The sequence below is a fragment of the Girardinichthys multiradiatus genome, chromosome 22 (genome assembly GCF_021462225.1).
Source record: "Girardinichthys multiradiatus isolate DD_20200921_A chromosome 22, DD_fGirMul_XY1, whole genome shotgun sequence".
NCBI classification, from domain to species: Eukaryota; Metazoa; Chordata; class Actinopteri; order Cyprinodontiformes; family Goodeidae; genus Girardinichthys; species Girardinichthys multiradiatus.
Genome location: NC_061814.1, coordinates 4,943,935 through 5,067,050, shown reverse-complemented (window position 1 = coordinate 5,067,050; position 123,116 = coordinate 4,943,935). Strand labels below are relative to the sequence as shown.

Below are 123,116 nucleotides of genomic sequence, written 5' to 3'. Positions count from 1 at the left end.
GTAAAGGCCGTATTGGAATGGCCTGTTCCAACTGATCACAAGCAGCTTCAAAGATTTCTGGGCTTTGCAAACATTTTAAAGGAGGTTTATTAGAAATTACAGCTTGGTTGCTACTCCCCTGAACAATCTTACCTCTTCCAAGGTGAAATTTGTGTGGAATTAGGATGCAGAGAAGGCCTTCAATAGGTTGAAGGAACTCTTCACGTCAACTCCAGTACTACAGTCTCCTGACCCAGAGAGACAGTTTATCGTGGAGGTGGATGCCTCAAGCACTGGGGTCGGAGCCGTATTAAGCCAAAGAGGTGAGGATGATCGTGTTCACCCATGTGCTTTCTTCTCAAGGACTGTCTCAGGCTGAGCGGAATTACGACGTGGGAAACAGTTACTGGCCGTCAAGTTGGCATTGACACAGTGGAGACATTGGCTGGAGGGGACTAAGGAGCCGTTTATGGTGTGGACTGACCATAAAAACTTGGAGTACCTGAAATCAGCAAAACGGCTGAACCCCAGGCAGGCAAGGTGGGCTCTGTTTTTTGGTGGTTTTAATTTTTCCCTATCTTACAGGCCAGGGAGTAAAAATGGCAAACCTGACGCCCTATCCCAGATTCAAGAGCCCGCAAAATCTCAGTCTGCGGGTGAAGAGGAGTTTATCCTTCCTGAACCCGTCAGGTTGTCTGTGTCTCGAGTTGAGGTGGAAAGGGAGGTCCAGGAGGCCATTAGGGATCTGCCTATCCCACCATCATGCCCACCGGACCGCTGTTTTGTTCCTGAATGCCTTGTGCCAAAGGTACTGGAGTCTTGTCATTGCTCTCGTCTCGTTTGTCATCCTGAAATTAGCAGAACGATTCAGACAGTTCAAACTCAGTTTTGGTGGCCATCGCTTGTTAAGGATGTCAAAGACTTTGTTTCTGCATGCACTCAATGTTGCCAGGCCAAGTCTTCTCGTCGCCCCCCTGCGGGGTTGTTGCACCCATTGCCCATTTCCCCTCGCCCATGGTCACACATTGCTATGGACTTTGTAACAGGTTTACCGGTGTCAAATGGTCACTCTGTTCTACTGACCATAATTGACAGATTTTGTAAGATGGTTCATCTGGTGCCCCTGGAGAAGCTCCCGTCTGCAAAGGAGATGGGTGAGATACTAACCAAAGACGTTTTCAGGCTACATGGAATTCCTATTGACATTGTTTCTGATAGAGGACCCCAGTTTGTGTCATGTTTTTGGAAGGAGTTCTGTTCTTTGTTGGGAATTTCTATCAGTCTCTCTTCAGGTTTTCATCCTCAGTCTGATGGCCAAACTGAGAGGGCAAACCAAGAAGTGGAAACCAAACTTCGCATCTTATGTGAGTCAGACCCGACCAAGTGGTCACAAAATTTGCCCTGGGTTGAATACACCATGAACTCTGTGCAATCAAGTGCCACTGGTTTGTCCCCTTTCCATGTTGTGTTTGGTTTCCAGCCACCCATGTTATCGGTTCAGGAGAGAGAGGCTAATGTTCCGTCCGCCCAAGTGGCAGCCCTAAGGTGCCAAAGAATATGGAGAAAGGCCTGGAGGTCGATGATCAGAATGTCACTGGTTCAGTCAAGAACGGCCAACCGGAGACGGACCCCTGCCCCTAAGTACCAGGTGGGGCAGAAAGTTTGGCTCTCCGCCAAGGACCTACCATTAAGGGTAGAGTCCCGGAAGTTGGCACCCCGATTTGTTGGACCTTTCCCAATTTCCAAGATCATCAACCCTGTCGTTGTACGGCTGAGATTACCCAATTCCATGAGGATTCACCCCAAGTTCCACGTTTGTCAGGTCAAGCCCTTCGTGGAGCCCCAAGTCGGGCCCACCTCCGGGCCCCATCCACCCACCCGGGTCATTGATGGTGGCCCAGTGTTCTCGGTCCGGCGCATTCTCAGGTCCAGGCGAAGAGGACGTGGATTGCAATACCTGGTTGACTGAGTGGCAGATGGCCTGTCTGAAAGCTCAGACACAATCTATTAACACTAAACTTAAGTTGATCCAATATAAATGGCTAATGAGAACATATTTTACCCCAATATTATTAAACAAATTTTATATTTGGGCATATATATTCCAGATATACAGGTCCTTCTCAAAATATTAGCATATTGTGATAAAGTTCCTTATTTTCCATAATGTAATGATGAAAATTTAACATTCATATATTTTAGATTCATTGCACACTAACTGAAATATTTCAGGTCTTTTAGTGTGTTAATACGGATGATTTTGGCATACAGCTCATGAAAACCCAAAATTCCTATCTCACAAAATTAGCATATTTCATCCGACCAATAAAAGAAAAGTGTTTTTAATACAAAAAACGTCAACCTTCAAATAATCATGTACAGTTATGCACTCAATACTTGGTTGGGAATCCTTTGGCAGAAATGACTGCTTCAATGCGGCGTGGCATGGAGGCAATCAGCCTGTGGCACTGCTGAGGTCTTATGGAGGCCCAGGATGCTTTGATAGCGGCCTTTAGCTCATCCAGAGTGTTGGGTCTTGAGTCTCTCAACGTTCTCTTCACAATATCCCACAGATTCTCTATGGGGTTCAGGTCAGGAGAGTTGGCAGGCCAATTGAGCACAGTGATACCATGGTCAGTAAACCATTTATTTACCAGTGGTTTTGGCACTGTGAGCAGGTACCAGGTCGTGCTGAAAAATGAAATCTTCATCTCCATAAAGCTTTTCAGCAGATGGAAGCATGAAGTGCTCCAAAATCTCCTGATAGCTAGCTGCATTGACCCTGCCCTTGATAAAACACAGTGGACCAACACCAGCAGCTGACACGGCACCCCAGACCATCACTGACTGTGGGTACTTGACACTGGACTTCTGGCATTTTGGCATTTCCTTCTCCCCAGTCTTCCTCCAGACTCTGGCACCTTGATTTCCGAATGACATGCAGAATTTGCTTTAATCCGAAAAAAGTACTTTGGACCACTGAGCAACAGTCCAGTGCTGCTTCTCTGTAGCCCAGGTCAGGCGCTTCTGCCGCTGTTTCTGGTTCAAAAGTGGCTTGACCTGGGGAATGCGGCACCTGTAGCCCATTTCCTGCACGGTGGCTCTGGATGTTTCTACTCCAGACTCAGTTCACTGCTTCCGCAAGTCCCCCAAGGTCTGGAATCGGCCCTTCTCCACAATCTTCCTCAGGGTCCGGTCACCTCTTCTCGTTGCGCAGCGTTTTCTGACACACTTTTTCCTTCCCACAGACTTCCCGCTGAGGTGCCTTGATACAGCACTCTGGGAACAGCCTATTCGTTCAGAAATTTCTTTCTGTGTCTTACCCTCTTGCTTGAGGGTGTCAATAGTGGCCTTCTGGACAGCAGTCAGGTCAGCAGTCTTACCCATGATTGGGGTTTTGAGTGATGAACCAGGCTGGGAGTTTTAAAGGCCTCAGGAATCTTTTGCAGGTGTTTAGAGTTAACTCGTTGATTCAGATGATTAGGTTCATAGCTCGTTTAGAGACCCTTTTAATGATATGCTAATTTTGTGAGATAGGAATTTTGGGTTTTCATGAGCTGTATGCCAAAATCATCCGTATTAAGACAATAAAAGACCTGAAATATTTCAGTTAGTGTGCAATGAATCTAAAATATATGAATGTTAAATTTTCATCATGACATTATGGAAAATAATAAACTTTATCACAATATGCTAATATTTTGAGAAGGACCTGTATGCCCTAAATGTGGGGCCAAAGGCACTCTGATCCATTGCTTATGGGAATGCCCTGAGATCCAAACATTTTGGAAGGAAGTTTTGGATAAAGTTTCACATATCACAGGTGTTAAACTGGATTGTTGTACTAAACTATGTATCTTAGGGAATTTTTCCACTGAAAATCAATTATGCAATGTTGACAAAAAAAAACAAAAAAAACATAATCCACTGTTTGCTAAAGACAAAATATAGTATAGCCAGGTCCTGGAAATCAATTGCTTGGCCTTAGCTGAAAACCTGGCTATCTACGCTATCTAGTTCTCTTGCCCTAGAGGAACTTACCTTTACGATTAAGGGTAAATACTCTATGTTTAAAAAGATGTGGAACAATTTCTTGCTATTTTTGGAATGTGGAAGTGTTTGTAATGATGAATGAGTGAGCGAACATAAACGGGCTAATTTTGTTCTTTTTGTTAAATGGGCAAAGTTTCCATTATGCTAAATAAAAAGAATTCAAGTGTATTTAGCTGTATGAAAAATTTTAGAAATTGAATCACTGATAATGGCTGATATGACACAAGGGGGAGAACTTTTAATGTGAACAAGTTGTTTGATGCCTCTAATGTACGATGCTCGGAACTTTTAGATTAAATTCCAGTACGCAGCCCTGATACAAACTTAAAATATACTCTCTCAATGCACTTTACATATGTTTGTCACCTTGAATGTGACTCTTTTGCCTCTTGAAACCTTAGTGCCTTTCTTCTTTTTGTCGTCTTTTGTTGCTGTTATTACTTACTGTTAGGTGCGCATGTGTGATACATGTCTTGTACCGTGTTTAAAACAAAAAAGCAATAAACAGATTTGAAAAAAAAGAAAAAAAGAAAAAAGCTTTACATCACATGTTTAAAGATATAGGAAAACACCATAAAGCAAAAAAATTTATAAATGATGCGAGCTTCACTTCAGTTAACAAAAAACAGCAACACAGAAGCAACCTCTGCCTTGTTTTAGCTCTCGTTGATCTTGTAAAGTTTTGGTGTGACAGTGTATTTGCGTGTTTTGCAGCAGGATGATTAGTTGTCTGATGGTCTGCAAGTGGACCTTCCCACATTCATAAGCAGGCACAGCCAGCCAAGGGGACAGCCAAGGGGACAGCCAAGGGGACGGCCAAGGGACGGCCAAGGGACAGCCAAAGGACGCTTTCGTGCACCCAAGCGAGTGCTCAACACGTTTTTTTTTTGTTGTTTGTTTTTTTACTTTTCCAGGATCCAGGGTTAGTGGTTGCTCAGTCCTGTCAGTCTCCCGGAGCAAACGTCTGCACACGCGGCATGGAGGCCTGCAGGATCTGCACATGTACTCTGACAGAGCCAGCCGGGCAAGCTGGTCTTGTGGTCCTTGCCGCGGGGCCACAAGCGACACCTCTTTCTCTTTTTCTCTACAGCGACCTCCTCCTCTTCAACCTTATCTTCGGCCTCCTCCACCGCGGACTCCCTCTCCACGACCACTACCGTGCTGCGAGCGGACCATCCCCTGGAGACCAGGGAACTGTGTTCGCACGCGTCCCTGACCAGCTGCGCTGAGAAGTGTCCTGCAGATCCTGTGCTCCACTAGCAGACCGACCAGCACCCTGCCGAGCTGCTCGAGGAACAGCCTCATCCTGTGCCTCATCTGAGACATCCACCCCGGGGTTCCCACCAGAGCACATAGGCATTGTAGGCGGACACGTCAAGAATGTTGTGAAACATGGTCCAGCAGCGCCTCATCCTATGACAGCTGTAGGCGGCGAGGAGCTTGTCGAGGTTGTCCACTCCTCCCTTGTTGTAGTGGAGCAGGACTAGAGGCTTCTTGTCCTGGCATTCATGCACTACATTGTCACCGCCATGGTGAACGTGCTGAGCAACAGCATGTTCCTGCCCTTCTTGGGCACATAGGAGACAAGCACCGCATGGGGCGTGAAGGTGCAGGCCGTGGAGAGCGCGTCCCGGTCCCTGGCAGAGAAACAGGAGAGCGCGGCTGGCAGCTCAGGTTTGTTTTTGCGCACGGTGCCCACCTCCTCCTCCGGCGAGCAGACGCTCAACAAGCCGGTACGAGGTGAAAAAGTTGTCACACATCACGTTGCATGCTCCTAGTCCTTGAGTCATGTCGAACACTACGAGCCTCCCAAGATACTTCTCGGGACCTCGGGCGCCCAGCGGCCTGCCCGGGTACACGCTCATTTGACGTTGCAGGCCACCTACAGCTTGATCTCATACTTGCCCGGGTTGCTGGGTATGTACTGGCGGAAGGGACATCAACTTGGGAGAGGGCAGACATGAGGAAGAGGAGACAGGAGGGGAGAGAAGAGACAGGGAGATTGGTAGATGAGAGAGGAGACTGAAAGATGGTAGAGGAGAGGAGAGGAGAGGAGAGGAGGAGATTGGAAGATGAGAGTGGAGATTGGAAGATGAGATAGGAGAGGAGACAAATGAAAATGTTAAAATTTAAAATAGAGAAAATGCACCAAAGCAACTCATAGTTAAACACTAACACACATAAAATCGGAAACATGACCACCATGAACCATGATACACACACATACAAAAAAAAACAAAAACAAAGAACGCTCGTCTCAGTACATACATGGCGGGGAAAGGCGCAGGCCATGTGTCCCACAGTTCACTGATGGCGGCAACCTTGTCTTGGGCTCGCCTCTGCGCTTGCGTGCTCCGGTTGTCGAACCTTACCAGCGGCGAGAGAGCGTAGAATCGCTTGAGCGGCATGGAGGCCATGAAGATCACCCGACCGCTCTCCGCGTTCCACAGGCTGGCCGCGGACTCTCACCGAGAGCGAAACATGGCGGCCAGGAGCAGCAAGCCCACCTCGGGCAAAAAAAACACGCGGAAGGCAGAGAGCACGTCTCGATCCGCCCCAAGGGCCAGCACGCGCTAGCTATGCCCCCTCTGGTGCGGATCCGGCATGAAGAGATTGGCAGCCTGGTCGGCTTGAGCCAGTCGAGGTCGGAGTCTGCTGCTGCTGCCGTCATCTTTGTGATCATCGCAGTCACCACCACTGCCGCCGCCACCACAATCATCATGGTCATCATCTCTATACCGTCCTTGTTATCCTCTGCATCCTCCTGCCCGTCTGCATGTTCCCTTCATTCTTCCTCTTGTCCTCTGCTGTAGCCTTCGCCTTCGTAGTCCCTCACCCTTTCGCTTTGTCCTTGACCTGTTCTTCCTTCTCCGTTATCGTTGAGCTCCATCTCTTGTTCCGTTCGAGTAAGCCTCGCGGTTTGGGTACACATGTGCCGCGGGAGGTGCGTAGGGAAGGTGAACGGGAGAATACGGATTAACATAATGAGGGACGGGAAAAGGAGAAGATGATGGATGAAGAGAAGACAGAGGAGGAGGAGGATCACAATAATCAGGGCGAGGATGCCAAGGACGACCCGGATGATGAGGGTTACGAGGAAGTGTGGGTGAAAGAGAAGGTGAAGGGAAAGGAAAAGGATGACGACGTATCACCAAGACGAGCAGCGGGACGGTGAGGATGGCTGGGACTACGACAACGATGAGGACGAGGGGTACCAGGAGAAGGTGGAAGTGGAGAAGAAGGATGAACGCAATGAAGGCGAGGACAATCGGGACCACAATGAACGGGAGTGTGACGAGCAAGAGTAGGTGAAGCATGGGGATACAGACGAGGATGAGCGGTACCACAAGGTGTAGTAGTAGAAAACAGCAGCAGGAGGAGGAGGAGAATGGGAGGAAAGATGAGCAGGAGGATGAAGAGGATGACTGGAATGACGAAGAGAAGTACAAGGGACTGTAGGAGGAGGAGAAGAAGAAGAAGGAGAAGGATGAGCGCGAGGACGGCCGGGACCACAACGAACAGGAGTGCGAGGAGACAGAGTAGGAGAAGAATGGGGATACAGACGAGGACGACTGGTATGACAAGGTGTAGCAGCAGGAGGAAGAGAAGAAGGGAAAAGATGAGCAGGAGCACAATGAGGACGACCGGGAGGACGGCCAGGACCACAACAAACAGGAGGGCGAGGAGTAGAAGAAGAATGGGGATACGGACGAGGATGACCGGTACAGCAGGAGGAGAAGGAGGAGGAAGAGGAGAAGAAGAAAGATAAGCAGGAGCACGACGAGGATGACCGGAATGACAAAGAGAAGTACAAGGGGCTGTAGGAGAAGGAGAGGGAGGATGACGAGGGCAAGGACGACCGGGGGGGGACGGTGATGAACAGGAGTCCAAGAAGTCTTAGGATAAGGACGAGAGGGAGAAGGATGAGGATGACCGGGGGGATACCAACGAGGAGTACCAGGAGAGGGAGAAGGAGGAGAAGAAGGAGAGGGAGGAGGAGATGGTGGTGGTGGTGGAGAAGGAGAAGAAGACCTCAGCCTATTTATCTTGTGCTTGAGTGTTCCTTGGTTCTCTTTTGCTCCTTAGTTCTCTTTTGCCACCGCCATGCACCCCCTTAGTTCTCTTTAACCCTTATATATCTTTCGCCACGTCGTCCTGCTTCCTCTTTCACCAAAGGACGTGGGATACGAGCGTACGCGCTCTGAGAGGTTTGAGGTCTTACAGGCTGTAGGATGCACAGAGGCATGCAAGCAAGGCGGTCAGGCAATACAACAATAAAAAAAACAGATAGCCCCAAGATTTTCTTTTAAAGGGTAATTATTAAAACACAGGTGTTCTTAATCAGCTTGACAGCGGCACTTAAAGCAATGTACCTGTTTCTGCAACAGCTCAAACAGTTGACAGACCCAGCAAGGCCATCATAAGCATAATGTCATGATCCGTTGGTCTTTGTGTTTTGATAATCACCTACGTTTTGTATCTTCATTATTTGGGGTTCTTATAGTTGTTTGATTGTGTTACTCAGTGTTCTGAACATGACTCACCATGTTATTTTAAGATTTTTGGTTCTTACTGGTGTTCTGTTCTTTGTGATTTGGTTAGAAATGCTTTTTTATTGTCTTTAGCTTATGATATCTTTGATCCATGGTGATGGACTTTTGTTTCACATTTAGATTTCTATGCATTAATGTCTGTGTTCACTAGTTGTTTAGCCTCAGCTCCTCAGTTCATGTCTCCTCACAGTTGCAGTGCATCCTGTTTATTAGGCTAACCTGGTTTTGTTAGGGTTAATTAATGATTATATATGTTTTAACTTTAATAGAAGTGAAGCTTGCTGTTCAGAGTGATTATATCTTATATGTACAAGAGCTGCAAGATAGAGACAGGATGTTCTAGAACATTCTGTCAGTGCAGCTGTTTCTAATCATTATGAGTGTGCATCTCTCCCTTATTTGTGCTTGGAACATTCTGTAACCAGGGCCTCTTCTCTTATGAATAAAAGGCAGAGAGAGCAGGGGCTGTTTCAGAGTGTGGTGGAGGATTGTAACTGAGCAGCCTCTGAAACACTCTCACCTGCAGGTTAAAATGAACTAACTTCTCTGTGTCTTTCTTTGTGCAGAATTGTGAAAGTGTTTGGTGTTTAAACCTAACATAAATGGTCCTTCGAGCCGGATGCCAAGATGCTTGACGATCCCAGTGGGTGAGTGAGATTCCAGACAAATCTGTGGCCACAGTACTAATACCCTTTCCGGGACTGGTCCCTCCCTGACAGGCTGGGGTCTGACGGCTGACGGTACTCCCGAGGACACAGAGAACCAGTGAGTAGGTCTTTCATTTAAAAGGAATGAGTGATGAAATGCAAATGACCTAAAATAGTACAGTATAGAGAAACCCTGACAATTCTAGACACTATCAGGTGAACTAAAATAGACAGTTAAATTCCGCAGGAGGGTAGACTCCCTTAGTTGAAATAGACTAATTAAACTCTACACAGGACGGCGGAGTCCTCTGTTGAACTAAAATAGACAGTTAAATTCCGCAGGAGGGTAGACTCCCTTAGTTGAAATAGACTAATTAAACTCTACACAGGACGGCGGAGTCCTCTGTTATGTTTTTGTGAAAGTAATTACAGTAAGAGTAAAACGCGTAAAAAAGTGTGACTGAAAAACGTGTGGAAGAGTGAATGGAATCGTAATGACCATTAGGTCCTTACTTTTCATATAAACTGAAAACAGATAGTAAATGGTGAGCCTTTGTGGATGCTTGTAGGCAAGAAAATCCCACCTGAACAGGGTTGAAGTGGATTTTACCACAACTGACTTCTTGATCACCATCCTGTTTTCAAATACATAAATCCAGTATTTAGAATACACCAGGTATTAAAAAACATACTGGATCTAAATTTAGTTCAAAATGGGAAAGGGGCAAAGTAAAGAGAAACAAAAGTTACTTGATAACCTTACATGCAAAGATTGGAAAGCGGTAGAAAAAGAAAATCAAGATGCAGTAGAACCCCTATGTTATTGGATAAAAACCTATAATTATAATGGAAAGCTGTCTACAAGTGCCCTAACAGAATTACAGAATAAAATAAAAATTAAATGCAAAAATAATGAAAAACAAATGAGAAAGGAAGGTTATGCACAGACTCAAGTCTGGGTTAAAATAGCAAAACAACGTGAGGAAGGAGAAAGACTGGCAAAACAGGAAAGAGAGGAAAGGAAGCGACAAAATAAAGAGAAAAAAAAAGCAAGTGAAGAAGAGCAAAAGAGAGAAAAAGAGGAAGCAAAATGGAAAGAAGCAGGACATGAGAACATAATGTTTCACAGAAGGGAAGATAATGAATATTCTGGTCCCTACTTAGCGTTGCAACAGCAGTTACTGCAGCAACAGGGAGGGGCAGTGGGGAGAAATGATATAGATGCACCCACTGCTCCACCACCACCATCACCACCTGGATATACACCACGAACACCAATTGCTACTCGAAGCACTGGTGCAGTGGGTAAATGGTCTGCAACATTGGGACATTTATTATCTCCATTACCTAGGGTTAGTCCCATGACCCTAGATGAAGGAGGGGATGTGCAAACTTTTCCCCTCATTGAACTCCCTAACCCACGAGCAGGCGCAGAAGGCCAATCAGACATAATTAGAGTTTATCGAACTTGGACCCAAGATGATGTTAAAAAGGCTGTAGAAGGAATCCCACACCCTAGAGAGGATGTGGATGAGAGTGTGAGGCAGATGGAGGATCTTAGAAAAGCCTACCATCTGAATGGAATGGAAGTCCAACAAGCATGGATGTGCAAACTAGGCCCTGACTGGTATCACGTGAAGGGAGGTTATAATCCATCAACTGCATTAGGAGCACCTCTTGCAGCTGGTAGCGGAGAGCTAACAACCCAGTTAGATCCTCTCCTGGATAGAGTAAAAGGAAAATATAAAAAGAGAGCAAATTACACTGAAATAGGAAGATGTAAACAAAAACCAGATGAACCTTTTGATGAATACAGAGTAAGAATGGCGAAAGTTTTTAAAGTTCACAGTGGACTGGAACCAAGCGAGGATGAAAATGGTGCTTATCAGCAGCAACTAAAAAATGCACTCCACTCAGGCTCAACACCCGACATACATGGCTGGGTGAACCGGCACTACATAGGAATGAGTGGGGGCTCGCTTGCAGACTACATAAATCATGCGCTGCATGCTGAAAAAGTTATAAAAAGTAAAAAGGGTAAAAAGGACACAGTCAGAGACGCAGTGTTTTACCAAGAGGAGGACAACACTGTGTACTATCAACAGTCACAGGGCAGGGGAAGAGGCAGAGGCCGAGGTAGAGGAAGAGGTAGAGGACACTTTGGAGCACAAAATCTTAGAGCATGTTGGTCCTGCGGTAAAGAAGGACATCTAGCCAGGGATTGTAGGGGAGGTCCTCCCCCACAAACTAAAAATGCATGACTAGATCGTGAGACAAACGGGACAGAATTGGATCAAAATTTAATACAAGAGAAAACCACCTCAGAAGATGAGGAAATACTAAATTTAGATGACCTATTCTATGTTGAAAAAATAAGACCTGAAATAACCCTGCTGGTACAAGGCACACCTATCACGTTTCTTTGTGATAGTGGAGCTTGCAGGACAACAATTAGAGAACAATTACCATATGTGAGACCCAGTGGGAAATGTACCACAGTTCAGGCCGCACAAGGTAAAATCAAACAAGTAAATGAAACAGAACCCTTATGGATCAGAGATCCAGAAGGAAAAACATGTCAGTTATCAGTTTTGATGTTACCAGAATGTCCAGTGAACCTATTAGGAAGAGATGGCTTAATAGCCCTCTGCCTAAGCCTAACACCAACCCCAGAGGGTTTGAGAGTGGTCAGAGGCAAACCTGAGGAAGTCTATGTAGTACAAGGGACGGGAACACCAAATTATTACTACACTTTAGACATCCCTAACAAACCGCCAACTGCAACAGGGGCATCGTTAGTGGATGAAGGCAAACAATCAATGCGGAGCCCACAAGATGTTATGTCACCAGATGAATTACATGTGACAATGTGGTATACTGCAAAGCCAGACACCAAGTACATGAGTGAACTGAACAGGATGACCCCAACAAAGATAACAGTCTCATATGTGTACTCAGATGTAGAAGCAAATGCAGCAGCTGCAGTAATATTGCCAGAAACTGTCAAACCACTGTTCAGACAACTTTCTGGGCCACACATATCCTTATGCAAAGACAAAAAGGAAGAATGGAAAAACTTAGCAAAACTAGTGGACAGAGGTGAAAGAGCAAGGGATTGGGTGGTAACCGGCATGAACACATGGTATAGCCAGTCCACTGAAATGACCAAAAAGGCATTGTTCTGGACAGTAACTGTCCAGGCTGGAGTGCACCTAGACCCAAAACAAAAATGACACATCTTTTTCACAAAAGAAGAAGAGGAACTACTTAAACAAGTTCCTGAGAGACTATGGTCACAAGGACCTACTGATGTTGGCCTGGTAAAAGGAGCACTTCCTGTTGTGATAAGACCAAAAACAGAGTACAGACCCAGAGTTAAACAATATCCTCTAAAACCAGATGCAATGGTGGGAATAGAACCTGTTATTGAAGATTTAAAGAAGGCTGGAGTATTAATTGAGTGTGCTGAATCACCCTGTAACACACCAATATTCCCTGTAAAAAAGGCACCCCCATCTGTGGGATGGAGGATGGTTCAAGATTTACAAGCGGTAAATAATGCAGTAATACAAAGATCTCCGTGTGTAGCAGATCCACACACGTTATTAAACTCTTTGAACCCAAAAGCAAAATACTTCACTGTGGTGGACATAAGCAATGCATTCTTTTCTGTACCACTACACAAAGACAGTCAATACTGGTTTGCTTTCACCTTTAAAGGGAAAAGATACACTTATACCAGATTACCACAAGGATATTGTGAAAGCCCCACCATCTACTCCCAAGTTCTTACATCCAGCTTGGCCACTTTTGACCCACCACAACAGAGCCAATTGCTCACGTATGTGGATGACATACTAGTTGCATCTGAAACCGAAGAAAAATGCAAAAAAGACTCCATAGCACTCCTGAAACATTTGGCTAAAGAAGGCCACAAAGTCAGCAAAAACAAATTACAGTTTTGTAAGGAAAGTGTGAAATATCTGGGCCATCAGCTCAGTTCAGGGGGAAAAACAATAATGGAAGAAAGGAAAACTGCAATTCTGCAAGCACCAAAACCATTGACAAAGAAACAAATGATGTCTTTTTTAGGACTCACTAATTACTGTAGAAGTTGGGTGCCAAATTATGCAGAGCTAACAGCACCCTTGCAAAGCCTGATGTACAAAGAGGAACTTAAAATGTCTGACTACCTAAAATGGAGTTCTGAAGCAGAAGATGCACTCTGTAAATTGAAACAAACTATGGTGGGAAGTTGTGTGTTAGCATTACCAGATTACAACAAAGACTTTGTACAAATGGTAGACTGCAAAGGAAATTTCATGACCTCCGTGTTGACACAGCTACATGGAAGTAAATATAAACCAGTAGCCTACTATTCAACCAAAATGGATGCAGTGGCGTGTGCCCTTCCACATTGCGTTAGAGCAGTGGTGGCTGCTTCCCTAGCAGTCACGTCTAGCGCAGATGTTGTACTATTCCATCCACTCACTTTGAAAGTACCTCATGCAGTTTCAGCACTGCTTTTGCAAACTAAAATGAGTTTTCTGTCACCTGCAAGACATCTTTCCTGTATGTCTATCCTGCTGTCACAACCACATCTCAAAATAGAACGGTGTACAGCACTAAACCCAGCAACATTAATCCCCACAGAGGAGGATGGAGAAACTCATGATTGTGAAACATTATCTGAGGAAATAGCAAAAAGCAGAAAAGACTTAAAAGATACTCCTTTGACAGAAGGAGAAATATTATTTGTAGACGGGTCTTCCAAAAAGGATGAGAAAGGTAAAACAAAAACCGGATATGCTGTAGTGACTCTTAATAAAGTACTAAAAGCAGAAGCACTCCCTTCACACTACTCAGCGCAAGCTGCTGAGTTAGTAGCCTTAACTGAAGCATGCAAATTAATGACAGGAAAAAGTGCAACAATATACACTGATAGCCAGTATGCATATGCAACAACGCATACTTTTGCACAACATTGGAAAAATAGGGGTATGATTACCTCCACTGGAAAACCTGTAACACATGCAGCACTATTAACAGAGCTATTGCAAGCAGTCCAACTGCCAAAAAAGCTTGCAATATGCAAATGTGCAGCACACACCACAGGAACAGACACTGTGACTAAAGGCAACGCCTTTGCTGATAAAACTGCTAAAGCAGCTGCAGAACAACAACCAAGTAGTCTTCTCCTAGTAACAATGGAACTAAAAGATGAAACATTACTGGAAATGCAACAACAATCACCCCAAAATGAAATACAAACCTGGCTACAAAAGGGAGCTCAACTTAAAGAAGGAATATACACCTGACCAGAAAATAAACCTATCCTACCAAAAAACCTATACAAATGGGCAGCAATATCGAGTCATGGAGTTTCTCATGTCTCGAGAGGAGGAATGGTAGGATTAGTGAACAAAATATACACAACATATGGATTTAACTCTTATTCAAAAAATTTTTTGTAGAACATGTTTGATCTGTGCTAAACACAATGCACAAGGGAACTTCAGACCAAAAAGGGGACTAAAATAAGTTTCTTAATAGCAGTGTTTATTCTAACCATCATAATTTGTGTTGTGGTTATAGCATTGTGGTATCTGTTGTAGCATTGTAGCTCTTCATCTGACCTTCAGAGAAAGTCCGGCTACAAAGGGAGCTGCAATCATAGTTTGCAGCTGTCTCAAACCGGTGAAGATTGTCCACAGCTCTGTTACAGGTTTTTAGGAAGGGCGCCAATCTACAGAAAGATGTTCACGCCAACACACAAAAAGATATTGATAATAGGGGGGCGTCATCTCGATCATAATTGTAGGTGCCCTGCTAATATGGGAAAGAAATCATAGAACACTGCATAAAAGATCCCGGTCATCTGACCTTGACTACAGCCGAAAAACAAAAACCGATGTTTTCAAATAAGGTTGCTCCAGGAAATTTTTCCTGTATAAACCGAACAGGTGTGGGATCAAACATAAGCAGACTCAATAAAGATCAATGTCACTCCATCATAGCAGTAGGTGTCAGCTTTAAACCTAAAGCACGCAGCGACATCTGGTGGTGGTGTGGAGACGATAAACTGTATGACAGGTTGCCATACAACACAACTGGATTGTGTGCATCAGTGTCATTAATATTTCCCGTGTCTGTCATTCCACTCTCAGTGGCAGAGTTGTTGGGAACAGTAGCCAGTATATTTCCACATACCTGGAAAAGTAGAGTAAAAAGATCAGGATGGAGTAAAGACGACCCTACTTATATAGATAGCATAGGAATACCAAGAGGAGTTCCTGATGAATATAAGTTAGCAGATCAAGTAGCAGCAGGTTTTGAATCCACCATATGCTGGTGGTGCACAATAAATAAAAATGTTGACAGAATAAATTACATCCATTACAATGTGCAACGACTAGGAAATAAAACTGAAGAAGGATTCTCAGCCATCCATGAACAATTGTCAGCTACCTCTTTAATGGCTTTCCAAAATAGAATTGCTGTCGATATGCTCTTAGCTGAAAAAGGTGGAGTATGTTCAATATTTGGGCATCAATGTTGTACATTTATTCCAAATAACACCGCAGCTGATGGGAGCCTCACCAAGGCCCTGGAGGGCCTTAGGTCACTTAACAGCAAAATGAAAGATCATTCTGGAGTTGACACCACAATGTGGGATGGGTTTGGAGAAATGTTTGGTAAATATAAACAATTAGTGTTGTCTATCCTTATGTCAATAGCAGTCTTTGCAGCTATTCTCACATTGTGTGGATGTTGCTGTATTCCGTGTATAAGAGCTTTGTGCACTCGCATAATAACCTCTGCTATTCAGCCAGTCAAAACAGAAATGTCAGAGATGTATGCCCTCCTGAGACCTGAGGAGACAGAAGGAGCCAGTGATGATGATGATGATGACCAGGAAGAAGAAGAGACTTCTCTGCATTTCCCTGATCTTTATCCTGACCCTAACGACAATTAGTTGTATACAGTAAACTTAAAGACCTCCTGCTACTTTTTTAATGACATGTACAGATAAAACACACCATGATGTCTTAACTGAAAATCTGAGAAGAAAAGGTTAATGATTGGTGTATCAAGTGTTTAAAACATTTATAAAGAGGAGGAAAATGTTAGGGTTAATTAATGATTATATATGTTTTAACTTTAATAGAAGTGAAGCTTGCTGTTCAGAGTGATTATATCTTATATGTACAAGAGCTGCAAGATAGAGACAGGATGTTCTAGAACATTCTGTCAGTGCAGCTGTTTCTAATCATTATGAGTGTGCATCTCTCCCTTATTTGTGCTTGGAACATTCTGTAACCAGGGCCTCTTCTCTTATGAATAAAAGGCAGAGAGAGCAGGGGCTGTTTCAGAGTGTGGTGGAGGATTGTAACTGAGCAGCCTCTGAAACACTCTCACCTGCAGGTTAAAATGAACTAACTTCTCTGTGTCTTTCTTTGTGCAGAATTGTGAAAGTGTTTGGTGTTTAAACCTAACAGGTTTCCACATCACTGATCATTGTTCCAGCAGTTATAAGCCAGTTTGTTTCTTTTGTTCTCATTAGATCCTTCTGTTACCTGCCATTTCTGTTTCCCTATCCTCCTGGTGCTTTGTCACCTAACCAGTCAGTCTGTTTGTTGTCCTTGCAGAGTTCTCCAGTTTCTCCTCTGTCTCTTCAACATTTGTAAGTTCTTTAATGAAATCATCACTTTTAATATGGGACTTTCGTTTTCCTGTCTGCACCTGTGTTTGACTCCAGAAATTGTGAGCCAAAAATGAAACACTTGTATCCTTACAGCCCTTCAATAGCTGCAGCCACTAGTCGAGTTTGTTGCCGGTAGAAGAGCACCAGCCATAAAATCTTAATTTCAAAGCAGGTTGAGGGTTTGTCATTATTGGTAGATATAAACGGTATAAAGTGAAGACCAAATTGATTTGAAAATGCCCAGATATTACTGAATCATTTTCATAATTAACAATTTATTTATTTTGATTTGATCAAAAAACATTCAAACGAAAGCTGACTTGGGCAAGAGATCTCAGGATTTTTTATTTGCTGTCAAAAGCAATTCCAGGAAAGCAATGTGTCCAGAGGTATTGATGTTGTTTTTTATGCTTACACCACAGCATCCACAGGATCAAATGAGGTCAGCCATAACTATAAAAAAACTATTAATTTCATTAATTATTTTTCTGTCAGTCCTGCTAAAAATTGCTTTTTCGCAGTCTACTAAAGAACAGTACATTGTTGTGATGCAGTAAATGGTGATAAAGGGCACTGACTCACTTGCATAATTGGCGTGTTGGTGCGCATTGTTTTGTTTTGTTTTTTGCTTTAAAACGGTCTTCTGTGATGGTACCCGGTGCTCTCTCACCAGAGAAGAACTCATGAACATCAGGGCTACTACACCAGAGGAGTTATTTCCAACTTTTCTGCCTACTGCTCTGGAATTTTTGGACATTCTGGTCAAAGGTGCGCTCACCTTTGTTCACGCGGTAAAACGCCGGAAGAAAGGGAAACGGGCTGGGGTGCTGGTACGACTTCGCCAGCGTGGACTACGAACACCGTTACCTGGAATATTTCTCTCTAACGTGCGCTCACTTCCCAACAAAATTGAGGAACTACAACTGCTGTTGGGGAAAAACAGGGACTTTTATTCATCGGCAGTTTTGTGCTTCACGGAGACGTGGCTGTGTGGATTAATACCGGACTCTACGCTGCAGCTGGCAGGATTCCAGCTCTACAGAGTGGACAGAGACACGGAACTCTCCGGCAAAGCGAAAGGTGGAGGAATCTGTTTTTACCTCAACAGTGGTTGGTGCAACGACGTGACACTGATTCAGCAGCACTGTTCTCCAGATCTGGAAGCCTTCATCATAAACTGTAAGCTTTTCTATTCCCCCTGTCAAGCTTCTGAAGTTTGCGGACGAAACCACCCTGATCGGACTCATCTCTGATGGTGACGAGTCCGCGTACAGATGGGAGGTGGACCATCTGTTGGACTGGTGCAGCCAGAACAACCTTGAGCTCAACGCTCTAAAGACAGTGGAGATGGTTGTGGACTTCAGGCAGAACCCAGCCCCACCTGCCCCCATCACCCTCTGTGACTCCACAATTGACACTGTGGAATCTTTCCGCTTCCTGGGAACCATCATCTCCCAGGATCTCAAGTGGGAGCCAAACATCAGCTCCCTCATCAAGAAAGCCCAGCAGAGGATGTTCTTCCTGCGGCAGCTGAAGAAATTCAACCTGCCGAAGACTATGATGGTGCACTTCTACACAGCCATCATTGAGTCCATCCTCACCTCCTCCATCACCATCTGGTACGCCGCTGCTACAGCCAAGGATAAGGGCAGGCTGCAGCGTGTCATTCGGTCTGCTGAGAAGGTGATTGGCTGCAGTCTACTGTCGCTCCAGGAACTGTACACCTCCAGGACTCTGAAGCGGGCAGGGAAGATTCTGACTGATCCCTCCCACCCCGGTCACAGACTCTTTGAAACTCTCCCCTCTGGCAGGAGGCTGCGGTCCATCCGGACCAAAACCTCACGCCACAAGAACAGTTTTTTCCCATCTGCCACCAGCCTTGTTAACAAAGCCCGGAAACCACACTGACACTCCCCCTTTCCCCCCTTTTTTTTTGCTGACAGGACACTTGTAAATTGTAACTCTATGCGTTACATTAACGCTCAGCTTGGACTCCTGCTTTACTTGCACTGCCATACTTGCACACTGATCATCTGCACTGTTGTATTGCTCTTGCATCTTATACTGCTCTATATTTACTCTCACTCACTTAAAACTGTGCACATATATTTATATTATATTGTAGATATGTTTATACTGTTTAATTTGTATTGTATTGCACTGACTACGCCAAAACAAATTCCTTGTATGTCCAAAAACGTACTTGGCAATAAAGCTTTTCTGATTCTGATTCTGAAATGTAAATATGCATGTCTGTCTGTCTACCTGCCTTTTGCAAGCAAACTGTAATAGTTCCAGTGGAATGCCCAAGAGCCCTGGATGTGTTCTGTTTGCATGAGCCAGGGGCTATATGTGTTATAACAGTGGTGACAGTGGACAGCTTTTCTCTCCTAGGTGAAGCCACTAAAGGAGCTATAACCATTAATGTTTCACTTTTCTTTCCTGTAGAAAGCACTACTGGATCAGTGCTTTTGTGTTCTTTTTGTGTCTCTGCTCTGTTCTCTCAAACCCCAAGTCGGTCGTGGCAGACAACCGCTCACACTGAGCCTGGTTCTGGTGGAGGTTTCTTCCTGTTAAAGGTTAAACAGTTTTCCTCTCCACTGTCGCTACATGCATGCTCAGTATGAGGAATTGCTGCAAATGAATGCAAGCAACAGTCCACTGTCACTACATGCTCATCCAGGAGGAGTGAATGCTGCAAATCACTGACTCCATGCAAATTGCTGGGTTTCCCTAGATAGAAAAACTTTTAACCAATTTGAGTAATAAACTGAATCCGACTGCACAGTTTGATAATTAGGATTAATTGGAATGTATGTACCTGGCTTGAAATCTTTATGATTCGACTGAGTTGACTTTGTAAAGTGCCTTGAGACGACATGTCTTGTTAATTTGAGTAATAGAAATAAAACTGAACTGAACTGAATCTTAAGTAGATTGTACTCGTAGTCTTCCGCTTGATCCGGGACCGGGTCGCGGGGGCAGCAGACTCAGTAGAGACACCCAGACTTCCCTCTCCCCAGACACCTCCTCCAGCTCCTCCAGGGGGAGCCCAAGGCATTCCCAGGCCAGCCGAGAGACATAGTCCCGAGGAAGGCGTCCAGGAGGCATCCGGTATTGATGCCCGAGCCACCTTAACTGGCTCCTCTCCATGTGGAGGAGCAGCGGCTCTACTCTGAGCCCCTCCCGGATGGCTGAGCTCCTCACCCTATCTCTAAGGGAGTGCCCGGCCACCCAACGGAGGAAGCTTATTTCAGCCACTTGTATCCGGGATCTCGTTCTTTCGGTCATGACCCAAAGTTCATGGCCATAGGTGAGGGTAGGAACGTTTCAGCTCAGCTCTCTCTTCACCACAAGGGAATGACATAGCGTCCCCATTACTGCGGCAGCCGCACAGATCCGTCTGTCGATCTCCAGCTCCATTCTCCATTCATTTGTGAACGAAACCCCAAGATACTTAAACTCCTCCAATTGAGGCTGGAACTCCCCTCCAACCTGAAGAGGACAAGCCACTTAAATTGAATTTAATTGAATTGTTTCTAGATTATTTTCCCAGAAACTAAACATTGGACTTTTGTACAAAATCTGAATCTGTCCCCAAAAGGCAGTATTGGAATCTAAATTGGTGTAACATATGTAATAAATATCACCATTATATTCTGTCCAATGCGTGCCGGATGGTTACTGATACTACTGCTGTATCCTTTTAAGTGTGTAACGTATTACACACTTCAGTCTGCTACAAAGAGTAAGCACTTCAAAACATGCTACCTCTGAACCTGGTTAGAGAGATTTTAGTTACACTCATTTTCTCAAACTGTTAGCTGGACGGAAATTGTATCTCAGTTCTAAATGAAGCTTAAAGCTTTAATTAATAGCCCAACACAATAGATGACGGACATCTGCCATCGTTCATGGCTCTCATGTTTCACTCCCTCTCTGAAGAAAGTATGGGAAATCTGGGCAGGTGTCGAGGGAAACAAAACAAAACAAGAGAAGCCTAACACCGTGGTTTAATCAGCAGTATGTCATTGTTATTTTCAAAGGGTGCAGGCTGATCCTCAGCTCCAAACCTGACTAACAGTTGCTACTAACTGGAGCTTTAAGGGGAAATCCAGCCAAAGACAATTTGACACTGTAACAAAACGGCTCAGTAATTAGTGGTGGTATACTACACACTACACACACACACACACACACACACACACATATCTATCTATCTATCTATCTATCTATCTATCTATCTATCTATCTATCTATCTATCTATCTATCTATCTATCTATCTATCTATCTATCTATCTATCTATCTATCTATCTATCTATCTATCTATCTATCTATCTATCTATCATCGATACAATCACCGGCCACTTTATTAGGTACACCTTGCTAGTAGAGGATTGGACCTCCTTTTGCCTTCAGAACTGCCTAAATCCTTCGTGGCATAGAATCAACAAGGTACTGGAAACATTCCTGAGCGAGTTGGGTCCATATTGACATTATAGCATCACACAGATGCTGCAGATTTGTCGGCTGCATATCCATGATACAAATCTCCCGTTCCACCACATCCCAAAGGTGCTCTATTGGATTGAGATCTGGTGACTATGGAGACCATTTGAGTTCAGTGAACTCATTGTCATGTTCAAGAAACCAGTCTGAGATGATTCGTGCTTTATGACATGGCGCATTATCCTGCTGAAAGTAACCATCACAAGATGAGTACACTGTGGTCATAAAGGGATGGACAAGGTCAGCAACAATACTCAGGTAGGCTGTGGCATTGACACGATGCCCAGTTGGTACCAAGGGGCCCAAAGTGTGCCAAGAAAATATCCCCCACACCATTACACCACCACCACCAGCCTGAACCGTTGATACAAGGCAGGATGGATCCATGCTTTCATGTTGTTTACATCAAATTCTGACCCTACCATCCGAATGTCACAGCAGAAATCGAGACTCATCAGATCAGGCAACGTTTTTCCAATCTTCTATTGTCCAACTTTGGTGAGCCTGTGCAAATTGAAGCCTCAGTTTAGTGTTCTTAGCTGACAAGAGTGCCACCCGGTGTGGTCTTCTGCTGCTGTAGCCCATCCGCCTCAAGGTTTGACGTGTTGTGCAATCAGAGATGCTCCTCTGCATGCCAGTGTTGTAGCGAGTGGTTATTTGAGTTACTGTTGCCTTTCTATCAGCTCGAACCAGTCTGGCCATTATTCCTCTGACCTCTGGCTTCAACAAGGCATTTGTACCCACAGAGCTGCCGCTCACTGGATATTTTCTCTTTTTCGGACCATTCTCTATGAACCCTAGAGATGGTAGTGCATGACAATTGCAGTAGATCAGCAGTTTCTGAAATACTCACACCAGCCCATCTGGCATCAACAACCATGCCACGTTCAGTCAGTTAAATCACCGTTCTTTCCCGTTCTGATGCTCGGTTTGAACTGCAGCAGATCATGTTGACCATGTCTACATGCCTAAATGCATTGAGTTGCTGCCATGTGATTGGCTGATTAGAAATATGCGTTAACGAGCAGTTGGACAGGTGTAAGTGTCTGACTATATATATATATATATATATATATATATATAAAGAGATACGATGGCGCCGACGATGGTAGCCTCGGAGCTTCGCTCTCTCTTTGTTTTTGTATTTTGTGTGTTTTTATGTTTTTCGAGCCACAGTTCTGTGGTGTTGGGCCACAATCCTGTGGTCTCATTCAGTAGAGAGGAACTTCTCAACATCAGAAAGTCCTGTCTTGGGTTTTTTTCACCATCTTTCATCGATCCGAGGTTCACTGACCTCCTGGCAAGCGGAGCTGCGGCTCTATATGGGATCCTGTGCCGAAAACGGCGGAGGGGAAAGCGTGCTGGCGCGCTGGTAAAGCTCCGCAAAAGAGGACTTCGCACACCACTGCCTTCAATCCACCTGGCAAATGTCTGCTCTCTAAGCAACAAGATGGACGAGCTGCTTCTTCTCACCGGTAAAAACACGGACCTCTGCGGATCAGCGGTTCTCTGCTTCACCGAGACATGGCTGAGTGAAAACATCCCGGACCGTGCACTGCTGTTGCCGGACTTCCAGCTGATCAGAGCGGATCGCAGCGTGGAGCTATTGGGGAAGAGACGAGGAGGCGGAATCTGCTTTTATATAAATGAAGGTTGGTGCAGAGACGTAAAAGTGCTGGGAAAAACATGTAGCCCGGATCTGGAGTCATTTTCCATAATCTGTAAACCGTTTTATTCACCGAGAGAGTTTTCCTCATTTATAATAATTGGCTCATATTTTCCACCGCATGGCTGCACTTCTGCCGCGGAAAAACATTTTGCTAAGCTGATTACAGACCTGGAGAAAAAATACACGGACTCTTTCATCATAATACTGGGAGATTTTAACAGCGCAAACCTCTCAAATGAACTCCCCAAATACAGACAGCATATTAAGTGTCCCACCAGAGACAAAAACACACTGGACCATTGTTACACAGCTTTAAAGGACTCATATCATGCTGTTACCAGGGCTGCTCTGGGTTTTTCGGATCATTATCTAATCCACCTCATCCCAACCTACAGACAGAAACTAAGAGCTTCCAAATCCAAGGTTCACACTGTTAAGAAGTGGACTGAGAAATTAAAGCAGATGCTACAGGCCTGCTTTGAATGCACAGACTGGACTGTTTTTGAAACCTCAGCCACTGACTTAAACCAACTAACTGATGTGGTGACATCATACATCAGTTTCTGTGAGGACATGTGCATGCAGACCAAGACCTTCTGCACCTTTGGGAACAATAAGCCATGGTTTACTCCACACCTCAGGAATCTGCGCAGGGAAAAGGAAGAAGCTCACAGCAGTGGAGATTGGGCGCGGTACAAGCAGGCCAGGAACAAACTAACAAAAGAGATCAAAGCGGCTAAGAGAAGCTACAGTGAAAAGCTTAAGAACAGCCTTTCTCCTGGTGACACTTCGGCTGTATGGACTGGTCTGAGAAACCTGACTGCCTACAAGAGCCCCTCCACCCATCCTGAACAGAGTCGTCTCCTGGCCAACCGTCTGAATGGCTTCTACTGCAGACATGACAAGAAGCCATTCACACCTCAAATCATCCCCTCTACATCCCATTCAGGAACAAATTCCTCCCATAAAGCAACCAACCCCCCACCATCAGATCCTCTGCCTGCACTAAAGATCTCTGAGGAAGATGTAAACAGGCTCTTTCAGCGCATGAAAACAAAGAAAGCTGGAGGACCTGATAATGTCTCCTCATCATGCCTGAAAGCCTGCGCACATCAACTCGCTCCGATCTTCACAAGGATCTTCAACAAGTCACTGGAGAAATGTGAGGTCCCCTCCTGCCTCAAACGATCCAGCATCATCCCGGTTCCCAAGAAACCCACCATCGTAGGATTAAATGACTACAGGCCTGTAGCCCTGACGTCTGTGATCATGAAGTCCTTTGAGCGGCTGGTGTTGAAGCACCTGAAAGACATCACAGGCCCCCTGCTGGACCCCCTGCAATTTGCTTACCGAGCAAACAGGTCAGCAGATGATGCTGTTAACTTAGGTCTACACTTCATCCTGCAACACCTCGACCACCCAGGGACGTACGCCAGGATCCTGTTTGTAGACTTCAGCTCGGCCTTCAACACTATCATACCAGACATCCTCCACCAGAAGCTCACACAGCTCAACGTCCCAGCCTCCACCTGTCAGTGGATCAAAAGTTTCCTGACAGACCGACAGCAGCAGGTGAGACTGGGGAGCATATTCTCCCGATCCAGATCAATAAGTACTGGTGCCCCCCAGGGGTGTGTTCTATCCCCACTCCTCTTCTCTCTGTACACAAATGACTGCACCTCATCGGACTCATCCGTGAAACTCCTTAAGTTTGCAGACGACACCACTGTCATTGGACTGATCCAGGACGGTGATGAGTCTGCATACAGACAGCAGGTGGATCGGCTGGTACACTGGTGCGGTCAGAACTACCTTGAACTGAACCCACTCAAGACTGTGGAAATGGTGGTGGACCTTCGGAGAACACCACCCCCATACACCCCCCTCACCATCCTCAACAACACTGTACCACTTCAGGTTCCTAGGAACCACCATCTCTGAGGACCTGAGATGGTCTTCACACATAGACACTGTTCGAAAGAAGGTGTGATGGTGTGGGGGTACTTTGCTGGTGACACTGTTAGGGATTTATTCAAAATTGAAGGCATACTGAACCAGCATGGCTACCACAGCATCTTGCAGTGGCATGCCATTCCATGCGGTTTGCCTTTAGTTGGACCATCATTTATTTTTCACCAGGACAATGACCCCAAACACACCTCCAGGCTGTGTAAGGGCTATTTGACCAAGAAGGAGAGTGATGGGGTGCTGCGCCAGATGACCTGGCCTCCACAGTAACCGGACCTGAACCCAATTGAGATGGTTTGGGTTGAGCTGGACTGCAGAGTGAAGGCAAAAGGGCCAACAAGTGCTAAGCACCTCTGGGAACTCCTTCAAGACTGTTGGAAAACCATTTCAGGTGACTACCTCTTGAAGCTCATCAACAGAATGCCAAGAGTGTGCGGAGCAGTAATCAAAGCAAAAGGTGGCTACTTTGAAGAAGTAGCCACCTAGAATATAAGACATATTTTCAGTTGTTTCACACATTTTTGTTCAGTATATAATTCCACGTGTTAATTCATAGTTTTGATGTCTTCAGCGTGAAGCTACAATATTCATAGTCATGAAAATAAAGTAAAATCCCTGAGTGAGAAGGCGTGTCCAAACTTTTGGTCTGTACTCTATATATATATATATATATATACATATATATAAGGCATCAAAACCATGAATTAACACATGTGGAATTAAATACTGAACAAAAAAGTGTGAAACAACTGAAAATATGTCTTATATTCTAGGTTCTTCAATGTCGCCACCTTTTGCTTTGATTATTTGTTCTCATGTCTTTGAATCTCTCCTTGAAAAAGATTTGTTTGGCAAATTGTGGAATAGTGTGTTCTTGGCTAAGTTTGCTAGCCTCAGACATTCACATATACCAGACTCTGAACTGACTGTTCTTACTGCTAAACAAGTTGTCATAGAAACAAATATAAAATGTTCTATGATTACAGCCAAGTTTACCTTCACAATAATTATAACAATATATTATCACCTAAACCTTTGTTTTAAACCATATTAAAAACTTAATTAAATGTTCTAAAACTGCATACATGCAGTTTACCAGCACCTCTGGGTTGATAGTACTGCTAACTTGTTTGATAAATCTATAGTCAGGGTAACAAGAAAAACACTCTCTTTCCATCTAGGGTTCTACAGTTATGTTCAATAAATAATTAGAATATATTTGAAAAGTTATTTTGTTTTAGAAACCCTGTTCACTAAGTGAAACATTATATAGGTTAATTATACACAAACAGATGTTTTTAAGCCTTTATTTCAATTAATAATGATAATTGTCTGCTTACAATTCATTTAAACCCAACATTTATTATTAGAATAACATATCAGACCAATAAATATTATTTTAGCACAGAAATGTGGGCTTATTGAAAAGTAATTTTAATACTTTCTTTAAAGTTCTCTCAAAAGGTACACATATCGTACATATACAGGGGTTGGACAATGAAACTGAAACACCTGACATTTTTATGTAGGAGGTACTCGTACTCGTCTCGTCATCTTCCGCTTTATCCGGGACCGGGTCGCGGTGGCAGCAGACTCAGCAGAGACGCCCAAACATCCCTCTCCCCAGACACCTCCTCCAGCTCCTCAGGGGGGAGCCCAAGGCGTTCCCAGGCCAACCGAGAAACATAGTCCCTCCAGCGTGTCCTGGGCTGTCCCCTGGGCCTCCTCCCGGTGGGACGTGCCTGGAACACCTCCCGAGGAAGGCGTCCAGGAGTCATCCGGTATAGATAACCGAGCCACCTCAACTGGCTCCTCTCGAGAGGAGTGAGGGAGGTTTCATGGCTAAATTGGACCAGCCTGGTAGCCAGTCTTCATTGATTGCACATTGCACCAGTAAGAGCAGAGTGTGAAGGTTCAATTAGCAGGGAAAGAGCACAGTTTTGCTCAAAATATTGAAATGCACACAACATTATGGGTGACATACCAGAGTTCAAAAGAGGACAAATTGTTGGTGAACGTCTTGCTGGCGCATCTGTGACCAAGACAGCAGGTCTTTGTGATGCATCAAGAGCCACGGTATCCAGGGTAATGTCAGCATACCACCAAGAAGGACGAACCACACCAACAGGATTAACTGTGGGCGCAAGAGGAAACTGTCTGAAAGGGATGTTCGGGTGCTAACCCGGATTGTATCCTAAAAACATAAAACCACGGCTGCCCAAGTCACGGCAGAATTAAATGTGCACCTCAACTATCCTGTTTCCACCAAAACTGTCCGTCGGGAGCTCCTATAGCCAAACCTTTGGTCACTCTTGCCAATGCCAAACGTCGATTTCGATGGTGCAAGGAGCGCAAATCTAGGGCTCTGGACAATGTGAAACATGTATTATTCTGATGAGTCCACCTTTACTGTTTTCCCCACATCCGGGGGAGTTACGGTGTGGAGAAGCCCCAAAGAAGCGTAACACCCAGACTGTTGCATGCCCAAAATGAAGAATGGGGGTGGATCGGTGATGGTTTGGGCTGCCATTTCATGGCATTCCCTTGGCCCAATACTTGTGCTAGATGGGTGCGTCACTACCAAGGACTACCGAACCGTTCTTGAGGACCATGTGCATCCAATGGTTCAAACATTGTATCCTGAAGGCGGTGCCGTGTATCAGGATAACAGTGCACCAATACACACAGCAAGACTGGTGAAAGATTGGTTTGATGAACATGAAAGTGAAGTTGAACATCTCCCATGGCCTGCACAGTCAACAGATGTAAATATTATTGAGTCACTTTGGGGGTGTTTTGGAGGAGCGAGTCAGGAAACGTTTTCCTCCACCAGTATCACGTAGTGACCTGGCCACTATCCTGCAAGAAGAATGGCTTAAAATCCCTCTGACCACTGTTCAGGACTTGTATATGTCATTCCCAAGACGAATTGACGCCGTATTGGCCGCAAAAGGAGGCCATACACCATACTAATAAATTATTGTGGTCTAAAACCAGGTGTTTCAGTTTCATTGTCCAACCCCTGTATGTATATGTTATATTTTGGTTTTATTTAAAGAAATTCCACAAAGAAAATCTGAGCTGCAGGAGACAGTAAAAACTGCAGGGAAATCTTTTACTTTACCAATTGTAATAGGAGGGATATTATTTTTATGTCAACAACAGCAGACCTTGGAACAACCATTCAGTGGTCTGCTACCTAACTAGTATTTCTGTTGAAGAGATAGCTGAAAGCTCATGTGATTTGGCCAGTGAAGACCTACTCGATGATGCATGGCTTTTGACAAACTTAAAACTCAACAGGCAGAAAACACTGACAAGTGTATACACTACAGAAGATGTATTACCAAACATGATGGCGAAAAAAGTAGAAATGAAAATCATTCTGACCTGTAACAGCCCACTGAAAGGCTACAAGGCCAACCCTGGTCTAAATTGAAACAATTTAGACATACTTTGCATTCAAAACAACTCAAGGCTGCAAATTCTCAACCTTTTTTAACACAGAGCAAACAAGCCTGGGCTTATCAAAAAATATTTTAACAAGCCTTGAAAAGGTGGTGTGGGGTTCATAACTTTCATTGGACTGGACTAAGGGTCTCAAAGTAAATCAGTGATATATGCTAACCATCATTCATTTTCATTTAAAAGTAAACAACTCCTATATTTCCTCTTTTATGTGTGGAGATCTTTTCATAATTAAATTGTGTCAAAGCATATTAGAGCATAATCACATGGTTCATTTAAAATGGATATCTACTCTGTAACTTTGAAGATAATCCTCTGTCCTCTGTATCCAGCCACATCAAGTCACAAGGTTTAACCAGTCAAAATGCAACAGAGAAAAAAGGGGACAAAACCTGCAGAAAAACTGGATCCAAACTCATAAAAATAATCAGTTTATTTATTTTTTTATTTGATCTAAGGAGATAAGATATTCAGTTTTTTTTAAAGTGATCAACATTCTGTAGTACATGACTCACCTACTGATACTGTGAGAAAGTTATCATGACACTTCTGGATTAACCAAAAACTAATAATGGTTGAAGCATCCCATAATGTCAAAGATGAGGATGATGGAAATTTGTGGCATTGTGTTAGGACTCGAGGGCATCTCGCCGTCTCAGCAATATCCTCTGCAGCTCCTCATCCTGGTTTGGTGAAGGTGACCCAGCTTGTGGCAGAGGGCGAGTTTTGTTGAAGTTCTCCTGGACAGATAAAAAAATCAAGTGGGTGCAGAAGGGCAAAATGCTGGGATGGGTTTGTCCATGTAGAGCCCACTGATTGCCATTGTTATATTAAAAAACCACAACAATTGGGATACCTCTCTCTGTCAGATTGACCATAACCATTGGAAAAGAGAGGGGGTCATACAGGTAGCAAAAATGAAGGGTGTGTTTGCACCTCAACCATAACTGAGCTGGTTTAGGCTAAACCTGACTCCCCCTTACTCCATCCAACAGGGAGGGAAGAATACGGAGGTGAAAAATGAGGAAGATAGCTCAGGATAACCTAAGCCACTAACTATAAGCTTTATCAAAAAGGAAAGTTTTAAGCCTAGCCTTAAAAGTAGACAGGGTGTCTGCCTCATGGACTAAAACTGAGAGCTGGTACAACAGGAGATGACCCTGATAACTAAAAGATCTGCCTCCCATTCTACTTCTAGAGACTCTAGGAACCACCAGTAAACCTGCAGTCTGAGAACGAAGTGCTCTGTTAGGAATGTATGAAACAATCAGATCTCTGATGTATGATGGACCTAAATCATTAAGGGCTTTGTATGTGAGGAGGAGAATTTTAAATTCTATTCTGGATTTAACAGGGAGCCAATGAAGGGAAGCTAAAATAGGGGAAATATGATCTCTCTTTTAATTTTCATCAGAACTCTTGCTGCAGCATTCTGAATCAGCTGAAGGCTTTTAACTGCATTTTGTGGACATCCTGATAGTAACGAATTACAATAGTCCAGCCTTGAAGTAACAAATGCATGGACTAGTTTTTCAGCATCACTCCTTGACAGGATATTTCTAATTTTGGCAATGTTCCGGAGATGAAAGAAAGAATCCCTAAAAACCTGTTTAATATGGAATTTAAATGACATGGCCTGGTCAAAAATAACACAGAGGTTTTTTACTTTATTATCGGAGGTCAATTTAATGCCATCCATGTTAAGTGATGGACTAAGCAGTTTATTTTTTAAAGACTCTGGTCCAAAGACGACAACTTCTGTCTTGTCTGTATTTAGAAGCAAAAACTTTAAAGTCATCCAAGTTTTTATGTCTGCAAGACATGCTTGTAGTCTATCTAACTGGTTGGGCTCATCAGGATTCATGGATAAGTAAAGCTGAGTGTCATCAGCGTAACAGTGAAAATTTATTCTATGCTGCCTAATAATTTTACCTAATGGAAGCATACATATAGTAAAGAGAATTGGCCCAAGTACTGAACCCTGTGGTACTCCAGAATTAACCCTGGAGTTTAAAGGTGATTTATCATTAACATGAACAAACTGGAATCTGTCAGACAAATAAGATTTAAACCAGCCTAGCGTTGTTCCCCTGATCCCTACAGCACGTTCCAGCATTTCTAAGAGAATATTGTGATTGACTGTATCAAATGCAGCACTGAGATCTAACGGAACCAGTATAGACACAAGTCCATTATCTGAAGCCATAAGAATATCATTAGTGACTTTCAGCAGAGCTGTTTCAGTGCTATGATGAGCTCTGAAGCCTGACTGAAACTCTTCAAACAGGTCATTGCTGTGTAAATGCTCACACATTTGATTAGCAACTATTTTCTAAAGAATTTTAGATAAGAATGAAAGATTGGATATAGGTCTGTAATTTATTAAGTCATCTCGATCAAGCGAAGGTTACTTAACTAAAGGTTTAATTACAGCTACCTTAAAAGCTTGTGGTACATATCCATTTACTAAGGATAGATTAATCATATCTAAAATGGGGCTGGTAATCAGAGGGAACACTTCTTTAAATAATTTGGTTGGGTTTGGGTCTAACATACAAGTTGAAGGTTTGGATGAAGCTAATATTTCTGATAACTCAGGAAGCTCCACTGGATCAAAGCAGTCCAAACACACATCAGCTTCTACAGTTACTTCCAATGTTGTCTCACTTGCTGAGGGTGAAGTAATCATCTTCGGGAGCATGTCAAAGATTTTCTTTTTAATAGAATCAATTTTATTTTGGAAGAATCCCATAAAGTCATGACTGCTGAGAGCTAAGGGAATGGATGGCTCAATAGAGCTATGACTCTGTGTAAGTTTAGCAACTGTACTAAAGAGAAACCTAGGATTATTCTTGTTCCCTTCTATTGATGAGAAATAAGCTGTTCTGGCTTGGTGAAGTGTCTTTTTATACATCAGTAGGCAATTTTTCCAGATTAAGTAGGAATCCTCTAGGTGTGTGGAGCACCATTGTCTCTCCAATTTTCTAACATTGTGCTTCAAAGCACGTAGCTCTGACTTAAACCAGGGAGCTAGCCTCCTTTGAATAATTACCTTCTTTTTCAAGGGGGCTGCATTGTCTAATGCACCACGCAATGATGAAGTAACACTATGAACAAGAGAATCAATTTGTGAAGGGGAAGAAACAAAATTATTGCCCTCCACTGTGTTTTTTTGTGATGAGGAAATCAAAAGTGGAACAGATTCTTTAAAGGTTGTTACAGCATTGTCTGATAATGATCTACTATAATGAAATTTTCTTTCAGGTGCGGAGTACTCGGTTAAATCAAACTCAAAGGTTATTAAAAAATGGTCAGACAGGACAGGGTTATGAGAAAATATTGTTATAACTATGCAGACGACACACAGCTATACGTTATGATGTCACCAGGTGTCTATGAACCCATTCAAGCGCTTGGTAAATGCTTAGAAGAAATCAATGCATGGATGTGCCAAAATTTAGTAATAATCTTTGGACCAAAGAAAGAGTGTTTAAAAGTTAGCACACAGCTTCAGTTAATACAGCTAGAAACCACCAGTCAGGCTCCACACCTGGGTGTAGTGATGGACTCAGACCTGAACCTTCAGAGACACATAAAGACAGTAACAAGGTCGGCCTTCTATCACCTAAAGAACATTTCTAGGATTAAAGGACTAATGTCTCAGCAGGACCTTGAAAAACTAATTCATGCGTTCATCTTTAGTAGAATTGATTACTGCAACAGTGTCTTCACAGGTCTGCCTAAAAAGTTGATCAGACAGCTGCAGTTGATCCAGAACGCTGCTGCCCGTGTCCTCACTAGAACTAAGAAAGTGGAGCACATCACCCCGGTTCTAAAGCCCTGTAGCTCAGAGAATAGACTTTAAAATACTTTTGTTAGTCTATAAATCACTGGCTTAGCACCAAAATACATTACAGACTTGTTGTCAGTGTATCAACCAGCCAGACCTCTCAGGTCTTCTGGCTCAAATCTACTCTGCATACCCAGAACCAGAACCAAACATGGATCAGCAGCTTTTAGTTTTTATGCTCCACTAATCTGGAATAAACTCCCAGAAAACTGTAAAAGCGCCGAAACCCTAAGTTGCTTTAAATCAAGATTAAAAACTTGTTTGGATTGGCCTTTGACTGTGTTATCTAAACATTAATAGTAAAGTTTTCAGTCCAATTTTCCTTTAATTTTCTTATCCATCATTCTATTCTCTTTATTTCATTTAGATTTTTTTTTTAATTACCTCTGTTGTTTGATTTTCTGTATCATTGTAATGTTTTTCCTTATGTACAGCGCCTTGAGTGCCTTGCTGAAAAGCACTATATAAATAAACTTGACTTGACTTAAATGAGAATGTGTCTCAATGAGACCACTTGTATGAATAATGGTTTAATGATCATAATAATAAAACATTACTCATTTTATTATTGACTTATGTATATCCAGCAGGTAAATGAACTCAACCAATTAAATTTTTCTACTTTGTACTTTGTACAAAGGTTGTACTTTGTACTACCGTTCCTGATGCAGGATGATTTTTATAAATTTCCTACATAAAGCTTTGATGCAAAGATTTCTATGTAGAACTAAAATAAAGATTTCCCTAACACAGAAGAAAAACAGAAATCTTAACTAGTAAAACACAGCTTCAAAGCACCATTACCATGATGCCTTTAAGTTCCTGAATGGCAGAATTAGAGGGAAGCCTCTCGGTCTGATAAAAGGAAAATAGGAGGAGAAAATGGGTTTGGTAAATAAACAACAGCATGACACATTATGCCTATTTTACCTCATTCAGCACTTAAAGAATGAATTGCTTCTCTCACCACAAAGATGCAACATTGTACTCAAGAATAAAGATGTATAGTTTCTATAAGAAATAAATGTGTTAACACATAAGCATTTTGAGTCATGATAATTTTTCCATCCTCATTATTTATAATGACCTTGCAGTGCAGGCCCTAATGCTATCTAATTTGACAGTGTTGTTAAGGAGGAACAAGGAGACTGAAAGAAGTCCTGACCGTACGTCATGTTTTAACAAAACAAGAAGCTCTTAGATAATCCCGAAGACTGATGGATTTGAGAGCACTGAACAATATATGCTCAACACACACACACACACACAAACACACACACACACACAAAGAACAGGTTTTTATAACACTTGATATCTGCTGCTGGTGATATACTTCAGTGATTTTAGCAGCAGAGGCAGATTTTCTGTTCCATAATAATCTTTCATTTTTCATGTCTGGGCTTAGTGTTTAATGTACTCTGCATTTGGTAATGTTGTTCTTAAAACTCTCAGCCAGTGATGTAAGTTTTGGTGTGATACAAAAATCCTTTTGAGACTTTGTCTAAAGATAAAGAAATAAAGGACACATTTATTTGTAATTACTAAGAAATAATCAGATACACTCTTCATCCCTATATTTTGTATTTTCATTTTGGTTTCATGTTTGGACATTTCTTGAGTTTCACATTTGAACTGTTCCATAGTTTTACTTCACAAATGGAAATACAGAAACTTTTACAAGGTGTATGAACTTCCCATGTTTTATCATTTAACTTTCCCCTTAACTGATAACCCCCTGCCCTTCCAGCAAATCATTTTTGAATATTACCAGGTAGCATGTTGTTTTCTTGCCCTACATAGTATTTTGTTTATTGTGTTTGAATGGTCTTGCTAAATTCAATAGTTTAATTTGCCATTAGGGTTTTTCGATTTTAGTTAATTTCTTTGTTTTTAGTTTCTTATTTTATTCTTAGGTTCTGTTCTTTGTAGATTTAGATGGATTTCACTTAGACCTCTGTCATACTCCTCTGCACACTGCAGATGGCACTGTCAAAGAGTTGCCTCCAGTCCTGTCTATGATGGTCCAGCCAATGCTTGGCATGTCCAGTCTTCATTTTCCTAGGGCGACCCGCCTTGTGTTTCTGTTCCCAAGTTTTCTGACGAGGGTGTCCAGGTGGATCCCCCTCGTGTTCCTGTTCCAGAGTTCTACAAAGAGGGGGTCGAAGTAGGCTCTTCTCTGTCTCCTGATCCTGAGTCCTCTGATGGGATGTCCAGATGTTCTTGCTTCTGCTTCCTGATCCAAAGTATTCCAATGAGGGGGTGCAGGTGGGCTTACCTCATCTCATGATCCCAAGTTCCTGTGTCACATTCTCACATTCCTGTCTCCAAGCTCCATCAAGGGGTCTTCTGGCTTTCTTTTCACTCTCCTGAACTGCATCACGGTCTCTTTTAGCTTCTACGCCGCTTTCGCAAGCTCCTTCGAGGCTCCTTCTGAATTCCACGTCGCTCTCCAGGGCTCCTCCGAGGGTTCCATCATCCCCAGAGCCACTCTAAAGGGCTCCTTTGTGGGTTCCAGCAGTTCCAGCTTTGCTCTCTGGGGGCTCTTTCATGAGTTCCAGCACACCCAGCATTGCTCTCCAGGGTTCCTCTGTGACCTGTGGACCAGTCTCCAAAACTCCGCTGTGAGCTCCAGTGTCCTCTCAACCACTCTCAAGAGCTCTTCTGTGGGTTATCCATACCTCCATGTTGGACTCCTGGCACCGCAGCATTTATAGAAACATCACCATACCTGTTAAAGTCATGCTTGTTAAGCTAACAGCCCACCATATGGCATGGCTACGTGTTTATTTCCATGTAGGTATCTGAGATCTGATTGCTTAGAACATATTTTAATGCCAGGTGGGAATGTTTGTTTAATGCAGCATACATTTATCTAGATCAGCTAGGACACAGTTTAGTAACTAGGTCCGAATGTGACCTAAGGCTTTTACTTCTGACTCTTGTTATATGCAAAAATAAATAGCATGTTGTTTCAACCTCTCTGTGTGTCACCGCATTTAAGTGCTTTCAGAGACTCACAGCAACAACTGCCAAGAAAACAGATCCATAATGATTTTATAACCCAAATTTAAAAACAATTGATCATCTCAGCATAAAGACCTGTTAAATGAAGGGTTGTGCTAACCTTTTGTTCACCTCTGTTTGGTGACTGGTTGACTGGTCGAAGTTGAATGCCTTTTTTAATTCTCTGCATCATTTCCTCCAGAGCCTGGTGCTGGATGTCTCCTTTGCAGTGAAATATAAAGATAGGTGTCATAATTCATCACCAAGTGTTAAACATTAAAAATGTGTTGCTTTGACTGAACATATGGACGCTAAAACTATTGAGTTAATAATAATCTATAAAAAATCTAACTACAAAGATAAAAATACAACACAATCTTTAGATCAATGTTCATACATTTTAAACCAGATGTACGCAAACTGGTATCTGATATAAGTCAGACTAAGTTTTCCCATTGTAGGTCAGTCATGTTTTTTTTTTTTACTTGTAGACATTTACATACATTTTCTTAGTATTTGCTAGAATTGCCTTTTTAATCATATGACTTGGGTCAAATGCTTTGGATATTCTTGCAAAAGGTTTTTAACCCATTCCTCCACCAGAACTGGTGGAACTGAGTCAGCTTTGTAGGCCTTCTTTCTCACACACACAGTATTAGCTCCACTCATAAATTTTCTACAGGACTAAGATCAGCTTTGTGATGGTTTCTCCAAAACACTGTGTTTACCTTAAGCCACTTTGTAACCAATTTTAGGTGTGACTAGGCTCATTGTCTATTTAGAAGACCAATCTGTGCCCAAGCTTTAACATACTGACTGATGTTTGAGATTTTACTTTAATATTTTCCCATAATGTTCTTTAGTCATGATGCAATCTATATTGTGAAATGTCCCTCCTGCAGCAAAACATCCACATAAGATAGTGGTGATTCCACCCCTGTACTTCAAAACTGGGATGCTGTTCTGAAGCTTGTGAACTTTGCTTTTTTTCCTCCAAATGTAATAATGGTCATTATGGCCAAAAACTTAATTTTTCATTTCATCAAACCACAGGACATGTCTACAAAAAAGTAAGGGTTGTCCCTGAGAGCATTTTCAAACAGACTTTGTATGCTGCTTTTGAAGTAACAGCTTCCTCCTCACTGAGTAGTCTTTCTTTCCAGGACCTTTTCACTGTGTTCAAGAGTTGAAATGCATATCTTCAAATCATGATCCACTTGTCTTTGTTTTGGTTTTCTTTTATGTTTGGGTTCTGATTATTTTTTGGTGTTTATTATTGTTATTCATGTCTTGCCATATACAGTTAGTTTCTCTGTGTCTTTCGTTACTGTAGTTTAGGTCTTGCCAAACTCAGTTCTTTCCTTTGTGTTTAGTTGTTTTCCTTCTTGTTTTGCAGTTCCTTTAGTGTTTTGTTTCAGCGACCTCTGTGTTGTTACTCACTTTCTCTCAGTTCCTCTGCTCAGTACTCTACATCAACTGGTTAGCATTCGGCTGATGAGATTCACCTGATTTCCATGTCAATAAATACTGTTTTTTAATATTAAATTCTTTTTTACTCCACACTGCTTCTGGTCTGCCTTCATTAACACTACAAACCATGACACTTCCACCAAAACACATTTATCTCTGGTACACAGAATGTCTTTGCTTCCCAAGGGGTACAATGGCTGTACAATCCTTTGGTCTTCATTCTTTCATATATTATTTGGACAGATAAACGTAGCACTATCAGGCATATGGAAAATGTACACAAGGATGAACCAGATGTGGAGGTCCATAGTTATCTTCCTGATATTGTGGCTTATACCTTTTTTTCAACTATGTATCTCAAGGAAGCAGTATGTTTGAGGTGTTGCCGTAAAGTACATCCAGGGGTGAACCTTTTTCTAACTCAAGCTAACCTATCAGAAGTTTTCAAAGTAAATGGTAAATGGACTGAACTTATTTAGCGCTTTTCCAGTCATGCTGACCATTCAAAGTGCTTACACTAGAGCCACATCCACCCAGATGCACTCACTAATGCGCACACATTCATACACCGATACGCAGATCAGTTGGCAATTTAAGTGCCTTGCATGGGAGCACATTGACTTGTGGCAGGAGGAAGCTGGAATCATACCCTCAACTCTTGGATAGCAAGACAACCACTCTTCTTACTGAACCACAGTCGCCTCAAGAGATTCAAGAGATTTATACAAATTCTTTTAAAAATTCTAATTTTTAAAAGAATTTGCATCTTTTAAAACATCTTTCGAAAAGAGTAGTTTTAATAGTCCTAACCAACTTAAAACAGGAAACATTTAGTTGTATGTAATGGCAGACAGTGAGAAAATGTTTTTTTATCCTTCTATACAATGAGTTTAAATATTTGTTCACACTGTTTGCATCGCAAAATGATTTTTTACCAATGATAAAATGTATCTGGTCGGATTTTAAGACATTCTTCTTGCAGGATAGTGGCCAGGTCACTACGTGATACTGGTGGAGGAAAACGTTTCCTGACTCGCTCCTCCAAAACACCCCAAAGTGGCTCAATAATATTTAGATCTGGTGACTGAGCAGGCCATGGGAGATGGTCAACTTCACTTTCATGTTCATCAAACCAATCTTTCACCAGTTTTGCTGTGTGTATTGGTGCATTGTCATCCCGATACACGGCACCGCCTTCAGGATACAATGTTTGAACCATTGGTCCACAAGAATGGTTCGGTAGTCATTGGTAGTGACGAGCCCATCTAGCACAAGTATTGGGCCAAGGGAATGCCATGATATGGCAGCCCAAACCATCACTGATCCACCCCCATGCTTCACTCTGGGCATGCAACAGTCTGGGTGGTACACTTCTTTGGGGCTTCTCTACACCGTAACTCTCCCGGATGTGGGGAAAACAGTAAAGGTGGACTCATCAGAGAACAATACATGTTTCATATTGTCCACAGCCCAAGATTTGCGCTCCTTGCACCATTGAAACCGACGTTTGGCATTGGCATGAGTGACCAAAGGTTTGGCTATAGCAGCCCGGTCGTGTATATTGACCCTGTGGAGCTCCCGACGGACAGTTCTGGTGGAAACAGGAGAGTTGAGGTGCACATTTAATTCTGCCGTGATTTGGGCAGCTGTGGTTTTATGTTTTTTGGATACAATCCGGGTTAGCACCCGAACATCCCTTTCAGACTTCAGCTTCCCCTTGCGTCTACAGTTAATCCTGTTGGATGTGGTTCGTCCTTCTTGGTGGTATGTTGACATTACCCTGGATACCGTGGCTCTTGATACATCACAAAGACTTGCTGTCTTGGTCACAGATGCGCCAGAAAGACATGCACCATCAATCTGTCCTCTTTTGAACTCTGGTATGTCACCCATAATGTTGTGTGCATTTCAATATTTTGAGCAAAACTGTGCTCTTACCCTGCTAATTGAACCTTCACACTCTGCTCTGACTGGTGCAATGTGCAATAAATGAAGACTGGCTACCAGGCTGGTCCAATTTAGCCATGAAACTTCCCACAATAAAATGACAGGTGTTTCAGTTTCATTTTCCAACCCCTGTATATATATACAGTACAGACCAAAAGTTTGGACACACCTTCTCATTCAAAGAGTTGTCTTTATTTTCATGACTATGAATATTGTAGCTTCACACTGAAGGCATCAAAACTATGAATTAACACATGTGGAATCATATACTGAACAAAAAAGTGTGAAACAACTGAAAATATGTCTTATATTCTAGGTTGTTCTAAGTACACTCTTGGCATTCTGTTGATGAGCTTCAAGAGGTAGTCACCTGAAATGGTTTTCACTTCACAGGTGTGCCGTGCCAGGTTTAATAAGTGGGATTTCAAGTCTTATAAATCGGGTTGGGACCATCAGTTGTGTTATGCAGGAGGTGGATACAGTACACAGCTGATAGTCCTACTGAATAGACTGTTAGAATTTGTATTATGGCAAGAAAATAGCAGCTAAGTAAATAAAAACTAGTGGCCATCATTACTTTAATAAATGAAGGTCAGTCAGTCCGAACAATTGGGAAATCTTTGAAAGTGTCACCAAGTGCAATTGCAAAAACCATCAAGCGCTACAAAGAAACTGGCTCACATGAGGACCGCCCCAGGAAAGAGTCACCTCTGCTGCGGATGATAAGTTCATCCGAGTCACCAGCCTCAGAAATCGCAGGTTAACAGCTGCTCAGATTAGAGAACAGGTCAATGCCGCACAGAGTTCTAGCAGCAGACACATCTCTAGAACAACTGTTAAGAGGAGACTGTGTGAATCAGGCCTTCATGGTAAAATAGCTGCTAGGAAACCACTGCTGAGGACAGGCAACAAGCAGAAGAGACTTGTTTGGGATAAAGAACACAAGGAATGGACATTAGACTAGTGGAAATCTGTGCTTTGGTCTGATGAGTCCAAGTTTGAGATCTTTGGTTCCAACCACCGTGTCTTTGTGCGGCATAGAAGAGGTGAACGGATGGACTCTACATGCCTGGTTCCCACTGTGAAGCATGGAGGAGGAGGTGTGATGGTGTGGGGTTGCTTTGCTGGTGACACTGTTGGGGATTTATTCAAAATTGAAGGCATACTGAATCAGCATGGCTACCACAGCATCTTGCAGCGGCATGCTATTCCATCCGGTTTGCGTTTAGTTGGACCATCATTTATTTTTCAACAGGAAAATGACCGAAAACACACCTCCAGGCTGTGTAAGGGCTATTTGACCAAGAAGGAGAGTGATGGGGTCCTGCACCAGATGACCTAGCCTCCACAGTCACCGGACCTGAACCGAATCGAGATGGTTTGGGGTGAGCTGGACCGCAGAGTGAAGGCAAAAGGGCCAACAAGTGCTAAGCATCTCTGGGAACTCCTTCAAGACTGTTGGAAAACCATTTCAGGTGACTACCTGTTGAAGTTCATCAACAGAATGTATAGTTCAGTATAAAAGTCCAAATGTCTTAATTCATAGTTTTGATGCCTTCAGTGTGAAGCTACAATACTTATAGTCAGGAAAATAAAGACAACTCTTTGAATGAGAGGGCGTGTCCAAACTTTTGGTCTGTACTGTATATATATATATATATATATATGTACAATATGTGTACCTTTTCAGAGAACTTTTAAGCAAGAATTAAACTTACTTCAATAAGCCCACATTTCTGTGCTAAAATAATATTTATTGGTCTGATATGTTATTCTAATGTTAAATGTTGTGTTTAAATGAATTGTAAGCAGACAATTATCATCATTAATTGAAATAAAGGCTTAAAAACATCTGTTTGTGTATAATTAACCTATATAATGTGTTTCACTTAGTGAACTGGTTTTCTAAAACAAAATAACTTTTCAATTATATTCTAATTATTTATTGAACATAACTGTAGAACCCTAGATGGAAAGAGAGTGTTTTTCTTGTTACCCTGACTATAGATTTGTCAAACAAGTTAGCAGTACTATCAACCCAGAGGGGCTGGTAAACCACATGCATGCAGTTTTAGAACATTTAATTAAGTTTTTAATATAGTTTAAAACAAAGGTTTATGTGAGCATATATTGTTATAATTATTGTGACGGTAAACTTGGCTGTAATCATAGAACATTTTATATTTGTTTCTATGACAACTTGTTTACAGTAAGAACAGTAAGTTCAGAGTCTGGTATATGTGAATGTCTGAGGCTAGCAAACGTAGCCAAGAACGGCTCTCTATAAAAAAAAAAGCACACACTATTCCACAATTTGCCATACAAATGTTTTTCAAGGAGAGGTTCAAAGACATGAGAACAAATAATTTAATTCAGCAAAAGCCCTGCCCATTAACAAAAAAAGGATGTGGATATTTAATTTTCTAAAATGGAACATTCAGGGGTGTTCACAATAGAACATTTATTACAAATACATCTTTTAAAAATGTCACATGAAAAATATTTTGTTTTAAAGTAATAGCAAAATATTTTCCATCACTGCTTAAAATGAAACTATTATTCAGGAGTCAGAGTAGAAGATCCTTGGGTACATATTAAATCTCATATCTAATTTTAAAATACTATGTGCATGGTGCTCAATTCAGACCTCACATTTTCAATCACTATTTGATAAAATGAGGATGCAGCTTAACCTGTTTAGTCAACATGGACGTCTAACCTGCTTTGACAAGTCAAGGCTTCAAATTAAATTCACAAATTAAAGAATTTAAAATGTTATTCAACGAGGTCAAAGATGCAGATTTTGAGAAGGATGACATCGTAAACCTTTTTAAATTATAAATTTGTACAAATAAGTCACTTTAATTGTTTAAGCTAGGGTGTCCATGAAAAACATCTTAAAGCATTTAAACCAATTCTGCTAAACAGAAAACAAAACTGAGAAAAACTGAGATCGTAATTTGAATAATTAGCCCGTGAAAATGACGTGGGCTTATGGGTAATAATAAAGCAGCTAAAGGAGTATAAGGAATTTTTAAAGAAGGAAAATAGAAAATGTATCATGAAATTCTCCTGGAGGGTTTATCTGTGCAGCTCACTACACCTCATTTTGAATCCTAAAGGCAGAGGACTAAAAAATGACTTGGTGAGAAAGAAACTGCAAAACTGTTCCATTGCATAAATGTTGAGGACGTTTTAATTAATTTTCAGAGTCACCTCATATTTTAACAAATATGAGGTGACTCTCTGTCCTGACTCTGTGTCTACCTGTGACACCTTCCTGGAGAGGGGCATCATCCAAGCTTCTGCCACCAACAACTTAATGCTCACCTTCTACCAATGATACACTAGGCCCTGTCTTTCAGTGTTTAACCCTATTTTTCTCCTAGACATGGCTACTGACTGAGCTTTTACTGTGATTAACTGTATGTGCTCTCCCTCATTCTCTAAACTTGAAAACTGGCTCAGAGTTTAGCTGTTTTTTCTTGCTAGATGAAACCACAAGAAGAGCTACATCCATTAACATTTACTTTTCCTTCCCATAGAAAGTACTCCTGGATCAGTGCTTCTGTATTCTTTGTGTGTCTCTGCTCTGTTCTCTCAAACCCCCAGTCGGTCGTGGCAGATGGCCGCTCACACTGAGCCTGGTTCTGCTGGAGGTTTCTTCCTGTTAAAAGGGAGTTTTTCCTCTCCACTGTCGCTACATGCATGCTAAGTATGAGCGATTGCTGCAAAGTCAACGCCAGTGATTGTCCACTGTCACTACATGCTCATCCGGGAGGAGTGACTGCTGCAAGTCACTGACTGGATGCAATCTGCTGGGTTTTAACCAATTTGAATAAATAACTGAATCTGACTGCACTGTTCGATAGTTAGGATTAATTGATATGTATCTACCTGATTTGAAATCTATATGATTTAATTGAACTGACTTAGCCCATTTTTAAGTTACATACCTTTCACATAACCAACAGGAAACAACACTCTCCAATTATTTTTACCTCTGCCTTCCTCCTTCCCTGTTGGATGGAGTAAGGGGGAGTCAGGTTTAGCCTAAACCGGCTCAGTTATGGTTGAGGTGCAAACACACCCTCCATTTCTGCTACCTGTATGACCCCTTCTCTTTTCCAGTGGTTATAATCAGTCTGACAGAGAGAGGTACCCCGATTCCTTGTGGTTTTTAGTATAACAATGGCCACCAGTGGGCTCTACATGGACAAACTTTATCAGTTTATTAGTTTACTAAGTACCCCTACACATAGCCCATTCTAAAATGGCCAAACACCAACACTCAGTAGTTTAATCTAACCTACCCAACAACCCCGCACCATTCCAAACCCTTTGTGAAGTGCCTTGAAACGACATGTGTTGTAAATTGGCGCTATATAAATAAAACTGAATTGAATTGAATTAAAACCAATGTCACAGTTCAATTTTCGACCAGTTTTTTTAAAACAAGTTATATGGTGTAAAGCAGGGGTACCATTTTACTATGGTCCTAAGACATCAATGTTATAGTGTGAACAAAGTATGAACTCTCTTACAAATGATATTTATAACTGATTGTAAGTGTCATTCTTATGTGTGACATGGCAGAAATGTGAAGACGGTTGCCGAGGATATGTCTCCAGGCAATTAGTGAAAAATATATTTCCTTTTTAATCAGACACATAGACATTATTATTGAAGTAATAATGTACATAGGCAAGTGTCTGTCTTACTATGAGTCATAAAGTACATTTGTTTTAAAACATATATATCATATGTATTATATCATATATAATAATTGGCTGCGTGCATGAAGTAGAACATTTGTAGATGTTTAAATGTATACCTGAAACCTTGGCTGAGTCCTGGTCCACTAACAGAATGTCTTTACTGATGTTCCTTCGCTTGCGAATCAATGCCAGCAATGAGCTGTAGGAAAAAGAAAATAAATTTAAAAAATCTTAATTCATATAATAATATCATTCATATATATGACTGCCTATCTTGCAACGAGTTGTTCCTCTCCACCTCTCCACTGTCATTTGTCAAATGATCAGGATAAGAAATTGCATTGAAGTGAAAATTCTGTGGAATTTAGGATTTTTCCTTAGATTCCATTTTTTTGTTTGGAAGAGCAATATGATTAAACTCACTGCAATTGGGAGAAATATTTTAACTAAACAATACTGTATTGAATAGGTTTCAAGTCACAGGATTTAAATTAGAACAGTTTGTTCTCATACAACATCCCCAGGGATGAGATTTTGTTACGTTGGTACTTAAACAAAGTGGATTGAAATGAACAGGTCCTGAGATCCAAAATCTTCCCTTGAGATGTTAAATGACCTGCTCCATTTCAAGGTAATTATTTGTGAATATAATAAATTTACATTTCAGTCAGTCAGTCAGTCATTTTCTACCACTTATTCCATAGTGGGTCGCGGGAAATTTACATTTCATTTTATTTAAATATTTCATTGCCTTTATTAAATTACTTGACTGGATGCCTCAACAACTCTTCAAATGAAAAACATTTTATGTACAGACATTCTGAACAAACTCACTGATCTAACCTGAGAGGGTTAGAAGCTGGCTCTGTGGCTGAAGGAGGCAAGGGCGGTGGGGGAGGAGGTGGTGCTGTGGGAGGGTTGACATCAGCTTGCAGCTTCTTTTGTTTCTCAACTGGTCAATCAAACACATACATGCAAAAGCAAGAGGAGAAAAAACAGAATGACGCTAATATTAAATGTGCATTTTAAGTTTATTTGGGTCTTTGGGACAGCCGTGTCCTTTGTTTTTTTGCAAAACTAAATTGGCATTTGTTTATGTTCAAAAGTGCAAGTATTCGTCAATTGTTTATATATTAATTACAGCATGGGGGTTTCATATTCACTTTGCTGATGCAGCAAAATTTACACCTATATGTTACTATATGAATATCAGATCAGAAGTTGTGCTTATGTTCAAGACAAGCAAGTGTCCATTAACAAACAAAAACCGGCAGGACTGCTGGACATCACTATGTGCAATGCCACACAGTGTTCCCTTATCTTAAGGTTCCATACCTCACCTATAAACTGCAGATCTTTGACTTCTTGTTCAGCTTTGAAGCAACGGATACTGCACTCCTTTTTTTCTTCTTCCAGGAGCTCCAGTTTGTGCCTTAATGCTGTTAATTCCTTTTGTGCCTCACAGTTCTTTAGTTTTTCTTCCATCTGCTTGATCTGATGATCAAACATAAACCATGCTTAGAGTTGGGCAAATAAATAGTCAAAAATAAAAATAAAAACTGCTTAATACACTTTAGGTTAGGTGTTAACCAATATTAACTGCATATTTTTCAGTGTAAAATAACAACTACTAATTTTGAGGCACACTTCCGAATTAACACAGTGTGAGGAAAAGAACAAAAGGGGATAGAAAGATAACCAGACAAAATGTAATAGAGGAGAGATAAAAATCAATGGTTTGATTACTTAATTACATTTTTTTACCTGTGCTGCAGCTCCTGTGCTCATTATTTATAATTCAATTCAATTTTATTTATATAGAGCCAATTCACAACACATCTCAACCTTGTCATCTCAAGGCACTTTACCAAGACAATTCAATTGAATCATACATATTTCAAGTCAAGTACATACATTCCTATTAATTCTAACTATTAAACAGTGCAGATGGATTCAGTTTATTATTCAAATTGGTTAAAACCAATTTGAATAACCACAACCAGGCTCAGTGTGAGCAGGCATCTGCCACGACTGACTAGGGGTTTGAGAGAGCAGAGCTGAAACAAAAAAGAACATAGAAGCCCTGATCCAGTAGTACTTTCTATAGGAAAGAAAAGTGAAACATTAATGGTAGTAGCTCCTTTGGTGGCTTCATCTTGGAGAGAAAGGTAGCTAAGCAGATAAACTCTGAGCCAGTTATTTGGCTTGAGGTTTTTGAAAAACCCAACTGGAGTCGGATAGAGCTGAGGCTAACTGGTTGCTGAAATCCTAAACTTAATAACGTCTGTAAGCCTGTTGCCTTAAAATTTTAATTTTATCATTCTGTAGAATGTTATTCCCTTCCAGTTCGTAAAGGAGTTGTCACACAACTGATGCCGCAAATTCTGTTATTTTATGACAATACTAATCTTCATGCTCTCAATGCTTTTGATTAAACTTGGCTAAACTTTCATCTATTTAAGACTTACAGATAGGAAAAAAAATGCTGTTAACTGTATAATTTCAAAAAGAATACACCTACCATTGCCTTCTGACCAGATTAAAGATGATGTGCTATATTTAAGACTTGGCTTTTCACCGAAAATGGTAGGTGCATTAAATGATACTTTTAATTTAATTGATGGCATTAAAAAACAATTGTACAGACTTATTTATACATAAATAGTTTCATTGTGGCAGGCATTAGTACAAATTCATTTGTCAACTTTCACCACTTGAGAATGCCAAAAGGATGCCACAACTAGACAGAATACCCTTGCCTTTTTCTAAAGGGAATGATAACCTTTATAACTAATCTATCTGCCTGTTCATCTCCTTTTTCCTTCGTGAACTGGAATGCAACTAACTTGAATGTCGTTTATTTTTGTCTTCTTTGTATATAGTAATAGTAGAACTAACAAGGTACAATTATGATTATATGTTGTGAAATGAAGAATGGGGGAAAAAAAAAAGCTGAATTTGCTACCCAAGATTGTGAGTTTTGTTCTTGTTAAATTTATGTACTTTGATGGCTGTATGATCAAATTGTTTATTTTCAGGCTTTGCAGTTCACAATTCTCAGGAGTTAATGGTTTTTCTGGAAAGGTTAATGAAGAGTTGCCCCACAGTATATTGTTTGGTGGTGTGAGCAATAACCCTAAACATATATTTTTCTCCTACGTGAAGAAGGCCTGAAAGGTGGCTGGGAGCAGCCTGACAAATGGGTCCATTGACACATTATTACTTAGGACATAATATCACTGGGGTTTAGAAACAGTATGACTGGAAAGACTGGGTTTGGAGGAAGAAAACAGTGTGGTTGAACAGGGTGTACCAGGAATGAATGAAGGCCCAAGGTATGAATGATGCATTGATGTGGGCCACCTGAGTGAAATCTGTGGGATGTTTGGTAATGGTATGTTTTGGTTTCTGTGAGCTCTTTATTTGTTTTGTTTTTGATTCATAGTTGGGTTAGGAAAACTACTGAATGTTTTGGAGTGCACCACGTTTTGTTTTTCCCTTGTTTTCCTCTAATGTCTGTGTTTACTATATGTGTTTGGATGCTTACAAGTTGAAACAATTATCTGGGTTTTAGTTTCAGAGGGTGAAATCTTAAATTTCTTATGCATTCTCTTAAGGTGAAACTGGATCCAAATTTTCTTTGAGGTCGGAACAAACCAAATAGAACCTGTAATTCTGCCATCGGTTTCTGATTTAATAATTAGATGGTAAAAGATTTTACCGCCCAATCGTCTTTAAGAGGGGAGGCCGAAGCCAGGATGTGTTGCATGTCTTAAGTGTTTGTCTAAGTTTAAGTCTCAATATTTGTCGTCAATGTTTGTCTGACTAACCTTTAAGCTTCAGAGAAAACAAAAATAATAATAATAATAATCCTAGGATGGGAAAAATTGAAAAATTGGGGTAATGACTGGTTACGGTGATAAGATATTAAATAGGAATGAATAACTAAATGATTATATGATTAAGGTTGTCCAGAATATGAAAATTGATTTTTATCTAGTATTGGGAGTAGATGTTACGGGGAAGGACTATTAAGGTCTAAATTAGGTAGATGTAGTAAAATTATTAACAGTCTGGAAAAGTTGTTTGTCCAAAAAACTAGGTGCCTTCATGGAAAATGAGGCGAATATTTTGCTAGGGATGTTGTTGGGGATGATTTCATAAATTATTTTGGAAATTAACGGTTTGGACATATCTGACATTGACTAGTGGTTAAAGGACAATACATTATCAATTGACTGTGCTAAAATAAATATAATTCTGGTTAAAGTTGAGAGGATGATTCTATTAGATTATATATGTGTAACAGTTGACACTTTTACCAGGTGGGTTAAAAACTACCCAACCAAGACAGAGTCTGCCCGAGAAGTCATTTATTGGCTAATCAATGACCTGATTCCACGTGTTCTCCGTTGCATCCGTTCAGATAATGTCACACACTTAACTTCAGACTCCTTGAAAAAGGTGGAGGAGAACTTTGGGATCAAACACAGGTTTACAACAGCCTACCATCCAGTCTCCCAGGGGCTTGTTGAGAGTGCTAATCGCACAAGCAAAGAACAGTTGGCTTAAGTTTGTGCTGATACCAAGTTGACATGGCTGAATGCGCTGCCTTGGTGATGTTTTCTATGGGATCATTACCCACTGAGCACATGGGCTTAGCACCACATGAACTGCTGACAGAAAGAACCATGCCCTGTTCTTTCCTCTTCTCTTTCCAAGTGGGGGTGTGCACCCAGGTCTGGATTCAAAGAGAGGAATTAAAACATTACTTTCAACAATTGGAATCTGCTGTGAAGTTTTTGTCTCATAACACACAGGAGGCACTAAACAAAGAACCAATGGGTCTTTGTTTAGTGCCTCCTTTTAAAGTGGTAAGCTCCACCACATACAGTCTGAACGTTTGGTTGGATTAGGGACAAACTAAGGGAGAGTCTTCCTTTGAAAGAAACCTCAGAGAAACCATAAAGCAACTGAGGGAGTACATGCAAATAGGTCCAGTTGGATAAATTTGGACTTAGGGGCTTGGTTACTTCAAAAGAGGGAACATGACAAAGAAATACATAATAAGAATTCTATTTGTTGAATTCAAAGGAGCGTGTGCCAGTAAATTTGAAAGAAGGTCTCTGCTTTGAAACCTGGAGGTACAAACATCAGGGGGAAGAAGGATTTCTAAAGTGTGAATAACCAACAAACAAATGTGTATTTCTTTGTGTCAGGAAAAACTTCCATGAGGGGTTGAATGAGTGCTCAACTATATGTCAATTCGAATAACTTCATGAGGAAAACAATTATAAATTCCCATGTGCTTCTGAGTTACTTATCCATAGATACTGTTGTTTGCAATTTAGGTTGTAAATGAACTTAATATAAGGCCTTCAATTTTTACTTTCTGTTGGACAGAACTGGGGTATACCATCTCCATCCAGGATGCCCTGACACCAATTGGCCCACTTAGTCAGAGGGATCCTTTCAAAAAATTTTGTTTTTGTATTTGAAAGGTCTGCTGGAATCGATACTGCTTCCAAGTTAGTTCAGACTTATAATGCTGCAGGGCGAGTGCAGACAGTTACATACAGACCTTCAATTTACACTGACTGTGCTTTACTGAGATCCACACCTCCAGATCCAAGAAAAGGAGCACACATTTGGATCGAAGAATTTCTGGCGGCGTTTAGTGGACAGGAATTGGAAATTGGTAATGTGAGAACTTGCTTAGCAGCTTATCTGGAACCGCCTGAGTTACATAACATAGAGGTGACTGCGGGGAGTACTGACCTGAGATCATCTACCCCTTTAGTTCCCATGTCACAACAATTCTGGGCTACCCTTAGGACAGCTTTTACTTTTAGAACAAATAATTCTGACACAAATCAGCTGAACCAAACCCCAGTTTATGATGAAAACAATGCCTGTGTTTGGTGGGGAAATCCTGTGCATGGACAACTTTCAGCCACCTCCTTAGTTTCTTGTCAAAACAGAATAGCTGTGTATGTGATCCCAGCAAAAAGATGGAGGGGTGTTTTGTATTATTGGAGAGGCTTGTTGTTCTTTTATTCCCATCAAAACAGCACCTGATAGATCCCTCATGAAGGCCTTAAGAGGATTGAAATCATCATCCATAGAATAAAAATCGCACTCCGGACTTGATGAACCGATTACAAATATTTTTGAGACGTGGTTTGGAAAATGGGGAAACCTATTGGCGAGTATATTCACTTCAATAATTATTGTGAGTGCAGTGATCGCAGTCTGTGCATGCTGTTGGCTGTGCTCCTTATATTTGAGCTCTCATCCTTAGGTGCATTGGTACAGCCGTGGGCTCCCTGAATGCAAGAGGATTGGGAGTCCCAGTTGCCTATCAAAGGTCAATGGTAAAATTATCGACTCCTATATTGCATGGGTATGAGGAGGAGGTAGCCGTGTTCAGGCTAACAGGAGTAACAGGTGTGACCAAGGATGACCCATGATGAGAGATGAGGACTGAATTCTGGGCTGATATTTCTGTGCCATAATGATGAATGAGTAAAATAGACAGAAGACTTGACTGAATGTATGAATACTTTATTGTTTAACTTCATTACTGATTAATTATGTGAAATGGGTAAATTAAGTAAATGTCATGAATGAAAGAATGAATTAAGCTTGCGTTTAAATTAACCAATCAGGCCGCAATAGGAATTTGGACATACATTATGATCAGACTCTTTAAAAGGGATTATGCAGTAATGAGTACTGAAAGTATATCCTGATTAAATAAATTGAAATATATAATGGAAGATGCATGATTAAACTAATGGGCTTATTACCTATTACCAGTTAACTTCAAACTAGACTGGTTTCTGATTACAACACAAACTGGGAAAACATAAACTGGGAATTATTAAGATTTTGGTTTATGAATGTAGATTATATATCGGAGTGGTTTTATGGGTGTGGTTATTACTTAGGACCCCTCAGAGCTGGGATGGTTTGATGGCCAAATGTGAGGAAACTGTTCCTTATTTTTGTGTTAACCTCCTTCCACAGGAAACAATGTGATAGTGGGATAGAGGAACCACATGATTTGAGATTTCCTGGTAATATATAGATTTAACACATGGTCATAGGGTTGGGTGATACTTACGGGGGAGGGTTACCCGGTTGCAGGTGTTCCACTGTCTACCTAGTGCCTGGATGTTACCTGGTCTTACGTGGTGAGGTGCCTTTGAACGACACCTTATCAGGGGAATTGTTAGGAAGAACCTTTCTTATTATTACTTATAGATGGGCTTTCACACACACACCGTAATGATAAAATATAAATGCTCATGTTTTCACTTTTGTTGGGATATGGATAAGACTTATCAATGACACATATCATAAAAACAAATGACCTACAGTTTGACATAAAGTTTAGTACACTGCACTGAAAAAAAGGAAACTGGCATATATTGAATCTATGTAAACGTCTTTATTAATTTTAACAAGATTGTTTCATGTAGTGAAAGACAATGTAATTTCATTGTGTGTATACTATATAATATACATAGTTTGTGTTTTAACATGTTCAATTCATCTTGGGATAAAGTGAATCAGTCATGTTAATACAAGGTTTCTCGCGATATCGCTCTCCTAAAACGAGAACGTTTAAAAAAATCCCGCCCAATGGTATCTGACTCCTTCACATCCCCAGCGAAGCAAGTTCGAGGTGCAGCTCAGCTCGGTAAGTATGGAATCTATTTCAGTATTAACTATGTAGCGATGTTTAATATATTCTCGGATAGCAACATGGAAGACCAGTTTTTAAAGGGAGTTTGTTTATGTTTTTATTTTATTTATTTTTTTTCTTTATTTCACACAGATTACTTTAATGTGACAATGTAACACAGTAACCCCAATAGCACCACACCACAGCATTCTTCCCACATACACTACTCATGGCCTCCAAAATCTGTAACGAGGTAAATACATTAACAGAGCACTATAAGTACCAGGGAACTATTGGATGAGAGGCAAGGAACACTTTGGACAGGTCATAATGCATCACAGGGCTACTGCAGGAACATATGAAACAAGCAACTACTCTAACACCCGCAAATACCTATTTAGCCTACCTATTAAATCTAACATGTATGCTTTTGGACTGTGGGAAGAAAGCGTAGCACTTGGAGAAAAAAAAAACTGTTATTTTACTTGATATTTCCAAATAAATTCCAGCTAAAATCTATAAAAACTGTGTAAACAAAATGCTAAAAGCAACGCATTAGGTGTGTATTGCACAGTATTGCACTCATGTTAATGAGGGATTAATGAGCACTATTTCTAACAAAACCAAAAACAGAAAAGAGTAAATATGCTTGTATGTATGTGGGTGGCTGCTTTTATTTTGTCTATTTGTGTTAGTTTGCACTAAGGCAGGCAGTTTATCTGACATGTGCTACGAATAACTACATACAATAAAATATTTTCCTTTCAAAATAATTGTTATAGTTTTTAGTCAAGTTCAAATATAAGTGTTGATTGATGTAAATCTTAGTTTTAAACTGCAGGCTGCCAGCCCTCATAACCTCTGCAGTTAGGTTTAGTGTCTAACAGCTTTTCCATTGTCATTCATAAGTTAAAAATATAAAAAACAAAACGTATTAATCATTTTTAAGAAGACAAATATCAACATCTGAAAGTAGAGGTTCCATTTTACAAGCTGATTAGTTTGTTTGGAAGGTATTTCCGCAGACCTGGTTCTGGTGCTCCAGCCTTTGTTTCTTCATATCTTCGGTCAGAATGGCCACCTGACTAAGGATGTCCTGCAGAGCTTGACCGGGCATGCAGCTCTGCAGCAGGATCTGACTCTGTCTCTTTAGTTGTGTCTGTTCAACTAGCATCTGAATGGACCAAGAGGTAAATAACAACAATATATAATAATAATATAGATAAGACTTATGAACACAAAATTGCAGGTTACAAAAAAGCATAGGCTCACTTCTCTGGCAATGTTTTCTGCCTCCATCCTCAGGTTTTGCTCCAGGTCCAAGGTATTTTGCAAAGCTTCATATTCAGCCACAGCAAACTGAGAAACTGATATTAACATTGAACATTTAATTTAATTTCTGTTTAAGTGGTAAATGGCCTGAACTTATATACAGTGTTTTATCAAGTCCATAGAGACCCCAAAGTGCTTTACACTATAATCAGTCATTCACCCATTCTTACACCCATTCACACACTGCCAGTGGTAAGCCACAATGTAGCCCTTGGCACACTGACAGAAGTGATGCTGCCATACTTCTGTCTGAGAACGTCTACCTCCTGACCCACAGCCACTCCAGCGCGATGAACGCCAACTCAATGCACTTTATACAAGTTAGCAGCAAAGTCAAGAATGGAGTATAAACGCTATTAACAATCAAGTAACATTTACACTCCTTGCACAGCTAAAAAAAAGCTACATAGTTTCGGAACAAATAAAAAGTACCTTTTGGAGTTTCATGTCAGATTACCGATTACAAAATACAATAACAGATTAGTGCACTCAGAAAAACCTAAGTGCTCTGACAACTACTCTGATAGTAAAAGTGGGAAAACCCCACCTACAGAAGAAAATAATTTAGCACCCAGTGCTTTAAATCATCGTATGGATCTTTTGGACTTACACACCTGCAATTATTTAGCAAAGCTTAGAGGATTCCTTTATTTTAAATGTACAGGGGTTGGACAATGAAACTGAAACACCTGTCATTTTAGTGTGGGAGGTCTCATGGCTAAATTGGACAAGCCAGGTAGCCGGTCTTCATTGATTGCACATTGCACCAGTAAGAGCAGAGTGTGAAGGTTCAATTAGCAGGGTAAGAGCACCGTTTTGCTCAAAATATTGAAATGCACACAACATTATGGGTGACATACCAGAGTTCAAAAGAGGACAAATTGTTGGTGCACGTCTTGCTGGCGCATCTGTGACCAAGACAGCAAGTCTTTGTGATGTATCAAGAGCCACGGTATCCAGGGTAATGTCAGCATACCACCAAGAAGGACGAACCACATCCAACAGGATTAACAGTGGACGCAAGAGGAAGCTGTCTGAAAGGGATGTTCGGGTGCTAACCCGGATTGTATCCAAAAAACATAAAATCACAGCTGCCCAAATCACGGCAGAATTAAATGTGCACCTCAAGTCTCCTGTTTCAACCAGAACTGTCCGTCGGGAGCTCCACAGGGTCAATATACACGACCGGGCTGCTATAGCCAAACCTTTGGTTACTCATGCCAATGCCAAACGTCGGTTTCAATGGTGCAAGGAGCACAAATCCTGGGCTGTGGACAATGTGAAACATGTATTGTTCTCTGATGAGTCCACCTTTACTGTTTTCCCCACATCCGAGAGAGTTTCGGTGTGGAGAAGCCCCAAAGAAGCGTACCACCCAGACTGTTGCATGTCCAGAGAGAAGCATGAGGGTGGATCAGTGATGGTTTGGGCTGCCATATCATGGCATTCCCTTGGCCCAATACTTGTGCTAGATGGGCGCGTCACTGCCAAGGACTACCGAACCATTCTTGAGGACCATGTGCATCCAATGGTTCAAACATTGTATCCTGAAGGCGGTGCTATGTATCAGGATGACAATGCACCAATACACACAGCAAGACTGGTGAAAGATTGGTTTGATGAACATGAAAGTGAAGTTGAACATCTCCCATGGCCTGCACAGTCACCAGATCTTAATATTATTGAGCCACTTTGGGGTGTTTTGGAGGAGCGAGTCAGGAAACGTTTTCCTCCACCAGTATCTCGTAGTGACCTGGCCACTATCCTGCAAGAAGAATGGCTTAAAATCCCTCTGACCACTGTGCAGGACTTGTATATGTCATTCCCAAGACAAATTGACGCTGTATTGGCCACATAAGGAGGCCCTACACCATACTAATAAATTATTGTGGTCTAAAACCAGGTGTTTCAGTTTCATTGTCCAACCCCTGTAAATGCTTCATGGAAGGGTCTTGGAGGACAGCTTCTTGTGCAATTGGTTCATCAAAGGGTAAATCAAAGCATGCATTCCAGAAACATTTTGAGCCTTTCTCTGGATATAATTCTGTCACGTACAAGTTAGAGCGGTATTATTCTTTTATATAACAACCAAGTAATTTTGTAACTAAGAGTCTTTTATGTCCTTCTCAGTTTTCCCTTCCATCAGGGCTTAAGCTCTTTCTCTGTGTGAAAGTTCAGACTGAATGACTAACTTACTTAAAATGTTTGCTAGGTCACTTTTGATATATTTATTACCAATCCAGTGCCACTGATCTCTGTCTCTCTCCTTCATACACAGCTGACTCCTAAACTGGCAGTTCAGACAGTTGTGTTAATGTTGATTTAACACACCTCTAATATTCTATATGAAACATTACATTTCTAAGAACACTTTAACATTTAAGACAATACCTGTTGTGCAAACATCAACTGTCCATCAAGTACTGGCAGTCCATGAACAACTAGGAGGTTGAAAGCATGTCATATTGAAAATTATATGTATTAAAGAAAAAAAAATCCCTTTCAATGAGGCCAAAGTAGACATACTTCTAATTTTATGTGAATAGCGGATTTTGTTGTCACACTGTGACCTTATAGTAATATTGTGGGTAGATCTGAATGAAGTAATGAAAAAATACCCTGCTATGTTTAAATAAAAAAATATCTATCTTTTACAAACTGATGATTCAAGTAATGGTATTTGTTCCTTACTTTAAAGGGGTTTACATCTCTTCACACACTCCATGATTATTAATACTTTTCATAGAAAGGAACTGCAGCATCTCTACACCATGGACATTTCTCTAACCTCTGGTATACTTCTCCAGGAGCTTCTTTTGTTGCAGATTTTCAGCAATTAAAATCTTGTTGTTGTGTTTCTCTTTCATCAGCTGCAAATGAAAAAAATGTAAATATAATTTGAAAGATAATAAAATAGTTTTATATTTTTTGTATAGCTATCACTCTTTCACAGTCTGGTCTTAATAAGTGCAAATAACATTTAAAGTCACACATTTAGCTATAGGTGTGACAAACGTAAATGACTTTAATCAAAATTACTTTGGCAAAAAAGCATGGTTGTTTGTGTGTACCCCGCCTCCCGCTCATAGACTGCTGGAGATAGGCACCAGCTCCCCCGCAATCCACTATGGAAGAAGTGGTATAGAAAATGACTGACTGACTGTACACCATGTACATATTATTTTTGGTGAAAATATTTCTAAATAATCCATAATTCTTTATATCACAAAAACCTGAAATTTAACAAGGGTTTTCAGAAAATAAGAAAGACACAAACAGTTCAGCCACACCTACAAGACCATTGGCTGTTATTCTGACTCTTAGGTGTTGTATAAAAATGTTTTAGTTGTCCTGCAAAGTAAGTCTTTAAAACATCTCATAGGACCATGTGGATATGAATATAAACATAAACACAGAACCATCTTATTAAATATGTTAGGGCTTTATCATTAATAATTTCCCATTAAGATGTTGGGCCATTGTCCATTTTCTCAGGTAAACAGACTGTTACTACACCTCCCGGCATGCATCTCAGCTCTGACGTCACCGGAAGAGGTGAAAAGTAGCTAGCTCAAGCTAGTATCCTGATGGATCCAACGTTTGCCAGCTTAGAGGCTATCCCTATGGACTTGGTTGAAAACAGCAAAAAATATGTATTGCGTATTCTGTTGACTGCGGCTGTTAAATGCAACACCATCAATTGGCTGAGGTTGGATCCTCCCACCTATGACAACTGGATTGAGAAAGTTAGAGAAATTTACCAGATGGAGCCAATTACTTACTCACTTAGAATTCAGAGGGAACTGTTTACTAAAAGGTGAAGTCCCATGACTGGTTTATTATGGCAATACGTTTTGAACAGACAAATGGTATGCTACTTTGTGTATTTATGCATTCAACAATAACATGGACCTGTGAGATTACTGTCTAAACGATTTCATAACTTCTAAATACATGCACCAGTTTGTATGAGCTTTGAAAACAAAATAAAATAAAGTAAAAAAAAGAAAAGAAAAGTCAAAAGGAGCAACTTAATTCTGAAAATTTGGAAGGAAATTGAGTCTAAATCTAATATTTCTCTTTTGTTCCTAAGAGAAAGAAATGGTTGGGAGAATGTGATTCTATGTCTTATTTTAAATCCTAATAATCTCTGGAGCAGGAGATTTGTAACAGATGTGACCTTGTTGAAGACTAATTCTTCTTCGTATTACAGAACTATTAGTAAAAAGGCAGTATTTGTATGGTTGGAAACAGGTGGCAGGGTGTTACTGTATCAGCCTTTGCTTCTCAACTGTAACTATGGGAAATATAGTTATACAGTGTGGCATAGTCTGCCATATTACCCAAAATAGACAACAATATAAAAAGCGTAAACTTACTTCATCACATGTGTTTTTCAGTTGCTGTCTCATTACCTCAAGATCAGAGATAACTTGATTTTTCTCCTCAAGTGTCAGTTTCAAATTATTTTGGAGTTCTGAAACAATAGCAAAGCAAACGCATCAATTCAATTCATTCAATACATTTAATTGTGACACATAGAAAACATGAACTTAATGGTTATAATAATGTGGATGAAGATATTATTCATTTTCTAGGTTAGGTAAATTTTCAAATTGCCAAACCATTTTATGCTGTGTACAAACACAACTTATTTCACTAGCATTATGTCATGTACTTCCCTTTTTGAACAATAATATAAAATTTTTAAGTATTCTTTCCAAAACATGCATTTATTGAAAGGAGGCAAAAGTTTTATTTGCTCAGTCTGCTGATATCAGCTTGTCATTTATAAAATCAAAAACTTTTTTCTCAAAGTCATGGTGGTAAAATTTCACTGACTGTATCCAGAAGTAATTTTACTTTGTCATGAACACACTTATCAGTTACCTGTTGATTAGCAGCGACAGGTCACTAAAAATCTCTGCTTCACAATTTTGCCTATTTGGTAGCCAAAATTGTTAAAGCAATAATATCCAAACATTTGGAATGTTTTCATGATTCATAACACCCACAGCGGCTTTTGTCAGCATTTGTCAGCATTCCCCTTGAGACAGTTTCTTCCCCCAGGCGGTTTCTCTGATGAACATTCAATAGAGTACAAAACAGCATACAGATGTTGCAAATGCACCTTTTTTATTAGATATGTGTATATTGTACATTGTGAATTGTAAATTTGTATATTCTGTAATGCAAAAACAGAACAAAAGAGCAAAGTGTAGCGGAGTCAAATTCCTTGTTTGTATGCACGAACTTGGCAATAAGGCTGATTCTGATTCTGATTGAGCATTTTCAATCAACACCTTTTGTCATGCAAGCTTTCTTTAAAAACATGGATATTTTTCTTTATAAAATATGATTGTAAGTAGTATTTGAATCATTTCTAGCAGTTAAGCAGTTACAAAAATGAATGTCTTGCTGTTTCCACAGAGTAAAACTGTGATGTCTTTGGTTTTATTGAACATGAAGGAATGCAGGTTGCTTCAAGGTTGAAGAAACCATCTACCTGAAATAAAGGAAGTGCAATAGGAGGAGAGGCAAACTGAGGCAGCAGAGTCCAAAGCTTCATGTTCCTCTTTTTTATCCGCACGTGTTTCCTCATTTTCCACAGTTTGCTCTTCTTCGTCCAGGTTGATATCTTTGATGGTTTCTGGGCTGAGGTACGATATCAACATCATGCTCTTCCTCTTTAGAGAGTGGTTCTCACGCTTTAACTTCAGCCCCAGAGAGAATACAAGAACAATGGACATATGAGTGTGAATGTATAGTTTTTCTTATTTGTCCCATTACAAACAACAAACTTCGGTTTATTTCATTGGGATTTTATTTAGTAGAATAACAAAAAGTACTGCATAATTATGAAGTTGAAGATTTTTACCAAAAAAGTACAAGATTATTTAACCCCCCCTGAGTCAATAGTGTTTAGTTCTAATCAATGATGTGACCTGAATTACAAATCTTTATTCAAAGCTATTACAGTGCATTTTTAGCCTTGTGTTTTTCTTTGTATTTTTTCTGCTGTTGAACATTATGAACAGTATATGTGCTTAACTGTGATGATGATTGCATTTTTGAAAGTTCCATCATTAGTTAATCAAATGTATCAACAAAGCAACGACCCTAAATAGAACTATTATAATGCTTATCTAAAGGAGGTTGATACAAATTATGCATATCGATGCTATCTGTAAAACGAAGTGGGAAAGAAATAAAGGACAAAAAAGTGAAAAAAAAGTATTTGTTAATGGCTTCCCGTAGAGAACAGATTGCAGCAAATCTTGCTTTTGATGATACCCTTCAGACTGCATCTATTCTTCTGAAACGCAATCAACAATACATAACGTGGATTCTTTCAACAAAAATGAACGGCTCACCACAGATGCCCACATAAATTACATACTCATATGAATCAAGACTGACATAGCATTGGCTTGCCCTCTAAAGGTCAGTATTATAAAGTAACAGCCCTTCATTTTACCTTGATTACACATCACCAAAAAAACATTAAGTTTCAAAACTACATTTTCATCTTTCTGGTTTCCAATTCCTGTTGCCCTGAATTTTGTCATTTTTCTTTGACAGTAAGTGAGGTGAAGAGAGGGGGCATACATGCAGCACAGGTCACTGTGGGCAGGATTCAAATCAGGAAACAACAGCGTTGAAGGCCAAAGCCTCTCTTTACATGTGATGCAAGCTCTACTGCTGCGCCAGCGCCGCAACCCTGTAGCTTTTTGAATCCAGCTGTAGGAGTGTTAAGAAATTTCAGTTTGTTTCCAGGGTTTATAGGAATATTTTACCAAATCTGCCAAGGAAATAGTGTAAAGAAATGTATACCATGTTTCTCTGTTTTTCTCTGTTTGGCACTAATGCTTTACTGAGGTAAAGTTAAACTTATAGAAAAACCCTAACCCATTTAAATGTAAACAATCAAAATACAAACGCATTGTTGCGTGCATACAGTAAGTAGACATCAAGCTTCATTGGCTCCCTGTTAAATCCAGAATGGAATTTAAAATTCTCCTTCTCACATATAAAGCCCTTAATGATCTACAGGGGTTGGACAATGAAACTGAAACACCTGGTTTTAGACCACAATAATTTATTAGTATGGTGTAGGGCCTCCTTATGTGGCCAATACAGCGTCAATTTGTCTTGGGAATGACATATACAAGTCCTGCACAGTGGTCAGAGGGATTTTAAGCCATTCTTCTTGCAGGATAGTGGCCAGGTCACTACATGATACTGGTGGAGGAAAACGTTTCCTGACTCGCTCCTCCAAAACACCCCAAAGTGGCTCAATAATATTTTGATCTGGTGACTGTGCAGGCCGTGGGAGATGTTCAACTTCACTTTCATGTTCATCAAACCAATCTTTCACCAGTCTTGCTGTGTGTATTGGTGCATTGTCATCCTGATACACGGCACCGCCTTCAGGATACAATGTTTGAACCACTGGATGCACATGGTTCTCAAGACGCGCCCATCTAGCACAAGTAGTGGGCCAAGGGAATGCCATGATATGGCAGCCCAAACCATCACTGATCCACCCTCATGCTTCTCTCTGGACATGCAACAGTCTGGGTGGTACGCTTCTTTGGGGCTTCTCCACACCGAAACTCTCTCGGATGTGGGGAAAACAGTAAAGGTGGACTCATCAGAGAACAATACATGTTTCACATTGTCCACAGCCCAAGATTTGTGCTCCTTGCACCATTGAAACCAACGTTTGGCATTGGCATGAGTAACCAAAGGTTTGGCTATAGCAGCCCGGTCGTGTATATTGACCCTGTGGAGCTCCTGACGGACAGTTCTGGTTGAAACAGGAGACTTGAGGTGCACATTTAATTCTGCCGTGATTTGGGCAGCTGTGATTTTATGTTTTTTGGATACAATCCGGGTTAGCACCCGAACATCCCTTTCAGACAGCTTCCTATTGCATCCACAGTTATTCCTGTTGGATGTGGTTCGTCCTTCTTGGTTGTATGCTGACATTACCCTGGATACCGCGGCTCTTGATACATCACAAAGACTTGCTGTCTTGGTCACAGATGCGCCAGCAAGACGTGCACCAACAATTTGTCCTCTTTTGAACTCTGGTATGTCACCCATAATGTTGTGTGCATTTCAATATTTTGAGCAAAACTGTGCTCTTACCCTGCTAATTGAACCTTCACACTCTGCTCTTACTGGTGCAATGTGCAGTCAATGAAAACTGGCAACCAGGCTGGTCCAATTTAGCCATGAAACCTCCACAATAAAATGACAGGTGTTTCAGTTTCATTGTCCAACCCCTGTATAATATGATGAGTTATTTTTTTTTCATTCCTGGTGGCCAGCATATTACATATGATTTAAAGCCTTTATCTCACCATCATTAACCTGTTGTGTTTTGACCTAAAAATAGGAATTTGACACTAGATTAAGAGTTGGTGCACTCATTTTGAAGAAAAATGAACAATATATGAAAGACAGGAAATGAAAGTACCTGAAAACTTGCCTAAGGTCACCACCAGGGTGGCAGCACAAACTATGATAATTTATAGTTTTTTTTCCTTTCAAAATGACTGAACATGGCTGATTATAACTGTAGTTAACATGTATAAATGTCGTAGTTTTGATGTCAGGAGTGGATCTCTGCTTCCTAAACAACAAAGTCACCCACCAAATCTAAACCCTGGCTTTATAAGCAACTCAGCTGTGTAATGTTGTAGGAGGGCGTGTCCCACAACATTGAGAAGCAATGAGCTGCTCATTAGCACACAGGCCAATGTTAGCCCAGTCAGGGTTGTTATGGAACTGGCAGAGGAATGAGAACTTTCTTCTCCATCGTTTTCTTGTTGTTGAAAAAGCCACTGTAATTCCCTGTTATATCTCAGTCAATTTACACAAATATATTCTCATTCTGTCTTGGCTTTTCAAAATATATGTAATGACAGTGTAACCCTCTCACCATTTGGCCCGTTACATTATAGTAATAACTATTTGATATACTTCCTCTTTAAACTCGAAGTACCCTATGGTGAAAGAAACATTCTAATGTCTATAAACTGTGTCTAGAAGAACTATGATTCTCCAGAAGTTTTCCCAAGCAAATTAACAATATGTGACGTAATTATTTGCCAGTGTATATCTGAATAAAGGAATGATACACTCACACAAGAAATATGTTTTCTTTCTTTTGTATTCTTCAGATGCAACACAGATCACAAAGCTACTCAGTCTGAGTAAAAGAATGAATTTAACCTCTTGTTTGGTTCTACTTTTTTTTAGAGGGCACTCATGTTATTTTTATACAAGTTTGCTATTAAGTTGGGTGCCACGTGTTGGAGCTCATATTCTTTTTGGAAACATTAATCCTACCAGTTTGAAGTATTTACTTGTCCTCACTGTAAGGATTATGATTCTTGGTGAATGAACATGTATCACAAATTATAATTGGAAATTATAATTCAGAAAAATAATTGTTCTTAACCAAATCAATGCTTACAAATAGAAATCTGAGATGCACTCTGGTGTTGTGATGATGGGCTCACAGCTCTTAATAATTACAATTACCTAATTACCATTAATAATTGATAATTATTAACTAAAATCACACTCAATATCACTGTTTATCAACTGCTCCACCAATTGGTGGGGAACACTAACCTTATTTTGACAGATAAATCACTCCTGCACGAAATGTATATGAAGATCAAACCAGCAGCAGTTTTTGGGCAAAAATAGTAATGGGACAAAGCTTTGGGTTTACTTGGAATGTGGAACATGAAATCAGTAGATGTTTCACATAGGCAGCCCCTTCAAGAGCGGCCTCCACCAGCCTGCAGTCATAAAACCCCCAAAGTGCGTGGTAACCAGGTCCTGGAGAAAACGTAATGGTGGAGCGTCTCAAGTGCTCATAAATAGCTCAATGTGACATCAGAGCTGCGACGCCCACTTCCTGTGAACTGCAATACATGCTGGGAGGAGTAGTAGCAGAAAATGGTCCAAAATCCCCTCTGGTTCGAAGGGTGAGATTAATCACAGTCTTTGAAGCTATTGGGTCCATTCTGTCCTTAGATGAAAAATCAATGATTCATTATGAAGCAAACAAACAAAAAAACTGTCTCTATGTTCCTGTTGGCAGTAACGGAGGTTCACAATTCAGTTTGTTTTTCAAAAGCCTATAACTGGGCAGGATAGATGTTAATCTGGGCAGGGCTAATTTTTGACTAACTCATAACTATCTATGTAGTTTAGTAAGGAAATACAAAGAAACAATACCCTCACATCATCATCACAGTTTTGGCCATCAGCTTTGGTAACCCTGACACAAAGTCAAAACAACAACCAAGAACGTACAATATAAAAAATAAAAATTTTTTTTAAAAAAATCATTATCGGTGGGGAAATGAATGTGAGGGAATCAATCCTGACCTGCAACTGCTTGACCTGCCTGTATGTGGTTTGTGCCATTACTGCTGTCACGACCCACCCAATTACAAGGAGAACTACAGTAACGGTCATAGTGTGGGTTTCTGTCCACTCTGTTCTCTTGGCGAATTGAGGGAGCGGTGTCGTGCTCAACCCTGCAGGACTAAGGTGAAACCTAATTAGTTTGGCGCCTTCCATTAAAAATTGTTCTTCAATACTAGCATCGATGCTGAAAATATATCCTTTGAAGGCATCCATAATCCCGAGATTAAGGTGATGAAGGATTATGTCTCTGAGTCGGAGTAGTGCACCTTGGGGTACAGAGACGAACATTGTTTGGTTGGGTAACTTTTTTCGGGTAACTGTGTTGTGCTGATTGTAAGATAGCATATCCTCTGTCACTGGAGTGCTTGCAAGCCATCGATTACCCGCACGTTCAACCTTGAATTCTATTCCTACATCCTTTAGAGTCACTTTAGCCTGACAATTTTGTTCAGGAGATCCCTCCTTTAAGTCGCACAGGTAATCATGATGTCTCTAATAAAAGGATTAATTGGGCACACCCAGTGAAGGACTCTGGTTTTGGTGCACAGGTCTAAATTGGGAATAAGAAAAGTTTTGGACCGGCATCATGGTAGGCTAATAGTGGTGGGGTTTTCAGGTGTACGTGTGTGTTGTCCTTCCAAAACCCAATATTTAACACTGTTTTAAGTCTGTACACATTTGCTCCTTGGATGTTAGGGATGTTGAGCATAAATCCTACCTCCAGGTTAACTGGACTAACAAAATTTTGATTTGTGCTGCCTGAGCTATAAGCCAGGTGTTTGTGGAGGTTGCAAGGTGTCTGTTGTGGTGGACTTTAAGATTTTCTCTACTAAATCCAGCGGAACTAGGTAAGTAGCTATTCGTTCTTCGGTGAGGCTGTCTACAGATGAACCAACCTCTCTAAACAGGTCTTGCATCAAGTCTCTTACAACCTGTGTGTACATCAAATCATTCTTAACAACTTCTGTGAGGGTTTGCAGTGCATGCAGAGTATTGTTAATAAAAGTGGAGTGTAAATTTACAGTGACCACTGTGCCTTGGAGGGTCTTAGTTTGTACTTCCAACAGTCTCTGTTTTAGGAGGCGTTTCTGTTGGATTTCCGCCATTTCTTGGTCTAATTCTTGTGCGTTCCTCTAAATAGTTTTAAGGCTGACTGAATTTGCTGCTGAAAGGCCAATGGAAAACAAAGATCACAGTGCCGCTGTCTGACCCTGTGCACTAATCTCTTCTTCCTCCTGTCCAGAGGGAGAACCTGTTCCTGTGGAGGAGAGTTGGTTGCAGGATTTGATCTGGTTGACATCAACCCATTTGTACACCTGGGCCTGTTTGGATTATAAGATTATTATCCTGTACACCACAACCACTGGTGAGAGTTTTCCCACAATTTTGAAGGGACCTTCCCAGCTTGGGAGAATTTTTTTGGATCACCCGGTTGGTTGAGCAAATCGGAAATAGAAAACTTTTCCACCCAGTTCGTATTCACGGTGGGCAACTTTCCAGTCGTAATATGCTTTTGCGCCCTCTACACTGGCTTCCAGGTTCTTTTGTGCCCAAGCGAAAGTAGATCTGAGGTGCTCCTTCAAGTCTGAGACATATTGATGTGCTGTGTAGGTAGCTGTAACACACATCTTCTGAATGATACAGCATTATCTCAAAGGGTGTTACCCCTGTGGAGCATTGGGGGGTGGACTGAATAGCCATCAGGATCAAAGGGAGTTAAAAGTCTTTTTCATTGCTGCTAACATACTCATTTAGCAATGCTACTATGGTGCGGTTCATCCGCTCCATCTGGCCTGACAATTGCGGATGGTAAGGAACATGAAATTTTACTTCCACCCCCAGAATGTCAAAGAGTCATGACACTTGTGGTGAAATGTGTTCCTCTGTCTGAGTCAATGGACAGGGGAAGACCCTACAGGCTCAAAACATTGTTCAGCAAAAGAAAAGCCATGGTTACAGCGGTGTCGTTTGGCAGGAGTAAGCATTCAACTCACTTAGTGCAGCTGCACATCACTTTTAGGAGGTATTTGTTACCTATGGTTGATTTTGGGACTGGTCCAACCCAGTCGATTTGCAGGTGGGACCAAGAGAATGTAACCACCCTTCGCTGAAGTGGAGCTCGACCGGGTGGCTGAGATGGTTGGAACTGACAGCAGGTCAAGCATCCTTGGATGTAGACGTGGGTGTCGTGAGCCATTGAAGGCCAATATGCCCCTGTTGGAGGGTGTGAAGTGTGGCTTTAAAACGCCTATGACCCCCTACAGGAGAGTCATGAGCGTAAGCTAACATGAACCCCTTGTGGTCAGTTGGGACGACCCATCGAGGCACCCCACGGCCGTTTTGGGTGTAGACTAAGAGACCTTTCTCCAACTTCAGATGGGACGTTATGTCAGAGGGTCCGCAGTTCCTTGCTCTCACCCGTCACCGATAGCGACACTTCAGACTTTTATGACTCTTTGTCCAAAATTCAGCGCAATCAGCTGCTAGTGGCTAAGGGCACAGCCCACAGTTTACCAGCTGATCGCTGCTATCGAGACATCAGCACAGCAGGAGGGGTTCTCTTTCCAAGTTAACGTAAATTGCACATTTTGTCCATAAAATTGCTGATTTGATCTTCATAGACAATGTGCATGCATTTTCTTTTATTATTATTGTTAGGTAGTCATTTTTATCCCCTTTATGTAGAATAGTGCTTGTTAGTTAGGTGAAGGTTTTTGGACCAGAACGGTCTCAGAATTAAACGGCTTCAATAAATCTTCATATATATAATTAAGAGAAGCGTTTGTGTTTATTTCGTGCAAGAATGATTTATCCGTCAAAATAAGGTCGAAGTTCCGCCACCTTTGGTGAAGCGGTTGAATAAACAGTGACATTATCAATTATTAATGATAAATGACTAATTGTAATTATTAAGAGCTTTGAGCCCACAATCATAATACCTGAGGACATCTCTGATTTCTATTCATAGGTAATGATTTTTGGGCCAATTCTCTTTACTATATACAGGTCCTTCTCAAAATATTAGCATATTGTGATAAAGTTCATTATTTTCCATAATGTCATGATGAAAATTTAACATTCATATATTTTAGATTCATTGCACACTAACTGAAATATTTCAGGTCTTTTATTGTCTTAATATGGATGATTTTGGCATACAGCTCATGAAAACCCAAAATTCCTATCTCACAAAATTAGCATATCGTTAAAAGGGTCTCTAAACGAGCTATGAACCTAATCATCTGAATCAACGAGTTAACTCTAAACACCTGCAAAAGATTCCTGAGGCCTTTAAAACTCCCAGCCTGGTTCATCACTCAAAACCCCAATCATGGGTAAGACTGCCGACCTGACTGCTGTCCAGAAGGCCACTATTGACACCCTCAAGCAAGAGGGTAAGAAACAGAAAGAAATTTCTGAATGAATATGCTGTTCCCAGAGTGCTGTATCAAGGCACCTCAGTGGGAAGTCTGTGGGAAGGAAAAAGTGTGGCAGAAAACGCTGCACAACGAGAAGAGGTGACCGGACCCTGAGGAAGATTGTGGAGAAGGGCCGATTCCAGACCTTGGGGGACCTGCGGAAGCAGTGGACTGAGTCTGGAGTAGAAACATCCAGAGCCACCGTGCACAGGCGTGTGCAGGAAATGGGCTACAGGTGCCGCATTCCCCAGGTCAAGCCACTTTTGAACCAGAAACAGCGGCAGAAGCGCCTGACTTGGGCTACAGAGAAGCAGCACTGGACTGTTGCTCAGTGGTCTAAAGTACTTTTTTTGGATGAAAGCAAATTCTGCATGTCATTCGGAAATCAAGGTGCCAGAGTCTGGAGGAAGACTGGGGAGAAGGAAATGCCAAAATGCCAGAAGTCCAGTGTCAAGTACCCAGTCAGTGATGGTCTGGGGTGCCGTGTCAGCTGCTGGTGTTGGTCCACTGTGTTTTATCAAGGGTAGGGTCAATGCAGCTAGCTATCAGGAGATTTTGGAGCACTTCATGCTTCCATCTGCTGAAAAGCTTTATGGAGATGAAGATTTCATTTTTCAGCACGACCTGGCACCTGCTCACAGTGCCAAAACCACTGGTAAATGGTTTACTGACCATGGTATCACTGTGCTCAATTGGCCTGCCAACTCTCCTGACCTGAACCCCATAGAGAATCTGTGGTATATTGTGAAGAGAACGTTGAGAGACTCAAGACCCAACACTCTGGATGAGCTAAAGGCCGCTATCGAAGCATCCTGGGCCTCCATAAGACCTCAGCAGTGCCACAGGCTGATTGCCTCCATGCCACGCCGTATTGAAGCAGTCATTTCTGCAAAAGGATTCCCGACCAAGTATTGAGTGCATAACTGTACATGATTATTTGAAGGTTGACGTTTTTCGTATTAAAAACACTTTTCTTTTATTGGTCGGATGAAATATGCTAATTTTGTGAGATAGGAATTTTGGGTTTTCATGAGCTGTATGCCAAAATCATCCGTATTAAGACAATGAAAGACCTGAAATATTTCAGTTAGTGTGCAATGAATCTAAAATATATGAATGTTAAATTTTCATCATGACATTATGGAAAATAATTAACTTTATCACAATATGCTAATATTTTGAGAAGGACCTGTATATGCTTCCAATAGGTCAAATTATCAGGCAGCATAGGATACATTTTCACTGTTATGCTGATGATACTCAGCTTTACTTATCCATAAATCCTGATGAACCCAACCAGTTAGATAGACTACAAGCATGTCTTGAAGATATAAACACTTGGATGACTTTAAATGTTTTGCTTCTAAATTCAGACAAGACAGAAGTTGTCGTCTTTGGACCGGAGTCTTTAAAAAAGAAACTGCTTAGTCAATCACTTAACCTGGATGGCATTAAATTGACCTCTGGTAATAAAGTAAAAAACCTTGGTGTTATTTTTGACCAGGACATGTCATTTAAATCCCATATTAAACAGGTTTCTAGGATTTCCTTCTTTCACCTTCAGAACATTGCCAAAATTAGAAATATCCTATCCAGGAGTGACACTGAAAAACTAGTCCATGCATTTGTTACTTCAAGGCTGGACTATTGTAATTCTCTACTATCAGGATGTCCACAAAATGCAGTGAAAAGCCTTCAGCTGATTCAAAATACTGCAGCAAGAGTTCTGATAAAAATTAAACAGAGAGATCATATTTCTCCTATTTTAGCGTCCCTTCATTGGCTCCCTGTTAAATCCAGAATAGAATTTAAAATTCTCCTCCTCACATATAAAGCCCTTAATGATCTAGCTCCATCATACATCAGAGATCTGATTGATCCATTTGTTTCTAACAGGGCACTTCGTTCTCAGACTGCAGGTTTACTGGTGGTTCCTAGAGTCTCTAGAAGTAGAATGGGAGGCAGATCCTTTAGTTATCAGGCTCCTCTCCTGTGGAACCAGCTCCCGGTTTTGGTCCGTAAGGCAGACACCCTGTCTACTTTTAAGGCTAGGCTTAAAACTTTCCTTTTTGATAAAGCTTATAGTTAGAGTCGCTTAGGTTATCAGGGAGGGAGCCTTCCTCCCTCCATGTTGGTTGGAATAAGGGGGAGTCAGGTTTAGCTTAAACCGGCTCAGTTATGGTTGAGGTGCAAACACACCCTCCATTTCTGCTACCTGCATGACACCTTCTCTTTTTCAATGGTTATAATTAGTCTGACAGAGAGAGGTATCCCAATCCTTGTGGTTTTTAGTATAACAATGACCATCAGTGGGACCCTTTATGGGGTGCCTTGAGACGACATTGTTGTAAATAAGTGCCGTTTAACTAAATAATCTGAACTGAAACTATCTGTGTAGTTATGCTGCTATAGGCTTAGGCTGCTGGAGGACATAATTACCACTTTCACTCTCTTCGCTACATTCTCACACTACTCTCCAATTTTGCATTATTTGCTGTTATTTCAGCTTTTAACTTGGTTCTCTCTTTTCTCTTCCTAGAAGCTACCCCTGGCCTGGCTCTATGTCTACCTGTGACACCTTTCTGGAGAGGGGAATTGTCCAAGCTTCTGCTGGCAACAACTTAATGCTCACCTTCTACCGATGATCCACAAGGCCCTGTCTTTTAGTGTTTAACCCTTTCTCTCTCCTAGACATGGCGATTGACTGAGCTTAACTGTAACTAACTTTATGTGCTCTCTTTCAGACTCTAACCTTGAAAATTGGCTCAGAGTTTATCTGTTCTTTCTTTCAAGGTGAAACGACTAAAGGAGCTACATCCATTAACATTTACGTTTCCTTCCCATAGAACATACTCCAGGATCAGTGCTTCTTTGTTCTCTTTGTGTCTCTGCTCTGTTCTCTCAAACCCCCAGTTGGTCGTGGCAGATGGCCGCTCACACTGAGCCTGGTTCTGCTGGAGGTTTCTTCCCGTTAAAAGGGAGTTTTTCCTCTCCACTGTCGCTACATGCATGCTCAGTATGAGGGATTGGTGCAAAGTCAACGCCAGTGACTGTACACTGTCTCTACATGCTCATCCAGGAGGAGTGAATGCTGCAAGTCACTGACTGGATGCAATCTGCTGGGTTTCCTTAGACAGAAAAACTGTTTATCCAATTTGAATAAATAACTAACTCTGACTGCACTGTTCAATGATTAGGATTAATTGGAATGTATGTAACGGACTGTTGTGAAGTGCCTTGAGACAACATGTATTGTGAATTGGCACTATATAAATAAAACTGAATTGAATTGAATTATAATGAGGATATGTGGATATATTAATTAATCAAAAATCATAATCCTTATATGAGTTTCCCCTATCCTCACCACTTGGGGTCTGTTGGTGAGGAAGTTGCTGATCCAGGAGCAAAGTGGTGCAGATAAACTAAGGTTGTGGAGCTTTGTGGCCAGCATTTCAGGAAGGACGGTGTTGGAGGCTGAGCTGATGTCCACAAATAGCATCCTAACATAGGTGTTAAGGTGCTGCAGATGAGTCAGGGCCATGTGAAGTGCTACCGAAACAGTATCCTCTGTGGAGTGATTTAACCTGTTGGTGAACTGCAGGCTGTCCAGGCCAGCAGGGATAGCGTCCTTGACGTAATTCAGGAGGATCGTTTCAAAGCACGTCATGATGACTAGGATCAGAGCAACAGGACGGTAATCATTTAGGCAGGTGATGGTTTATTTTTTTGGGCACATTTTTTTGGGTTTACAAAAATGAGTGCTACTGGATTTTCTTAATCAACTATTGGTGTTAATGAATTAAACAATAATCTCAATCCTTAGAACAATTGGAGTCCCTGGGTGGGCCTTGAAATGACAGATACCACTATTGCACGAAGTAACACAATTGTGAAATCCCTTTAAGCTTATGATCTCTGTTGTGAGATTTGGTGAACTTTTGCAGGAGTGCTTGTAAGCTAGAGGATGTATCTTGACTAATATTGGCTCAATTCTACTGCAGAGGAGTCATAATATACTCCTAATAGTAATAATAATCTTTCTAAGGTGCTTTTGTGGACGCAAGGTGGACATTTATGTTGAAATTCAATGTAAATTTCCATCTCGTCAAAGCATGCCATCGGGCTTAGAGCTGTTGCGCAGTCAGCTTGTTACCACAGGAACCAAATTCCTGCCATAGCATCCTTCCCAAGAGATTTCCTTCCCAAGCTCATGGTTTTCCCCAAACATTCACAGAGTCCAGAACAGGTATGAGTAGGCAGATTAGATTCAGTGGTGCGGCGTCCCACTCCACTGTAGTAGACAGCCATGAATAATACCTGGCTGCAGATCCAGTAGAAGTAAATAGGTTAAGGTTTAGAGGCGATCAGCCTTCAAACTTGACTCGCAGCACCCTCCTCCACGATCCCTCACCTCCACCAAGGCGACAGGGGAGTCGTCACTGGGACTCAGGTGGTTCATATCGCCCTCAAACACAACCCAGGACCTGAGTCCTTGGAGCACAGGGCTCACCATTGTACCATGAGCAGCCTCCAGTGCCTCCCCCAAGGGTGAAGCGTGATGCCCTGACACATGATGGATGCAGCAGGAGTGAACCTTCAGATGATGACTTAGATGGGCCAGCACCAATCCCTGAGAGTGGATTGCGCACCCGCCAACTTGAGTCTCATGCCCAAGACAGAGAGCGTTTTGACCCTAATAATGCAGAATCAAAGATTGATGATTATCTCAGGGCAGTCGAACGCTACCTTTTAGACCTGTACTGCCCATCAGCACGGTAAAAGATGAAGCTCATTTGGAAGATGACAAGCAGGAGCATCAATGCTTTCATGGAGAGCCTGCCCTCTAGAGTCCGAGACCGTTATTCAATCCTCTGTGAATCTTTAAGGGAAAAATATTCTGTGTACACGGAGCTGGCCTCCGTAACACCTGCTACTTTCACCATCCAGCAAAAGAAAAGCGAAGCACCCAGAGAGTATTACCGGCGCCTGAGAGCCGCTTACTTCCAAGGACGTAATGCTCCAGGCATAGAGGAGGACAATGATTTAAAATCATTATTCCTGAAAGCGTATGATACGGCGTTACCATATACTGTAGAACAAAAACCCTCACCATGCAAGAGATCCGTAAATATGCTCAGATAGCGTGGGAAACACGTGCACGCCCTACTAATGGATCAGAAGGTGAGGCTAGAGTTTTACGGGTGCACACAGAAGAAGACAGTCTCGTGTTAGGAGGCAGAAAAATGCCTTCACACAGAACCCTTGTTAAGAACAGGTTAAGGGAACGATGTAGGTTTGGTCAGCTGGACCGGGGAGGTGGTACTGAGTACCAACCACAGTCCAAGTTGCCGGACCACTTCCGGTCGAACAGACAACCTGACCATCACATGAGGCCCAAAGGTAAGCCTGATGGTAATGCTTGGAGTCAACATGCAAGATGGAACCTGAAGAGAGAGAGAGATGGAGGATGCCTTCCGCCAGATTCTGACAGAAGCAGTGCGCCAGGAATGCGCCCAATCTCCACCATCATTAGAGGAAGCTGACCATCTGGTGAAACTGGATCCAAAACCCCCGTCGGCACGACTAGGCGTGGACCCAGTCTCCACACCCATCAGTCTACCTGATCGGATGGGGAGACAAATCTGGAAAACTCCAAGAACCTCTTGGGACCTCCTTAGGAGAAACACTGCAAACCATTTTTCCTATACTGTCTGACCATTATAGGAGGACGTGTCAAACTGAGTTTCCATTTTAAAACAGGATCAGATCTTGCATTAGGAGGTGAGTAGAGCCATGCTCTCCCTCACTAAACCATTTCTGGGCCAAAGCTTGTGATGTAGGCATTACCAGCCACACCCGAGACCAATCATGCATCACTAGTTGCGTAGGGCTGGACATCACACTCAAAGACATGACTCTGGTGCACCCTATCTACCGGGACACATTAGACACAGAGCATTTTCCTGGTGGCCAGGACCTGCTGGACAGGCTGGCCCCGCTCATTGACTGCCACCAGGACCATCTCTGGGTCTAGGTGGATGTCCCAAACCACTGGGTGCAAGCAGCAAACCATCCTTTGTGACCAACCAGGTTACCAGCTTAGAGGAGCCCAAAGAACCTCTCAGGCCCTCGTCAGAGCCAGTTATGGGCACCTCTGGGACACAGCTGCACTCAGCCAACCAGAAAACTTCTCCCCGCAATCATGCGTCATTTCTTTGCTCTTGAAAAAACCCAGGTGTGAAAATGTACGACCCCAAATTGGTGAAGTGTTTGCACCTGGAAACCACGTTCATACCATGAAGAATGCTTTTAGCATTCTGGCTGGAAAAAACAGTAATCAGTAGAGAGCTGTATGACTGCTTGTGCCAAGAAGATTACCTTTTGACTGAGGCACAACACAGCCACATACAACGTTTAGTGGAGGGACTTCGTCGTCTCCTTAAGACATCCAGAGTGTGCAGCTCCAGTGTGCAGATTGTAATAAAACAGCTCTCCCATGCTTTCAGCATTGTTCCAACAGACCAAAGTGGGGTCACATTAGCCCACGCCCATTACTCTCCTGTAGGGGACCATAGGAGCTACAAAGCCACACTCCACATCTACTAACAGATGTCATACTGGCCTCCAAAGTCTCACAACCCTCAGGTCTACATCCAAGGATGCCTAACCTGCTGCCAGTTTCAGCCATCCCAGCCACTCAGTCACCCTCCGCATTAGCGAATGGGGGTTACATTACTTTGGCTCCACCTTCAGACCAACTGGGTCGAACCAGCTCCAAACTTAGCAGAAGGTAACAAATTCCTCTTAACTCTGGCATGCAGCTTCATTAAGTAGGTTGAATGCTTGTCAGCACCAAATGACACCGTCATCCAAGCGGCTACTCTCTTGCTGAACGTGATGAAGTTCTACGTCAAACTCTCCTCCCCAAGAACAGAGCTTGTCTCCATGTCCGGGAAAGGAGAGACCAGTGTGTAGGACCAGTTTAAATAGGTACTCGTACTCGACGTCTTCCGCTTTATCCGGGACTGGGTCACAGGGGCAGCAGACTCAGCAGAGACGCCCAGACGTCCCTCTCCCCAGACACCTCCTCCATCTCCTCCGGGGGGAGACCAAGGCATTCCCAGGCCAGCTGAGAGACATAGCCCCTCCAGCGTGTTCTGGGCCATCCCCTGGGCCTCCTTCCTGTGGGACGTCCCTGGAACACCTCCCGAGGAAGGCGTCAAGGAGGCATCCGGTATAGATTCCTGAGCACCCTCAACTAGCTCCTCTAAATGTGGAGGAGCAGCGGCTCTAGTCCGAGCCCCCTGCCGGAGCTCCTAACCCTATCTCTAAGAGAGTGCTCGGCCACCCTACGGAGGAAGTTCTTTTCAGCCGCTTGAATCCGGGATCTCTTTCTTTCGGTCATGTCCCAACGTTCATGGCCATAGATGAGGGTAGGAACGAAGACTGACCGGTACATTTTCGGTTCAACTCTCTCTTCACCGAGCCGCCTCAGTGCCTGCTGTAGGTTTTTGCTAGAGGGGTCCAGAAGGACCACATCATCCGCAAAAAAAGAAGAGACAAAATCTTCTGATCCCCAACCAGACCCCCTCTGGCCCTTGGCTGCGCCTAGAAATCCTGTCCATAAAAGTTATGAACAGGACTGGTGTCAAAGTGCAGGCCTGCCAGAGTCCAACATGGACCTGGAACAGGTCCGATTTAGTGCCGCCAATGCGGACCAAACTCCTGCTCCGCTTGTACAGAGACCGGATGGCCCCTAATAAAGGGCCCCCAATCCCATACTCCTGGAACACCCCCCACAGGGCACCACAAGGTACACAGACGAATGCCTTCTCTAGGTCCACAAAACACACGTGGACCGATTGGGCAAACTCCCATGAACCCTCGAGTACCCTGTAGAGGGTATAGAGTTGCTCCAGTGTTCCACGGCCAGGACGAAAACCACACTGCTCCTTCTGACGCCGAGGTTTGACTATCGGTCGGACTCTTCCCTCCAATACCCTGGCGTAGGCCTTACCAGGGAGGTTGAGGAGTGTGATCCCCCTGTAGTTGGAACATATACTCCGGTCACCCTTCTTATGAAGGGGGACCACCACCCCAGTCTGCCAGTCCAGAAGCACTGTCACCCGACCGCCACGCATTGTTGAAGAGGCGTGTCAACCATGACAGCCCTACCACATCCAGAGACTTGAGGTACTCAGGGTGCATCTCATCCACCCCGAAGCCCTGCCATCACGGAGCTTTTTAACCACCTCGGTGACTTCAGCCTGGGTGATGAAAGAGTCTAACTCCTAGTCCCCAGTCTCTGTTTCCACCAGGGAATGCGTGATGGCAGGATTGAGGAGATCCTCAAAATACTTCTTCCACCACCCGATAATGTCGGGTGTTGGTGAAGCAATGCTTCCCCCTCCTGAGGCGCCAGATGGTGTAACAGAATCGCTTCGAGGCCAACCGGTAGTCCTTCTCCATGGCCTCACCGACCTTCTCCTGGGCCCGGGTTTTTGCCTCTGCCACAACCCAGGCCGCGGCACGCTTGGCCTAATGGTACCCATCAGCCTCCTCAGGAGTCCCACAAGCCAACCACAGCCAATAGCACTCCTTCTTCAGCCTGACAACGTCCCTTACTGCCGGTGTTCACCACCGGGTTTGGGGATTGCCGCCACGACAGGTACCGCAGACCTTACGGCCGCAGCTACGGGTAGCAGCATCAACAATAGATGCGGAGAACATGGTCTACTTTGACTTTGACTCTATGTCTCCATCATCCACCAGAATCTGATCAAAGCTCTCCCGGAGGTGGGAGTTGAATACATCCCCGGCCAAGGGTTCTGTCAGACGTTCCCAGCAGACCATCACTATGCGCTTGGGTCTGCAAAGTCTGTCCGGGTTTCTCCTCTTCCAGCGGATCCAACTCACCACCAGATGGTAACCAGTGGACAGCTCAGCTCCTCTCTTCACCCGAGTGTCCAAAACATGTGGCCAAAGATCCTGGTGCCAAGTGCACTGATGGACACCCTTATGCTTGAACATGGTGTTCATTATGGACAATCCGTGACTAGCGCATAAGTCCAATAACAAAACATTCCGATTGGGAAGGCCATTCCTCCCGATCACTCCTCTCCAGGTGTCACTGTCATTTCCCACATTGGCGTTGAAGTCCCCCAGCAGAATAATGGAGTCCCCAGGAGGGGCACTATGCAGCACCCCCGCCGGTGACGCCACGAAGGCTGGGTAGTCCGCATTACCGCCCGCCCGTAGGCCAAAACGACAGCTAGAGACCTGTCCCCAAACCAAAGGCACAGGGATGCGACCCTCTCATCGACTGGGGTAAACCCCAACACGAGAAGGCTGAGCTGGGGGGCAACAAGCAAACCCACCCCAGCCCGCCACTCCATAGTAGAAGAGAGTCCAGCCCCTCTCGAGGACATGGGTTCCAGAGCCCACGCTGTGCATGGAGGTGAGCCCGACTATTTCTAGCTGATATATCTCGACCTCCCACACAAGCTCAGGCTCCTTACCCCCCAGTGAGGTGACATTCCACATCCCTAGAGCCAGCCTAAGCATCCAGGGTTCGGGCCGCCGAGCTTTCCACCTTTGTCTGCTGCCTAATCCTCTTTGCACCGGTCCCTCACGGTTCCTCCTGCAGTTGGTTTGCCCACTGGGGATGGCCTCGTGTCTCTTGTTCGGGCTTGGCCAGGCCGGGTCCCACGGGGAGCAACCCAGCCACCAGGCGCTCTCCGAGGCACGGATACCTACTTGCCTAGTTCTGCTGGATTTAGTAGAGAAGATTCTAAAATCCACCACAGCGACACCTTGCCACCTCCACAAACACACCTGGCTTATAGCCTAAGTAGTGCAATTCAATTGTTTTTTTTTCTTTTTGTCTTTTCCATCTAAAATGTTCAGAGAAAGGAGTTATATTAAATCCCATCATCATTTGATAGAGCTAATGTGTTTAAACCTGAAACCCGTCTTAAACGTTGGTTTTTGTCAAGATAACACACTGCACAGTTGATTACAGACCAGGATTGACTCTATCACATTTTTTTCCCGTGGTTCATATCGCCACCAATGCCAATATCACAGGTTGATTCCTGTGCCTGACTGAAAAGCTATTACCCCATTATTTGGTTATCTTGTTATTTTTTTTGTTTCCTTTTTATTGTTGTTTTTCTTTATCTCAGGGTTACCAAAGCTGATGACCAAAGGAATGTGATAATGATGTGAATGTATTGTTTTTGTATTTCCTCATTGAACGACATAGACAGGTAGGAGTTAGTGAGAGTTCAATCCTGCCCAGGCTAACCTTATCATCCCCAGTCATAGGCCTTTGAGAAGCATGAACTATGAATTAACACATGTGGAATTATATACTGAACAAAAAAGTGTGAAACAACTGAAAATATGTCTTATATTCTAGGTTCTTCAAAGTAGCCACCTTTTGCTTTGATTACTGCTACGCACACGCTTGGCATTCTGTTGATGAGCTTCAAGAGATAGTCACCTGAAATGGTTTTCACTTCACAGGTGTGCCCTGTCAGGTTTAATAAGAGGGATTTCAAGCCTTATAAATGGGGTTGGGACCATCAGTTGGGTTGTGCAGGAGGTGGATACAGTACACAGCTGATAGTTCTACTGAATAGACTGTTAGAATTTGTATTATGCCAAGAAAAAAAGCAGCTAAGTAAAGAAAAACGAGTGGCCATCATTACTGTAAGAAATGAAGGTCAGTCAAACAATTGGGAAAACTTTGAAAGTGTCCCCAAGTGCAGTCGCAAAAACCATCAAGCGCTACAAAAGAAACTGGCTCACATGAGGACCGCCCCAGGAAAGGAAGACCAAGAGTCACCTCTGCTGCGGACGATAAGTTCATCCGAGTCACCAGCCTCAGAAATCGCAGGTTAACAGCAGCTCAGATTAGAGAACAGGTCAATGCTACACAGAGTTCTAGCAGCTGACACATCTCCAGAACAACTGTTAAGAGGAGACTGTGTGAATCAGGCCTTCATGGTAAAATAGCTGCTAGGAAACCACTGCTGAGGACAGGCAACAAGCAGAAGAGACTTTTTTGGGCTAAAGAACACAAGGAATGGACATTAGACCAGTGGAAATCTGTGCTTTGGTCTGATGAGTCCAAGTTTGAGATCTTTGGTTCCAACCACCGTGTCTTTGTGCGGCGCAGAAGAGGTGAACGAATGAACTCTACATGCCTGGTTCCCACCGTGAAGCATGGAGGAGGAGGTGTGATGGTGTGAGGGTGCTTTGCTGGTGACACTGTTGGGGATTTATTCAAAATTGAAGGCATACTGAACCAGCATGGCTACCACAGCATCTTGCAGTGGCATGCTATTCCATCCAGTTTGCGTTTAGTTGGACCATCATTTATTTTTCAACAGGACAATGACCCCAAACACACCTCCAGGCTGTGTAAGGGCTATTTGACCAAGAAGGAGAGTGATGGGGTGCTGCGTCAGATGACCTGGCCTCCACAGTCACGGACCTGAACCCAATCGAGATGGTTTTGGGTGAGCTGGACCGCAGAGTGAAGGAAAAAGGGCCAACAAGTACTAAGCATCTCTGGGAACTCCTTCAAGACTGTTGGAAAACCATTTCAGGTGACTACCTCTTGAAGCTCATAAACAGAATGCCAAGAGTGTGCGGAGCAGTAATCAAAGCAAATGGTGGCTACTTTGAAGAACCTAGAATACAAGACATATTTTCAGTTGTTTCACACTTTTTTGTTCAGTATATAATTCCACATGTGTTAATTCATAGTTTTGATGCCTTCAGTGTGAAGCTACAATATTCATAGTCATGAAAATAAAGACAACTCTTTGAATGAGAGGGTGTGTCCAAACTTTTGGTCTGTACTGTACATCATATCGTAGGTAAGTGTGTATCCAACTTTGAAGAATTAATCCAGCTCGCCAGCAAGTCAGACATTGGTGTGCCTTTCCTACACTGTCCATATCTCTAGGAATTGTGTGGGTAGAGAGCAAGGGGAAGCTGGGAAAGTGTTTTTGTTAGTGGCTGCATGACATCACAGGAACCACAGCTGTGACTCCTCCTTCCTGGGTTGTACTAAAAGTAGGCCAGTGTTTCCTACTAGCATCATTCTTTGTGCATAGTTCAGAGTCCATGTTTTTATCCATGGCCAGGGCACAACACCCCGGTTACCCACACTTGGTATACCTGCACCCTAAAATCAAAAAATGTTAGCATACATGTGTAAGCAGTGGCCCAAATATTCTTCAACGGTCTCCCAAAACACATCCTTTAAACAGTGTTCCCAATAAGCCAAATGTTTCCCAAATGGCAAGGTTATCCTGTAGCTCCCTCCGAAGTATGACAAATAGCCACCATGTTAACATTTGGCCAATGGCCCTACATTTGCATGTAAAAGCCTGGCCATTTGCCCTACATTCTGAACAAAATACTTGTCAAGCAAGAGTTTGGCTATGGTAGAACCTTTCTAATCTTTCGTTGGGAAGGCTTGCGTATAACAAGTGCAATGACCAGTACTTACCAGGAAATTTTCTGTGTTGCTGGAGTCTGGCGCAGTGGATAAGAAATTCAAACATACAAGGTCCATTCAGTCACTTTGCATGTAAACCAAGGGGACAGCTCTCTTTGAAAGGAAGTTTCTGTTTATACACTGTACACAGAGTTTGCAGTGCTCTTCAATGTCTGATTTCATTTTAGGCTAATAGAACGTCTCTTTGAGAAGTCCAAAGGTCTTGTCACTGCATAGATGACCAGAATCATCGTGAAGCGACTGCATAATTTTTCTGAACTTTTTTGGCAAAACTTATTGTAAAAGGCCTGTTCTGCCAGATGGAATAGTTATTCTGTACATGACATCTTGTAGCGTTAACCAGCCCCACTCTCTTAATAGTAGTGAGCTAGCAGGATTCTTTTTTGACTTGATTCATGCCTCCTTGCTTGAGAGCTTTCAAAATTTAAATTGTTGTGGGGTCCTCTTGTTGAACTGTTGAGATCTCTGAGGGGCTCAGGATAGGCCTCCCCTTGACACTGAGTGCAGACAGGTTACAGTAGGCCTTGGGTAAGGCTTACATTGAGAAGTAAAATTAAAATTTGAATTTTACCTCTTGTTTGGTTCTAGGGTTAATTTTAGAGTGCACTCATGTTTTTTATGCAAGCTTGTTATAAAGTTGGGAGGCGCATTATAAACATTAATTCTACCATTCTGAAGTAATTCCTTGTTCTCAGGAAGGTTTAGGATGCACAACACTGAGTCCCAACTCCTCTGACTCTCGTCCTGCAATGCCGGTGAGTGGCTGGGTTCTGCGTGTCCCCTTGGTTCTCCTTCCTTCGGCTCTTAACAAAGCAATTCATGCAACCAGTGGCAGCACTAGCTTTGGCCTAGCTTAGCCTAACTCCGCTGAGCCAAGCCTCAATAACCAGTTCTGACTTGCTCACTCGCTGCAAAGATCAGCCCCAAACCCTGTGGTCCTGTAGAGCAAGGAACTGGGTCCCAAGCTGGATAAATCTTGGCAGTAAGCACAAAGTTTTTAATGTTCTTTTTTTTAAAACGTTGACTGAAAAATCTGAAGGCCATGTGTCATTTTGACAGATTGTAATTCAGACCTCTGACCACTTGGTGGTGAGTTAGAATATTAATTAGCAGTTTCCTCTCACTGAAGTGAGCCGGATTCGGAAACACCTCATTCAGAGAATCTGGCCGGCGTCTGATCACTTCGATTGGAAACATATTCCCCAAATTTTAAAACTTTAGCTAAAGTGGCACTTGTAATTCCTATCTCTAGTGGGGCGGCAGAGTGTAGATTTAGCCTACAGAACAACAAAACAGCCATTAGAAGTCTTCTGTCTGAGGCAAAAGTCCAAAACCTCATGACAATAGCCTCTGCAGCAATCCCACTCGAGACATTTGATTATGCACAAGCGGGTGTGCAATTCAGGTCCATGTGGAAGTTGTAAGACTGTGGATTCAGGTCACAGCAGGGGATCTGTTCATATTTTAGTTGCAATTGTTTAATTTCATTGTTTAAATGTAGTTACTGGGACGACAGTCAGTGATTTTTGTTCCTGCGTAAAAAAAAAGTTCAATGTATTCATCTGGATGATGTGGATTCTCTGTTCAGCCTGTTCAGACTGAATATAAATGAAAATGAATAAAAATAAATGCTACTGAATGTTTAATCAGTATCATATTAAAAAGTAAAGTAACGGGACAAAAATAGATTGACATTTTTTGACAGTCAGTCAAAATGATGTACAAGTTTAGCGCAACCTCTGGTTGTGACATTATTTTTCAAACGAATGTTTATTTAGAAGCCTTTCGGATGAGAGGCAAAACATCATCAAGAAACAAGAGATGAAGCCCATTTGCCTTCTTTTGAAGCTGTTTGGATTTAGTTATTTAGTTCTTACAGAACATTTCTTAGTATGGAGCAGGGCTCTCACCAAAGCATTTCAACATAGCGGGCCTGCAGAAGAAAATCGTTTAGATTTTTTTTACAACTGAGATTAATAGCTTTCTCAAATAATAACTGCATTTTATTTGCATTTTATTATCATACAGGTCACATGCTGGAAAAAAATACATGAACTAAACGTTAAGGTACAGCAAGAAAATGGCTTAAAAAAGCCTAAAACTTGATCTTTACCATAATTCACCATCAATCTCCTACTGCCCAAAATCTGGTCCAACTAGATGGACTGTGAGGGCTTTTGTCCAAACATTGATAAATAAATTATTACTGTTACAATCTCAGCACCAAGGGGCTGCAAAATCACCATGTGCCAGGCTCCCTCACATTCAATCACAGCCCACAGTCGAAAACATCCAAAAAGCCTGCTTGGGGCAAGAGAATCCAGAGCAATGTTCAGCCATACGATGTGGTGTTGACAGCAGCCGCACTTTAAATTTGAATATGCAAGATTTTGTCAAGGGATCTTTATGGCAGCTGTACTAACCAGAATGCTATAATGTATTTTGGAGGATTTATTTAGGTAGGCTTCGTGTAAACAAAGCCATCTTTTATTAGTTTACAGTCCTTCTGGCCATATTGTACTGCTTTCAAGAATGATCATTGGATTTACACTGGTAAGACACAAAAGTAAAGCAACAAGATATTCTGCACCTTTGAGGCCAGGGCTTCAGCACTTTCTCTACACATTTTCTCTATCTCCAGATCCTCCTGAATTGCACTGACTTCTTCAATGACCATCCGAGACACTGCAAAAACACAAAATAAAACATTAACCAAATGGTACAACATAAGACATTGAAGGTTTTTATTTTGTTTATCACTAAAGTTTTTAACCTCCCTACCTACAAGTTTTTTTCCATTCACACATTGTAAAATATTTTATTCACTGTAAAGCACGCTACTAAATCTGTTATTACTTAAATAAGAAAGCACTATAATAAAACAGATTGGGAAATAAAGCATTATATTTTGTTTCATGAACTTCATGAAATAATTGATTTGCACATGGAATTGCACAGAGTGGACCGATTGGTAACTTACTATATTGGCAAGTACAATAGGTTTTTTGTTGTGAACACACATACCCTCACACACACACACACACCACACCCTCACACACACACACACACACACACACACACACACACACACACACACACACACACACATATATAAAACAAAAAATAAAAAGTTATTCTCCATAATTAAAATAACCTCTGTAGCCATAATTTTAATGTAATTTAATTTCTTTTTTAGTTTTTTAACAGAATTTTGTTTTCTTGTAAAATAATAAAATGTCATACAGTAAAATTATTGTCATGGAACTTAAACATGAAGATTTGAGGTAATATTTAAGTGAGGCTGAAATGTGACCACCCAATTTAAGAAATAACAAACATGTAACAGAAAACTTAAATTGAATAACTGTTGGGCGTTTTTCGGAATAGCATCCAACCTTGGGAACGTTTCTTATTCTCCAAACTGAACATGCTCTGACATTTCTAGTCTATTGCAGGTAAGATACCCAGTACAAGTACTAGGCACGGTCAATGGCATCAAGAGGGAGGATATTTTATTACCCTGACCTCTGTTGCCTGCGCTCACCTCTAAGGGTTAAGGAGCATGTAGACATTGAGGGTTCTGGGGTCGGAGGCCGGGAAAGGGAGCGAGCCTTGAGGTCGGTATCTGGGCTAGGGTTGGGGTTCGGGTCTTGGGGGTTGTCTGGTGCTGACTGTTCGGTCCTCTCGGGATCGTTTGGATTGCCTTGGATCTCGGTCCCTGGCTTCAGTGCCCGGTCCGTCGGTTGGGGGCGGGCTCCGACGAGGGGGTCTTGGCTGGGCGGTGTACAGTGTTGATTGAGATGTGGCTTCACTTTGGTGGAGGGCCTGACCAGCCTGCTTGGTGCGTCGAGGTGTACCGTACAGGAGGGTGGGTGGCCAGCATCCTGGGGCACCTCCGGGGTTTGGGTGTGGGGTTGACTCGGTGTCCGGTCCTTGGTGTGCTGTGGTGGCCTTCCTCCAATGCTTCCTTCTGTGGCTCTTGCCCCTGACCGGGCGCAGGGCTACAGTTGGCGGTCGGGTGGGTGGGGCGGTGGAGCGTGTCTTGTGCCTGCACTGGGTCGGCTGGTGGGATGTGCTTGACCTGGAACGGTTGGCCTGCCCGGCCCAGTTACCCAGCTGGTGCATGTTTCCTTCTCACGAACCGATGGACTGGGGCTGCTGGCCCTGGCTGAATGGTTGGGCAGCCTTGGCGGTGTGCTGCTCTGCTGGCTGTTATGTCTGGGGGGTGGAGATCCAGGCGGCGGGCTAGAAGGTGGCGTGGGGGACTGCAGTGCATGGGGTGGGGGGGTTGTGTCCTCATCTTGGATGTGGGGTCACTGGCATTTGGAACAGCTGAGCGGCGATGGTAGAGCTGAGCTGGATAATGTTTCTACCTGTGCTATGGTTGCAGTGGCAGTGATGTGGTGTGTCTGTGTGGTTGCGGGGGCGTGGTGGGGGACGCCGGTCCTGATTGCTTGCAGATGGACAGGGACCTCTTGCAGGGTGAGTTTGTACCATCTTGGTGTGGGGTCAAGGGTTCTGTTGTGAGCTCAGTGCTCAACGGTGTCTGCCCTGTTGCACCTGTGGGCGGGGGCTGGGGATTGCCTTGCTGTCGTGGCGCACTGTGTAGTGGGCGAGGGATGCGGGGGGTGCTTGGAGCGGGCTTTGTGTGGAGCTTGCGCTGTGTGGGTGTTGCTTTGTCAGCTTTTCGGGGATTAAGCCCACCTGTGGGGGTGTACCCATGTGCTATGGGGAGGGGATTCATGACATTTGGGTTTGGGGGCATGTGTTTGATGTCTGTGTCCTGGTTGGGGGTGGTCCTGTCGGGAAATTCAGGTCAGGGTTCATTGGGGGTGGGGGCCTCATGGGGTTGGGATCGTAATTCATTGGAGGGTTATGACTATTTTATTCTGTGGCAGCTCTGGTTGGCAGGCTGGTTTGGACCATGTAGACCCCTCTTTTGTACATGCCCCCCCCCTCCAGATGAGGATGGGGGTCATTGGGGACTGGGGTCGGGGCGGTGGGTTGGGTTCCGGGATGTGGTCGCTCAGGTTCAGGCACAAGCCCCGGCTAGCCCGGACCAGGTTCAGGTGCTGGGGCGGTCTGCCTGTCTCCACCCCCAGAGGGAAGGGGACCACCTCCTGGGTCCGGGGGCTGGTTGTCCCTATGGGGTATCGGCACCTGGACCTGGGAGTATAGAGTATGTATGGGGAGTGTGAGTGATGGTACGACGTCCATTGTTGTTTGTTTGTCTTTACGTTGGATGCGTGGGTGTGAGTGTTTTTATGTGTACGCATGAGGGTGGGAATGTGTGATTGTGACTGTGTGTGCCTGTTTTTTGTGTCAGGTCGGGTCTTGGGCTGCTCCCTCTCTTGGATCAGTTTAGGACCCCCATCAAATGTGGGGCCTATTCCCTCCCCGACACACTCCCTGCCAGTGTTTGGTGTCTCTCTCCCAGTGGCTGCTTGCCGGGGTCTGGAGGCCTGAGCTCTGTCGGGCCTCTGCTTGGGGAGTGATATGTTCTGGGGTCTCGGGTCTCTGGGTCCATAGCTGGATCTGCTCTGGCGTATCCGCCCGGGCTCCTTGAAACCTTGTATACACAAGCGCGATCACACTCAAGACCCACCTGTGTTTAGATTCAGGTGTTAACAGATACACAAATGTTCTCTATTGAGCCACATTTACCACTAAATATATCTTGCATTGATAAGTACTGTGCTCTTTTCGGTAAAAAAGCTGTTAATATGAACATTTCTGCAGGTGTAGATGCAAGCAGGGTGTTATTGTGTATTCTCTTCATCCTTCTTTCTTTCTTCCATTCTTTTGTCCTTGTCTCCCCTTTTCCTTTTTGCCCACCCTTTCATTCTTTTGTGCTTTTTTTTTCCTTTTCATTTCTGTCCTTGTGTCCTTAACAACTGAAATAATCCCAAAGCAGTTTCTAATAAAGTTAAATAGATGTTTAAGACAAAAACGTATAGTAAAGATTTTCAATGTTGTAGTAGTTTACTTCAGTCCTTATGTAAACTGACATTAAAGCAGACTAAGATTTTCCCATTTACACATTCTTCAGAATTGCAAAAATATTTCTATTTGCTAAATGTCAAAATAATGGAAGGGGGGACTTTTTTCAGATTTCCTTATTGCTTTCTTAGATATGTTTTCCAAACATTTCCTTGGAGTTTGGAGAAATTTGCTTTTTTAAATTGTATCACATAGGTTAAACAATTTGGGTATCTTTACACAATGTTCTTACAATAGAAAAATCAGAATCAGCTTAATTGGCCAGGTTTGTGTGCACAAACAAGGGACTTGGTAAGGGTTTCCAGCACTCACAGTGTACCAACATTAACTATAAATATAGACACTTTAGAGGAAATAAAAATAAACATAAAGGAACAGTATGTTTATGCGCATTTATGTACAGCAAATTTTGTTTGGGCAGGTTGTGCAAATACGATTATTTTGTTTCACAGCAGAGTAGCTGAACACCCTGGCTGTGAGGTGTTCATTGTTTTCATCACTGAAAAAAAACTGACTCTGTGACAGTTGGGTTTTGCAAATAGTGCTCTGTAAGGCTGTCCTGAAGGTCAGTCTCTAAACAATTAGTGACCAGGTTGTGTGGGGTTGGCAAAAATGTTTGCTGCCTTTTTCCTGACCCTAGATACAAGTCCTGGATGGAAGGAAGGTCAGCCCTGATTATCCTCTCTGCAGATCTAATTTTATGGTACAGTCTAGACCTTTTTCGTTTTGTGACTAGCTTGCTGAAATTTTGTCCTATTTCTCCTGAAGGAACTGGAGATACTAAGTCAGGTTTATGAGTGTAGATCAAAAATTAAAACATGGAAAAACATCTTGGGAAAAGTTCAATAATTTTTATCACTCATTTTAAAAAGAGAAACAGATATTAATTACACATTGAGTGACATATTTAAAGCCTTTATTAATTTCCATGATGATGATGGCTTATAGCTAACAAATACCTTAAATTCAGTTTCTCAAAAAATGCTTAATATTACAAAGAACATAACACGTTGAATGGATTATAAAAGTGCAGTGGGAAAAGGTGCATGAGCCACAGGATACCGATGGATTTGTAATTCTCAGCGTCTCGGAGTGGATGCACCATTGTGCGCCTGCTCACTCCTGATTGCTGCTTGGCAGGACCCTGCTGTCAGGCCTCTGCTGAGGGGGTGGTGTGCCCCTGGGTCTCAGGTCTCTGGGTCCATGGCTGGATCTGCCTTGGCTTAGCTGGCTGGGTCTGAGGGCTCATCACTGCAGCTCTTTGGGGACATGTCTGTCTTAGCTCTGTCTTAGGTCCTACCGGGCAGGTCTGTGGCTCCTCATGCCCGCCATTGACTATTGTGATGGAGAAACTTAATATACACAAGCGTGTCCACTCATACATCCACAGGCGTTTAGTTTCAGGTGTTTAAAGATACACAGATATAAAGATATACTTTATATTGAGTTGTAGTTGCCAAAAAATACATCTTGCCGTGTACATTATGCCGTGACATTATGTTTGCATTTCTTGTTTGTCCCTGTGGTTTTCTCTTTCTTCAGAATCAGAATCAGAATCAGAAAAGCTTTATTGCCAAGTACGTTTTTGGACATACAAGGAATTTGTTTTGGCGTAGTCGGTGCAATACAGTACAAATTAAACAGTATAAACATATCTACAATATAATATAAATATATGTGCACAGTTTTAAGTGAGTGAGAGTAAATATAGAGCAGTATAAGATGCAAGAGCAATACAACAGTGCAGGTGATCATTGTGCAAGTAAAGCAGGTGTAGAAGCAGAACAGGGTCTTGTATTATTTTTATCCTTCTTTCTCTCCCCTATCACCTTCTCTGCCTTTTACCTTTTTGCCCCACCGCTCTCACTTTCTTTCATTCTTTCTTTCTTTGTTCTGTTTTCCTTTCGTTTCCATCTCTATGTCCATTGCATCTGAAATAATTCCAAAGCAATTTCTAATAAAGTTTTATAAATATAAAGCCGTAATGCTCCCCTTGTGAAAGTAAATCTGCTGGGTTTCTTCTTGGCACTCGGACAACAATTGTGAGTACTTCTCTGCAAGACAGTATGCCAAAAAGAATACTTTTTAACCGATGTGAATAATAAACTGAACTTGACCTCATTGTTTGATAACTACAATCCATTTGGAATGCATGTACTGTAACTGACTTGGCATCAGTGGGACTGGACTGAATTGACTTTTCATTTATAAATTGCCATGAGATGGCATTTCATATGAATTAGCACTTTACAAATAATCTGAATTTAATTTAATTCATAGGTCAGAGTTAGGCTTGATAAACAAAAGAAGCCAAACTAAAATAGGGATTGGTAGTCTAGTGGTAAGAGCAGGGCCCCTACTTTCTGAGAAGGCTACAAGTACCCAATTCAAATCACACAGACTTTCATTGTGAGACAAATTTGAGAAATGACAAATAACGGTTATTATTAAAAACTTCTCTGAACTTGGTCACATAATAGACTAAAGTAAAAATAGGCCAAAGAAGTTTTGGAAAACTATCATAAATATGCGTAACAGTTGATCCAGACCAGTCTAAATGAAAGTTTGGTCGGTAGGGGTGGTTTAAAGCCTTTGCAGAGTGCTGTAGTTGATGTACAAAGCTGAGCTGAACAGACAGTAGAAGCACTGAAATAATCACTACAATAAAATCTATTTAAAAAGTACACAGGATAATGTATTCCTTTGTGAGTTGTTGGAGTCATCCATTTTGGTCACACCTTTTGACAAGCATAGCTCAACAGACGTCGCAGCTCTGACGTCACCAAGATTGTAAAACCCACACGAGGGGGAAACTGTCTTTGCCATTCCCGCGTGTCTCACAGGACAGCGCAACGGAGGCGCGTATCTAGAGAGACAAAAGCTCGCAGGCAAAGTTTTGCTCCACAAGGCCATTCCCGGAAGAGCTTGAAAGTTGGAAATTTGTCTGATACAAAAAGATTAGCAGATTTATTCGCCAATCAAAGACCACGGCGACATCCAGCGCAGGTGGAAACCCACAGAGGTATATTTCCAAGGAGACTAAACGGTTCTTCATCTTTTCCCCTCCTGGACGGATGAGTAGTTACCTTTTTTTTTTAGTTGATCACGGACATGTGATCCCCCTCCCCTCATTTTTTGTCAGACCTGATCCATGCTCAACCAGTAGAGAGAAGAAATCAACGTCAAAGTAATTTCGTTCTTTTCATATTAAACCGGATAAGTGCATTTAGAAGTCTGGGCAGGATGAGGCATAGTGAAGGTGATTTAGAATCACCAGTAGTTAATCTAAGGTATTAACTTGTTTCATGCAACACTGATTGAAGTGTTTTATGCTGAGTGTTTTGATTTGCTGCACAAGCGCTGCTGAATCGTGCATGTTCGTGTTTTGTCCAGCTGATCCCAAATCAGCCAGGAGTTAGAAGTTGGACTTTTAAAAGTTTTTCATTCAAAGCAACTGCGTTCTGTACCTCGTGGTCTGACCACTCTTTGCTCCAGTTTTATTGCTGGTAATTTTCCACTGAGTTCCCGCCTCAGAGTGTATGACTCTTTGTTCGAGATTTTGTGCGATCAGCTGATAGTGGCTAAGAGCACCAAGCACACCGTTTTATCAGCTGACCACTGGAATCGAGACATCAACACCCCAGGAGGGCTTCTCTTTCCAAGTTCACCCAAATTACACATTTTGTCCATAAAACTGTTGATTTAATCTTCATAGACACTAAATACGCATATATTTTTCTTTTATTATTATTGTTAGGTAGTCATTTTTATCCCCTTTGTGTAGAATAGTGCTTGTTAGTTAGATGAAGGTTTTTGGACCACAATAATGGTATATCAAAATTATTTGGCTTCAATAAATCTTCACATATATAATTAAGAGAAGCGTTTGAGTTTATTTCGTGCAAGAGTGATTTATCTGTCAAAACAAGGTCAAAGATACTCCACCTTTGGTGAAGTGGTTCAATGAACAGTGACAGTTTGTGGTTTTGGTTAATAATTTGTAATTATTAAAGAGCTTTGAGCCCATAATCACAACACCAGAGGACATCTCTGATTTCTATTCGTAAGTAATGATTTTTGGTTAAGAAATAAAAAAAATTTAAATTATGATTTTAAATTATAATTCTTGATAAATATGAATTAATCAATAATCATAATTCTTACATAGTGCTGGGGAAGTGTAGGAGCTACAGGTGGAGTTGTACGGATTTCCTTGGTCCACTACCTTTCCCCTTACATAAATCTGGGAGTTTTTTAGATCATTCTTTTAAATTAGACAAGTAAGAAAATCAGTGGTCAAGACCAGTTTTTATCAGTTATATCAAATCACTGTCAAACTTGACTTCTATTAAAAGACCTTGACGGTTTGTACTCATGTCTTCATCTCTTGTGTCTTGGAATTCTTTAATTCTTGGTTGTTATTGAACAGTCATCACTTTATTGGTCCCAGTTGGTCTAAAATGCTGCAGCATGTTCGTTAACGGATATCAGAAGGCATGATCATATCATATCATAGAAGTGAATTGTAACAACTAGCCCCAATAAAAATATATAAAGCTCTATAACAAAAATTGGGGATAATTAAATGAATATAGATTTTTAGATGGTAACATTAATTAATACAGCTTGCTGAAAGAAACACTAGTAATAATAATGATAATATATTTTGGGTACATATTTTTTTTATAAAACTTGTAGTAGGTATAATTTTTATATATCAAGAGATGTAAAAAAAAATACTTGTTGGTAAACAGTTGAAAACTGAAATGTATTTGAATTTCAAGGACCCCTTTTGCCACAGGAGTAGCATTGGTGTGATCTCTGCTATCTACATGAATCTGTTTCCAAGCTCTGTATATACACTTTAAATGTTTTGCCCTACCATTTGTTTTGCAAACCAATTTTCCTTACAAGCTGAATGCTTTGCTGTGACCACTTTTGTGAAGACAGAATTTAAAATAGGGCACCACATGTCAAAAGATAGAGCAAATAGTTTGTCGTTGTAATGGTGACAGTTGTGTGGATTTTCATTTGAATAAATCTGGCATGTGACTGTGTATTCAATGATTCTCCAGCCCAAACACATATTGTGTTTGACTTACACATTAATAGCGGCTGCCTCACTGTGCCAAGCAGCTGCATATTAGAGCCTATTACGTGATTTCATAGCTCTTAGAAAATTGCTCCTATTCACAACGAATCGGCTGGGGTGGGGCAGCAGGGTTGGTAGGGGGAGGAGGTATTGGAAGGACAAGAGAAAAAGCCACACACAATCATGCCTTTTCAACCAGAGATGGCAAGGTTGATGACAACATGACCATTGTGTTATAATGATAACACCACAAAGGCATCTGCCCCGCTCATCAAGGCTTTACAGAGGCTGCAGATACAATTTAATTCACTGCTCTGTTGGCGGCGCTGATACCATTATGCAGCACGTTGGCACGGGGGTAATCACTGTCTTTCTTGAGAGTAAAATTAAAAAAGACAAGCATAAAAAATAGAAAGAAGAAGATGGAGTGATGATGATGGGGAAGCCAAACTTACAATTAAGACTTCCAATTCTGAGGTGTCAGAGCCCCCTGTAGACTTGTGCTCACACACTTGCAACACACAAGTACTGTTTATTTATCATGGCCACTAGTAATTATAATTAACATATCATTCAGTTGTAATTGTATTTCCATTGGTTGCCTGGTCTGGCCACAACATCATTGAGATAGACAGATAGGACAGCTGAATAGGTTGAGAATGAAAACTGGATGCTAAGTGCTTCTGTGTTGACTAGCGCGGACAGCATCGCTCTAACATGGATATCACCCAGCACTGGTGTTCATCAATTTCTTAATTAGGTGTCACTATGGGAAAGGAATGGCCAACATCATTGGCACTAATGCTTAATTTCTTCCTCGCTAAACTATAATGTTTAATTAGTTTAATGCCAGGGCACTCAGTATAGGCATTTTTATGGGAGTGCAGCTTTAAAAATTAAAACAATTTGTTATGAATAACTGTCAGTGTATACATATTATGTACAGAGTTCATGAGTTCAGAGTTCATTCTCTCTGTTAACATGGTAGTTTCATGTTAACATAGAGAAACAGAATATAAATCTAAGAAATAACCATAGATAAAAAGATTTATTTGCATTTCCCTTAGTGAAATAATTATTTGATTCCTGTACAAACATGAGATTTTGGTGAGGAAACCTTTGTTTCCAAGCACAGCAGTAAGATGTTAGTTGTAGTTGGTCTCCATAAACTTCAGGACATATTTTTGGTCCACTCCTTTTTAGAGAAACTACCTAAATCTTTTTGTTGTTTTAACGGTTGCCTGGGAAATCTAAGCTTCCGCTCCACCCTTTAGTTTCTGTAAAACTGAGGGATAGAAACTCACTAGGCTGTATTTCTTCTTTAGCCTCTTTTGTTTCCTTGGTGATATGTTGGGTCAACACCTTGCGGAAGACACAATCACAGCCCATTCACAGTGTTCAGAGGGAAGAGCTTCACATCCAACTTTACGGTACTATACGGCACAAGGCCATACCCACTGGCCCTTTTATGCAGTGACGTAGTCTTGTTTCTTTGGCATAAAAATAGACTATCAGCATAATGATTGGACCTCCATTCTTGACTGAGGGGATGTTTTTCTTCAGGCCATACAAATAATTTCCTTATCGTCTAAGCAGAGAAAGTTGAGATGATGCCAATGAGCTTTATTTTGGTCTCATTTGCCCACAGCATTTTATCTTATTCTCTGAATCTTTTTGATGTTCACTGACAAATTTTAAATGTCTAAGAGCATTTTCACACTTATAGTTTGTTTACTTTGGTCCAAATCAGGTGTTGTGTTTGTTAATGTTTTTTGTTTTTTTTTTCCACAAAGAGAAAAACTCTGAGTGAACCAAAACGTGTTACTTCAAACTATTCAAGAACATTCAGTCTCTTTGTCACAGGAGTCTGGGGTAGAAAAACCAAATGCAGATGCACTGCCACTGTTTGTAGTTTCATATGTTCCAGTACATCTATGTTCACCAGTTCAGTCAGCGAGAAAGTGAAGTTGTCAGATGTTACCATGGCAGGAAGGAAGGTAAAGTAAATCATTTCTTTCTTTCTGTCGAAGAACAGTGACACTGTGATGACGTTGCTTGTGTGTATTTTACGAAGCCAGTTTTTTCGTTTCTATAAAATTCTACACTTTTCATCAATATTCGTTTAGCTGCTATGACAGATGTTTGCTTTCATAGATTAATTTCCTGTTTCAAGTGTTATTTTCAGTATGCTTAATTAATCAATTAATCAATAGGTTGCCACATACTGGTAGAAAATTGAATATTCCACAGCACACAGGCCATGAGGTCAGCACATGATTAATATAGTTAATTAATTGAGGAAGCAATGAACCATGAATTCTAAAATGATAGAGAAGAAAGTGACTCTATTTGAAAATCAAACATACTTTATACGTCCCAGCCTTCACTTGTAAGTGGATCAACAGCTTTCGGACGGACCGGCAGCAGCAGGTGAGACTGGGGAGCATCTTCTGCCGCAGCAGATCAATAAGTACTAGTGCCCCCCAGGGTTGTGTTCTATCCCCACTCCTCTTCTCCCTGTACACAAATGACTGCACCTCAGCAGACTCGTCCGTGAAACTGCTGAAGTTTGCAGATGACACCACTGTCATTGGTCTGATCCAGGACGGTGATGAGTCTGCATACAGATAGGAGGTGGATCTGCTGGTATACTGGTGTTGTCAGAACTACCTGGAACTCAACCCACTCAAGACTGTGGAAATGGCGGTGGACTTTTGGAGAACACCACCCCCATACACCCCCCTCACCATCTTCAACAACACCGTGCCAGCTGTGGACCACTTCAGGTACCTAGGAACCACCATCTCTGACCTGAGATGGTCTTCACACATAGGCAATATTCGGAAGAAGGCCCAGCAGAGACTGTTCAATTCAAGAAGTACAACATTCCACAGGAGCTGCTGGTCATCTTCTCCACTGCCATCATTCAGTCTGTCCTGTCTTCATCCATCTCAGTGTGGTTTGGTTCATATTGTGTGCCAATATTCATGTGCATATTGAAACCAAGGTTTGAGGTCAGCTGTGGAGCAATCATTGGATGTTTTTCATTAGTCCATGTGAATTTAGCATAAGATGATGGAGGAGGAAGAAGATGAGAAAAGACGTAAGACAATGTTCACATTGCCTCCTTAATTCCTTCAGTGTTTAGGTCAAACAAAACTACCAATAAGATATATTGCACTGCAGATCCAACAGAACAACGCCTAGACAAGGCAAAAAAGACATTTTAGAGAAAATGGGGGAAAATGTAAACTACAAAACTGTGGAGCTACAAAACTCCACAGCAATGCTTCCTTTTTTCTAAAGATAAATTATTAAAAAGAATGTTGTGCTTCTCACAACACTTTGTAAATCCCTCAAAATAGATCATAGTAACCACAAAAAGTAAGCTATGTAAATTGGAAAATGCCAAAAGAAGTTCATATGCAGTAGACCTAGACCTGCCTCATAGTAAACATACTGATCAATGGGAAAGAAAACTTACCCAGCTGGAACTCAGTGAGTTTCTCCATTGCCTCGTCTCTCTCTTGTTCCAGCTTCTTCCACTTTTGGAAGAAACAAAGACAGACCACATTTCAAAACAATGTTAAGTTTTAATCAACTGCTCATTTGTCTTATTATTTGTCTAATATTAATACTCTTTGCCTTTTTTTTAAGTGGCTATAGATGATCTTTGGTGTGAAATTGCACAAAGTAAATTACACTGAGTGAATAAAAGAAATAATCTTATAGAACTTTACATTCAACATAATGGACAAAAATTTGAAGTTATCAGTAAAACAGCATTAAAACGAGATGAAAAGGCCAACCATATCACAGTGCTCTTCTTGGCTCATGTGTTTTAATATTGCTGAAATCACTACTAAAATAAAAAAATTTAAAAATTTATACACATTTTCGATCTTTAAATACATGCTTGTATTTCTTTAGAAGACTTCCCTAACCAAACCCACTTTTTTCTTTTATTACGTAAGTACTGGGTTTTACATATTTTTTATGTAGCTACCTTTTTGGGGCTGTACTTATTTTTCAGCATTTTATATTTTGTCTTATTTGTTTTATAAACAATACTACATGTAATATATGGTGTGTGATTTTGTACACTTACACCAATGTCTAAGAGATACAGACATTTTTGTCAGAGTCAGATTACATATGAATATACTTTACGGAAGCTTTAAGACTGTTCAAAAGGGAAATGGCGGGCTTTAGAGTATCACAACTGCTGCGGAGCCAAGACATGTGTGTGTCTCTACCAACCTTTTGCATAACACCTGACCTTTCATGCCTGTTAATATGTTTTCCTGCTGTCAAAATAAGGTCGAAGTTCCCCCACCTTCGGTGCAGCGGTTGAATAAACAGTGACATTTAGTGGTTTTGGTTAATAATTTATCAATTATTAATGATGAATAGCTATTTGTAATTTTTAATGAGCATTGAGCCCATAATCACAACACCAGATGACATCTCTGATTTCTATTTGTAAGTAATGATTTTTGGTTAAGAAATTAAATTTTTTCAAATTATGATTTTAAATGATAGTTCTTAATAAATATTAATTAATCAATAATCATAATTCTTACATATTTGGCGTTCCCTAAGCCTTGAAATGACAGATACCACTATTGCACGAAGTAACACAATTGTGATAACCTGGAAGCTTTTGACCTCTGTTGTGAGATTTGGTGAAATTTTGCAGGAGCTTGTAAACTAGAGGATGTATCTTGACTAAAATTAGCTCAATTCTACTGCAGAGAATTAATAATATACTCCTAATAGTAATAATAATCTTTCTAAGGGGCTTTTGTGGACTCAAGGTGTACGTTTTGTGTAGTTTATGGTGAAATTCAACGTAAATTGCCAGCTTGTCAATGCACGCCCTGCTGGCTTAGAGCTGTAGTGCAGTCAGCTTGTTGCCATAGCAACAAAAAATTCCTGGCACATTAGGAGGCATCTGCCTCTGGTGCCCATTGGTGTAACTACAGCTGTAACTAACACTCTCCCAGTCAGGGAGGAAGCAACACCACTGTCTGGTAGCCATTGAGTGAATTGCAGTTGCAACAGAATTTTCTCCGCTGCAGACAGACGTTAGTGCCATCTTTTGGTCACTAGTGACAATTATAGTTGCTGCCATAGAATTTAACTAATTTCATTAGTTTTATTAACACAGGCAGATAATCCCATCACCGATGATTAAAGGACATAGCTTGAGCTAAAATCAAGCTATTGATCATTCATTGCCACTTCTGCTCTGAAATGTATGCATTTTTGCTGGGTTTTTCTTGTGTGTGAAGCATATTTTAACCAGACTCGTACAACTAACTTTAGTTGTCTAACTTGGTAGGCCCTGCAAGAAAGTAAATAACCCATAGTATGCATCACTAACATTCATTTGAAGCTAAGAATAGTGCTTCAATGTTTTAGATTTGTTTATCGCACTTTTAAAATTTTATTTAAAATTTTGTTTTGTTTATTTCAATTTGTTTTGTGTTTGCTTGATTATTTACATTAAAGCATAGACTTGGGTAAGCCACAGTTTGAACAGTCAAACCTGTGTGCCCATTTTAAGCACAACCCATACATCTGCAAGATATACGTATATATATATATGAAACATACAGCTAGCTGAGTGCTTAGTCTATTTGTGTTGCTGCTAATTGATTTTAGCAATCATTCAAAACTAAACAGCTTAGTCAAGTCAAGTCAAGTTTATTTATATAGCGCTTTTCAGCAACAAGCCACTCAAAGTGCTGTACATGGGGAAAAACATTACAATGATACAGAAAATCAAATACAGAAAAACAAATCAAATGACACTAATAATCCTTAGGAGTAATAATAATTAATAATCCTTCCGGATTTACTGGTAGAAATTGGTTCCAAGCCACTCTTAATAATAAAACATCTTATGCTAAAAGAAGATGATAATATTGATAGTCTCATCATTCCACTGAATTCTACTTAGGGAAGCTGAGTCACTGGTACAAAACAGCTTTAATCCACATTTTCAGGTGATAATAATATGTTGCTTTTATTGGTACTGAAATTGAACTAAGTAATAACAATCCATTGTAGTCTAACTAAGAAAGCTGGGTCTTTGGTGTAAGAGCAGCTATAGTCCAAATTATTATTACTAATAATGTTACTAATAAGGTTTTCGCTGGTAATCCTTCTGATAAAACTAAAAATCTAAGAAAATGTAATGAAATCCCGCAATTAGGTGCAGGTCTAAGCAACACACAAGAAGAAAGGAATTTGCAAGAGTGCAGTGAAATCCTGGAGGTGTTAATATATAACTGTGAGTGTGTGTGCAAGAATTTGACTGTCAACACACATAGAGCGCCAATGTCCTTGAGGAGAGAGATGGAAGTTTTCTCAATCGGCCGCAAAGTCTTATCTGGGTCACAGCTGTTCGGGGGTGCTGGGAAAGAGCGCCATGTTTACATGTTTGATATTTTGTCAATAGCCACTTAGCAGAAGTTGCCAAGGCCACGTTGGTGCACCAGATTTAGGAAAACAATAAATGTTGTGGTTCAAGCAGGATTTCCAACCACTTTAAGAGTTTTTACTGTTATCTCTCAATGCAAATCCAAATATAAAAATTTCTGGGACTTTCCCACGATTCTCAAGCGAACAACCTTCTCCTTGATTAAATCCTTTCACCTCTGAGTCCAAAAGCCACTTCCAAGCTACGATTCTGTTCAACAACCGTATTCAGCTTGCAGCTTAGCTCTCTTAACAATTCAGTCTGAGCATTGATCGCTCTGCAGATTCCATCCACCATCCCAGGCAGCTTTGGGATGCTTTGAACAGCTGCCCACGTTTTTCTACTCGCTCGATAAGTCAGGTAACTGCCAGCTACAAAAAGCAGAAATCCTGTTATCAAAAATCCAAATATATAAACGTCTTCTGTATTCTCAACCAACATTGTAGTCAAGCACACAATCTTCCACTGCCAGGAATCCATTGTGTATCCAGAGAAGAATGTACTGGCTGGTTAAGAAGGGTTCTTCTCCTTTACCCTGTCTTCCTGTGGAAAAAATCTGATCAATTGCGTTGAGAGACCAGCTGACCAAAGCCATAATTTGCACGTTTGAAAGATATGTAAGGTGAGGCTCTGAGAAAAACACAGACAAAAGCAGATGCAGAAGCAGGCAAGAGGGAGGGAGAGAAAACGGGTGCGTCGTCCACCGACAGCAGAGCCAGAAAAAAATAAAAAGTCTCTTTGTGTTACTGCTAATTGTTACTACTGGTAATTTTAACGGTCATTCATAGCTGAAAAGCTTTGTTTGTTTTGCATTGTCATTGTATTGTCATTGTACATTTTGGCTGATATGGATAAAATTTCCCGGGCTCCTGCTGGAGCTGAGTCAGGTGGACTGCACAGGAATGCAGGCACAGGAAGCAATTGGAGCTTTGATTTTATTGTCATCAGAGGAGCGTAAAGCTCTGATGATTATAGCATTGAACAATGTGAAGCAAGGATTTAGGAGTTGCTCCAGGTCATTAAGAACCCACCAAAAGACAGAGAAGTGACCGATGTGTTAGGACAGCTCACTCTTTTATATCAGTGAAGGGTCAGGTTGGAAGTTGACCAGCGTTTTAAACTGCAGTTTATGCTTTATGATACGTTACAGACAATAGATGCCACTAGGTGTGAACTGTTTAGAAGTGGAAGAGAAGTTGGAAGCAGTTGAATTGAGGGCCAGAAGGTTGGAGGTAGCTGAGAGTAGCCAGCATAGGGTGATAATATTCTTTGGTAACTTAGTCACCCTTAAGCGAATACGAAGGTTTACAAGTCTCAATACATAAGCTATGTAAACTCACAGACAGTTGAAATACTATGTATTTTATTTTTTAATTAGTGGTACAGGGAAAAGATGGTGATAGAAGGTGATGGCTACAAGTTTAATAAATATACGTGATAAAACAGGATAAAAGCACTCATTGAAAGATTGACAAGGATAAAAGGGGTTATAATAAATTTACGGTAATTAGGTAATCATTCATTTATGGTAAATAATAGGTAAAAAGGTTAAAAGCAGCATATTGTTTGTGTTACTAAAGGTATTTACGTTCTATATATTTTTTAGATCTTCTGATGTGTTCACATGCAAGGCTCTGTCAACAAAGGATTGTGAACCATCCGTTTGAGAGACCATCTTTTCAACCGGGACTACAGGTCGTAAAAACGGAAATGAGTCAGCCAAGGGAACGACGTCGTAAAAGAAAGAGATACTGTTCCAGTTCGTAAGGAGACTGGAGGGGAAAGCCAGCAGTTTGAGTTTAGCCAGGAGTGTTGGAACAAAGATAAGAACAATGAGCGCTCTGATGGCCGACTGAGCCGCATGAATCAAAGCTGGCTTGCCTCATGATAAAATTTAGGTGGCGTGAATAGACCAATCTAGGCATGGTCCTGAATGAGCAAGGGTGGATGCAGTTTTGGCAGAGAAGGATTGCCATATTGATAGAAATCAAGAATGTAGGTCGACGATGAGGGACGAAAAGGTATCAAGCTTATTCTATGCTTGGGCTGACTGAGCAGAAGACGTTTCTGAAATGGTTAAAGGCGGCCACAAGCTCGCCAAAAGGGAGATTCTTAGAAAGGCGGGGGTCCGATGATTTAAACACAGCAGTAAAGCCATCAGGGGAAGTGACACTGTGGTCAACTTCGGGAGACTGTAAAATATGAGAAACCAGATTTATGAGCTGCCCTTGCAGGATTTTGGAGCGGAGCCTGAGTAAGATGTAGAATGCATGGGAGGATAATCTACCTGAATGTACAAGAGGAGTGGGAAACACAGCGTGCTTGATGGGCATATGAATGAGGAAACAGTAGAGAAGAGAGAATGAAGTGATACATCTCACCCTTAGAGGCGAGCAAGGACAAGCGTTGCAATGGTGAATGTCAGTGGGAGGGGCAGTGGAGCGGGTTGAGCGTCGGCAGAGTGGAGAAGTGGAAGTGCTGACGTAGCTGAATTGGAGGTGAACACCCGTAGAAGCTGAGTAAGAGATGATATGGAGTCCTGGAGAAACAAGATTAATGAAGCAGGGAAGATTGTAGGATGGCCGGAGTAGAAGAAGACGTGCAGGAGGAAGATTGGAGGAGAAACCGTTGCAGAAGCCGGGCCAGGTGACGTGGCGGCGGGAGCCACATTGGAGAAAGGGCGACCTCGGCGATGCTTAGCAGGAGGATTGGAGGAGTTCTTAAAGCGCTTTCCACTTGCCCAGAGTTGAGACGTGGGAAAAGGGACCATCAAGGCGGGAGGCCAGTTGAACACTCATAGGAGCGGAAGAGGAGTGGAGGAGAGCGAGGATCCATCCCGAAACAGTGCGAGGACCCAGCTAAGTTGCCAGAGTCGTAGTCAGACATGACGCAGCTGATCATCACAGCTCAGCTTGAAGAGCGAGGAAGTCCGTGAGTGAAGATCTTTAAAGTAGAGCCTTGGACGGTGATTGGCTGAAGAGGAAATGTGGACTTGATGCTGATTGGCTGCAGCGGGGACGCATGGTGAAGTCATTGGATGGCACAGAGGAGGGGATGAGTCTTTCGTCAAAACTCCATTTCAATTCAACACACCTATTAACCGTGCCAGGCAAATAATATTCGTCTTGCCTTTTTAATATCGGTCCTTAAAATAAAATAATAAAATTATCAAATGGCCTCTTTTTTGTCTTTAGAAAAAAAAGTTTTGGCAAAAAAAAAAAAAAAAAAATTGGTTTACATAGAGCTTACATAGGCCGGTGTAGAAGAAAACGTCAAAGCCTGTGGTGCGGGAGGAAGATTGGAGGAGAAACCGCTGCAGAAGCCGGGCTGGGTGACGGGGCGGCGGGAGCCAGGGTGGAGAAAAAAATTGGTTTATGTAGAGCTCTATGCATGTGTGTGGTGCATATGAAAAAAATTAAGGTGAACGGTGTTGTTAATGCCGGCTGCACTCCTTCACAGATGCAGGAAACGCTCAGCAGTCTCTGTCCTCCTCCACATGGACAGGTAAACCTCAGCAGTCTTCTCATCTGGTTTGTCAACAATAACACTCACCTACCAGGAAAACATATTAGCAGGCATGAAAGGTCAGGTGCCGTGCAGAATGTGATCGGAGACACACACACGCCTTGGCTCCATAGCAGTTCTGATACTCTGAAGCCTGCGGTTTCCCTTAGGAACAGCTAAAAACTCTATTCTGATACAAAATTTAATAACCTCCATCACAGAAATAAAATCACATAAAAATAATGACCAATATTCTGTCAGCATAAGATACATTTCATCCAAAACGACACATCTTTGACATTGAAAGAAATAAAAATTCACTTAACACGTGACTAAGAAGCATTTATTTTGACAAACAATGCCCACTGTAAAAACATACATTTTGTCTCTAAAACATTGCCAAATTACAGTCAACCTGGTATATACAATCATAAGAGCTTTGAAGCTCTTCCGGGAATGGCCTTGTGGAGCAAAAGTTCACCTGCAAGCTTTTGTCTCTCTAGAGATGCACCTCCGTTGCGTTGTCCTGTGAGACACGTTGGAAATGGCAACGGAAATTTATTTTCCGCGGGTTTTATAATCCCGGGTGACGTCAGAGCTGCAACATCTGTTGAGCGGCGTGTTGACCTGTGCAGCCTAGTTTGTCCGACCAAAATGGATGACTCCAACAGTTCTAAAGCTTAGATTCTATCATGCCAAATGTTTCATGGGCATCTAAACCTCCACGTGTAAGTTTAAAAACTTTACAAAAGGCTCAAACTTTAAGAGGATTGGAATTTTGTATAAATATTAGCTGGCAGGTTGATTACAATTCATCCCAAAAATGGATTTGAAAAATCTATGGATAGAAACCAAATAAAAACGCCATGTAAGGAAATCTGTATCTCAGATATTCAATTTTTTAGCCCTTTAATTAACCAGCATAGCTCTTTAAAAAACATCGATATCTATACATCTCTGAAAGCCTGGTAGGAATATTTGAAATAGGTCTTCAATTTTCCCATGCAAATGAACAACCTAGACATCTTCCAAAATAAAAGAGCTCTTAACTTTCAGCATGGAACAATAAAGGAATAAATTATTTTGGAGGACATATTTGATGAAAAAGATTGCATAACCTTTAATGTTTTAGACGAATCATATTGCATTCATAAAATTAATTCTTTGAATATCACCAACTAAAGTCTATAATCCAGTCCAAATTGAAGATTCGCCCTGAGGTGATGCTTTATGTCTGGTTGTCTGGGACTGCTGCGGCCTTCTGGAGCCAGGTCTACCTGCCCTTTGTTGCTCTTAGGTGCTGTGGATTGCAGGCCTTCTACCATTTTCACCACACTTACAAATGTACCATTCCAGGTGACAAACTCACACAAAACCACTTAATACAAAAAACACTTATTTCTACACACACACACATACACACCCACGCATGAACACACGATTACTCAAAACGATTGAAGGTTATGCAACCACAGATTACAATAACATCAATGTGGCCTGCATACTTTGATGCTGAATTTATCAGGAATTAATAGTTAGTCACGCAATTAGGATACTGTGTAGAGATATCTTTTTTGTAGAGTAAAATTTTACTGGCACATGTAGGTAATAATCTGCTCCATATGGTATACCTGAAACGCAGCGACAGGACATGTTTAGAGCTTGGTCCGCATTGCCGGCAGTAAGTCGGACTAGTTTCCGGTGAGGGTTGGACCCCGCCAAAGTTGCCCTTTGTCACTGCTTCTGTTCATAGCTTTTATGGCAGAATTTCTAGGTGCAGACAAGGTGTTGAGGGGATCCGTTTTGATGGCCTTAGGATTGCATCTCTGCTTTTTGTAGATGATGTGGTCCCAATGACTTCATCAGCTCGTGATCTACAGCTCTCACTGTAGCAGTTCGCAGCCAAGTATGAAGCGGCCGGGATGAGAATCAGTGCCTCCAATTCCGAGGCCATGGTCTTGAGCCGGAAAAGGGTAGAGTGCCTTCTCCAGGTTGGGGGGGAGGTCCGGCCTCAAGTGGAGGAGTTCAAGTATCTTGGGGTCTTGTTTACAAATGAGGGAAAACTGGACCAGGAGATCGACAGACGGATTGGTGCTGCATCAGCAGTGTTGCGGGCACTGTACGGGTCTGTCGTGGTCAAGAGAGAGCTGAGTCAAAAAGCAAAGCTCTCGATTTACTGATTGATCTACATTCCTACCCTCATCTATGGTCATGAGCTTTGGGTTGTGACCGAAAGAATAAGATCATGGATACAAGCGGCCGAAATTAGTTTCCTCCGCAGGGTGTGTGGGCTCTCCCTTAGAGATAGGCTGAGAAGCTCGGTCATCCGGGAGGGACTCAGAGTAGAGCTGCTGCTTCCCCACGTCGAGAGGAGCCATTTGAGGTGGCTCGGTCAGGATGCCTCCTGGACGTTCCAGGCATGTCCCACCGGGAGGAGGCCCAGAGGAAGACCCGGGACACGCTGGAGGGACTATGTTTCTCGGCTGGCCTGTGAATGCCTTGGGATTCCCCCGGAAGAGCTGGCCCAAGTGGCTGAGAAGAGGGAAGTCTGGGTCTCCCTGCTTAGGCTGCTGCCCTTGCGACCCGACCCCAGATAAGCGGAAGACGTTGGATGGATGGATGGATGGATGGATGGATGGATGGATGGATGGACGGATGGATGGATGGATGGATGGATGGATGGATGGATGGATGGATGGAGGGTTAGGGTTAGGATCCATCCATCCGGGGTTAGGATGGATGGATGGATGTTATGAGTCATTTTTGAAGGTCCAAAAAGACAATTACGACTCCAGAGCCACAGGTTGCAGATCCATGCACTAGACAAATGCTGTTTTTTTACCTGCTCATATCTGGTGACCAATCATCATGTGGTAGACCATTGCTAAGTAAATTATTTACCAGCCCCCATATGTCTGTGTGTGTGTACTAAATTATATCCAAATAGACACATTGCTTCTCCGTCTCACTGCTTCTCCTTCTCTGTTGTTCTCAGTGGGTGTAATACACCTTGTAGGTCTAATACTAATGAGTTTTTAGAATGGCCTCTGTAATATTACAGGCTAATTTGAGAAAGCTTTCAAGCAAAAAACAAACCAGGGCTTGAAGTTTTTTTTTTTTGCAGATAAACTATAGTATAAAACTACTATTGATAAAGTTATTTTACATATGTTCAAACACCTGGACAAAAATGTTGTAAGAGAAACATGCTCTGATTACTACTTTAACATTATTACAGATTTTAAGTCCCACAGCTAAGCAATCTACTACTACTACTTCTACAACTGTCACCACTGTTTCTACGATCGATTGTCTCAGAACCGCTGAATTGCTGGTGGTCTTGCAGTTGCTTCAATGTGTATGATAATAATATATCCCACAAACTGTCAGTAATAGATTGTTTTAATACTTACAGTCCTATCTGCAGTCTCCTCCTCCAACTTCTTCTGCAGGGCTTCATCTTCACGCAGCTCTGTGGGGAGTAAAGGATGCCAGTAAGCCATCTTCATCACAGTGATGAAAATGTCAGTAAGAAACCCAGTGTTAACATCTTGTTCAAAAGAGCCAAAGGAGCAGTCATGCGTCATGTGATAACTTCTCAGCAAGTTGTGCTTGTGACTCATGTCTCTCAGTAATTATCGCACAACATATTAAATATAACTACACTCAAATATGATCCTCTATCTCCATTTGTTTCAACTGTGGCAAAACCAGGAAGTGTTTTTCCAAACCTGTACAACAGGTAACTTTTGGTCTCCAACAAACAAAAGACTAATCAGAAGCTGAAAACAGACAAAATTCCCTTTTTCCCCAGCAAAATGAGCAACACTTTATCCATTAACCAACATGCTGTGTCCAAATGGACAACTTCCCTAAAGATTTTAAAATAACAGGCAATTAAAAAGAATGCAACGGGATCCAGGGCATTTTCAGTTTACAGGATACTGAATACTACCTTCAAAATATATTGAAGTTTTCTCTCATGTTGAGGGCGAATAAAAAAAAACAAGTGGTATGGTTTATTTTTACTTTATCCTCAGTTTGTTTTTTTATGTAATGTCTCCCTTCTAGGCTGTTGCCTCACAGCTTATTCTGATCATCACGATTAACAATTAATACATCAATGTGTTTACAATAACGTGAGCAGATATTAAAACATTCTCTTAGTGGTGCAGGAAGTACCTTGGCTATTTAAAAAAAAACATTATGTTGACTACAAATGCAGAGAAACCAATGCATGTGTCATTTCCAGTGTTCAGTGTTGTAATTCTTCATAACCACACTGTCAAGAAATCATTACAAAGCCTAACCATCCCAAAATTCTGCAGTGAGATTAGAGTTCTGATGTCAGTTACAAGTATGGGTTAAACTGGGTCCGGGCTTTCAGGGGCTGACCATAGGCACATAAGGCAGGGGTGCATCATACTACACGTTTGAAGCAATTAACATTTTTCATGTACTTCTGTTCTAAATATATAAAATATGTATTTCACAACTTAGATAATGATTATAGCTACTTTGTGCTTATTCTTTCTGTTGCTGAATAGCAAAAACCAAGAAATCATGATCAAAGGTTTGTCAGAATAATTTTCCTTTGTTCAGTTTTTGCTACAGCAGCGTTTCTCATTTGTTGGATGATACTGAAGTTAATATCTGTAAAGTTGATTGAGTAAGGGCATGTTTGTTCTTGTAAGAAATTTGGACAACCTTTGATAAATTCAAAAAGCTAAAATACATCTCAAGTTGTCAGAGCTGGTAGTATTCAAAACTAAAGACAGATTATTCAAAACACTGTTTATTATTTTTAAAATCTTAAAAACAAACAAAAAACTTTTTTAAAGATTGTGAGATTTATATTTCTACAAAAAATTAAGATTTGAATGAAATTTTTTTTTAAACAATCGCTTTATTAAAACAATAAACGGAACAATTATTGTGCAGTACAAGTATTTTTGATTATGAACTGGAGCTGATCAAATATAGTTCACATTCCTCTAAGGTAGTCAGTTAAGCCTTTTCTCAAGCAATGATTCAGATGCTAAACTGCAACATCTTGTTTGTCAGACTTAGCACGGAGAACAGGGAGAGAATGGTGGCATAGGTAGGCGATGTTAATGAAAAAGTATGCTTTAACAACCAGGTAAGTTGAGAACCATATTCATCAACTTACTGTATCTCAAATGAACAGTTCCCAAAAGCCTGCACTGTAAAACGGTGCTTACAAACTTACAAACATATGAAATCATACTGTGTCACATAGTTTCCTTAAAATATTGCACACATGCTAGTGAAATGTTCTTATATAAACTATTGAAAATGTCTGCCTTTTATACAGACTAGTGAAAACCTCTTCTACAAACTAGGGAAAACTGTTCATATAAACTGGTGAAAAGTTCTGCATTTCATATAAATTTGTAAAATATTTTCACATTATTTCATTTGGAAAGGAAGTATAGGTTTAAACCGAGGTAAGCACGCACTTTGTATCAGCAATCTCTTGTGGGTGATTTTCCATTTAGAACATAGATGTCTACTCAGCAGCCTGAAGAACTGCTTGCCTGATGAAGCGATTTTATTGAACAATACAAAGATGATCAGAACCTTGGCAAATGCCACAGTCCTTGGGCAACAAGACATGCAGGACAGCTATGTAACATCTCATTTTCCACCTCGCCCCTCACCCGTAGACCACCAGCTCCCCTGTGACCCTGTTCAAAAGAAGCGGGTAAAAAAAATGGATGGAAAAACCTTTTTGGATAATTGATTGTTGTAAAGAAGCGCCGCTTAACTAAATAATCTGAACTGAAACTATCTGTGTAGTTATGCTGCTATAGGCTTAGGCTGCTGGAGGACATAACGACCACTTTCACCCTCTTTGCTACATTCTCACACTACTCTCCAATTTTGCATTATTTGCTGTTATTTCAGCTTTTAACCTTGTTCTCTCTTTTCTCTTCCTAGAAGCTACACCTGGCCTGGCTCTGTGTCTGCCTGTGACACCTTTCTGGAGAGGGGAATTGTCCGAGCTTCTGCTGGCAACAACTTAATGCTCACCCTCTACCGATGATCCACATAGCCCTGTCTTTTAGTGTTTAACCCTTTCTCTCTCCTAGACATGGAAATTGATTGAGCTTTTACTGTAACTAATTATACGTGCTCTCTTTCAGACTCTAACCTTGAAAACTGGCTCAGAGTTTATCTGTTCTTTCTTTCTAGGTGAAACAACTAAAGGAGTTACATCCATTAACATTTACTTTTCCTTCCCATAGAAAGTACTTCTGGATCAGTGCTTCTGTGTTCTTTTTCTCTCTCTGCTCTGTTCTCTCTAACCCCCAGTCGGTCGTGGCAGATGGCCGCTCACAATGAGCCTGGTTCTGCTGGAGGTTTCTTCCTGTTAAAAGGGAGTTCTTCCTCTCCGCTGTCGCTACATGCATGCTCAGTATGAGGGATTGCTGCAAAGTCAACGCCAGTGACTGTCCACTGTCTCTACATGCTCATCCGGGAGGAGGGAATGCTGCAAGTCACTGACTGGAAGCAATCTGCTGGGTTTCTTTAAATAGAAAAACGTTTTATCCAATTTGAATAAAAAGCTAACTCTGACTGCACTGTTCAATTGTTAGGATTAATTGGAATGTATGTACCTGACTGTTGTGAAGTGCCTTGAGACAACATGTGTTGTGAATTGGCGCTATATAAATAAACTAAATTCAATTGAATTGAATACAGTAACTAATAAATTAAATGTAATTAATACATTAGATTATTTTTACTTCGGTATAAATTATTTTTTGCTTTTATTAATTACAATGTTCTATATTTTTTTCATTAAAAAGTTTCTAGAAATATCATGATATAGTAAAACCATGGCAATGTACCTCAAGGCTATACCATGAGAATCTCATACTGGCCCATGCCTGGCCAAAAATGGTCATTCCTAAACAGAGAACCCAGAAACCTGCAGGATTTCGAAAACTGAATGAAGTGTAAAGTGTAATTTTCCATTTTAATTGATCAAAGATTTGACAACATCAAAACTTGTACAGTTTAGTTTGTGTTGTGAATTGGCGCTATATAAATAAAACTGAATTGAATTGAATTGAATTGAATTCTTAATGTTGTCAACTAGCCATCACATGGGGTAATGGACTACTAAAATGGCAAAGAGGACCATCTATGATCTCTCACAAGATTGCGACAAACCAGGTATAAATATTTGACCTTCTTGGCAATAGCATTAGCAGTTAGAAGTTTTAGCCAACAAAGCAAAGCTTATACCTTATTCACCACTCCTTTAAATTACACATGTACCTTTAACTACCATTATTATACATTTTTATGTGTGTATGAATGCTGGAAGTGTGTTATGGCCAATCTGTTTTTAAACCACTCACTAAAGTAAAGTCATAAATTTAAAGCTGCAGTAGGTAACTTTTGTTAATAATTTTTTACAATTTTTTAAAAGTGTAAGTATGTCCTCAAATTTAAAATCTGAGACAGATGATCTGTGAAAAAATTAAGCTCCTCTCAGTGGTCGTACTGGCAGAGTACACTCTGCTCACTTATGCCCTGAAATTGATACATTAAAAACTGGCCTAAAAGAAGTAGATCATGAAAATAAAAGAAATAGAACAATTAAATGTGGTTTACTGAATATATTATCTCTCTGTTCAAAGGCTAGTCAATTACTTGATTTGTGATATGCAAATTAATAAATTTTGTCTTGGAGAAACTGCAACAAGAGGCATGATAGCTTTTCACATTCCCCAAAATAGTAGCCAAGAGAATGGATAGCAATTGCTTTTTTAATCAGATGTATTTCTTAGTCCTAGGTCAATGAAAAGCTACAATTGAATATCTAATTTTTATTCTTTCTCAATCAAGTTTTAATTTGGAGCTGCATACCCTAAAGCAGACCACAAGAAAATTAGAGAGAAAATGGTTCTGTCCAATAGATGATCTAGTTCTACTTGATCTGCAAATATTGCAAATTGTTTGATAAAAAAAGAAAAAACTTCGCTAAGGTTGAACAGCATTTCTCAATGTGAACTGTGGAGAAGAATAATTATGGTTTCTTTTGAGTACAGTGGCCAAATTTACACAGAGTCATAGCTCTGTCGCTTCACACTCGGCTGCGAACCGCCCCAGCGCATGCTGTAGGTCTTGGCTAGAGGGGGCCAGCAGGACCACGTCATTTGCAAAAAGAAGAGACGAAATCCACTGGTCCCCAAACCAGACCCCCTCCGGCCCTTGCCAGACGTTCCCAGCAGACCCTCACAATGCGCTTGGGCCTGCCAAGTGTGTCCAAATTTATCCTCTTCCAGCGGATCCAACTACCCAGGTGGTGATCAGTGGACAGCTCAGCCGCTCCCTTCACCCGAGTGTCCAAAACATGCGGCCAAAGGTCTGACACTACGACAACAAAGTCGATCATTGACCTCCTGCCTAGGTTGTCGTGGTGAAAAGTGCACTGATGGACACCCTTATGCTTGAACATGGTGTTCATTATGGACAATCCGTGTCTAGCACAGAAGTCCAATAACAAAACACCACTCGGATTCAGATCGGGGAGCCCATTCCTCCCGATCACGCCTCTCCAGGTGTCACTGTCGTTTCCCACGTGGGCGTATAAGTCCCCCAGCAGAATAATGGAGTCCCCGGGAGGGGCACTATCCAGCAGCCCCGACAGGGACGCCAACAAGGCCGGGTACTCTGCACTACCGCCTGGCCCGTAAGCTGAAACGGCAGTCAGAGACCTGTCCCCAACCCAAAGGCATAGGGATGCGACCCTCACATCCACTGGGGTAAACCCCAACACGAGACGGCTAAGCTGGGGGGCAACAAGCAAACCCACCCCAGTAGAAGAGAGTCCAGCCCCTCTCGAGGAGATGGGTTCCAGACCCCAAGCTGTGCGTGGAGGTGAGCCCGACTATTTCTAGTTTATAACTCTCGACCTCCTGCACAAGCTCAGGCTCCTTCCGCCCTAGTGAGGTTACATTCCATGCTCATAGAGCCACCCTAAGCATCCGGGAATTGGGCTGCTGACGTCTCCACCTTCGTCCGCTGCACAATCCTCTTTGCACCAGTCCTTCACGGTTCCCCCTGCATTGGTGGGCCCACTGGGGGATGGCCTCGCGTCTCTCGTTCGGGCTTGGCCTGGCCACCAGGCGCTCTCCGACGGGTCCCAACCCCAGGCCTGGCTCCAGGGTGGGACCCTGGCCCCGCCGTACCAGGCGACGTCACGTATCTCGTTTGTATGGTCCTCATGAGGGTGTCTTGAACCGCTCTTTGTCTGACCTTTTACCAGATCCTGTTTGCCATGGGAGACCCTACCAGGGGTATTTAAGCCCCAGACAACATAACCTCTAAGATCATTCAGGCACTCAAACCCCTCCAGCATGTTAAGGTGGGGGTTCAAGGAGGGGAAAAAATGAAATTTCTCCCAAACAACGTATCTAAGTCTTTAGTAGGTGAGGTGACTAGAAATAACTGCAAAACCTGATCCAGCTGAGCTTTCTGAGTAATCCAAAACTTTGGCTTCATCTCATGCAACCTTTAAGACCCCACCCCAACTAAATAATTCACAGTATTTCCTTCGATTATCACCCCCATTCTTAATGTGATTAGCCTATTCTTAGGAATGGACATGTTGGGACCCACAGCCATGAGTTACAACGTGAAAGGCCAGTACAAACTTTCTTTGAACTTTCTAAATAAACTGCATTAACCTACTTCCGGCACAGCCAAGCAAACGGTTGCAGCGGACTTCCCATGATTCCACTGGCTGTATAAAAGCACCCCCTTTCCAATAGTCCGATCTCTACCACCTGGGATTCCGCTGCGAGGCTGGCCAGAGAGGAACAGCGCGCTAATCTCTCTTTGCTGGCAAAAAGACATAAACTCTTCAAACTGGATCCAAGGGTGTCATACGATTATCAATCATATGCGCTAAGTTAAGTACTGATGAATTACTGTTGAAAGAATCCAGTATTCATTCATAAAAGGGGTAAATCAAGCCGAGTGAAGCGGTTTTCCCTGGCTGAGAGAAGGACAACAGGAGCCGCATCACCGTGGTTACGGTAACGTGCAGTTTGGCGGCCGACAGAACAGCCGCCACTCCCTGCAGCTAAGGACGTTAGTTGTAGCTAACCGTTTAAAGACTGTGGACTTTTCTTCAAACTTCGCCGCCCTGGACAACATTCCTCACCACAGTTAAGTGTTTGGGCAGAATAATATAGAAGTGATTTAGATTGAAATGATCTAAACGTTTTTCATTTTATGAAGTTTGGTGTTGTTTGTGTTGAACTCAGCTATCTTGGTGCTAGCAGAATATCTGGAGCACACGTGTTCACGTTGTGTTCTGTGTTATCAGACTTCTTTGTTAGCTTCAACTGCTAACAGCTAAGGACACGTGCTTGCTGCCAAATAATATTTACCCAGAAAGGTTAGTTTTCAATCCAGTAAATGTGTCCCTAACATCATTTTACTAAATTTGATAACTAAGCAAACACCATTAAGCCCCAGTTCTCCAGAAAGATTTGGCTCTTTTCCAAAATATTCCCTTAATAATATTTCTTTAAATATTATTTCAATAAATAAAGGCAGCTAATGAGAGTTGAGAATTAGTCATCCAGAAGATTGGTTTTACTCAGCAGATCATTCCTAAAACATTATTTTATTAAAATAATATTTTATCTGATCTTGCATTCTGAATGGTTGTCTAAGTTGGTTCCAAGACTGACTTCACATCACTTCCAGATTCTTCAAGATAATCCTTGGTTCTCAAACATAAACATAGCAGGGTAATGTTGCATCACTCTTTTCAATCATGATTTTCAATCATCTCTCATCAATTTGTTTATATTGTACATAGCCCATTAGTCTTCCCTATTCTTTAATTCTGCTTGGTAGTTAGTTGGATTGTTTTAGCACAGTAAAAAGTTTGTTGATTGAAATATGTTTGACTTTCAGTTGACTTATTTTTGTTAATAAATTCTTGAATTTTAAGAAATTGTGTGAATCCATTCCATGTGTGTGCAGAGTTTTTGCTGTTCAATAATGTCAGAGCTCGTCTCACACCTTTCTATTTTGTCCTAATACCATCGCCTTACTGGACTGGTATTCACAGGACGACCCTTAACAGACCAAAATATTATTTGATAAAATATAAAAATATTAATATTAAATATTAAATAATATTCTCAGATTCATAATCCTAACAGACATGCACCATAGGCTTTTAAGGATGCTGAATTAAACATTTACTTTAGAAACCTGCATTGGGTCAAGATGCCTTAATAAAGTACAGAGCTATACCTGATCTTCCTTTCTTATAGGAAAACTTGAAAGAATATTTGCTAATCAATTGTGTGAGCATTTACACAGTAAAGATAAGTTTGAAGTGTTTTCGTCAGGTTTCAGATCTCATACTGTAAACAGCACTGGTGAAAGTCACTAATAATATTCTCATGGCCTCAGATAATAGACTCATGTCTGTACTTGTCCTGTTAGATCTCAGTGCTGCATTTAATAAAGTTGCCTCTAAAAAACAAACTTTTCAGTCAATCACTTACTGGATGGCATTAAATAATGTCTCCGGTAATAATGTAAAGAACCTTGGTGTCATCTATGATCAGAAAAGGTCATGTGAATCCCATATTAAATTGTTTCTTCTATCACCTCTGCAATACTGCAAAAATTAGAAACATCCTGTCCCAGAGGGATGCAGAAAAACTAGCTATTCTCACATTAAAGCAATTTCTAGCAAATTATTTATTAACAGTCCAAAAAATGCATTTAAAAGCTTTCAGTCTATCCAAAACACTGCACCGAAAGCCTTAATGAAAATTAAAGATATATTCTATTTCTCCTATTTTAGTTTCAACTAATTGGCTCCCTGTTAAATACAGAATACAATTTAAAGACTCCATGATATATCAGAAATCTGATTGTTCCAAACAGAGCTGTTGTGAAATAATATGCTTAAGTTATTTAATATTTCCTTAAGTAACTTTCGGTCTGTTAAGTATTGTCCTGTGAATACCACCCCAATATGGCAGTGACAATAGAACAAAAAATAGAACAAAAATAAATAAATAAAAAGAGTAATAATAATAATTACTGACAGAGAAAAACAACAATGTAGTCGTACTCGTACTCGTACTCGTACTCGTCGTCTTCCGCTTTACCCGGGACCGGGTCGCGGGGGCAGCAGACTCAGCAGAGACGCCCAGACGTCCCTCTCCCCAGACACCTCCTCCAGCTCCTCCGGGGGGAGCCCAAGGCGTTCCCAGGCCAGCCGAGAGACATAGTCCCTCCAGCGTGTCCTGGGCTGTCCCCTGGGCCTCCTTCCGGTGGGACGTGCCTGGAACACCTCCCGAGGAAGGCGTCCGGTATAGATTTCTGAGCCACCTCAACTGGCTCCTCTCGATGTGGAGGAGTAGCGACTCTACTCCGAGACCCTCCCGGATGGCGGAGCTCCTCACCCTATCTCTAAGGGAGTGCCCGGCCACCCTACGAAGCTCATTTCCACCGATTGTATCCGGGATCTCGTTCTTTCAGTCATGACCCAAAGTTCATGGCCATAGGTGAGGGTAGGAACGTAGACCGACCGGTAAATCGAGAGCTTCGCTTTTCGGCTCAGCTCTCTCTTCACCACGACGGACCGGCACAGAGCCCCCATTACTGCGGCAGCCGCACCGATCCGTCTGTCGATCTCCCACTCCATTTTTCCCTCACTCGTGAACAAGACCCCGAGATACTTAAACTCCTCCACTTGAGGCAGGAACTCCCCTCCAACCTGAAGAGGACAAGCCACCCTTTTCCGGTCGAGAACCATGGCCTTGGACTTGGAGGAGCTGATCTTCATCCCAGCCGCTTCACACTCGGCTGCGAACCGCCCCAGTGCATGCTGTAGGTCTTGGGTAGAGGGGGCCAGCAGGACCACGTCATCTGCAAAAAGAAGAGACGAAATCCTTTGGTCCCCAAACCAGACCCCCTCCGGCCCTTGGCTGCGCCTAGAAATCCTGTCCATAAATGTTATGAACAGGACCGGTGACAAAGGGCAGCCCTGCCGGAGTCCAACATGCACCGGGAACAGGTCCGACTTAGTGCCGGCAATGCGAACCAAACTCCTGCTCCGCTTGTACAGAGATCGGATGGCCCCTAGTAAAGGGCCCCCGATTCCATACTCCTGGAGCACCCCCCACAGGGCATCACGAGGGACACAGTCAAATGCTTTCTCCAGGTCCACAAAACACATGTGGACCGGTTGGGCAAACTCCCATGAACCCTCGAGTACCCTGTAGAGGGTATAGAGCTGGTCCAGTGTTCCACGGCCGGGACGAAAACCACACTGCTCCTCCTGAAGCCGGGGTTCGACTATCGGCCGGACTCTCCTCTCCAATACCCTGGTGTAGGCCTTATCAGGGATGCTGAGGAGTGTGATTCCCCTGTAGCTGGAACACACCCTCTGGTCACCCTTCTTATGTAGGGGGACCACCACCCCAGTCTGCCAATCCAAAGGCACTGTCCCCGTCCGCCACGCAATGTTGAAGAGGCGTGTCAACCATGACAGACCCACAACATCCAAAGACTTGAGGTACTCAGGGTGGATCTCATCCAACCCCGAAACCCTGCCACCGCGGAGCTTTTTAACCACCTCGGTGACTTCAGCCTGGGAGATGAAAGAGTCCAACACCGAGTCCCCAGCCTCTGTTTCCACCAGGGAATGCGTGATGGCAGGATTGAGGAGATCCTCGAAGTATTCCTTCCACCGGCCGATAATGTCCCCAGTCGAGGTCAGCAGATCCCCACCCCCACTGTAAACAGTGTTGGCGAAGCACTGCTTCCCCCTCCTGAGGCGCCGGACGGTTTGCCAGAATCGCTTCGGGGCCAACCGGTAGTCCTTCTCCATTGCCTCACCGAACTCCTCCCAGGTCCGAGTTTTTGCCTCTGCCACCGCCCGGGCCGCGGCACGCTTGGCCCCACGTACTCGTCAGCCGCCTCAGGAGTCCCACAAGCCAACCACAGCCGATAGGACTCCTTCTTCAGCTTGACAGCGTCCCTTACTGCCGGTGTCCACCACCGGGTTTGGGGATTGCCGCCACGACAAGCCCCGCAGACCTTACGGCCGCAGCTATGGGCAGCAGCATCGACAATAGATGCGGAGAACATGGTCCACTCGGACTCTATGTCTCCAACATCCCTCAGAATCTGGTCAAAGCTCTCCCGAGGTGAGAGTTGAATACATCCCTGGCCAAGGGGTCCGCCAGACGTTCCCAGCAGACCCTCACTATGCGCTTGGGCCTGCCACGTCTGTCCGGCTTTTTCCTCCCACAGCGGATCCAACTCACCACCAGGTGGTGATCAGTGGACAGCTCAGCCCCTCTCTTCACCCGAGTGTCCAAAACATGCGGCCGAAGGTCTGATGATACGACATCAAAGTCGATCATTGACCTCCTGCCTAGGGTATTCTGGTGCCAAAAAAAACAACAATGAAAATATATAAAATCTGTTCTAACCCATATTCTGGTCTTTCTGCAGTTTGAAAACAGTGTTCATGGAACAATTTTTTTCATTGTTTCTGGTGTCCTGAAATATTGAATTATTACCTTTCATTCAAATTCCCTCCATGAATTTGAATTTGTTGTCAACTGGGCATTTGAACACATTTCTTCCCACTCATCTGTTGTGACTTCTTTTTGAAGTTCAGCCTCCCATTTCCTTTTTAAATGGTAAATGGTGTGAACTTATATAGCACCTTTCCAGTCATACTGACCACTCAAAGTGCTTTACACTAGAGCCACATTCAACCAAGATTGGGATTTTGAAAAAGTTATTAAATCATATTTGAGGTTAAGTGCCTTGCCCAGGTGCATATAAACATGTGGCAGGAGGAAGCTGGAATCAAACCCCCAACCTTGGGATTGCAAGACAACAACTTCTTCTTGCTTCGCCACAGTCACCTTTTTTACATGTAGTGTAGTATTTCCACCTGTGGTGAGAAAAATATGATAAATGTGACTTATGAATTTCACAATGTCAGCACCCATATAGAGCAACAACTGTTCAATGTAATTTCATGCTCAATGTAATGTGATGTCATTACTTTTCCTCAATCACTGTGTTTGGTTAGGACAAATAATTTGGTTAATTCTAAGTAGCAAAATAAATCTGGGTTGCAGAGGCCAAACTCTGTTTTCAACTGTTCGAACGATTTAAGGTTTGCATTGCAGTGAAGTTGATACAATATAATGAGGCCGTGTTCTGTCCCTTTTATGAAACTTGCATCTATGTGCAGTAGAGAGAAACCTAGAGCAGACAGTCTCTTCGGTAGTCCAAATGAGAGTTTTATTTTCCTCCAAATACTTAAAGAAGCTCTTGTAAAATTGCTCTTTTGAGTTTTTCCTAGGAGGAAATTAAGGACTAACAGAGCACACAGTGGAATTGTACATACGCTATCATCTGTTAATCAACCATGTTGTTAAAGGTATACACTGGGATGCCTAGTTTGGGAGTTTGAGTTCTCCCCGTGGTTTGGCAAGTTGTAGTGTTTTTTATCTGACCCTTGGCTGCCTTCCTTGCCAAATAAATCTGGCGACCTGTCCAGGGTGTACCCCGCCTCCCGCCCATAGACTGCTGGAGATAGGCACCAGCTCCCCGCGACCCACTATGGAATAAGCGGTAGAAAATGACTGAAATGTTATTGTAATCTTCGATTAGCTGTGCAAATGGTTCAATACTTATATCAAACGATAGAGGGAATAGAGAGCATCCTTGTCTGCAACCCTATTGCTCAAGCGGGAAACGATTTGATAAAATTCCTTTTACTTTAACAACAGATTGTGGGTTTGAATATAGTATCTGTATCCACCCTGGTACCCTGTACTGAATGTATGCTGATAAGCTTTTAGAAGTAGTGGTGTTAAAAGGTCCTCTAAGGTTTTATATAATTCATTACTATAACTGTCAGGAGCTTGGCTTCTGTTAGTTTTCAAACTGGCTTTGAGTTGTTTTATTTGCAATTCACCAATTGTTTTTTCTAAGTCTTCTATCATAGGATCAGAGAGCTCTTTCAGAGAGTGTCTTTATGGGTCTTAATTAATGTGAAATTTACGTCTTTGTATCAATCATTTAAACCCCCTTTTTTCCCAGATTGGTGAGAGGAGTAGAATACTTAATCTGCCCAAGATTTCTTTAATTTGTTATGTTCTAGATCTGAAAGGTGTGTTTCTTGGAGAAAGACAATATGGCAACTGAAATTTCTTATCTGGTTCAGCATCTCTTTCCTCTTTATAGCGTTATGGAGACCTTTAACATTACAGCTTATGACGTTAATCATAAGATACGATGGGCCATAAGAAGAAAAACTTCAACAAGAAAAAACAGCAAATATTTCTTTATAGAAAAACACAGAATTTAATTCCCTTAAAATAAAAATCCCTGTGAAATAGAATAACTTGGAGGAACACTTGTAACACCCAAGAACTTGAGCAATAAACCAAACAACAGTTATTGAGACAGGGACCCGTGCTGGAAACGGGCCACAGCCTTGTGAGCAAAAGTAAGGTGCCCGCCTTAGCTTGGACAAACCAAACCGCAGGCCCTAAGATGCAAACTGCAATACTATTGATTGTACTACATTTAGGAGGTGTTCAGTAATCAAGCTAGAGCAGAAAGGCATATGATAATAGCATATAGCACATACTGGTATTTATGCATCCAGTCAATCAGTCAATCCCTGACTCAGCATTTTTCTGATGTCTGTGACTGCCCTGGCTTTGGCAACCCTGTCAGTTTAGCCTGGAAAAATGGAGATAGGATTCCCCCTGAAGGTTAGTGAACCATCCTCATCTCTGGCTCTCCTAGGGGCATTAGCCATGTCACCATCATTATGTAGCCTGGCGATGATAACTCTGGGCTTGTCTCCAGCTCTTCTCTGTGATGCAGTTCGATGTGAACGATCAACACTGATATTTGTCTCCAGCTGGAAAACCTCCTTCAGCAGTTGGGACATGGTTGCCGGAGCGCTCGAGATCCTTGTTGCTTGGGCACGCTTGTGATCCGTATATTCTATCTGCGCATATGGCCCACCATATCATTGTGTCGATTTGTTTTTTTTTTAAACCCTGTACTGTGGCTTGAGCGACAGTAGAGCGACACCATTCTCTCCAACCTGACAGAAAGGCCTTCCTCCACATTGGAGTCATCCATTTTGGTTGCGCAGTTGAACATACGCAGCTCAACAGATGTTGCAGCTCTGACGTCACCCGGGATTATAAAACCCACAGAAAATAAACTTTCGTTGCCATTTCCAGCCTGTTTCTAACGGGATAAAGCAACAGAGGCGCAAATATGGAGAGACAAAAGCTCGCAGGCGAACTTTTCCCGGAAGAGCTTGAAAGCTGGAAACTGTCTGATACAAGAAGGTCAGAAGATTCATATACCGATCAAAGACCACGCTGACACCCGGCACAGGTGAAAAACCCACAGAGGTTTTATTTCCAAGGAGATGAGTTTCGTCCTTGTTGATTCAGTCAACTAAACGGTTCTTCATATATTTCCCTCCTGGGCGGTGAGAACGTATTTTATTATTATTTTTTTTTTATATTAAATTGGAAAGGTGCATTTAGAAGTCAGGGCAGGGTGAGGCATAGTTAGGGTGATTTAGAATCACCAGTAGTTAATCCAAGGTATCAATTTTTTGCATGCAATACTGATTGAAGTGTTTTATGCTGAGCTGTGTTTTTGCTGTGCAAGGTGCGTGTTCATGTTTTTGTCCGGCTGATCCCAAATCAGCCAGGAGTTAGAAGTTGGACTTTTAAAGTTTTCCATTCAAAGCAAGTGCGGTCTGGGCCTCGCCTGACCACTCCTTTGTTCCAGTTTTATTGCTGGAGTTTTCCACTAAGTTCCCACCTCAGAGTTTTATGACTTTTTATGACTTTTATGACTTTATGTTCGAGATTCGAGGCAATCAGTTGTTAGTGGCTAAGAGCACAGCTCACCGTTTACCAGCTGATCACTGCAATCGAGACATCGGCACACCAGGAGGGCTTCTCTTTCCAAATTCACCCAAATTGCACATTTTGTCCATAAAACTACTGGTTTGATCTTCATAGACACTAAATACGCATATATTTTTCTTTTATTATTATTGTTGGGTAGTCATTTTTATCCCCTTTGTGTAGAATGGTGCTTGTTAGTCAGGTGAAGGTTTTTGGAACAAAATAATGGTATATCAGAATGATATGGCTTGAATAAATCTTCATATATATAATTAAGAGAAGAGTTTGTGTTTATTTCATGCCAGAATGATTTATCTGTCAAAACAAGGTCGAAGTTCCCCCTCCTTCGTTGAAGCGGTTGAATAAACAGTGAGATTTAGTGGTTTTGGTTAACAATTATCAATTATTAGTGATGAATAACTATTTGTAATTATTAACAACTTTGAGCCCATAACCACAACACCAGAGGACATCTCTGATTTCTATTTGTAAGTAATGACTTTTGGTTAAGAAATTATTTTCCTGAATTATGATTTTTTAATTATATTTTTGATAAATATTAATTAATCATTAATCATAACTCTTACATAATGTTTCTTTTCACCTTATCCAATTCTGTGCTAATAGCAGCAGAGTTGGTGGTCACTTCTGTTTTTTAGATCTTGAATTTCTTTTTCAACAATTCGAGGTGATTAGCCAAGGCTCTTAATAATTCCTCTCTTATCACCATTTCTTTCTTTAAGGACGCGATACTATTGGCCTTTAAAGCTGCTGCATCAATACTTGAGCCTTCTATGTTTGTTACCCTCTGTCTCTCGTAGATGCTGCATTTAAAGGAGCTATTTTTTCCAGCTACTATTTTTTTATGGCATAGATTTTACTACTGGTTGCTAAAGGAGTTATAGTTGTTATTCTTTCTTTGACTTTCTTTCTTTCTTTCTTTCCTTCTTTCTTTCAATCTTTCTTTTCTTTCTGTTCGGTCTTCGGCAGATGGCCTCTCAGGCTTAGTGAGATTCTGCTGGAGGTTTCTTCCTTTGAACTAAAATTGACTGCATTGTTTTATGGGTAGACTCAAATTGGAACTTTGTAAATGAATCAAATCTGTTTATATGATAAGATTTCATGTATATATTTATGAATATGAAGTGAATTTTTTGTTTTGAATTCACATTTTTTGTTAATTGGTGGTATATAAATAAACTGAACACAATATAATTTTAGTATTTACTAAAGTTATTTTTAGATTAATTTTGTTTGATGATCTAAAACATTGATATGATACACAAAGGAAAATGAGAATAAATGTGTAAGGGCTTAAATACTTTCTAACAGAACTGAACAGCTGCCATGTATAGGCGTGTATTTACTTAACTATTTATTAATGATATTTGAATAGAGGACACAAATGTAGCTAAGTTTATTATTTACTGGTCATGAAATGAAACTAGGACAAGTTCTCTCCTTGGTTGTGGAGGCAAATTCACTTATTGGTAATAGACTTTGGACCAAGAGACAGTCTTTGGAAAGACAGACAATATGAAGTAAAAACTTAATTATTTAATCATGACATTCAGACATGAGGACAATGACCAGATAATATTTTCTATGTTTCTTTTGTTGTTTGCTTTCCCTGACACCAACAAATGTCAAGTAACTATCAGCAAGAAGCAAAATTGGTAAAGAAGATTATCTTTTCCTATCCTTTAACTTTATTGGTTTATTATTGAAATGTTTTTCATACTTATACAGTATCTACAGAACAGCAAATAACAACAACCAAACTATGGCAGAAGAAGAACCAGAAAATAGGCTCTGAAAGACTTACCTTTGTTCATGCTCAGCTTTTCTGCAGCCATAGCGAGAAAATCTTGAACTAAAGTTCAACCGGAAGAGAGTTTCTCACTTGCAACACACCTGCAAACAGAAGGCTTGCGTGACAGATAAAGAGGATGGATGGAATTAGGTTAGACTCCAGTGTGAATGTCAATCTCTTAACGGTCTTAAATAATTAAATTCAGGAATGAGAAAAAGAAAGTACATACCCTTATAGTTCAAGGAGTTCTGTATTAGGACAAAAAATTATTTGGTCTTTAACCTGGTTGTCAAACAGGTTTAGAATTAAGAAGCGGTGTGTGAAAAACCAACTGCACCACCTGCTGCTTCCACAAGATTTAAGGATAGTAAAAGTTGAGAGCTATTGATCAAGTGTGTGTCACCACTAGCGTCTAGTCTTGAATTTTTTAAAAGGGTGTCACAGAAGTGGGACTCCCTGGAAGTGCATGGCAGATACAGGTCCTTCTCAAAATATTAGCATATTGTGATAAAGTTCATTATTTTCCATAATGTCATGATGAAAATTTAATATTCATATATTTTAGATTCATTGCACACTAACTGAAATATTTCAGGTCTTTTATTGTCTTAATACGGATGATTTTGGCATACAGCTCATGAAAACCCAAAATTCCTATCTCACAAAATTTGCATATTTCATCCGACCAATAAAAGAAAAGTGTTTTTAATACAAAAAAACGTCAACCTTCAAATAATCATGTACAGTTATACTTGGTCGGGAATCCTTTGGCAGAAATGAGTGCTTCAATGCGGCGTGGCATGGAGGCAGTCAGCCTGTGGCACTGCTGAGGTCTTATGGAGGCCCAGGATGCTTCGATAGCAGCCTTTAGCTCATCCAGAGTGTTGGGTCTTGAATCTCTCAACGTTCTCTTCACAATATCCCACAGATTCTCTATGGGGTTCAGGTCAGGAGAATTGGCAGGCCAATTGAGCCCAGTGATACCATGGTCAGTAAACCATTTACCAGTGGTTTTGGCACTGTGAGCAGGTGCCAGGTCGTGCTGAAAAATGAAATCTTCATCTCTAAAGCTTTTCAGCAGATGGAAGTATGAAGTGCTCCAAAATCTCCTAATAGCTAGCTGCATTGACCCTGCCCTTGATAAAACACAGTGGACCAACACCAGCAGCTGACACGGCACCCCAGACCATCACTGACTGTGGGTACTTGACACTGGACTTCTGGCATTTTGGCATTTCCTTCTCCCCAGTCTTCCTCCAGACTCTGGCACCTTGATTTCCGAATGACATGCAGAATTTGCTTTCATCCGAAAAAAGTACTTTGGACCACTGAGCAACAGTCCAGTGCTGCTTCTCTGTAGCCCAGGTCAGGCGCTTCTGCCGCTGTTTCTGGTTCAAAAGTGGCTTGACCTGGGGAATGCGGCACCTGTAGCCCATTTCCTGCACACGTCTGTGCATGGTGGCTCTGGATGATTCTACTCCAGACTCAGTCCACTGCTTCCGCAGGTCCCCCAAGGTCTGGAATCGGCCCTTCTCCACAATCTTCCTCAGAGTCCAGTCACCTCTTCTCGTTGTGCAGCGTTTTCTGCCACACTTTTTCCTTGATACAGCACTCTGGGAACAGCCTATTTGTTCAGAAATGTCTTTCTGTGTCTTACCCTCTTGCTTGAGGGTGTCAATAGTGGCCTTCTGGACAGCAGTCAGGTCGGCAGTCTTACCCATGATTGGGGTTTTGAGTGATGAACCAGGCTGGGAGTTTTAAAGGCCTCAGGAATCTTTTGTGGAGTTTCCCCTCCACAACCCTGAGAGAAGACAGCATAGGAATCGTAGCCCTGCACAAAATCCCGAGTGCGCCAGTTCAAGCAGAAATCCCCCATTACAGCCGCCATTGCGCATGGACCCCCCGAACTTCCTATTCATCAGAACACTTCACGTGAGACAGTGGTGTCAGAAGTCAGCCCTCGAGGCATGTTTTATGTGCACCATGATTCAGCACATCTGAATCAAACTGATGGTTCAGTAGCAGGCCACTGCAGAGCTAGGTGAAATGCCAGGGAAGTAATTTGGCCATTTTAATTATCTGGGTTGGAGCAAGGACACATCTAAAACCTACTGGTCACTGGGCCTTGAAGACTGGAGCTGGACATCCCTGATGTAAGAGGTTGTGTCTATGCAGGGAAAATTGGTTTTGAAAAAGCTATTTAAGTATGTTTTTTTGAATCATGTTTTGCTTTGTTTGAGTGCCAGCAGGCCTCTAAGCCTTGATGCTATAAAATCTGTTTAGGGTTGTGTTTTGAAGTTAGGACAAACTTTTATCTCAATGAGTAGTTTAAACACTGATGGTCTAGTAACATGGGTGTGCTCCCTTTTACCTGTGTTTTTCAATCTCCTTCTCACTATACTGCAGAAAATATAGGGGTTGGACAATGAAACTGAAACACCTGGTTTTAGACCACAATAATTTATTAGTATGGTGTAGGGCCTCCTTTTGTTCCCAATACAGCGTCAATTCTTCTTGAGAATGACATATACAAGTCCTGCACAGTGGTCAGAGGGATTTTAAGTCATTCTTCTTGCAGGATAGTGGCCAGGTCACTATGTGATACTGGTGGAGGAAAACGTTTCCTGACTCGCTCCTCCACAACACCCCAAAGTGGCTCAATAATATTTAGATCTGGTGACTGTGCAGGCCATGGGAGATGTTCAACTTCACTTTCATGTTCATCAAACCAATCTTTCACCAGTCTTGCTCTGTGTATTGGTGCAATGTCATCCTGATACATGGCACCGCCTTCAGGATACAATGTTTGAACCACTGGATGCACATGGTCCTCAAGAATGGTTCGGTAGTCCTTGGCAGTGATGCGCCCATCTAGCACAAGTATTGGGCCAAGGGAATGCCATGATATGGCAGCCCAAACCATCACTGATCCACCCCCATGCTTCACTCTGGGCATGCAACAGTCTGGGTGGTACGCTTCTTTGGGGCTTCTCCACACCGTAACTCTCCCGGATGTGGGGAAACAGTAAAGGTGGACTCATCAGAGAACAATACATGTTTCACATTGTCCACAGCCCAAGATTTGCACTCCTTGCACCATTGAAACTGACGTTTGGAATTGGCATGAGTGACCAAAGGTTTGGCTTTAGCAGCCTGGCCGTGTATATTGACCCTGTGGAGCTCCCGACGGACAGTTCTGGTGGAAACAGGAGAGTTGAGGTGCACATTTAATTCTGCCGT

The 123,116-nt window shown here is 41.8% G+C and overlaps 1 protein-coding gene across 3 annotated transcripts; it reads right to left on the bottom strand.

Annotated features, from left to right (window-relative positions):
- Positions 1-28,975: 28,975 nt before the first annotated feature.
- shtn1 (shootin 1) lies at positions 28,976-119,973 on the bottom strand. Of its 3 annotated transcripts, XM_047350966.1 has the most exons (15): positions 119,889-119,973; positions 103,475-103,533; positions 93,555-93,615; positions 81,569-81,663; positions 58,070-58,277; positions 56,943-57,040; positions 55,352-55,433; positions 52,504-52,598; positions 52,259-52,405; positions 44,882-45,035; positions 44,385-44,493; positions 43,658-43,740; positions 35,528-35,628; positions 33,208-33,258; positions 28,976-29,293 (listed from the first exon to the last, which is right to left on the bottom strand). In XM_047350966.1, exons 1-15 carry the CDS (start codon positions 119,917-119,919, stop codon positions 29,183-29,185), a joined length of 1,485 nt encoding a protein of 494 aa, XP_047206922.1. In that variant the 5' UTR covers positions 119,920-119,973; the 3' UTR covers positions 28,976-29,182. The 3 variants fall into 3 exon arrangements, with proteins under 3 accessions (XP_047206922.1, XP_047206920.1, XP_047206921.1); XM_047350964.1 differs by lacking the exon at positions 28,976-29,293 and having other exon boundaries at positions 33,160-33,258; positions 44,882-45,029; XM_047350965.1 differs by lacking the exon at positions 28,976-29,293 and having other exon boundaries at positions 33,160-33,258; positions 44,882-45,026.
- Positions 119,974-123,116: the final 3,143 nt, after the last annotated feature.

What these genes read in the sequence shown, in the direction of transcription:
- shtn1 (XM_047350966.1), bottom strand. Translation starts at nt 119,919, where the DNA reads ATGGCTGCAGAAAAGCTGAGCATGAACAAAG. An exon ending in CCAGCTTCTAACCCTCTCAG is followed by an intron (nt 43,741 to 44,384) that starts GTTAGATCAGTG and finishes TTTTTCCTACAG; the next exon opens with CTCATTGCTGGCATTGATTC. An exon ending in GGACTCAGCCAAGGTTTCAG is followed by an intron (nt 35,629 to 43,657) that starts GTATACATTTAA and finishes TTCACTGCAAAG; the next exon opens with GAGACATCCAGCACCAGGCT.